The sequence below is a fragment of the Lepisosteus oculatus genome, chromosome 1, assembly GCF_040954835.1.
Source record: "Lepisosteus oculatus isolate fLepOcu1 chromosome 1, fLepOcu1.hap2, whole genome shotgun sequence".
Classification (NCBI taxonomy): domain Eukaryota; kingdom Metazoa; phylum Chordata; class Actinopteri; order Semionotiformes; family Lepisosteidae; genus Lepisosteus; species Lepisosteus oculatus.
The window spans coordinates 77,521,828-77,659,677 of record NC_090696.1 but is presented as its reverse complement, the minus strand read 5'-3'; the positions used below and the strand labels follow the sequence as shown (position 1 = coordinate 77,659,677).

General features: G+C 49.3%; 8 protein-coding genes across 24 annotated transcripts; 4 read left to right on the top strand and 4 right to left on the bottom strand.

Moving 5' to 3' along the window:
- The first annotated feature begins 293 nt into the window (after nt 1-293).
- exoc1 (exocyst complex component 1) lies at nt 294-22,174 on the top strand. 8 transcript variants are annotated; one of them, XM_069193549.1, is made up of 21 exons: nt 294-455; nt 1,227-1,358; nt 2,517-2,644; nt 3,591-3,750; nt 4,527-4,544; nt 5,473-5,660; nt 6,455-6,682; nt 7,790-7,922; nt 8,415-8,524; nt 9,101-9,169; nt 12,142-12,291; nt 12,454-12,559; nt 14,166-14,210; nt 15,102-15,265; nt 16,058-16,165; nt 16,719-16,801; nt 17,621-17,849; nt 18,934-19,117; nt 19,430-19,629; nt 20,077-20,271; nt 20,940-22,174. In XM_069193549.1, exons 2-21 carry the CDS (start codon nt 1,235-1,237, stop codon nt 21,090-21,092), a joined length of 2,775 nt encoding a protein of 924 aa, XP_069049650.1. In that variant the 5' UTR covers nt 294-455; nt 1,227-1,234; the 3' UTR covers nt 21,093-22,174. The 8 variants fall into 8 exon arrangements, with proteins under 8 accessions (XP_069049650.1, XP_069049642.1, XP_069049659.1 ...); XM_069193541.1 differs by having other exon boundaries at nt 1,096-1,358; XM_069193558.1 differs by lacking the exon at nt 4,527-4,544 and having other exon boundaries at nt 1,096-1,358.
- Nucleotides 22,175-22,856: 682 nt separating this feature from the next.
- Nucleotides 22,857-41,526, top strand: cep135 (centrosomal protein 135). Of its 2 annotated transcripts, XM_069193533.1 has the most exons (26): nt 22,857-23,157; nt 23,392-23,537; nt 24,897-25,087; nt 25,573-25,740; nt 26,373-26,514; nt 27,169-27,253; nt 27,585-27,713; nt 28,708-28,923; nt 29,160-29,225; nt 29,506-29,656; nt 30,582-30,805; nt 31,840-31,995; nt 32,550-32,723; nt 34,694-34,771; nt 35,104-35,255; nt 35,607-35,722; nt 36,103-36,257; nt 36,350-36,405; nt 36,967-37,135; nt 37,296-37,406; nt 38,050-38,235; nt 38,760-38,969; nt 39,049-39,251; nt 39,530-39,634; nt 40,284-40,439; nt 40,810-41,526. In XM_069193533.1, the coding sequence occupies exons 2-26, from the start codon at nt 23,425-23,427 to the stop codon at nt 40,829-40,831; spliced, it is 3,534 nt and encodes a 1,177-aa protein (XP_069049634.1). In that variant the 5' UTR covers nt 22,857-23,157; nt 23,392-23,424; the 3' UTR covers nt 40,832-41,526. The 2 variants fall into 2 exon arrangements, with proteins under 2 accessions (XP_069049634.1, XP_069049637.1); XM_069193536.1 differs by lacking the exon at nt 40,810-41,526 and having other exon boundaries at nt 40,284-40,443.
- A 2,457-nt stretch (nt 41,527-43,983) lies between these two features.
- chst14 (carbohydrate (N-acetylgalactosamine 4-0) sulfotransferase 14) lies at nt 43,984-47,216 on the bottom strand. Its single transcript, XM_006629986.3, has 2 exons — nt 46,592-47,216; nt 43,984-45,084 (listed from the first exon to the last, which is right to left on the bottom strand). Exons 1-2 carry the CDS (start codon nt 47,153-47,155, stop codon nt 44,266-44,268), a joined length of 1,383 nt encoding a protein of 460 aa, XP_006630049.2. The 5' UTR covers nt 47,156-47,216; the 3' UTR covers nt 43,984-44,265.
- A 24,203-nt stretch (nt 47,217-71,419) lies between these two features.
- Nucleotides 71,420-87,340, top strand: cracd (capping protein inhibiting regulator of actin dynamics). 3 transcript variants are annotated; one of them, XM_069193480.1, is made up of 9 exons: nt 71,420-71,587; nt 74,617-74,746; nt 77,245-77,406; nt 77,860-77,928; nt 78,388-78,570; nt 79,259-81,950; nt 84,636-84,826; nt 85,092-85,254; nt 85,854-87,340. In XM_069193480.1, exons 2-9 carry the CDS (start codon nt 74,630-74,632, stop codon nt 86,012-86,014), a joined length of 3,738 nt encoding a protein of 1,245 aa, XP_069049581.1. In that variant the 5' UTR covers nt 71,420-71,587; nt 74,617-74,629; the 3' UTR covers nt 86,015-87,340. The 3 variants fall into 3 exon arrangements, with proteins under 3 accessions (XP_069049581.1, XP_069049579.1, XP_069049580.1); XM_069193478.1 differs by having other exon boundaries at nt 71,505-71,587; nt 77,278-77,406; XM_069193479.1 differs by lacking the exon at nt 71,420-71,587 and having other exon boundaries at nt 74,655-74,746; nt 77,304-77,406.
- Nucleotides 87,341-87,585: 245 nt separating this feature from the next.
- On the bottom strand, nt 87,586-101,504 carry aasdh (aminoadipate-semialdehyde dehydrogenase). 7 transcript variants are annotated; one of them, XM_069193488.1, is made up of 14 exons: nt 101,111-101,504; nt 100,631-100,751; nt 99,126-99,391; nt 98,576-98,768; nt 96,556-96,797; nt 95,653-95,759; nt 94,991-95,166; nt 94,024-94,222; nt 93,384-93,502; nt 92,183-92,927; nt 91,928-92,091; nt 89,141-89,403; nt 88,471-88,597; nt 87,586-88,232 (listed from the first exon to the last, which is right to left on the bottom strand). In XM_069193488.1, the coding sequence occupies exons 1-14, from the start codon at nt 101,347-101,349 to the stop codon at nt 87,849-87,851; spliced, it is 3,345 nt and encodes a 1,114-aa protein (XP_069049589.1). In that variant the 5' UTR covers nt 101,350-101,504; the 3' UTR covers nt 87,586-87,848. The 7 variants fall into 7 exon arrangements, with proteins under 7 accessions (XP_069049589.1, XP_006630184.3, XP_069049592.1 ...); XM_006630121.3 differs by having other exon boundaries at nt 88,471-88,602; nt 89,141-89,266; XM_069193491.1 differs by having other exon boundaries at nt 88,031-88,232; nt 88,471-88,602.
- Nucleotides 101,505-103,516: 2,012 nt separating this feature from the next.
- ppat (phosphoribosyl pyrophosphate amidotransferase) lies at nt 103,517-107,390 on the bottom strand. The gene is made up of 7 exons (XM_069194305.1): nt 107,187-107,390; nt 106,793-106,905; nt 105,179-105,330; nt 104,659-104,786; nt 104,344-104,565; nt 103,862-103,982; nt 103,517-103,686 (listed from the first exon to the last, which is right to left on the bottom strand). The coding sequence occupies exons 1-7, from the start codon at nt 107,388-107,390 to the stop codon at nt 103,517-103,519; spliced, it is 1,110 nt and encodes a 369-aa protein (XP_069050406.1).
- Nucleotides 107,391-109,574: 2,184 nt separating this feature from the next.
- On the top strand, nt 109,575-122,183 carry paics (phosphoribosylaminoimidazole carboxylase, phosphoribosylaminoimidazole succinocarboxamide synthetase). Its single transcript, XM_015345827.2, has 19 exons — nt 109,575-110,004; nt 110,658-110,765; nt 111,753-112,139; nt 112,501-112,596; nt 113,157-113,231; nt 114,144-114,575; nt 115,028-115,096; nt 116,087-116,270; nt 116,902-117,329; nt 117,593-117,708; nt 117,816-117,852; nt 118,124-118,324; nt 119,738-119,916; nt 120,002-120,181; nt 120,297-120,410; nt 120,505-120,588; nt 121,154-121,334; nt 121,575-121,733; nt 121,909-122,183. The coding sequence occupies exons 1-19, from the start codon at nt 109,590-109,592 to the stop codon at nt 122,073-122,075; spliced, it is 3,612 nt and encodes a 1,203-aa protein (XP_015201313.2). The 5' UTR covers nt 109,575-109,589; the 3' UTR covers nt 122,076-122,183.
- A 1,261-nt stretch (nt 122,184-123,444) lies between these two features.
- Nucleotides 123,445-135,040, bottom strand: lonrf1 (LON peptidase N-terminal domain and ring finger 1). The gene is made up of 12 exons (XM_069193477.1): nt 134,213-135,040; nt 131,065-131,183; nt 130,361-130,483; nt 129,059-129,214; nt 128,242-128,482; nt 127,703-127,793; nt 127,474-127,588; nt 126,834-126,955; nt 126,402-126,560; nt 125,873-126,035; nt 125,352-125,504; nt 123,445-124,660 (listed from the first exon to the last, which is right to left on the bottom strand). The coding sequence occupies exons 1-12, from the start codon at nt 134,847-134,849 to the stop codon at nt 124,502-124,504; spliced, it is 2,238 nt and encodes a 745-aa protein (XP_069049578.1). The 5' UTR covers nt 134,850-135,040; the 3' UTR covers nt 123,445-124,501.
- Between the last annotated feature and the right edge of the window lie 2,810 nt (nt 135,041-137,850).

The window sequence follows — 137,850 nt, the reverse complement described above, 5'->3', positions numbered from 1 at the left end:
TGAACCGAACTCGAACCCGAACAAGACAGACGCAGTGCCCAAAGTTGGAGCCCTGGATTGAATTTCTCGACTACACAGTGATATTTAGATACTTTATATTTATATACTATATACTTCCTTTTTTAATGCATTATATTCATTTTTCTGAGCTTTTATTGACTTTCTAAGTGGATTTAACAATGCATTAGACGTGATGTCAAAGTTCCCCCCGGCCAGCCGAGCGCCCTGACTCTAATGACGTCCCTATCCTTCCTCTAGCCGCTGTTCCTGAGTGTGACGTCCTGCCTTTTATCCGGAAACAGGAAACTCAGCTGGGCTGGGGCAGCTTGCTAGCTAGCTCTGCGTTTGGAAACAGCTCATGACAGGAAAGCGGCTCGTATTGTTGTGTTTGTATGGATAAACAAAGCGACTAAGGGCAAGATATTGTCATTCCCGATACACATTGTTTTATTAAGGTAAATGTGCTTTCCTTGTTAACTAAACGTAATAGTTTGGGGGGCATTTTGATTGGAAAAGGGCGAGCCCGAATCCCTTGTTCGTTTACGTTTTGCCACTTAATCCGTATTTACTAAATGTGCTCTGTTTGGGGGTCTTCCATTTCAGCGGTATAAATATCAAAGAGGGATGTCTTGCATGGATAAGTCCTACAGTAGTCAGAGCCCCAGATGCATGGCGCCCTTTGTTGTTAAAATTAGGGAGTAGCGCGATTTGGTTGCGGGATTTAATTCCTTGTTGCGCATTACTGTTCGTGACGCCTGACTCAGAAGTAATTTAGATGCAGTAAATATATCGGTGCGGGTGTCTAGAGAAGGAAGTGGGTTCTGCTGCGCCGTGGGTTGCTGGGGAGTGATCCACGGCGCTGCAGAATTCGCACTCTTGGTTGAAGTGTGGGCTGTTGAAATCCCGAGGGCTTCCCTCGGTGCAGTCTGCCAGCCTAGGCAGGCTTCTCAGTCCCAGGAATATAATAATAATAATAATAATAATAATAATAATAATAAAAATAAAATACAGCGTTCAGGGACCCCCTGGTTGACTTGCACGGTTTTATTGTAACAGCAGTGTAATTCAGTGTTCTTAATGCCTGGTGTTTTTAAGAACCTGCAAAAGTGCTGAATAAACAACACAAACAAACGTGCAGCAGTGGTACGAACGGGTGCTCTGGCACGGAGCCCTGCCCCTCTCCCTGCCCTCGCGTGCCCGGCAGTAAGTACGGCGTGTGCCTGCAGCAGGAGGGATGACGGCCATCAAGCACGCCCTGCAGAGGGACATCTTCACGCCCAGCGACGAGCGGCTCCTCAGCATCGTCAACGTGTGCAAGGCCGGGAAGAAGAAGAAGAACTGCTTCCTGTGCGCCACAGGTGCGTCCGGCGGGCCGGGCTGCGTGCCTGGAAACGAGCGGGCGTGGGTGGGAGACCCGCGAGCGCTTTGCGGTCCAGCCCCCCAGTCTCCAGCACGAATCGTGCGCTGTAGGGTGGCGTAGTGGTCAGTATTACAGCCTCGCAGCGCTGGGGCCCTGGGTCCGATTCCAGACCCGGGGTGCTGTCTGCGTGCCCTTTGTGTGCTCTGGTGAGGCCCGGGGTGAGTCCTGCCTGGCCCCTGTTGCTTGCTGGGATAGGCTCCGGCTCCCTCCACGACCCTGCTCTGGAGAAAACGGTGGAAAACGGCTGGATGGCTGGATTATGGGGTCTCGCCATTTATTGAGATTTCATTTATCCGTGGTGGGGTTGGAGCGCTGCTGCTGATGTGGAAAGATCCGGTCATTATCACACCAGACTCCTGTTGGCTTCTGGAGTCCCGCGCCAGGAAACCGATTCCCGGGAAAGTGGTGTTCTGAAACGTAACCTCAGTGAAATCGTGCGTTCCGAAAAGAGCCCCAGCGCCGCGTTGGCGGGAGATGACCGTCCCTCTGCCACGGGCGCCCGACTGGGAGTTGTGCGTCCGCTCGTGACGGGGTGGGTGTCTGTGGCGCCAGCGGGACCAGAGCAGCGCCGAGCTCCCCTGGTCCGGCGTTCTGGGGAGGGCTCGTGCTGTCACACTCCAGAGTCCCCTGCAGCCCCGTCGCCCGCGGCCCCTCGCAGTGACGCAGGGCGCCCAGGGCCTGCGTGCCAAACGTTCTCCAAGCTGGATGCAAACTGCCAGGTTTCCGGAGCCGTTTGACGCGCTGCGCCGCCGAGAGTAGGCCCGTTTCTGAGCGCGTTCCTCTGTGTAGGCGTTCTGATGCTGTGTAGCGTCGAGTCTTCATCTGCACTGACGGTCCCTGTTTTTCCGAAAGCAGGTGGCTAAGGCTCAGTGGTGCTGCCGCTGCGCCCGGCGCGTGGGGACTGTTGCACAGCGGGTCGTGTGAGTGTGGCAAAGGGAAGCTGTTGACCCCTTGAAGAGTGAAGTTGTGTCACCTGCAAACTTGTGCGGTGCACAGAGTAACGCAGCTGAGTGTGAGAAAAGCCCCCTCACACGTCGGGCGTGCGCTACCCAGCAGCCTGCCCTGTAAGACCGCCGTCCCCCCTCTCCCCTTCCAGTGACCACCGAGCGCCCCGTGCATGTGCAGGTGGTGAAGGTGAAGAAGTCGGACAAGGGCGACTTCAAGAGACAGACCGCCTGGGAGCTCAGCAACCTGGCCATCGTAGACGCGAAAGATGCCAACAAGGTCTGTAAGAAAACAGCGGGGCGTTTTGTGTTTTCTTTGGCCTCCTTGATCATGTCATGCGTTTGCTTTAATACAGAAAATTGTTTCAGTTGTGGTTTAATTGAAATGAGGAGCTTTGCAAAGCACGTACTGTAGCACTTGAGGCAAATAATCAAGACGGCCTCGTCAGTAACAGGTCACAGATTTCGAATGTCACTGTAGTCTTTCCTTTCGTCCTGCTACAGTACATCTTCGCTTTTGTAACTGCAGTTCCTTAAAATTGCGATCTCTTTCTCCCAGCATGTGTACCCTTCCTTATGTGATTGGGTTTGTAAATGCACCTACCATTCAGTTCTTCAATTCTGAATGTTTCCCTTTGAACAGTATGATTTGTACATTTACTTGATCTCTTGAGTTAGACATGCATGTGAATGAAGTGATCATCTTGGGTCGAACACATGCTGTTTTTTTTCTTGTTCAACCTGTGCTGTTTGTAATTTTTGCTCGACTGGTGCAAAGTCCAGTAGAATAATTCCATTCATTTTTCATGCTTTATGCAATTTACCGTTTACAGTTTAATGCAGTTGCCCAGAACATGTAAAAGCATTTATGATGAGTCAAAGGCAACAAAGAAACTGTCTTCAGTTGTCCTTTATTGTAACTTGCTGTTCTTACAAGCGTTGTTTTTGTTTCTCCACATTTGTGCTGCAGTGCAGTGATATGAAAGTGGGGTTAACCAGTTAAGCTGCATTCAACGAGGGGGAGCTGTTTTCTAGAAATGGTTTCGTAATATCATTGTATATTTTTTATACGAGACCGTCATGGTAAATGAACTCTTGACATGCCCCTTCCTGACTCCAGAGCTTGGCTTGACCTTGTTCCTCGTGCTGTGCTCCTGCGCTTGAGTATCTTGGGCTGAGGGCAGTGGGATTTGTCTGCTAGTCTGGAGCCCTCTTCTCTCGAACAGGAAAACCCCGAATTCGACCTGCACTTTGAGAAGGCGTACAAATGGGTGGCCAGCAGCACGGCGGAGAAGAACTCGTTCATCTCCTGCATCTGGAAGTTAAACCAGAGGTACCTGAGGAAGAAAATCGATTTTGTTAACGTCAGCTCCCAGCTGCTGGAAGGTATGCAAATGCTCTGTCGTGTAAAAAACATTACTAACCTTCTCTGTTGTATTTTCTTACCGTCTGTCCTAATACAGCTTTAAAAACCTTGGATTGTGTTGTGTCATCCCGCTTCTTGTTATTAAAAACCTATTTTAGGTTTAGGAAGTAGTTGCAAACTGAGATAACTCGCTGTTGCCAATAAGTCAGTGGTATTACTTACAGAAAAGGTCCTTGTTTGAGAGTGAAAAATCTGAGGGCTCAAATGTTTTAATCTGCCTTGTTGTAAATTTATTGTTCAGTTTTGCCCCTAGAACAGAACATCATAACTAGATCTTTTTATTTGATTTGTGGAGCAAATTATCAAGTTGTAGTTTGTGTTTTTTTATGCAATGACGGATCACAGACACAGCTGAAAGGCCTTTGTGTGTGCAGTGAGACTGATTTTGGAGGTGAAACTCTTTGCAAACCTTGTTTTGTCTCTTCCAGTGAGTTGAAGTCACCTTTGTTTTCCACCTTAACGGTTTTAACTGGGAACCCCAGGCTTTTCTTAGTTTGTTGCAAGTCGTAATTGCAGAGACTCGATATTCCTGTAGTCCTCTGGCGTGGGCTCAGACGTCTTGTCGACATCGCGAAAGCTGCCTTTTCATTTTTGGTCCCTTGGGTGTGTGCGCTTTGGGTGAATGTGACAAGGAAGTGGTTTGCGAGGCAGAAGATTAGCACATAGTTCACTTTGCTGCTCTCTGGCTTTAATAAACTTGTTCTTTGCTCTTCCCTTTTCACCCCTCACTGGCCAGAGCTTCCTAAAGCTGAAGGTTGGTAACACTTACTGTACCTCTCTCCCATCTTTGTGTGTTGTTCACCTTCCACGAGCATCCGTCTGCATTGTCTTTGTTGCCTCTGTGAACTGTTCTCGTAACAGTTATTCGTCCTCCTGGAGGCCGTGGCGTCACTTGTGTCCGGTGGTGTTTTCGTCACGCGTTTCCCCCACAAGAACAGCGAAAGTGGCCTGTCGTGTCAGCAGGAGAGCCGCCGTCGAAGAAGCTTGCTTGTTTATAGTCATGTTGCCATTGTTTTGTTCTGGAGCGACCGTGTAATCGAGCCGGGAAGTCTTACTGTGCAGGCTGCAGCTGTGCTCATGGGCAGCTCGTCTCCCGGGAGGCCCTGCTGGATATTCCCTCTCGTGGGCCTGGGTGCAGCTGGGAATCGACCCTAAACTGGTTGAAGTGAACTTCCAAAAAAACTTTGACTGGGACCAAACCTTATCTTATATAGTGCCTCTAAAAACATCTTCTCAAAGCACTTTATAGGTTAAAGGAAAAAAAAACAGCTAAAAAGTGCTCAAAACTTCCTCTGACCTCTAAGCTGCTAGTTGAGTGCTGAAAATAAGCAAGGCTGCCTCGAGACGCTTCTCCCTTATGAAAGTTTTGAATTTTTGTTTTGCGATACCTTGCTTTTTCGTGCTGCACTGGTGAAGTTGGCATTCGTAGTTGCGCCGGCCCTGAAGTCAAAGCACAGCTTCACTTTTCCTTCTTTCCGCAGTTCTGTTTGTTAAAAAACCACGCGTTGCGCCTTGAGTTTTTTTTTAGTTCCTCTCCCACCCTGTAGTGCAAACCCGACGCGTCCGGGCAGGACAGCAGCAGGATCTGGGAACGAGTTCAGTGCATGATATCTGTAGCTGCTCAGCCGCCCGGCCCGGAGGGGATCGGTCTGAGCGCGATCTGTCCTCTGTGTTTTGTGAAGAGTCTGTCCCCAGCGGGGAGAACCAGAGTGTTGCCGGGGGCGATGAGGATGCTCTGGACGACTATCAAGAGCTGAGCACCCGGGAGGAGCAGGATATCGAAATAATGATGGAGGGCTGCGAGTACGCCATCTCCAACGCCGAGGCCTTCGCCGAGAAACTGTCCAGAGAGCTGCAGGTGCTCGACGGGGTGAGTGGTCCGCCCGTCTGCCCTTGGCATGCAGGTTCAGGAGCATCTGAGGGGACAGCTGTAACTGAAGCCAGCAGGTAAGGCTGATGCTGGCTCCCAGGCTCCACCAGAACAATTTGGTTTGTCAAGCCCAGATGGTGTCTGGGGATGAGATGAGTCCATAGTGCTGTTAAAATAACAAGGGTTTATTTGTTACACACATTAGAAATATGAGGGTTCTCCACCCTCATCTGTCCTCCCACCCTCCCTCACAGAGGTGTTATGTGGCTGGAGGAGACTCTCTCATAGGCCCCTGTGTGCACAGCAATGCACTGCTGTGCGCACACTGGTCAGGCAGTCTGGCCTAGAGCGTCTTTAAGGGAAGTACCGCAGGCTGCCCTGCTGCCGCATCAAACAGAATATTCTGACAAAGCACCTGTCTCTCTAAATCTGTGATTCCTCAGTCCGGTTCCAGAGGGCAGCCTTCGGCACTGCAGGTTTTATGGGTTTCTTCAGATAACCAGCACCAGCAGAGCTGGACAATCTGTAAACTTGCAGGAGCTGAAGGGGAGGAGTAGAAGCCAGTGAATGACCTGAGTTACAAGTCTTGAATTAGTATTGCAACGCAGTCTTTAAGTTGTTCTGCAAACAAGGAATGGGATGTTGCTCTGCCCTTTCAGTCACCTCGGCAGGTGAGGTTGACGTGTTATCCGCGGTTGGCAGGCGAAGTCCTCCCCTGCTCTCCTCGCTCGAGGAACACTTTCTCATGGCGTACAGCCCCCCCGTTTCAGTCTGCCCTGCCTTCTGCACCACAGGCGAACATTCAGTCCATCATGGCTTCGGAGAAGCAGGTCAACACCCTGATGCAGCTGCTGGACGAGGCCCTGAGGGAGGTGGACACCATCGAGGGCAAGCTCAGCAGCTACGAGGAGATGCTGCAGAGCGTGAAGGAGCAGATGGACCAGATCTCGCAGAGCAACCACCTCATACAGCTCAGCAACACCAACAACGTGCAGCTCCTGGAGGAGATCGAGTTCCTGGTGGTGAGCGAGTTTGTGACGGGGAAGCCAGTACAAACCAAAATGCCGGAGGTGGATCAAACCCCGCTGGGGTGCAGAAAGTTTCTTTTCTTAGCGAGTTTAGGAATCCTTCGCAGAGCTGTGCGCATTAATGTTACTAACATCTTTTATTTATAAAGCGCCTGTCATAGCCCGAAGACGATGTACGCAGTTTTAAGAATAATACAAAAAAGTATTAAATATAAAAAGTTAAAGAGAGAAAAAAATAAACAAGAGTATACAGGTTCACACGGATAGAATTGAGGGCAGACAGACACAGGACCTAGGAAAAAAAGTGAGTCTGAAATTTAGATTTGAGCAGAGTCAAAGAACCTGTCTCTTGAGGAGTCCATAGCCAAGGAGCAGTGGCAGAACAGCACAGTCACCGGCAGTCTGAGACTTGAGTCCCAGGTGCAGTGTCTCCACTGCTGGAGCCCGCAGGAGGAGTGTAAACATGGAGGAGACGCATGATGGAACCAGATTGTTTAGAGCCTTAGAGTTCGTTAACAAGATCTTGTACTGAATACGTGACTTTATAGGCAACCAATCTAGAGACCTAAGTGCTGGAGCGATGTGCGGCCAGATTCTGGTGCGAGCTAGTAGTCTAGCTGCAGAGTTTTCATACGAGACTCGAAAGCCGGGAGAGGATCGGGTCTGACTCCGAGATTCAGGCCATGAGTGGTGCCAGAGCGGCAAAGCCGTCCACCATTCGTCACCATGAACTATAACAGTTTAGAGTTTAAACGGCACCTGTTTGGGGGGAAAACGCGTGCAAAACTAGATCGAGCAGGAGTTTGTTATGGCAAAGAAGACCTGACCACTGCTTCAGCCAAATATTGCTTTGTTTTCTGCTATGCTTTTTGCGTGAAGAAGGTGTTTGCGTAACAGGCCTTGATTCACGAAATCTGAATGGCAAAAACGAGCCGGTTCCCCGGGTCTGGAACAGCCGTCGAGGCGTTTATCGATTTTCTTCTATTATTCTTGTGAAAAATGGGAGGAAGCAGTCGTCGGGCTGGTTTCAGTTTCCTCCTGAGACAAATCCAGGTGCGTCATACCCCTCACCCGCCCACTGAAGCCCTCGCTGTCTTGCAGAACTACATGGACCTGTCGAAGGGGCACATCAAGGCGCTGCAGGAGGGGGACCTGTCCGCCTCCAAGGGCATCGAGGCCTGCACCAACGCCGCAGAGGCACTCCTGCAGTGCCTGAGCGTCGCGCTCAGACCAGGTCAGGCCCACCACAGATCCACCCTGAGGAACGCGTAGGACCTTTAAACGCCTTTACGAGGGCCTGTCCTGTTTTGTTTTCTGTCTTCTGTTCATTAATAAAGGAAGATAGGGTTCACAGTGGAGGAGAAGCAAATAAGAAATATGGCAGAATGTATTTAAGCATGGTGTTCCGGTATCCGATATCCCGGGTGACAGAGGTTCTGCGTTCTGTCGCTGTCCATGAGGACGTGTCCGAACGAGAGGAGGCACGTGCTGGTTAGTAGCTAGTGGAACTGATGATCTTGTCCGCCCATTTATTTGCCCCTGTTGGCTTCAGCAGCTCGGCTGCCCGGCCTGCTCCACACCCCCACAAGCAGCGGGCCGCCGCCGTGAGGCAGGGGGAGCAGGGCGTCTTGCTCTCCGTTCCAAGGGCTTTCCCGTAGTTTCCTCTACGTCGGCCCGTCTGTGCCGGGGGAGCCCGCTGAGCTCTGTGCTCTCTTGTCGCTGGCAGGACACGACAGACTTCACGCCGTGAAGCAGCAGCAGCACCTGTTTAGTGAATTGAGGGATCAGTTTGCAAGGAGACTCACCAACCACCTCAACAACGTGTTCGTTCACCAGGTAATATTTGCTGTTCCTGGTAAAAATGTTCATCTTTCTGTTCCTCCTGTTGTTTTCAGCCGTGAAGCTCAAGGACTCTGGGGTAGTTTCTTTCAGAAGGAGTAGCGCCGAGCAGTGGAAAATATAAAGACAGAGTTGGCTGATTAGTGTGAGGCCTTGCTTTAAGGCTGAGGTAGAAGGGTTGAATGGAGGTTTACTTTGCTTGCAAAACTCAGTAATAAACGTGTTTTTGTTTTAAATCATATAATTTGCAAAGAACCAGTGCAGAGTTGCACAGGACAGGGGGTGGTCTTCTTTGCTGATAACTCTGTAGTGTAAGGATTCCTCTAGCTGCTGTAAACCAGGCTGGCTGGAGAGAAAGGAGCAGGGGCGTCAGGAAGGTTTATTCCTCTGGGGGGTGCATGCAGTCCATACACTGACGTCGTCTTAGCTTTCACGCTGAGGCGTGGATTCCTGATTCACAGCCACCATTTCTTCTGCAGTTCATTGATTTAATCTGAATCACGATGCGTCTCCTATTGCTTCAGCCTGTGTTCACCCTGTCTCTTGTTTCCTTCCTTGCCTTCTCTTAATCAGTTCAATCACTTCAGTCACTTCAGCCTGACCATTCCTCACTTCTATAGGGCCTCCTTTTTGTCACTGCCCGTGAGTATGACCACGCACCCCCACTAACCCGTGTGCACCTGGAACCTGACCTCTGATTCTCAGCAGTCATGGCCAGGAGTGGGCATGTCTTTTTCTCAGTTACAGCCTGCTGTGTTATATTCAAGGTGCAGAAACTTCCTGAGGTTGTGAAGGACTTGTTTTTACTGTGGGAATGTCAGGTGTAAACTACCGTCAGTGACGAGCATGTGCGTTCATGACGGTTGAGTTCATTTATTCAGAAGTGCATGCATTCATTCGCTTGAACAGCCGCTGAACAGCTATGGTCAGAAGCACACGCTTGGGGTGTCACGGTGAAGGGGTGTCAAACTGAAGGGTGGCGATGCAGCAGGTGTCGTACCTGCTGTGCATTTCTGGGAAGTTGTGGCTCACACTGGTGGTTTTTTTTTCCTCTCACTGCTTGTCTGACTTTTTTCAAAGTTGTATGTTCTTTAACATGTTACTGTTACCGGGTGATTCCTTTAGTATCTTTGTATAGGAGCGCACACACAAATTAGCATTTAATTGCCCTTGTGCATCTGACATATAAACTGCACTGAAGTTCCCAGGAGTTTTGTATTGTGAAAACTTGATTCATTATTGATCAAGATTATTTGATCAAATTGAAGAATCATCTCTCTGCTGATGTCTTCGTTGCCGTCGCGACGTGTCGATCTGTTTAGCGTTCTCTTCTGAAGTGCCCTGGTGAAGCGGTGCTGGCTTGTAGTGGTGTCTGCTGGCCGTCATGGGGCCACAGGTCCAGGTGTGAGATGTGTGCCGGATTGTTGGGCAATAAATGGGCAGGATCTCTCCTGCGTTATCTGTTTATTAAGGAAGTCAGTACCCAGGTTCCCCAGGTGATGGTGTGCGGAACGAGAGGAGGCACGTGCTGGTTAGTAGCTAATGGAGCTGATGATCTTGTCCGCCCATTCATTCCCCCCTGTTGGCTTCAGCAGCTCGGCAAAAGGGCAAAAGACTGTAGCGGCAGTGTTCGGGGTTCTCATTACTCGGGCAGGGTTCAGTTCAGGGTTTGAATTACTTGGGCCGGGTTCAGTTACTCAGGCAGGGTTCAGTTCAGGGTTCAGATGACTGGAACAGGATTCAGTTCAGGGATCGGATTACATAGGCAGGGTTGAGATTAGTCGGGCAGAGTTCAATTCAGGGTTCAAGAAATGTCGTTTTCTTCAGAGCAAAAGCAGAAACAAACCAAAGCTGTTAACACAGGGGTGCATGACTCCTCAGTGTGTGTAACTGCTGGTGTTTTCTGTAGGGAGGGGGGACTTTGAGATGCACTGGTCTTGCTGTTTTAAAGAATGTGTCCCCAGGAGGGCATGATTAACAAAACCAGCTGAATGAAAGGGTTATAAAAGTGATTCATGTTAAAAAATGCTTATTCAAGTCTGTGATAACCTTCCAAATGTTTACCATTTGCTAAAAATTAAATTAACTGTTTCTATTATGACGATGTTTGTGAGCGTCATTTTCTTTTAATGTCATTAGCGTTATATTGCCATTTATTTTAAACATGCTAAACATACATTTATTTAAACTATTGTACTAATTTTTGCTTAGCATGAACTAACATAAGCAAGAACACTAGATTCTGGAAAGCTCTCCTGTTCTGTGCCCTCGGTGTCCAGGAGCACTGTCTGAGCAAGAAGGCTAGATTCTGGAGAGCTCTCCTGTTCTGTGTCCTAGTGTCCAGGAGCACTGTCTGAGAAAGAACGCTAGATTCTGGAGAGCTCTCCTGTTCTGTGCCCTGGGTGTCCAGGAGCACTGTCTGAGCAAGAAGGCTAGATTCTGGAGAGCTCTCCTGTTCTGTGCCCTCGGTGTCCAGGAGCACTGTCTGAGCAAGAAGGCTAGATTCTGGAGAGCTCTCTTGTTCTGTGTCCTAGTGTCCAGGAGCACTGTCTGAGCAAGAACGCTAGATTCTGGAGAGCTGTTCTGTGTCCTGGGTGTCCAGGAGCACTGTCTGAGCAAGAACGCTAGATTGTGGAGAGCTCTCCTGTTCTGTGTCCTAGTATCCAGGAGGACTGTCTGAGCAAGAACGCTAGATTCTGGAGAGCTCTCCTGTTCTGTGTCCTAGTATCCAGGAGCACTGTCTGAGCAAGAACGCTAGATTCTGGAGAGCTCTCCTGTTCTGTGTCCTAGTATCCAGGAGCACTGTCTGAGCAAGAAGGCTAGATTCTGGAGAGCTCTCCTGTTCTGTGTCCTAGTATCCAGGAGCACTGTCTGAGCAAGAACGCTAGATTCTGGAGAGCTCTCCTGTTCTGTGTCCTAGTATCCAGGAGCACTGTCTGAGCAAGAAGGCTAGATTCTGGAGAGCTCTCCTGTTCTGTGCCCTGGGTGTCCAGGAGCACTGCCTGAGCAAGAAGGCTAGATTCTGGAGAGCTCTCCTGTTCTGTGCCCTGGGTGTCCAGGAGCACTGCCTGAGCAAGAAGGCTAGATTCTGGAGAGCTCTCCTGTTCTGTGCCCTGGGTGTCCAGGAGCACTGCCTGAGCAAGAAGGCTAGATTCTGGAGAGCTCTCCTGTTCTGTGCCCTGGGTATCCAGGAGCACTGCCTGAGCAAGAAGGCTAGATTCTGGAGAGCTCTCCTGTTCTGTGCCCTGGGTGTCCAGGAGCACTGCCTGAGCAAGAACGCTAGATTCTGGAGAGCTCTCCTGTTCTGTGCCCTCGGTGTCCAGGAGCACTGTCTGAGCAAGAAGGCTAGATTCTGGAGAGCTCTCCTGTTCTGTGTCCTAGTATCCAGGAGCACTGCCTGAGCAAGAAGGCTAGATTCTGGAGAGCTCTCCTGTTCTGTGCCCTGGGTGTCCAGGAGCACTGTCTGAGCAAGAAGGCTAGATTCTGGAGAGCTGTTCTGTGCCCTGGGTGTCCAGGAGCACTGCCTGAGCAAGAACGCTAGATTCTGGAGAGCTCTCCTGTTCTGTGCCCTGGGTGTCCAGGAGCACTGCCTGAGTTGCCACCTTCCTTGGCAGGGTCATGACCAGAGCTCCACCTTGGCCCAGCACTCGGCGGAGCTCACCCTGCCCAAGCACAGCCCACTGCACCGCGACCTGCTGCGCTACGCCAAGCTAATGGAGTGGCTGAAGATCACCCAGGACGAGAAACATGGGGGCTTGACGGCGGTAAGGACGAGCAGGCAGGGGGCGCTGTTGCGCTCTCGTTGTCAGCCTTTGCTCCCTCTCTTGAAATTGTTTCTGCTGATCAGGGCAGCAAGTAAAGTCAATGCGTGATCTTCTTCAGGCATGCGATTTGTGTATTAATACTTTTTCGTATTTTTTTAACAGAATTACGTTGATTACATTTCAAGATTGTATGAACGCGAAATTAAAGATTTCTTTGAAGTTGCCAAGATTAAAATGGCGAGCACAACCAAAGAGGGGAAGAAATTCGGTAAGATTCTCATCGACACCTTGTTCTTTAATTGCTGCTTTTGAACACCTGTCTAGCACTTAGACAGGGGAGCACTTTCTGTCCGTTAATAGAAGTGTAGTTTTGCCAAGTGAAATTTGTGGTTATGTATGAGGAAAATCTCTGTGTACAGCAGGATATAATTTTATGTTGTTCTTTTTTTTAACCATTCCCTCAAGATAAAAGAGTACACATAAAAAAAACAAGGAATTAGCATGCTTTTTGTTATAAAAGCAAGTAAGCATCCTTTATTATGTTGCGATGGACTTTGAAACCATGAGCACTAAAATTGATGCTTAAAGGATTCTCTTAGTGTTTTTACAAGTGCCTGATCATGTTCTTGCTATTGTTGAGGATTGCCCAGAAAGTAATTAGAACAGTTATTTTCAATGTAGTAAAAACTTGTCGACCTTTGACATAGATTTTCTTTCCGATATGTAAGCAAAATAAGTTGTGGAATCGTTACTGCAGACATGCGAATCTGCTTGAAATGTACTCTTGCATCAAAAGGCTGATACTGAATGCTACCAGAACATCTCAAAGACCTTGTCAGGACATTTGTGCACTGTCAAACCAGAGTCCCCGAACCCTTTCCAGGGCCTGTCAGCTGTCTCCTTGGGTTCTGGGTTCACTTTACTGGATGAGTGTAAAGTCATCACTGTTTCACAGTAGATTTAGGGAAAATATTGTTTGGTGTTCTTACACAATTAAGTATTAAGTACAGTAGTTGAAAAGTATATGTTTATGTTCTAAGTAAATGTTACATAATCCACCAAAATGACCTGAAAATTGCATTCAAAAAGGGGTGGTTTCTGTAAAAAAACATTTTCTGTTATCTTTTCATTTTCTGAAGCATGCACTAAAGATCATCCACACGTGTTAATTGCGCTTTAAGACAGAATGCCCATTGTCTTCAAGCTCATTCTGTTTTTGTGATGCAGGCAACATTATTTAAGACAACAGCAGGAACGATAGAACATTATCAATTATTTCAGACGTTTTTATGAGTCTGCGGTCATGCCTTGTGAAAAAAATAATGTCCTGTATGTTGGTTCTCCAGCCCTGGTCCTGCAGAGCCCCAGTCTGCTAGTCTTACAGGTGTTACACATGTTCTAAACATTTCAACACCTGCTAACTGTTCATGAACCAAGTTTACTAACCTATTCAGTTTAGAGAATTTCAGTTTAGAAATTTTTCTTTTGATCCCAAATTACTTTACTTCATTTAACAAATCAACTATTTAACAGATCATGATGGAGGAGTTTCCAGTATTTAGCAACTGGTGGCTTGAAGCCGCCCTGCAAAACCTGTGGGATTGAGACTCTCCAGAACCAGCTTTGGAGACCCCTGGTCTGCATCAAGCTTGTGTGCTATCTTCCTTCTGAAAACAGAAGGGCAGCATTTTAAGTGTTCGTTTTAAATCGCCTTGGCTGTGAGCACAGTTTTTCAGTTCATCGCAGCTCTGGTGCATGCCTGTTTTTTTTTTCCTGAACTAACTTCTAACGGGCCTCGTGCTGCATGGTTTGTGTGACACACATGTGCTAACTTGTCTCTGTCTTTGATGCCTGCATTCTAATCTGCCGCCCAGCCACGCTGCCTCGAAAAGAGAGTGCTGTCAAACAGGAGACGGAGAGTAAGTATCCCAGCACCCCTTTGTCCCCTCTGTGCCGCTGTCTCCTGCCTGAAAAGAAAAAGTGTGATGTGCTGTGCAGGATAGTGTTCCCTGCAGGATACTCAGAAGATGAGTCCTGCAGAGAACGGCTGCAGACATCCTGATTCCTAGTTTGGACCTTTCTGAAGTGCTGATCTTTTATTATGGTCTTTATGAAGTGCTTGAGAAGTTAACCCTACCCTTTTTTTTTTCCTCTCATTACATCGGGGAAAAAAAGGACCGATGTCAACCGAAAAATTCTGCTGTGTTTGTCGCTGTGCAAGTTTCAATACGTTTACAGAACATTTCCATCTGCTCCTGCACTAAGTAGCTCTGTCCTCCTTTTCATCTAAGAAGGCGAATTAGAAAAAGTAATACGATATATAATATATGAAGCAATATCTTGCTTCTTGATTGTACATTAGATTTTGTCTCACCTTAAGTAAATCTATTATTAAGCTGAGGGATACCACAGCATACTGTACACCTGTTTATAGAAGAGAATTAAAAAATACCATATATCAGGGAATTTAAAAGTGGTTTTGATATTGTCTAATTGATAATCAGATGGGTCTTTTGATGAATTGAAGGCTAAAATGCTATTACACTGTGCTTGTAATCAGTAACGCCTTCTTATAATTCGATACAAGCAATAGTCTGACGTTCATGAAATGAACCTGAAAAGCAGCTAACTCTGAAGTGAGAAGCTGTGAAAGAAACTAGACATAAACCTAGAAGTCGGAAATGTTTCCATGATGTTTCTCCTCCGTCCTTGCGCTTTGACCTCGCTGGTTGTGTGAGACTGCGCCGCACTGCAGTGACGCGGCGCAGCCACACGCTGATGGCGGCTCTCTCTCCTGGGGTCGGCCGCAGGCCTCCACGGCAGCGCGGGGAAGCTGACCGGCTCCACCTCGAGCCTCAACAAGCTGACCGTCCAGGGCTCCGGCAGCCGCAGGTCCCAGTCCTCCTCCCTGCTGGACATGGGCAACATGTCGGCCTCCGACCTTGACGTGGCAGACAGGACGAAGTTCGACAAGGTGCGCCCAGCCCTGCTCTCCCAGTCAACCCGTTTTATTCCTATATTGCGCCTTTCGATACAGAGCATCCTCAAGGCTTTTCACATCAATTGCACAATAAAAACCAGATATGATGGAGAATGTTAAAAGAAACAAATGCCTTAAGATAGATGGATACTTTATTGATCCTGTGAGGGAAATTGCAGTGCAACAGCAGCCTAGCACAGTCAACACAGCACAGTGTAACGAAATGATACAATAATACAACAATACAATACATACACTACAGTCAGTAAAAGTAAAAAATGGATTATACAGAGTTGCTCACAGTCCAGGATATACAAAAACAGACCCGAAAGTACAGTACACAAAAAGTTGTATTGCACATTATAAATATATTGCACAAATCCCCAGCATACAGTATATTGCACAAAAAACAATTGTAAACGGGAAAAAAAACAGATGTGAGCAGAGAGTTATATGTTGAGTCCAAAAACAGGTCAGTGTTGCCCGGTGCGTTGGTAATGTGATGATACCGGAGCCTCCGGTCCTCTCCACAGCGTGTGAGAGCGCCCCAGTGTTGCCAGTGACTCTGTCACATACTGCTTACGTCAAAAGCAGCAAAGCCAAGCCAAGTTTCTTCTTAGTTTTAAGTTAGAGATGGTGGGGTGGGTGATTTGTCCCCGTCGGAGACGCACCCTGCACACGCCCTGCTCGCCACTTAACTCTTGTGAGTAGAGCCGAAGAAATGCTTTGAACCGCAGCCTCTGCGGGTCCTCCGCAGTGTCACTGACTGCCGCCTTTTCTCCTCAGATCTTTGAGCAGGTCCTGAGTGAGCTGGAGCCTCTCTGCCTGGCCGAGCAGGACTTCATTATCAAATTCTTCAAACTGCACCAGCAGCCCGCCCTGGCAGGGTCAGCTGTAAGTGTGGCTCACTGAGCCTTGGGGAGGGAACGTGACTTCAAGGTGTCTGCTCAGGCTTGGCAGCTGCGTCAGCAGGCGTAGGCTGCAAAGGCACAAGTTAAAGGTTTGTTCCAGGCTGAGAAGAGAAAAAAGAAACACAATGTTTTGGCCTTCTTCAGGTGTGTCAAGCATGCACTTCTTTGCACACACACCTGAAGAAGGCTCCATGTTTCTTCTTCTCTTTTCAGCCTGGAATAAACCTGTTCCTTATTAACCTGAACACGACAGTGTCCTTGGTCTTATTCTAGATTTTTACAGTACACCTCCTAGGTTGTTTGTAATGCTTCTTCAATTCTGGTCTCCTTAATTAACCACTGCCTGGTCGTTTGCATGCTGAGGTGTTGAAATGTGAGGCGCAGGCTGCAGGTGCAGAGGCATCGCTCTGTAGGGTGGGCGCTGGGCTCATCAGTCACGCCCTCTGTGCCGGGGTAGGGGTTCTGGAAACGGGAGCGAGCTCCGGGTCTCGTTGCGCGATGCTGAAGGAGGCCATGCGCCGTGTGCTTGTTTCCAGGGCGACGCCGTCGAGATGGACGGCTCCGCTCACTCCAGGTTTTCTTCCGCGGGGGGCGACAGGCAGCAGCCGGCGGCGTCTGAGTGAGTTGCCCTTCTTGCCCCCGCAGCGTGGCGCGGCGGCCCCCGGCGGCACTGATCCCCCCGGGCGCTCGGGGAGGGGGGGGGGGGGGGGGGCTCGTGGCTTCCGAAGTTTTAACGGCCCGGCAGTCGGTAATCCCGAGCTCGTGGGGGATGAACCAAGGGAACGGGAATCGATCTGGGATGCTGAGTAAGAGTTTGGGGAAAAGTCTGTTTTATATTTTATTTCAATCACCCTGCAACCCACTGGAGCCCAGCAGTGTGAGCCTGGCCAGGACCTGGAGGGGAGACTCCTGGGAAAGCTGAGGCTGCTGCTGGGAGAGGTGTTAGAGCGGCCAACAGGGGGCGCTCACCCTGTGGTCTGTGTGGGTCCTAATGCCCCAGTGTAGTGACGGGGACACTGTACTGTAAAGAGGTGCCGTCCTTCGGATGAGACGTAAAACCGAGGTCCTGACTCTCTGTGGTCATTAAAAATCCCAGAGAGTTTCTCGAAAAGAGTAGGGGTGTTCCCCCGGTGTCCTGGTCACATCCCCCCCCCCCGGCCTCCTAATAATCCCCCTCTCTGAACTGGCTTCATCACTCTGCTCTCCTCCCCACTGAGAACTGGTGTGTGGGGAGCAGACTGGCGCATCATCCAGGTGGGGCTGCACATTGGGGGTGGTGGAGGGGATCCCCATTACCTGTACAGCGCTTTAAATGGAGCGTCCAGATTATTATTCTGTTATTGGGTTTGAGACACCCGTGCGGTAGGAAACCAGCGCGCTGCAGCTGCTGTCTAGGGCAGGAAAGCGCCGGACTGAGGCCGCACTGTGTCCCTTCCAGGAAGGACTCGGTGCGATTCATGATGAACAGGATCTTCCTCTGCATCGAGGTGGAGCTGAACAACCTGATCGCTCTCGGGGACAAGATCGACAGCTTCAACTCCCTGTACATGCTGGTGAAGATGAGCCACCACGTGTGGACGGCGGAGAACGTGGACCCCGCCTCGTACCTGAGCACCACGCTCGGCAACGTCCTGGTGACCGTCAAGAGGAATTTCGACAAGTGCATTGTGAGGAGTGGCCCCCGGACTTTCTCCTCTTCATTTCGTCGTCCCTTGAACGATCGTTTCTCAGGGCTTTTATGAGATTCAGTTATATCTAATGACACTGAAAAATCATTAACAGAAAAGCTGAACCCGCCCGTGGAATGAAGGGTGGAGATAGTTCTATCTGATTTATTTACATCAGCAATTCAGCCCTTTAGTTTATCTTTAGATTTTTAAGTTTATGTAAGTGGAGATCACACTTCAGCTGCCTGGTTGCAGTTATTACAACTGGTTGACTGGATCTGTATTATAAAGTTATGAAATTCTATTGATTCTATTGATCTATTATGATATTCTATTATCACATAAGAGGCAGAAGTGTTGTAGCTCTCTAGACTAAAACTCGTTCCCTTTCTAATGTTTCTTATGTCTCAAAGTGTGACTGAAATTGTTTTCTGACAGCACAGAATTTTTTATAGCACTAAACAACTGCATTTTATCTGGCAGGCTGCTGTGTCTGTTAAATTAAAACTGTATGTAAGGAAAAGCTAGTACCCCAAAAGCACTTTTACGAAAATGTTATTTTCATATTCTGGTTTAGCGGGATTTCTGTCATTTTCTGCTCTGGGAGAATGACATGCTGAAAATTGAAACGGTTAAAAATTCCTAAAACAGTCATTTGTTTGGTACATTCTCTTGAATTTATATTCATTGAACCTCTTGAATTTTTCCCACAGACCCTAGCCCTAAATTAGCGAATAGTTAATTCTAGTAGGCAGCTGCGTCAGCAGGCGTAGGCTGCAAAGCAACAAGTACAGGTTTATTCCTGCTGAAAAGAGAAGGAAGGAATCACGTTTCGGCTGTGGAGCCTTCTTAGGGTGTCCAAATTTTTAACGTTTACTGACGTACTGGAAATGGGCTGTAACTCATCACAGCATTGGTGCCTAATCTTCTCTTAACCTGCAGTAGTATGTCAATTCATAGGTGTGCAAAACATGAAATTAAGAATACATTTAGTCCTGTTTTAGGTGTAGAGTTTAAGGTCTTTATCCACGATGAGGGTTCCTTTAAAAACATTGACGCTGAGCGGCTTGGCTTGTGTCCACAGTCGAATCAGATCCGGCAGATGGAGGAAGTGAAGATCTCGAAGAAGAGCAAAGTCGGTATCCTGCCCTTCGTCACCGGGTTCGAGGAGTTCGCGGAGCTGGCAGAAACCATCTTCCGGAACGCCGAGCGCAGGGGAGACCTGGATAAAGCATACACCAAGCTCATCAGAGCGGTCTACATGAATGGTAAGGGTTAATGTCCGCTTGTGTTTTAGGAAGAATGAAGCTGTTCCCGGGCGAGATTGTCGTTCTTGTGGAAAGTGAAACGGTCCTGTAGCCACAGTTTTTGTTGCATCGCATCTGCCAGCTGTGACAAGTTCAGAAATCTCATCGTGACAGCTTGTGTACAATTAACACTCCTTGCCTGCTGGTTACAGACCCTGTCAGGATCTCCTGTGCTTGCAGGAGTCATCACCTTGTGAAACGGTAGTGTTTGTTTCTATGCCTCATGAACGATGCTGTAGCGATGTGTTTTTTCCCCTCGTTGTGTTTCCAAAGTCGAGAAGGTGGCCAACGAGAGCCAGAAGACGCCCAGGGATGTCGTCATGATGGAGAATTTCCATCGGATCTTCTCCACGCTGTCGCGCCTCAAGATCTCCTGCCTGGAAGCAGAGAGGAAGGAAGCCAAACACAAGTATACGGATCACCTGCAGTCCTACGTCATTTACTCCCTGGGCCAGCCGCTGGAGAAACTGAACGTAGGTGTTGGTGAATGAATGACAGGAATCATGCGTTGAGCACTGTCACCTCTACATGCAGTACAGCAAGCCTGCAGTCACACACTGGGCACTGTCACCTCTACAGGCAGTACAGCAAGGTTGCAGTCACATACTGAGCACTGTCACCTCTGCATGCGGTACAGGTTTGGAAATTCTGATCCAGTGGGAAGAGCGTCACCTATTTGTCTGCCAACATCCATGCAGCACAAACCTAGTTTTCCTTAGGGGTCTCCCTTCCCGGGAGTGACCATGATCCACCTTGCTCAATTCCGAGATCTGACAAGAACTGCACAGTGTCAAGACTGTGTGCTCGTAAAGTCAGTAGAAGCTTTTATTGTCCCACAATGCTTAGCCGTCCTCGAGCGAAGACGCGTAGCGGCTTTGTAGAGATGCCTTGCTCAGGTTGTGCTTGTGCTTCGTTTCCAGCACTTTTTTGAGGGGATCGAGGCTCGGGTGGCCCAGGGGATCAGGGAGGAGGAGGTGAGCTACCAGCTGGCCTTCAACAAGCAGGAGCTGCGCAAGGTCATCAAGGAGTACCCTGGGAAGGAGGTGAAGAAGGGGCTGGACAACCTCTACAAGAAGGTGGACAAGCACCTCTGTGAGGAGGAGAACCTGCTGCAGGTGATTCAGGAGCCCGGACTCCACCGAAGACCTCTTTAGGGTCTGTCTTGTAGTGTCCGTCCCCGAGGCGGGAGCGCTCTGCATGTTGCGGGGGGTGGGTACGCTTTATCCGTCTGCCACCGAAGTGTAGAGCTCATCGTGCACCCACAGACCACTCGCATCGGTGCAGGCGGAGCTGAGAAGTGAGAAACGGGCCCGCACTTTAGGATTAAGGGGGCAGTTTCAGGGTGGCCAGATTGAGCACAGAATGGAATTACTCAGTGGTGCTCAAGACACCAAAGTTACCGCCCTGCCTTTACAGATGCAGCCCTGGGATCTTTAGCTACCACAACAGGGTCAGGACTTCGGTTCAATGCCTTATTAATTGGCACAAACCTCTAGAGTCGTTTACAGTAATGGATATTATTTACAGACGCCTCTCTCTGTGTGCCGCTGCTGTCACTGATGCGATGTTGTGATTGTTTGCTGGGTGGGGACACCGGCAGCAGCAGCAGTGCTGGGATAGCCCACGATCTGCACTGACCACAAAGCGGCGTCTCTGCGCTCGCTCGCCGGCCGCTGGCTGTGTCACGGTCACGGGCGGCCCTCCCGCCTGTCACACTGGCTCTCCCCCGTCGCCGGCTGATCGTAACTCGGCTCCTTGTCTCTCTCTCTCTCTCTCCCCCGAGGTCGTGTGGCACTCCATGCAGGACGAGTTCATCCGCCAGTACAAGCACTTTGTCGGTCTGATCGGCCGCTGCTACCCTGGCGCGGGGATCACAATGGACTTCACCATCCAGGACATCCTGGAGTACTTCTCCAGCATCGCGCAGTCTCACTGAGCCCGGCCCGGCCGGCGTCAGACACTCCTTCAGCGACGCGGAGGCTGTATCCTTGTACTCCGCAGCTGAGGGAGGCGCAGGAGAAAAACCCGTGCCTGGAGAACAGAAACCGGAGACAGGCACTTAATATAGAAGCAGCGATTGCCACGTGATCTTGGTTTCCTTTAGGTTATTTTGCATTTCAACGCTGGTTATGACTTTAAGGATGTTTTTTGTGTGTGTGCGTGCTCCTCCTGAGAAGTAAGTAACGCGTTTGGAGTGGGGTGAAGTAAAATGCTCCCGCTGTTAAGATTGAAAAATGGGACCCTACCGACAGCCTGCCAAGTTAAGCATGATTGTGGGTTCGTCTGAAGCATTACATTTGCCCCAGATGTTGAGTTTGAGTTTGTTACGAACACTATCAATACACTATTAATGTATCTTTCTGTTAACCACTAATCTTTACAGACTGAGGAATGAAAAATCGTTCAGGTCTCTCTGAAAGCATTAAGAAACACATTGATAGATGTCAATGTTTTACTACAGTAAAAATGAGATTCCTGAAAGGTTACAAACTCAAATCTTCTATATTAAGCAGAATTAGCGAGTAGTTAAACTGTGGATACAGAATCATTTGGACAGAGTAGCACCTAAATTTTGTTTAAGAGATTACTGATCCATTTTTGGTTTTATTGTGCTCAAGAAGATACACTTTGTATCTATGCCTGGGCTGTTGAACCTGTAGAATTTTTTTTTTAAATATGTTCCCACCATATGTAGTAATATATTTTTAAATGCAAAGAAAATTGTCACCCAATCATGTTTTCTAAGAACCTTCACTATCTTTGGAGGGTATTCTCTAACATGGACATTAATCAAGGAAAATAATACTCAGATATTACACCCTGACCACAGATCTTGGGTCTCTGGTGCTCATAATCACTGTGAGGGTGAGACAAGCACTCTGAACCTACTGTTTCTCTAATATTTAATTTTTTTAATTTGGTGCATCTATTTCATAACACACTACCACAGCAATTTGCAGCAGAGCTCTTTTGTATGTGAAAGTAACACATATTGAATAAATCGTGTCTACTGCTTGGTGTTTTGTGGTTTTCTTTCATACTTAATTATGGTTTATGTACCATATTTGCGTCAGCCAGTTACATAATACTAAAGTCTCGTTTAATCATGTTTCTTACTAAATGCAATTTTCCTGAGGTGCATTTTAGGGTTCTGTTTAAAATCAAAGCCCCCAAACTTATTGTATAATAACAACGACATGCACTTTTGTTGCCTCTGAGAATTGTTAGTGCATTGTATTTTGATGCGATGGCAGCCAGAGTGCGCCATTCTGCTCCCCACACACCAGCTCTCAGTGGGGAGGAGAACAGAGTTTACTACTTTCAGGCAGTTACTGCACATGCAAATATTATGCGTCAGAATTGGCCCCATCTCAATCATTGGTAAGTGATTCAGTGGGGTGGTAGGACACCTGTGCACAGTCCTTCACTGTCAGTCAAATCATAACTCCCACCACTCCTCTGAACAGCCGAGAAATGAGAAATTGCGTCGCCAGTCGAATTATCCCCTAGCTCCAGAGCAGGGATTCACCATTAACCATTCAGGCAGGGTCGTGACTGCCCTCGGCGTGGTGAAGGTTTTTTTTTCCACAGCAACGGCAAAGCCAGCCGCTAGGGGGCTCTCCCGTCTCTCCCGTCTACCGCCGCCACCGGTATGCGTCATTTTCCTGAGACACGTTTCCATGGAGAAGCGGAAGCGGGGTCCTTCCAGGCAGCTGTCTCCTCCGGCGCCATTTTCAAATCCGGTAGCTTTACCGCCGAGAGAGCTGTCTGGCGCCGCCGGAGGAACAGGAAACCAAGGGGGGAGGAGGAGGAGAAAGGAGAGTAAACGACTCTTTAAATAAAATGACAAGACCCACCTGACAGCAGCATTTGGAGGATATTTTACGTTATTTACCATAAACGGAATCGGCGGGGAGTCTTCCTTAAAATCGGCGCCCCAATATTGTGGTTGGGGATTGATGGGATTTGAAACCAAAACTGCGATGCAGGAGATCTGATTCGTAAGTGCAGTGTGTTGTGTACGCTACTGTGCCACCCGTGTAGCTGCGAGTTTTCCTCAGCTTGAACTCCTCATCATCCCTGGAGTGTCATTGGTAGCTAAAATAACATACTTCTCCTTTTCTGTACACCAGAAGCTATCCCGAGGGATAAAGTCACGGGTTGGACGTTTCAGACGGGAACTCCTTTAATTATAATATATATATATAAGAAAACAGTACTCTGCTTCTCGCCAGTGCGGACTCCGGCCCCGGGAAAGTCTCGTCGCCATGAGCACCACCGCGGAGAGAAAGTTCATCAGTCTCAGGAAGCGGCTGGATCAGCTGGGATACAGGCAGCCGCTGGGGATCGAGTCCTTGCCTCTGGTGGAGAAGCTCTTCAGGTATTCGGGTCGCTCCTCCGGCTCACACCGGCGACCGAGCCCCTTCGCCCAAAAAAGTGAAGCACTTTACACCGTCTGAATATGTCTCCAGGGTGCTCCTGTGTTTCCTGCCTCTCTTGTTACAGTTTAGTTGTGTGGGGGCATCTAACCTCCCCCGCTGTGGCCGGCTCGGGCGGGTAAAGAAAGATGCAACAACGGGCTCACTTGGACATTATCGGTGTGGTCCGGTAGCCTGCGCATTGAGAGTAAAGGGAACCGGGTCTGAAATGTTAACATGGCCAATGAAATTATTGGACGACTACAAAAGCAGTTTAAAGAGCTGTATTGTATTGGGCTACAAGAGAAAGCTCAGCTTATCGTTGGCGACTCCTCCCGCCCTCTTCATTCCTTCAGGGAGACAGTCCAGAAAGCCTGTGGCCAAGAGACAGGTCTACAAGAAATCTGTCGTTCCCTCTGCAGTCGGTATATTAAACGCAGTTAAGTGGCTGTTTCCTGTATGGGGCTCTCCGATTGCGTGTAGCGGTGGTGTAACATAGGCAGAGAGAGAGGTGTGTATGTGTATCATGCATGGTTGGAACTATTACTTGTTTTTAATGTGTATTTTTTTATGTTGTGTGTTATTCGTTTGTTTTTTTGGTTTGGTATGGTGATGCAGGAGACACATTTCCACCCTTTTGGATGGACAATAAAGTCGTGTCTTATATTTTTTCCTATCTTATTGCGACCTCACCAGTCAGGTTAGCACCCTCTGCATCGCCTAAAAGTAGAAAATGTAAGCAAAATTGTGGATAATTTCTTTTTTTAATCATGAATTATGGATCGGCCATAGACTGGAGCCTTTTTAAGTGCTTTCTACCCTTGACGCTGGCGGTTGGAGGGTTTGGTTTCTCAATCTCGACAACATCTGACCCTTGAGCTAATGCAGTGGGAGGTCTGGTTAAAGGAATGGAATGGGAGCCCCCAGTTGATAGGAGATGAGGGAACATGCACATTGCTAGTCCTCACCTTTGCTGGAACATTGTTCCTGTACCTTGAGTCTTGCGCAGAAGAAGTGCATTTATACATCTGTGGTTTCCTATCTGACCTGCCCTGCACCACGTGAAATATTCCTCTTTCATGTTGGAATGGGTTTTCTGCACAAGCACACTCCTAATTGACTGCCGGTTATTTTGGTGGAAGTGTCTGCTGTTGGCGAGTCTGGTGTTGTAGGTCATGTCACCACAATGGAAGTGCCTAGAGGCTGGTGCAGCTGGACTTCCTCTGTCCCTTGCACATGTGTTGGGTTCTTCGCTCTCTGCCTGCGCAGTGTTTCAGGCGAGAGTGGGGTTAGTACCGGCACGTTGTCTGGCTCTGTTGCAGTGACCTGGTGCACACCACAGAAAGCCTGCGCAATGCCAAGCTCTCGGCTGGGAAAACCGAGAAGGAGAGCAAGAATCTGGACGCCTTGCTGGAACCCTACAGGACGGAAAACGCGCGTCTAGTGAGGGAGAACAATGAGCTGCACCTGGGGCTTCTGAAGCTGCAGGAGGAGAAGGACCAGCAGAGCAAAGGTGAGTGTCGTGCGCTGCAAGGCGATGCGCTAGAAAAACAGACACTGCGATTTGTAGGTCTGCTGGATCTTCTTTGCGAACTAAGAATGACATCACGCCTTAGTATTTTTTATTATTCTAACTGTGGAACTTCAGCCTTCATGACTCTACAGGGATGGAAATGCTTTATAACTAATTTTGTTTTGGCTGTTTTTTTCCCCTCTTGGACCCTTATGCACTGTCCACTGACCCCTTCTATTCCACCAGCACCTTTTTTAAACTCCTCCCTTCTGAGTGGAGGTTTCAAAGCCTCAAATGAGGTCCTGCTCGGTTCTGAAAAAGCACCAATCTAGAAGCCGTTAGGCAACTCAGCATGTCCTATCTGTAATTGTAATCTGTGTTAGTTTTTTTTAATTGTTGCAGAAGGATGAAGGTGAAGGCAGTCTTTTTTTTTTTCTTACGGAATACATCCTTTAATCAGGGGTCTTCCTCCTGCTGCTTTTCAGACCTGAAAGCTGCGGTGAGGAAGCTAGAGCACGAGGTGACGGATCTGAGGTTCTTGAACAACCAGTATGTCCACAAAGTGCGGTCCCTGGAGAAGGATGGCAAGGCCAAGACGGAGCGCATCCAGCAGCTGCAGGAGAAGAACCTGCAGGCCGTGGTGCAGACGCCAGGTGCGATCCGCCTCGACGCCACCGAGCCGCGCTCAGAGCGCTTTCTGCAGTTTAACCTCAGTTGTTTTTCATAACAAATCCAATGTGCTGGAGCACAGAGCCAAAACCACAAAAAATCCCTGTCAAAATACTAACAGACTTCACTATATGATTAAAAAATATTGTGAAGTATTTTATGCATATTAAGTTCATCGTAGACTATGACCCTGACCTGGCAGCTGTCAAACAGAAACAAAAGCACAAGCTCAATGTTTTGGTTTTTTTTACCGTTGTGATTAACTGTTTTGATTAGATTGGTTGTGTCTGTCATAAACGTCATCAGGTCGCATTCTGAGAGGTGGCTTGGACCCTTTTAGCAAGAGCGGGTGTGTTTTACCTCCAAATGAGAGGCTTGTTATTACAATTATAAATCATTTAAGACAGCATGCAAATCTCTGGACAATGACTGAATCGGGGGAAAGATTTGTGGATTTTGACAGGTAAGCAAAGGAATTTAGTAATACATATTATTGACATTATTATATGCCCTAAGATGAAACGTAAATCGCCTGGGAGTTTTCAAGACCAGTCTTCTATTACTCTACCATTTTTGCTGAAGGTTCATGATCCGTTAATCCAAGCTTTCTTGGCAGGTGGTAAGAAAAGGACCATTCCTTTCCGACGGCAGCGGATGCAGATAGATGAGCTCGTTCCCCCCTCCTCAGTCCACGCGCCGCCCGTCTCTCAGCCCCACGACCCGTATATCGCTGACCTCCTGCAGGTGGCTGACGACAGGTGCGCAGCCTTGGCATCTCTGATGAGGCCTTGTGGGTGGTGTTTGTTTTCCAGGCATGAACGTTGTGCCACCTTTTCGCCAGGGATCTAGGCTTCTACCGCTGACCCTCCCTTAAAGAGCTTGAAACTGTTCTGTCTTGTTAATCATTGATGCTGATCATTAGTAGGTACTGCTTTGATTAAATAACAGGGAAGTAAGTTAGGTCTGAGACATGGCATTGTATAATTCTCTAAATATACACCTGGGATGTTCTAAGTGAATGTTAACAAAAGCCTGTTGTGTTCAAGAACAGACTCCAGGCTAGCCAGTCTACCATCAAGGGATGCTTTATGTAGAGACCACTGCGGAGGATTTTATTGATTCCTGACCTCCTGAAAGTATGGGATTTTAATTTGTAATGAGGTGCCTTCAGCTGTGTAATCATCTGCTGAGCTTTCCTAAACTTAGGTGTTTCTGCTAGTAAATAACCAACATGCTGGTGTTGTCAATAAGCAATGGGGAAAGCCTAATAAAAGCCTAAACACAAAGGAAGAAAGACACAATCTTAGTGACCTGAGATTGACAGGAAATGCCAGCTTTGTGAGGAAACTTCAGAGTCACAGGATGCACTCACTCCCCCCTCCTCTTTAATATCTCTTGTGAACTGGCTGTAGAATTCAGGAGCTTCAGCAGGAGGTGGCCAAACTTGGGCAGGAGCTGGAGAGAGCAGAGGGAGGAATAAGGCACCTAAACAAACAGGTGGGTGAGAAGCAGTGGTCTCCGGACGGCACTGTCGTGGTCATGCGGAGGATCAGAGATGTGCTGGTGCTGATTGCCACTCGTCCTTGTAGGGATACAGGGTGTTGTACTTCTATGTCTCCACAAGGGGGCTCTGTCATCACGCACGCCATTTGTTAGCCAGAATAGAATACCATATTGTCATTATTAGCGAAAAGAACTGATGCTGGAGGCACCATGGCTTGACGTGTTGAAAAATAACATGATAAAAAAAACAAGAGTCTGGATTGTTTCATTGGTCATCCTCGCAGCGTGGGGCCTGTGGGGCCGTTGACAGCCTGTGTGATTCTAGGTTGAAGAGCGAGACAGAGAGATTGAGCGTCTTGGCCGAGCGCTGCATGGTGGGCGTCCTCACGATGTCGTCTCCCTGGAGGCACAGAGCCGAAGCAATGAGAAGCTCATTGCTCACCTCAATTTACAGGTACGGTGCCGCGGGCAGGTTCTTGGCACCTCAGGGTGATCCGGTGACATTTAGGACTCTAGTTGCTTGAGTCTTGAATATGCACATTGTGCCGTTCCCCATTTGCTTTTTTCTCTGATGATCAGAATGCAGTTGCTGCTAAAAATACTTCTGACCTACTAACATTGGTAAGAGCAGAGACAGGCAGGAGAGGAGCTGCTGTGCTCACACCCTCAGACTCCTGTTTGAGAACATCAGGTTTGAGATTAAAGACTTAATTTGTGTTTGGTTAAAATATACCAAAAGCCCCTTCAGCCATTGTGTTATTGATTTTGTTGGTTGAATCTGTAATAATCTGCTGCTGTGGTAGAATTACAGCAGCGCATCTGTGAGAAATAAGGTGAACCGACTCGCTGGACGCGATGGCTGAGAGAACCAGGGGCTGAGCAGGCAGTAAAAGCACAACTAAACACAACCTGAGTTTGTGGCTGAGCAGGCGAGTGTCAAAGCTGGTGAATCCAAAACAAAGTGCAGTTCAAAGCACAAGGGAAAATTCAGAAGCGTGGTCAGACCGAGGAAAGGGTCAGGACCAGGGAAGCATGGTAGCAAAGCATGGGGGAATTCTGAGGCTCGTGTTGCAAACGGGAAATGCAAACAGGGTATGAAGCTGGGAGGAACACAGCTCCTTGGCACAGAAGGGCCATTCCAGGAGAACGTGGTCAGGAATCAGAACAAGGCACAATTAGGAAACAAAGATCAAGTCTCAGTAACAGATGCAAGCAATGTCAGAGCAACCCTTGAATATCCTGACCCACTGGTGATCCAGGTCTCCTATCAAATTGGTGTCTATGGCAACAGGAGTTGAGTGACAGGTTGGTGGAGCAGTGACCAGCTGCCAGGTCAGTGCTACTGTAGCTCGCAACACAGACCACAGGGGCAAACATGACTGAATCATGTTACTCTATGATTGTTTGTCACATTGTGAGCTGTAAGTGCAGTTTTTCTCATGCTTCAGATTGAGTACCTCCAGCAAGCGAATCGGGACCTGGAGAGGCGAGTACAGGGGCTGCAGGAGAGGAAACAGAACGCTGCCAGTGAAGTTGCTGATTTAAGCGCCAGAAATGAAGAGCTGTGCCAGGAACTCACAGAGATCGATCAGCTGGCACACCAGCTGGAAAGAGACAAAGAACTGGTGCTGGAGACGGCTGATAAGGAGCTTCAGGAAGCCAAGGTACAGAGAGAGGAACCAGTGACAAAAGCCGAGTATCGGCAGGGAAGAAAATTGAGGGCAGCAAAAGTTATTTCAGAAAACAGTGATGGGTTCAAATTATAATGGACATTTCAGTTCTGTTTATTGAATTAATTGCAGAGATAGTGGTTCGTAACATGCTTACGTTTTTACCCTGTAAGTCATTATGACGAATTTATCGAAATTTCTGAAACTTAGCTCTTCTGTTGTGCTTTCAGAAAGAGATCCAGAGGCAGCACAGAGAAATAGAAGACTTTGAAGATGCGATTGCAAAGCTGAAAGCGGTGTGTTCTGGTAGCCTGTACTAGTTTGAGAAATTTTGGTGAGGGTTGTGAGTTGTTGATAAGAATCAATAACGCTGCTGTATTTGGATGCAGTGGTCCAGGGAGGGAACACCCTTACACTGCCTGGATTGTGCTCCGTGACTCCCGAAATGTCTCTTGAGACTAGTGCATTATCTACAATAACCTTCAGGTGCCTTTTAGATTTAGATTTTAGGAAAATCTTTCTGAACGACTCCTTGGGTTGTTCTGTGATTAATGAATGTGTTTCACACGTGTGAAGGAGCTGGCAGATTGCCATCATGACAACGAGAAACTGCGAGATGATCTCCTGGAAAACAAGGAGCAGTGCGCGAAGCTGGAGGGCCTTTCAAACTTCATGGAAGAGGAGAAACAGAGGCTTCAGGAGAAAATCGAAAAAATGACTGAAACTGGTGAGGGAGAGTTTTGAATACGGCATTGCTTTTCTCTCTCAAACCAGCTTGCTGAAATTGTTCCGTTCTCGAGAACAAAACTAGACTAACGAGATATCCTTTGCAGTCCCATGTTTCTTGAATTGGCACCACCTAGGTAGTTATAAATCTGTATCACCACTGTCGTGTATTCTACTCGCCATCTATAGTTTTTAAACTCTGCACTAAACTCAGTACTAAATTTTAATTAAATTGTTTGCATATGTTTTAGTTATTTAGGGCTGTGCAATTTAATATTTGCACTAAGGCTGACTATTTTATTATTTTATGATGGCACTTTTCTGGGCTCTCCACTCAAAGCGTTTATTAGGTAATGGGGGCTCCCCTCCACCACTACCAATGTGTACCCCTATGATGTGATAGCAGCCAATGTGCGCCAGTATGCTCACCACACACCAGCTCCCAGTGGGGAGGAGAGCAGAGTGATGAAGCCAGTTCACACATGGGGATGATTAGGAGGCCATGATTAGTAAAGGCCAGGGGGGAAATTTGGCCAGGACACCAGGGTGACACCCCTACTCTTTTCAAGAAACGCCCTGGGATTTTTAATGACCATGGAGAGTCAGGACCTCAGTTTTACTTCTCATCTGAAAGATGTCGCCTTTTTTACAGTATAGTTTCCCCATCACTGTACTGGAGCATTAGGACCCACACAGACCACAGGGTCAGCGCCCCCTGCTGGTCCCACTAACGCCTCTACCAGCAGCAGCCTGAGCTTTTCCAGGAGCTTCCATCCAGGTGCTGACCAGGCTCCCACCTGCTGAGCCTGCTGGGCTCCAGTGGGCTGTCAGTAGCGAGTTGCAGGGTGATGTAGCTTCCGGCTGCGTGATAAGAACAGCAGTGCGGTCTAAGAGCAGGGGCTGCCGTGGTGTGATCTGTGCTGCAGAGAAGGCGCTGGTCCTGGAGCTGGAGGGGATGAAGAGCCAGTACGGTACCTGTGGGAGGGAGAGGTCCCCCTCTCGCCTCGACGCCTTCGTGAAGAGCCTGGAAGAGGAGCGGGACTTCTTCAAGTCGGAGGCGGAGTTCCTGCGGAGGGTGGCGAAGGGAGCCGCCAGCCCGTCCAGAAGCCCGGCCCGCGGCAGGAGTCCAGGGCGCGGTTCAGCCAGCAGGGTGCGAGAACCGACCCAGGGAGGCAGGAGAACCTCCGCGCCCGTCTTCTCTCTCGAGATGCCTGTGCTGTTCCCCCCCGTGTTTAACCTAGTGTGTCCTCGCACGGGCACGTGTCTTTGCATGTCTGAAACAACATTGATGAGACCAGCATTCTGGGTTAGTGTGGGTCAGTCTGAAAGCCTGCAAATTAAAACGCTGCTTCAGAAAACCATTGCAGTCTACAGGAGCGGTATTTCGCTGATATTCTCTCACTAAATGATCAGAAGAGCTCTCTGTCAAATGATGCTCAGTTTCTAGCATTTAATTGAATACTTTTTTAATTTTCGAGAAAATTTGCTTAATTGCTAACATAAGCTGCCTAAGAAAACAGTTTAATTGCATCATACCTCTTAAAGTATTCTTGTTTTAAAATAAGTGGCTACTAGAATAGTTTACATTTTATCAAAGCTAATATATGAGACGGGGAAAAAATTATATTCCGTGCCCAAATAAATGTTAGTACAGCAAATTTTAATTCGATTTCCGATCGTGATATATAAATATAATTAGGTATATCATACTACAGAATAATATATATATATTTGACTTTTGGATTATTCCACGCACACATTTGAATTGAATAAACAAAGTATGTGGTGAATCACACTCCAGTTTTGTATATTTAGAAGTCCACTGTGCCTTTTATGACCTTCGCATTAAGTGGCCATATCCATCAAATAGGAGTAAGTGTTTGAAAAAACAGGAGTTTTATTTGCCAGAGTTGCAACATGTTGCTGTTACATTAACGCTAAAGCGTCTCGGAGAGCACTGATCCTGTTCGTGCACCCGGCCTTTTGTAGTCTGTTTTCTGGAAATGCTCTAGAAGCCGGTCAGTGAAGGCTCTTCCTGAAAGGCTGACTGGGCAGCTGTTTCTCGGGATCGGCGCGGGTGTGTGGGGGTGTGGGTGTGGGTGTGGGTGTTGGGGGAGGGCTGCGGCCGCCCCCCGCCCCCGCGCAGGTGTCAGCCGGCCGCATGACGTGCCTCTGGGCTTGCAGGGGGGCAGGTGCGAGGCGGAGCTGCTGCAGGTGGCGAGGGAGCGGGACGAGCTGCAGGCCCTGCTGGACAGGTTCGAGAGGCACATGGAGGACATCCAGGCCAACGTCAAGGTGCTCACGGCCGAGAGGGACAAGCTCAGCGGCCTGCACGAGCAGGTGAGGGCGCGCAGGCTGGCTCCGCTCTTCGAGCACGTTAATTCCTCCGACTGCAGTGGAAAAAGGAAGCGTTCGGCGAAGTGTATTAAGAGCTGCAGATCTTTGGACTTATCGCCCAGATTCAGTACAATCTAAAATATCAGGCTCCTGGGTTTTTGGGGTTTTTTTTTGGTCTTTTCTTTCTTGTTTCACTATTGTTATACTAACTTGTCATAAAAATGTGCAGTCCCATTGCTTACAACTCTCATTGGAGTATCAGCACTGTGCTGTACCAAGTTTAAGCATAGCTGATGATCATGGGTGCACCAGACTGTGATGATGCTCACTCTAAAACCACTCCAAAAGTGCTAAGAATTTCAAATACTGTCATTGATTTCCTAAGAGTATAAAAAGGCTATTTTAGCAAGTATGTATTAATAACTGTCATTGGTTGTCTTTTATTGTATAACATGTTGTATAAACTTCAACTTATTGTTTTCATTTTTTTTAGAATGTGAAGCTGGTTGACTACTTTTTTATTTGTTCCCCTCTTTGCTGCCTGATTTGTATTCCAGGCCCAGGAAGAACTGAGCAGGCTGAGGAGGGAAGCAGTCAGATCTCCAAAGTCCCAGACATCTGTAGCCGTTGCCCAGGCTGTGCTGCAGCGTGTGGAGGAGGAGCGGGATGAGGCACTTGCAGATCTCAGGAGGATGACCATGGAGAGAGACAGTCTGAGAGACAGGCTGAAGGTGTGCGCTGGGGCCGGGGCTCTGAGGGGGAGTAGAGATGGAGGTGTGCGCTGGGGCCGGGCTCTGACGGGGAGTAGAGATGGAGGTGTGCGCTGGGGCCGGGGCTCTGACGGGGAGTAGAGATGGAGGTGTGCGCTGGGGCTCTGACGGGGAGTAGAGATGGAGGTGTGCGCTGGGGCGGGGGCTCTGACGGGGAGTAGAGATGGAGGTGTGCGCTGGGGCCGGGGCTCTGACGGGGAGTAGAGATGGAGGTGTGCGCTGGGGCCGGGGCTCTGACGGGGAGTAGAGATGGAGGTGTGCGCTGGGGCCGGGGCTCTGACGGGGAGTAGAGATGGAGGTGTGCGCTGGGGCCGGGGCTCTGACGGGGAGTAGAGATGGAGGTGTGCGCTGGGGCCGGGGCTCTGACGGGGAGTAGAGATGGAGGTGTGCGCTGGGGCCGGGGCTCTGACGGGGAGTAGAGATGGAGGTGTGCGCTGGGGCCGGGGCTCTGACGGGGGGTAGAGATGGAGGTGTGCGCTGGGGCCGGGGCCCTGACGGGGGGTAGAGATGGAGGTGTGCGCTGGGGCCGGGGCCCTGACGGGGGGTAGAGATGGAGGTGTGCGCTGGGGCCGGGGCCCTGACGGGGGGTAGAGATGGAGGTGTGCGCTGGGGCTCTGACGGGGAGTAGAGATGGAGGTGTGCGCTGGGGCTCTGACGGGGAGTAGAGATGGAGGTGTGCGCTGGGGCCGGGGCTCTGACGGGGAGTAGAGATGGAGGTGTGCGCTGGGGCTCTGACGGGGAGTAGAGATGGAGGTGTGCGCTGGGGGCCGGGGCTCTGACGGGGAGTAGAGATGGAGGTGTGTGCTGGGGCTGGGGCTCTGACGGGGAGTAGAGATGGAGGTGTGCGCTGGGGCTCTGACGGGGAGTAGAGATGGAGGTGTGCGCTGGGGGCCGGGGCTCTGACGGGGAGTAGAGATGGAGGTGTGTGCTGGGGCTGGGGCTCTGACGGGGAGTAGAGATGGAGGTGTGCGCTGGGGCCGGGGCTCTGACGGGGAGTAGAGATGGAGGTGTGCGCTGGGGCCGGGGCTCTGACGGGGAGTAGAGATGGAGGTGTGCGCTGGGGCCGGGGCTCTGACGGGGAGTAGAGATGGAGGTGTGCGCTGGGGCCGGGGCTCTGACGGGGAGTAGAGATGGAGGTGTGCGCTGGGGCCGGGGCTCTGACGGGGAGTAGAGATGGAGGTGTGCGCTGGGGCCGGGGCTCTGACGGGGAGTAGAGATGGAGGTGTGCGCTGGGGCCGGGGCTCTGACGGGGAGTAGAGATGGAGGTGTGCGCTGGGGGTAGGGGCTCTGACGGGGAGTAGAGATGGAGGTGTGCACTGGGGGTAGGGGCTCTGACGGGGAGTAGAGATGGAGGTGTGCGCTGGGGCTCTGACGGGGAGTAGAGATGGAGGTGTGCGCCGGGGCCGGGGCTCTGACGGGGAGTAGAGATGGAGGTGTGCGCTGGGGCTCTGACGGGGAGTAGAGATGGAGGTGTGCGCTGGGGCCGGGGCTCTGACGGGGAGTAGAGATGGAGGTGTGCGCCGGGGCCGGGGCTCTGACGGGGAGTAGAGATGGAGGTGTGCGCTGGGGCTCTGACGGGGAGTAGAGATGGAGGTGTGCGCTGGGGCCGGGGCTCTGACGGGGAGTAGAGATGGAGGTGTGCGCTGGGGGCGGGGCTCTGACGGGGAGTAGAGATGGAGGTGTGCGCTGGGGGCAGGGAAAAGCATTTATTTGTAAGACAGTGGTTTAACTGTCAGAAACCACGGATGGAGATGTAATAAAAAGTTAATTTCTGCATTTGCTAGGTGATAAACTGACTGACTTTGATTAGGGTTTCTATTCCATTTTTAAATAATGAGCCTTCTGTTGCACAGGGTCATCTGTTAGTTTGATTTGCAGGTTTTATGGCTTGGACTCTGAAACGAAGGGGAACTGAGATGTGTTTTTTACAGGGTGCTCAAGAAGCAGCTCTCATTGACAGAGAAGAGGAAGAGAAGCGAGTCCTGGAAGTGGAGAACACGGTGCAGAAAGTAAATGACAAGGGCATTGCTTTCTTTCACAGGTCTCTAGGCAACACGCTGTGTTAATGTGTCTAAGGCATTAGCTTTCTTTGTCAGAAATTCTACTGAAACCTTTGAACGCTTCAGGGTGCAACTGGCATTTTAAGGACTTTGTAACAAATCTAAGAAAGAAAGATCTATTATGAATGCAGAACCAACATGCAGAACTGCTACAATGTACACCAGAGAGAACAGCTAAAATTATTTAATTTAGAAATGAATGGGAAAAAAATGCACTTACCTGTATTCCCTGTAATAATTTTGAAGGCTTTGATGCCAAGGACGCGTTTTCTTTATTCCAGCTCGAGAAAGAGAGATCCGAGCTCAGATCTCAGCTGAGGGCTTTAAAGGAAACCAAGGCAGCTCTAGAGGATGAGATCAAGGCCCAGGCCAGCTTACTGGCACGCACATCAGAGGAAGCGTCTCTTCACAGGGCAGAGACTGGCTCCTTGAGGTGATGTATCTCAGCAGATTTCTGTAACCTGGCAGTGCCAGCCGAGCCTTGAGGAAAACTGACTGTGAGCTGAAGAGGGTGGTCGGCATGACTCTGCCTTCCTTGAAATAGATGAACACGTTGTTCATCTGCCTTGCCCAACTCGCAGTAATGCCTCACATGAGCATTTCTTTCATCACGTTGTGGGAACCATCATTTCAGAGTATCTGTTAACGGTCGCGTTCTGCGGTAACATTGCGGCGCTGAGTAGGGAAGGTGAGGCTCCTGTTCCGAATGCCCTTTTGTTTTCTTGAATGGCAAGGGTACAGTTTGTCTGTTGTGCTGTGCTCATGTCTGAATGTCCTGTTGCAGGCTGCTGAAAGAACAGATGGAGCAGTCCCTTTCAGACGCCCAGCGCCGCCTGTCTGTGAAAGTCAGCGAGCTGCAGAACGCTCATGAGCGGATCCGACAGCTGGAAGAAAGAATAGGTGACCTCACTAACAATATGAGAACAGCACGTACTCCAGTACTTGAAGGGGCATTTTGGGACTTTTTCCTGCATAAGCTGCTGTTTTTAACACCAGTTCTAATCATTACAACTGGGGAATATAGAACTTTTTAAATTTAGGTTAAGGGCAGAGTTTAAAGAACTTTGTGCTCCGTAGTTACTGCTTTTTTCTGAGTTTTTTGCCTCCAGTGAGACAGTGATCTTCCTGAAAATGCCCCTTTTGAGTAGTTTTTGAAAAATACACTTGGCTTTCTTTTGTCTTCATGGCTAAGAACTGTATTGGTTTGGCTTTCTGTAAATTTTCGCTTTTTACTTTTGTTTCACTTGAGTCTGTCTTAACGTTCTCGTTCTCTTGCTCAGCTGGCTTGAGCAGGCATGGCTCCTCTCAGCAGGAGGAAGTGGCCGTGCTGCAGAAGACCATCTCTGCTCTGGACAGGGAGAAGGACAGCCTCCAGCAAACTGTGGATGAGAAGACCGAGCAGATCGCAGCCCTGGAGCATAATCTCACCAATAAAGTAAGGCTGAAGAAGCGATTGGTAAAAGAAAACAAAAACAGTCCGTTTTCATCATCCCGATTCATTTAAACCTCGTCTCTTCGTCCCTCTAGGAAAAGGCACTGACCGATTTGGAGCTCACCGTCTCCGAGATGGAGAAATCGCTGGAGTAAGTGTGCATGAATGAAAGGAACCTCTGTTGTACAAAACAGCATGCCTTCCTTCCTTGGTATTACAGTAGGCCAGGATTGAGTGTGGCAGTTTAAAAGAGAACGTTTTCATGTGTTCTTTGCAAACAAGGTTGCAGGCTTGGGGGCCCTTGTCACCTCTGTGCTCCCTCAGACCCTGCCAGCTGTTATCTGATGTTGCAGGGCACTGTGTCAGCTTACAGTGTCCAGCAGAAGATGGGATAAGATCACTTTATTAGCGATATACAACTTCTTGCATTAGGAATTTGTCAGCTTGCTCTCCGTGAGATACACAGACATGTAGACGGAGAGAGAAGCTTGGGGTCACAAGAAAGAGGGAAGTGTCTGGCTGAGAGACTTTCATCTTCAAAATATTTGCCATTTCTTCGGAGCAGTTTTCCAAGCACGGTGTTCAATACGCGTGCAGCGTGCCGCCGACGCCGGCGGCGAGAGACTCCCTGCCCGTTTCCGCGGGCCGCCTTCGAAGTGTCCGCTCACGCGGCGCTTGTCCTGGTACCAAGACCGCGTCCTTGTCTCTCCAGCCGGCTGAGGGACGCCCTGGGCAGCCGCGAGCGCGAAGTGGCCAGCCTGCGCCGGCAGCTGGACGCGGCCCGCGAGGAGCTGGGCGAGGTGGGCCGGGCCCGCGAGGTCGCGCTGCGCGAGAACCGGAGGCTGCAGGACGACCTGGCTGTGATGACCAGGGAAAACCAGGTGCCGACGCGTGAACCTTGCCGCTTAGCGCCACCTGCTGGCGCCCCTGTTTCAACCGTTAATCAAACTGGCCGCTCAGTAAGGAGCGAGACGTTCTAAAATACAGGACTTTTCCTTGTGCACAGATCACATTCAGAGATGTCTTTCCCCCCCCCCCCAGGCCATTAATGCGGAGATGGAAGAAGCTATGCATGAAAAGGATGAATTAAAGCTCAGGGTCCACAGTTACATATCGGAGGTCGCGAGAATAGAGAGCTTGTTGGCTGCAAAGGTGAGTCAGTTGCTACCTGTGGATCTCTTTTCATGTTTCTGAAAGTTCAAAACGTTATATACTGCTCGGAAAGGGGTGCAAATGTTAGAAATAATGTGTTTGATCGATCATGACTTGATGTGGTGGCCCTAGGAGGCGCACTCCTCAATAAGGTTCCGGTACCAGGCCTGCTGGGGGGGTCCGATTGTGAAGCCCATGACAGTGAAACGTAAAGCAGGAACGGCTACTGCTGCTGGATCTCTCGCAGTTGTGGAATCAGCTAGGCGCTCCTGGGATCAGTCAGAGCTGGTCAGGGCAGCCCCGATGACAGAACATGGCACCACACACAGTGGCCAGTAGCTGGAAGGCTGAGGGTACCAGGAGATTGTTTAAGCAGGCTGTGGAGAAGGTGCCAGGAGATGGGACTGTACACCAGTCAGCGCCACAGGTTAGGGGGCTTCCTGTAGGTCCGATTCCTCTTGTGTGTGCCTTTCTGTATGTCAGCACAGGTACCCGAACTCCAGCTTTAACTGAGTGATCAGGGGTGTGTCCAGGCATCCCCGGGTGTCTTAATTAGAGACGGTTATTGTTCTGGCTGAAAGGCCTGCTCCCTCAGTTCTGCCCAGCAGTCAATGTAACGCGCTTGATCGAACTCCCGTGAAAGGAGCAGGAGAACCGGGACATGCTGGAGAGGTTCCGCCTCGCCCACAGCCAGGCGGAGGACTGGGAGCTGAAGCTGCAGCAGGCGGAAGGGCACAGCAGCTCGATCCGGCTGGAGCTGCTCTCCGCCGACACCGAGAGGAGACACCTGCGGGAGCGCGTTGGCAACCTGGAGCGAGAGATTCAGGAGGTGCGGAGCGGCTGTGGCACAGCTAACAGCCCTTAAACCTTCTCTTACAAACGGGTTTCTTACCGAGTTTTTAGTTTTTCCCCTGGATCAGGAAAAGGCACTGTGTACCTCAGGGTCTCCTCCGTGCGACAAAGGGGCAAAAATGCGAACAAATATTTTCCTTTCCGGAGAGAAGCATGAATGTTTTTATGTCGGTCTCCACTAACTTCAAATAGGAAATTCTGATTTATATATATGTATATAAAAATACCACATTTAAATGAAGAAAAAAAAATCTTCAAAGGTGGTATAGCAGCTATCCCAATGGTGTATAATATAGGGGATTGTATTTATACTGTAGAGTGCTGCTTTCTTTTAAAACAAAGTTATTTTAATGTCCTGTGACTCTGTGCAGTCTAACTAGGAAACAATGCTCCAGTTGATGTGCTTTAGTGGGCACATGCCCACTAATAACTCCAGTGTGTCCCAGAGTCACAGTTAGTCATCTCCACGTTCTTGTATTCATTGATGGTGGTTTTGTGTAGCACATGAGTGCGCAGCAGGCGTACGAAGCCCAGATCACCACTCTGGCCAAAACCATGTCCAGGCTGGAGGACGAGGTGAGGGCGGCGCACGAAGAGAGGTCCTCGGCACTCGCAGATCTCGCCTCTGTCCGCGAGCTGTGTGTCAAGCTGGACTCCAGCAAGGAGATGATGTCTCGGCAGCTCACTTCTAAAAGCATGGAGTACGAGAGGGTAAGTCTCTTCCTGGAGAATTGGTCTTACTCTCCAAGAGGTTGTCGTGAAAGTCACCGGGTGGGTTGCTGTGCTGCAGGCCGTGGGAGAGCTGGAAGACGTGAAGTCCGAGGCAGAGCTTTTGAAGAAGCAGCTGTCCAGCGAGAGATTAACCATTAAGAATCTGGAAACACTCCTGTCCACCAACCGGGAGAAGGAGTTCCAGATCCACCTCAGTTCCCACGAGAAGGAATCGGAGCTGAAGATCCTCAGAGACAGGCTCACCTTAGCCGACAGTAAAGCGTGAGATGTTTGATATATTGCCGTGTCTGATTACCTCTTTTACACAGGCTTCTGTACTATAGGAAAGTCAGTGTGGCAGAGTGTTTACTGCTTGTTTGACTGCTGGTATTTTTAGACCTTTCGCTGCTGTCCTCAAGAATTTTGTTTTAATTTTATGAATAGGGTTGGTTGTCACGTAAAGTGACACCCATATTTTGAAGTGAGTCGCAAAGCACGTTGCATTATGAAGCTCATATTGAAATTCTAAAGACTGACCGGGCTTGAAATTGCCTTCACAGAGCAAGCCAGACAAGAGAGGTGGCCCAGCTGAGAAGCAAGGTCACCCAGCTGCAAACCGAACTTGATGTTCTCAAGCGCCAGCTGACCACCGAACGGTTCGAGAGGTACAGACAAGCGACGGGTTAAGACACAGCTTCCGGTTCGTGTTTGGAGCCTTTTGGCCCAACTAGCTCATGGGGATATTGATATTGGTTAAACTATAGAATACGTCAGTTACTTACTTTTTTTCTCTCTCCCTTCCCAGCTTTGCTCAAAACTATATTGTGAAAACCCAAAACTAACTGAGTTCTCCTACAGGACACAGATGGCTAATAACTGTTCTGTAGGAAACGCACAGCAAGCATTCATCTTAGAAAATGGTTATAAGGGCTTGTGATAAAGTAAAGATTGACATCCGATTGACAATAGTCGCTCTGATGCAAGACTGCTGCAATCTCAAAGTGACCCTGTTCTCACTATAAGAAAGGGAGAGTCTAGTCACTGCATTCCACGTGCCTGAGCTCTGCGGACAGCAGTGTGCTCGGCTCGACCTGACCTTGGGAAACCCATGATTCTCAGCTACAGGCAGCTGTTCAGCGGGATCTGTACCTCATGGTCTATAACTTAAAGCATAGGCACCCAGTGTTGCTGCTGCGCTGTGCATGTCCTTCACACTGCTGTGGCTCGCATGAGGTGTCCATCTGTGTGTGTTTGTATATATGAGCTGTGCGTGAGTCGGCCCTTCACTGCTGTTTTGCTGTTTGCTCCGCACAGGGAGAGAGCGGTGCAGGAGATGCGCCGACAAGGGATTTCGTTCTCCTCCCTGAGGAGCTCCTCTCCTTTGAGCTCCTCCCCCAGTCCGCGTTCCCGCTCTCCGGAGCGCTCAGCGCTCAGATCGCCAGAGCACGCAGCCGAGAGGTCCCTAGAAAAGTAAGCTTCCTTACCATCCCTGTCATTTAGGCCTCTGCTTTTTACAGACGTTATCGAGTCTTATGTTAAGAAATGGGTTCCGGACTACAAGAGGGAGCTCCTTTGTGGGTACTCCTCTGGACACATTTCCTGTGTTTTGTTAAACAAGCCTGAGTTATGAAAACGTTTGACTTCATTCTTCAGCCCTGCAGAATTGTTTATGTTGCTTATCCTTCCTGCCACTGCCGTTTCTCTCAGTGTTTTGGGAACCTGCAGTTTACCCCTGTAAGGGGCGATAATCTGTTGCCATCAGCACCTGTGTATTGGGTAGCCCAGTATTTTCTTAAAACAAACACGCACACGCCACTAACGTAGAGCTCTTCCTTTTCAGAAGTGTGAGCTTTAAAGAATGAAGAATACGAAGGCCCAGGGGTCAGCTCTCAAATCATGCTTGTCCACTTTCTGCCACTGTTCCTGATCAGCTCCTGCTACTTACAGTCCTAGTCATTATAAAAACATTCATGTCTCAAACACTAATGATTTCAGTCCCATAAATGTTTGTTAAAACCCTTTTAAATGCATGTAGGATTTATATTGTGTGTCTTTTATATGTTTGAAATAAGGTGAGTGAGACATTTTTTATAATTAATTTCAACACACTCTGAAATTGGTTAAACAGAATGAAATCAGTGCAGCTGTAATGGTGCTGTCAGAAAGTTATTACATGAGATGTTCGCCAAAGGTGACCTTGAGAGTCTCGCTGAGAGTGCAGATTTCATGTCTGTTGCTTTAATAATCCGGTGGCTGAAAATCTAAGCCTGTTGTCTAAACAGCATGATCTTGGAAAAGTCCGCTAGTGGCATTTAGCAATATGTTATAAAACAAATGCTACACGAGACGTAACTTTTAAAGACGCTTGCCCTACCCACTTCTTTCTCAGAACGTGCTTTTCTCTGTGGGAACTTCAACAGGGTACTGCCTGGTGATGCAAGCATGCCATATTTGCGGTCAATATTTCCTGTAAAAGTTGAATTGTTACTATCTAATCTTGTACATGACTTTGTGATGTAAATCTGATTATTTATACAAATAAATTAACTTTTCATAATTTTGCTTTGGTATGAAAATGTAAAATAAAATCATAGGTCATCCTTTTACTCCTAACTTTCCAATAATCTAGACACAAGTTTGTCACGGTTTTGTCATCTTCAGTGCCTTTTACAGCTGCATATCAAAAGGTTTGACATTGGTAAATTTTCCGGCCCTGTGAAAGATTCTGAGGCCCAGAGAGGAGCTGGAGGAGTGCCGAGTGGTTCTGTCTAGTGAAGTGCCAGCAGCCGGTGTCTCAGCTGGTGTACGAATGGAACCATGAAGGGGCGTGTCTTTCATTAGGGGAGTCGGACACCCTGGGAGGGAGCTGAACGAGGACGTCAAGCTGGCTTCTGGACATGAAAAGCCTCAGCAAATCACTCAGCTTCCTCGTGGCTCCTTGCATTATTACAGTCAAGCAGATTGGCACCTGAGAAAGTTTGATTCTATGTAGGGGAACACCTGAAGGTGACACATTCACATATTTTAGGCTAACCGCGCTGGAATGAGTTGGTTTGAGCAGGGCTGTCACCAGCATAGGAGCCCAGTCCTCTTGAGCAGTGAATCAAGGTTTTGTTAGCCATCCTGAGGCATGTCTGAGATTGCGGCACAGGCATGCAGAACGATGTGTTGCTTTGTGGACAACAGCCCAAGCAAGCAGAAGTAGTGTCTTCTGGGTTTTGTTCCCATTCACATTCTAAGTTATATCGCTGATGTAGTTCATTTGCTGCACCGTTGTTTTTACTTCCAACCAGACTAATGAGGTGACTTACAGCTAAGTGCATCTTTTAATCACCTTAATGTCCACTGTAATCAACTGTGAAAAATCCTATATACAGTATGTCTAAGAAGATAACCGGCTAATTCTTCTGACTATTCAGGTAGGAACAAAAACCAGAAGCTCAAAGCCCCTCTGTGAGCTTTGAGACCCCTGATCCTGGTTTATACAGAACCTCACTACATGATCAATGGAGCTCCATTGATCAAAGTTCACTTGTTTTGTGAAACAGGTAGGGATGGGTATGCTCAGGAGACCTCCCTTCACAATGCTTTTTTCTCCATCAACTTTACGAGTGATTTCCAGTTGCATGTCACTGGTTCACTGCATATGGCTATGGATTGATTTTGGTGCTTTAAATGTCACCACAGTGCATTCCTACTGACTGCAAATGTGTCAAATGAATAAAATGTAGCTGGAAGATGTTTCAGGTTTTTTCAGTGTAGCTAACCATTATAAAGTATACTATTCTATAAATGCAGTCTTCCTAAAGCACTCATGTTACTTATCTGACGATTTCAATTTAAGTTACATACAATGTTTTACATGACCTGATTTGCAATTCAGGTCGGAGTCATAAACAAGCTACAGGGTTTGCCATTGGTTTGTATTCGAGATTTTCTTCTTGTGGTCTTACCTTCTGCTGGCAGTAATAGAATCATCTCCATTTCCATCTGCATTGTTGTAGCTTGAAATCAAGTTTCTAGTTTTTTTTAAATAGCACCTGCTGTACAGGGAGAGGCTGATAACATGTTCCATTTAAGACAGTAAGTGGAGAAATTAGGTGTTTGAATTGTGAAACCCTGGAGACAGTAGCCTAAGTAGAACAAGTATTCCATATGTCTGGTCAGATCTGAAGTAGAAACTGGTTAAGGCTCCCACTGCACAGCAGTGCAAAATTCTATGATCTCCTAGCAAGTATCTAGTTTCCGGGCTAAAATAACAGAAAATGGTGGCATTTAATCTGTGTGCCTGTCTCTGCACGAATCTAGTTTTTCATAGGTAACACCGATTTTGTTAAGTTTCACAAAAATAGACACAAACTAAAAACGATCTTATCCATTGCGTTTTGTCTGAAAATTATGTATACAGCAAACATAAGGCAATAACTTCAGAAGTAACAAATACTGTCAAATCAATTGTTGTCAAAATTTTAAATGCTTTTGAGCATTCAACGGGAACAGGCATGTTACTGGAAAACTCACAGCAGCCTCTCCACCTAGGACTGGGACACTACACAGCTGTCTTAAACTAGAAACTGATTTTAAATAGCACAGCTAATGCTTTAAGGATTATTCATTTACTGGGGCTTGGTACTAGTGCCAGCCTTTATTTTCCTTTCCGATGTCTAAACTGAGGCAATACTTAAAAGCTTTTTGAAGAGAAAAATGTTTCTGGTTCCCATCGGACCGTTCTGCATCACTGTTGTGGTACAGTTGTCTCCTGCTGGATCTCAGACCCATAATTAGTGCTCCTCGCATCCTCTCCAGCGGTGGTGTATGAAGAGGGCTGTAATTAAGATTATATTGGGCGTAAAAGTTATATTGGGATGCAGACAGGCAAAAGAAGAGTATAAGTTCTGTGTTCACTCAGGTGAAATAAAATGGGTTGCACCTGTTGGAAAGGGGATTCAGGCACTAGTGACATGATCGCTTCAGATTTTGTGAATTGCAAAAACACAAATTAATTTAAGAGATGTTAAGAAAAGGCACCCAGATGGAGCACTTTATTTCCATTATAATCTTTATAAATTGATAGGTCGCTAAAACAACTTATCATTCAACCTTCCGACCTTCAACAGTGATTGTAATATGGCACTTGGTCTTTTTTTGTTGTTTTTCCCTGTTTTATGTACAAACGCACCTCAATGCTGTAAAAAAAAAACACAATGTAACATCTTAACCATTTATATAAAAGATTGCTAGCCACCAGGGTTAGGAAAAATAAACGTATCACAGGTTTCCTTCAGAAAATGTCGCCTTAATGTCTGCAAAACTCATTGGTTGTATTGGGAAGAGGATAGGCGAAGAGGGAGAAATCCAGTATGTACTTCGGGAGCAGCTCCCTTAGCAGTTTCTGTGGCACGCCGCACAGGTAGTAGTGCACCGTCTGTGCCGTCACCGGTTTGTACCAGGTTTGCCTTTCGGGGAACTTGACGTGGGGGGCCGCGCCCACGCGGTGCAGCACGTGGCTGGCGTCCGCCTCCAGCCTCTCGTAGGCGCCGATGAAGTTGTAGTTCACCGCGCACGGCTGACACAGGTTGTAAATCGGCATCCAGTGCTCGTTCATGCGCTCCACGTCCTCGTCCAACAGGTAGCGCACGAACTCGGTGAACGTGACGTCGTCCCCCGCCGTGTTCCCCGGGTCCTTCCTGTACCTCCTGGCGATCTCCACGCCGTACTTCTTCTGGTAGGCCTCGATCTCCCCGAACTTGTTCCTGTAGGCCGACAGCAGCCGCTCCATGGGGTCCCTCACGAACAGGAACTTGAAGTAGGTCTGCAGCCGGTGCCTGATCTCCTCCGGCTTCAGGTCTCCCAGGAACACCAGGCCACTCCTGTGGTCCATCTTGATTTTCACTTCCACGTTCTCCAGGGTGCCGCCCAGGACCTTCATAACCCGCTTCCAGTTGGAACAAGCGACTTTGGGCACGTAGCAGTACAGGAACTTGTGCTCGTCGTTCACCAAAATGTGCTGAAGGACGGTCTTCCTCTGGAGGGGACTCAAGTCCCAGACGCTGTGAGGCATATTCTTCTGGCTGCAGACTGTCTTGATGGTACGGTTACATATTTCTTGAATTATCTAGAAAGAAGCAGACGACAGTGGTAAGAGTTCTACATACTAACGAATATTTATACCACTACAGGTGTTTACTCACGCCCTGCTTCAAGCCAATATTTCATCCCGTTAACTAGCTTGACCACTTTCACCAATGAAATATAACTCATTTCCCAGGGTGCATGATGTAAAGACCTAGGTGCACACGACACGTTCCTCTTTCAGAAGGAAGGTCTCCTGGGTGAATGGCAACCCGGTGTGAATCTGCGGTCTCTCCTGCGCTGTGGACTGTGAGCTGTGGCCATCTGCAAACACCTTACTGAGCTTCACAATGCGTCTCATGAGACTGGCCTCTGCCAGGTTTGATTCATAGAACACTCACAACTGAACTCCAGAAATAAAACAAAAATGTACGTCATCAAAATCCAGACATTGGACTGAGACCTAAGTAGTCAGTGGCCTGGAGACATCTCTAAGGTTTAGCAGGAACAGACAGAACTGAAGAACATTTTTGAACACCTAGCCTTCAATGTCAAGAGGCTGCTATGCAGCGCAAGAAAAAAGACAGGTATAGTTGAGCAATTTGATCCACTTTAAGTTTTTGGCTCTTAAATAGTAACAACTAAACTCATATATCCATGCAAATTTGCTAGAAATATGTTTGGAAGATGCTGGTGCAGCCCGTGCTCTAACCTTCACCAGTCTGCAGAAGGAGGTGTATTATTAACGCTGTCAAGTGTAAATGACAGACAGGTGTTATGAGGAATTTCCCCAGGTGTGTGGCAGAGTACAGGAGCTGGTTAGCCCCAGTCCTGAGCAGAGGAGAGGAGGCAAGGGGTCTTGATCCAAGTACTCAAAACCGTGAAACATTCTGACGAACACAGGGGAGTGCCTTCCAGTCCACTGACTGAACGAGTCCACTCAGGGAGGGACACCAGTGGAAACTGCAGGGGTTGTGCATTCAGGGCAGAAAACAGGAGGCAGGTGCTGCTTTTCACACAGGGTGGTGAGTATTTGGAAAGAGATCACCTGCCCTTTATGATACATATTGCCAAGGGTTCTGCAAGAAAGGCTAAACCCGTGAGATATGTCGGATGGACATTCTCTTGTGCAAAATCTCTCTTTTTCTAATTCTCTAATTTGTAAAATGTACCATTGTATCTTGAGGAAGTATTTGCAGGTACATTTGCTTTTGTCGGTCCTCATAAGATACAGAGACGGTGCCTTACAGCGGAAGGGGGCCAGTTTTAAGCGGCACAAGACGCCTGGAAACTTGTGCGCGATCGCGCATGCGGCCGGCGGCAGCACCTGGGTGACCACTGGGAGCCCGGTGCGCCAGTTCACGGAGTTACCCTTTCCGAAACTGCAGCAACAGCAAGCCCCCACACTCTCTTCGCGACCAAGGTTTCTGATTTTAAAGCCACAGCGGCTACTTTCACGCATCCACATTTCACAAGATAAACTCCTGCTGCCACTATATGATCAGCCTGCAGGAGCGGTAGAAAAGTGTCTTTCGCCAAACCTGCGTTACCTGAGAATCCGCGTCTGCGGCGGAGTCTTGCGTTCGGGTGTTCCTCGCGTAATCCGCCCTGCCGCCGGGACCCCGGGGCGACGGGGTGTCCATATTATTCAACATCCCCTTTTCTATCATGAGCAGCAGGCCGCCGGACGCCACGATCACCGCAAACGTCAGCACGGACGGCAGCACCGCCGAGCTGCGTCTCAGCGAGACGGAGCTGACTGGCGGTCTCCACTTCAGCGCTGCCCCGCTGCCCCGGTGCGACGCCGGGTCCTGCTTGCGAGCCGACATGACGGACCCTCGCCGTCGCCCTGCCCGCCGCTCGTCTGCGCGTCGGCTTCCAGCTCCTGAAATAACAGCGGGGGGGCGGATTAGCAGGCGCCCATCTCTGCAAAGTTCAGCTCCTGCTTTCAGGCTCCTTCTCGTGTCGAGGGCTGCTGCTGCTGCGTGTCCAGAGGCGCAGAGGGGGCTGCTGGGAATTGCAGTGAGAAAGTTTTGTTGTTGCAAAAAGAAGCGAGGACGCGCTGGAAGAGCTCTGAGAAAGGAAGTAACAGAGTCAGCTGTCTTACAGTACATACACAACTAACCCGCGGAAATGAGATACTGTTGTGCTGCACTTCCCCTGGGTCCATTAAAGCTCTTTTTACGAGAATAACTCTGTTGTGAAATTTTGTTTATAAGTAGACCGTTATGCAGTGGTCACCGCATTAAAAAGAATTAGAGATAGCTGCCCTTTTCAAAGGCTGTAACTCATTTCGTCGGGAATAATGGGAATAATACTCTTTGATAGGTATGAAAGCAGACAGAAAAGAGGGAAATGCGAATTGGCAGCACACTGATTAAAGCAGAACCTGCTTCACCGCTCGGCTGGAGTAGAAACTGTTCGCTGAGATTTCCCTATTGCACCAGCCACGTTGTGTCATTGACACGGCACTGAGTAATATGGCTTTCTCTGGAAGATTGCGGATTGATCCATTTTAGGAACAACGCGGATTTGCGTGTTTTTTTGGGAGTCTCTCTTTGATCTGTTTTACCGTCATCATTACCGGTTGTTTTGCACATAGTCTGTCTGTTTAAACTAGATGGTTTGCTGTCACAGGGGTCCAGCAACACTGGATTTGAACCGAGTCTCTCACGGTGGACTGGAGTCTCTGGAGCGGCACTAACAATTTGACCACAGCGGGTCTGAACAAAGGAAATAAACGGGTCTTATTATATGGTCTTTAAAAATGGGTGATAAACAAGCCGATGACATTTGAATGTGTGTGAACTTTCGGCATTATTCTGACCACCAGGGAACAGTGTCTACTAACTTCAGAGAAACCGAAAGGCCGGTGAATACTGTTCATAGCGCTGCAAATCTTAAATCTTTAGAATTCAGATTGTTTTTTTTTCGGTTTAAGTGGAAAATACTAAATGTTATTTAAATATATGTTGAAAAGACTCCGCGTTCGCTAACCGGTGTACAAAAGAAACGAAAGTCCCGTCTGGTGGAGCATTTTAAACATACTGTACATACTGTGATGAAAACTACCTTCTGGGATTCTCAAGACGGTTTTCAGGCTGGTAGTGCCACGTAGCTCTAAAATAACCGGCAGTTAAAAATAGTACAAGCTACAAAGCTAAGGAAATAGACTACGGATGCTTTAGGACCGATCGGTGCTAAACATGGAAACTTGTACCATATACTGCACATCCAGCCAATTAATCAACGATTTATAGCAAATAGAGGCATTCAAACACTGAATCAGTTAATGTCCAGATGTCTAATTTGCAGTGGGAAATGTCACTTTTACTTTTTTTTTTAATTCTAAAAACAGGCGGACAAAAACTCCCTGCCCGCGGTGTCGTCTTGAATGCGGTGGCCCAGCACGACAGATCTGTGGGGCCCGTGCAGTTGAAGACGTTGTTGTTGCAGGGTTTAGTTACCCCGTGTCGTGAAGCAGGGGTCAGGGGGACGGGGGGAGGGGGGCAGTGATTAGGGGTTGTTCTCCCAAGATGAGTAGCCCAGCATCACAAAAATGTCACCGCCCACCCCGCGCCCCCCCCTCCCCGCCGCCACCGCACAGCATCTCATCGGACTCGGCGCCTGTGAAGAGGTGACCGGCTCTGCGAGTCCCGGCCACACCCTCCCCTCTCCTCTCCCCTCCCCTCTCCCGCAGGGCTGGTCCTCCTTCAGCCGCTCCTGCCCGACATCCCGGGGAGCCGGCGAGCGCAGCATCAGCACCGGACGCAGCAGCAGCATCAGCGAGGCGAGGGAGGCTGAGCCGAGCCCCGCTGGGGTGGGAAGACGGGCGGACCGGGATCGGAAACAAACAAAGAGGAAAAAAAAATAAACAGCCGTACAGATACAGACCGCACACAGAAACAAAGCGCCGGGAGCTGGAGGCACAAAGACCACAAGCCCAGCCCGTGGATGAGGTAGGACCCCTTTATTCGTCGAAGCAGCCCTGGGCTCCTCCGGGGCTCCCCAGGGTGTCGCCTGCGCGTCTTTTCTTTTCCGTGGATGAAGGAAAAACCTCGGAGGTTTTTGTACGAGGCGCATTTGTATTTGGCAATCAACAATCAGCAATCAACTCCTTGTGTAGCACGACGTTTTTTTCGCAGGGAAAAGCTACCTATTAAGTCGAATGTCTGGGGTTTTTTTTCAGCGTAGGTGAGGAAAGATTTGTTTCAAAAGCGGTCTTTTTCAGGACGATGTGAAGCAACCTCCTTTTATCCCCCACCCCTGTCGTGGGCTATTGGCTCCCTGCTCCAAAGCTGAATTTTAACGGCTTTACATCGCCCTGTACGTCGTTCACGCTATTTGCCTGTGAATTAGTTTCCTTACGTTTTCCTCCAGCAAATACAAGCATTTGAGGTCTGAGGAATCTGCCCTGCGGATCCTATAGATGAAGGAAAATGTATGTTTCGGAGCACCGCGTTGATAAATAATTCAGTTGTAATTAAAAGCGTAATAGGGTTCTTTTCCGCCGGGATTCGTGAAGGTTCACACTCCCACCGGTGATCTCCATCATTCTCTTGTCTGAGTCTCTGTTCCAGTTCGTGTGTCAGAGAAGCGGCGGTCTACTTTACTAACACAATAGGACATCGTTCACGGGTCTCTTCTGGCTCACACAGACAACACACGCATTCAAGAGAAACAGAAAATGCTTCAACCAGCTTCGCTGTTTCACTGGACACCACATGCGTCATTTATCGCTTAGGCCAGAAATATTTAGTCGCTTTGATTTGATGGCTTGCTTAAGTACCAATTTTGTTTAGATGTTAAACGCTCCTTGCGCTACGCCTTCTGAACTATGGGACTTAGGGTAAAAAAAAAAAAGAGCGGAAAATGGATTTTGCCTCCTTTTTTTAAGGTTTATCGCGCAGTTTAAACAAAACCCCCGGAATAGTGCGATAAGTTTGAGACATTTGACAGTAGCGCTGTGAATCGATGGTCTTGAGGTGGCGGGGGGCTGGGCAGGCCACAGCTATTGACAATAAATGGCGTGTTAACTGCTCCCACGTCGGAGTTACAATTCATTCAGCTGTCAGGATATCGGGACAGGCAACGCCGGAGAGGAAATAATGTGGGATTGGAGTGGTTTAACTCTAGGTTAGCCACAAAATGGCCTGATGGTGTCCTCTAGGGAGCAGGCCAAATGTTAATTAACAAATGAATATATGCCGTCGGTGTTCAAGCCTCTGTGGCCTCGGCGCTCAACACCGCTGCTGCCTGTCCTCGATTATGGAGATGTGTACGTTATGCCAGTGAAGTGGTGTGAAGATGGGATATGATTATTGGCAGTCCTGCACCCAGGGGCCTGCGGATCGTGTTGCACACACTGTCAGGCTCCTCGGCCAGGGGTCAGCTGTGGCTTTGGACTCCCCCGGGGTCGCTGCCCCGCTGGGCGGTGTGGGGGGAAGGCGCCCGTGCTGAGCTGTCCAGTACGCCGTCCAGTAACAACCCCCCGCACTGCAGCAGGGGCAGGGTGGGCCGGAGCCGGTCCCGGGACCGATAACAAAGGCGATATCCGCAATGGGAAAATACTGAACCCCATTTTTCTGTCCTAGCCGGGACAAAACATTTCACCCCCACACCGATACCCAGGAGCTAAACAGTGATCTTCAAGGCATTGCCACGTCGGCAGAGATCATCACAGAGGCTTCCTTTCACCGCGCAGGTCGGTTGCAAATGGCTGCCGCTGTCCAGGGTGATATTTTTATCACTTCTTTTCAGTTGTTTGCCAGACCACAAGCATTGTTGCAGTTCGTTCCTGTTTTATACATTATAAACTATGATGTAACTATGATGCTGACCAAACCATGGTCGTATACAGTATGAAGTAAATGGTAAAAACAGGTGCTCATTCCAAGGAATAAGGTGTCACCACCGAACACCTGTGTGGAACCGCCTGTCTTTCGATCTGTCTGATGGCAGCGGTTCGATCTGCTAGAAATCGATGGCCTGTGTTTTGGGCAATAGAATGGGTGCAATAGAACGCACTTCCACTGCTGAGAAAGGCATGGACCTGGAAGGGGAGATCTGAAGTTATTTAAAAGCCGATATTCATACGTAGGTGGTATTGTGAAGTGCTGTTGCCACTCATTACACCCACTGTTTCATGGGAGGCAGACTGCACCCTCTCAGCCCCTCACCTCAGATCAATGCCTTTGATTGGCTCTGACCACGAGGACAGGAGTGTTGCAGGAGCACAGGGCCGTCTGCCAGGGCTGCAGGGGGGAGGGATAAGGGTTTGGTCTTGTGTGGGTGCACCTGTCTCTGGCTCAGAAACCTACAGCAGTACATGGGCCTCGTTTCCAGGTCAGAGGCTTGTCTTCTGTCCTGGATGCTCCTTTCTAAAACCCATTTCAGGAACACAGGTGTCACTAGAAATGAAACACACAGTTGTCTTCGAAGAAAAGCCTCTTTTCACCACAACTATAATGGAGAGGAGTTCAGCCTAGACTTGGGTCACCCTCTCACCTACAGTTTTCATGCACAGAATACTTACCATCTCCAGGCAGGAAGGAAGACCCCAGCTGTGTAATTTGAGTGCCAAGACACTATTAGTGGGCCCCAGACCCCAGACCCCAGAATCTTGCTCCCAACTCAAGCACAGGGTTCAGATGAAAACTCCTAAACTGACATGCCACACGAATGTGTATTTCAATTTCCAAAAGAAAATTAATTTTGCTTGGAAGGAAAAATTATTTTTTCACATCTGTAATATACCCTTTTTTATTTAAAGATCTGTTTCTGAAGTACTTGTTTGTAGGTAATGAAACATGAGCACACTTTCCGTGTTTTGCAGTTTTATTTTCCCAGAAATGTCTTTGTGTTCGAAGTGCAATGATCAATCAGTACATCTTGATGCATATTTACTATTAACCTCGGATTAATTGTGGCATTCTTGAGCAAGTGATAAGCCGGTCCCCAGAAGCTAAGAGGGTATTATCTAAAACAAGGGTGGAAGTGTGTGGTTTATTTCCCTTATACGACAGTAATCTCTGAAAAGTCTCGGCAGCCTGTGATGTGTACTGCTGGTCCCAGTAAACTCGGCTCAAAGGGTTTCTCAGCCATGTGTTCACAAGCTGTGTTTGGTCAGTGGTGTCTTTAGGAGGCCAGTTACTTTGAGGCAGGTGCAGAATCTTCCTGTGTCACAAGTTGTTGCCTCCTGGCTTTTTAATATCCTCTGTGACAAATTGACGACACGTGAATGAGTGTCGTGTTGAAATCTGCATTCCCTGATGACATCATTTATAAATCAACCACCAAGAGAGGAAAGTCAGATGAGCAAAATGGTCTTTCTGTTTGAATGTAAAAACGAATTATTGGTCCTTGTGTGTGTAGCAGTGGAGTATTGCTAATTAGGTATTAGTGTTTCTTGATTGAAACTTGCATAGGTCAACATGTTACACAATGCGGGCATAATGAAAGAAAAAATGTATTTTGCTCCCAATTCATGGGCCCTGTTCTTCAGCGTGATTTAGACCACGCTTTGGACTGTGGTTTAAAAGCAACACGTCTCAGATTCTTTGCATTTGTTTGTGCTTATTCTAGGTCTTTTTTATTTTATTCTGAAAATAAATCTTTCCTTGTTTTTTTGACAGATTCGATCTTTTCCAAGGGTACTTCTAAGTTAGTTGTGTCCGCTGCCGTGTGACCTGTGTGCAGAATATTTAAGAGTTAATCAAAGAGTCAAAACGTAAGAAAGGAAGAAAATGAAAATGGAAGGAAAAACTGTCTCCTGCTCTTAACGATGAGCTTCAGATCACCGTGATATATCAGCATCAGAAACACGCCTGGCTGACTGGAGGCTTTGTGCTTTGGGGAATTTCCAGTGGACATCCCTGAACAAGGCAGGATGATATACATTTGGCGATGCCAATACTAGTTCCCTGGAAACCCAGGAAAGTGTCATGCAGCGTGTTTTTATTTTGCATCGGAAATAAGATGGCCTCAAAAGGTTTTATTTTACTTCTGAGCGATACACGCGTCTCTTACGTGATCTGTGCGAGTTCCTTAGTTCACGGGAGTTTGGGGTCTGCTGTCAGGGTGACATTCCCTGAGGCAGTGTCCCCGATTTAAAGGCTGTGCCTAGCAATCGCTTCAAGCTGTCTCCGTCACCTGTCCACCGCAGGGGTTGTTGTGAATAACCAAAGGAGCTGGAGTTTTCTTCTTCTACATGTGCCTTGCTTTCTGTGTGGCACCCGTTTGACAAAACCTGAAACCTGCAGGTTTCCCCTGTTACACTAGTCTAAAAAGATCAAAACAAATAGTTTTCTTTTTAATTGGGTAACTAGTTATTTGGTTTACAACAGATACGATTTCATCGTTAACACCTAGGTGATATTTTTCACTTTCAAAGGCACCTGCGAACTTAAAACCTCCATAACAAAACTTGAATTATTTTCCCAAGTGGATGGCGAGAGATTTAGGACTGTTGTACTGTAATTTCCAATTACAGCAGACGTCCACGACTTCTGCCATGTCTGTGCACTAAGGGGAAATATGCTCATTAGCTGAGCCACGAACACTAATGATTAAAATGTTGGAGAGAGCTCTGCTAGCTAGAGACAGCAGGGTGTGCAGGAGCACCCATAGGAAAGGCAGAGGTAACCCAGTGACTGCAGACACACTGGAGAGATACTGGAAGAAGAGGTCCTCTCGGACAGCTGTCCAAAGACACCTTCCCTCCCTCTCTGCTGCTCCGCGGGCGCCTGGTTCTCCTGAGCTGCCCTCAGTACAGACGGAGCAGATCCTCGTGGAGCTCGATCACGGCTGCCTTGTGTGTTTCCGAACACACGGTACCTTTGGAGCAGTTTGTGCGGGACTGCGTGACCCTGACTCTGATCTGTGGTTCAGTGTGAGCGGGACTTTCTTACGTAGACTGTCCTCTTAACATCTCCTTAGCAGAACCGGCGCAGCCTCTCTCGTGGGCCCTTGTGGCAGCTGCACCCGGTGTTCCCGGAGAAGTACAGGTCCCTTCGGAGCCAGCTGTCACTCAGGGCAGGACCAGAGGGAGCCCACTGTCCACCTGGGGGGGTCCGCAGGCGGGGGGTTGCGTCTGTAATCTTAGCCTTGCTGTTGATGCCCTGGTGGTGGGGGAGGACACGAGGCAGGGGCTGGGGTTATTTTCAAGGCGTGGCCGGGACTTCACTGTCCACCTGCACAGGACGTCCTCACATTGACTGGGAGTGGAGCGGGGCTGCTGGGAGTGACCCTGGTGAGGAAGAGTGTGCTTCAAGGCAGCGAGGTCTCTAGGACAGGCCATGCCTGGTGGTGCCGCCTCATCTTTCTCCATCGCTGACCACTCTGCACTTACGTTTAGGAGAAGCGATGCTGATTTCACAGCCAGTATTTCTTACCCAAGCCCTGTCTGTGCATTTTGCTGGAAGTCGGCAGTGTCTTACCATCTCCTTACACTCTTACTGTGTCGAGTCCCTTGTGGTGACCTGGTAGTGCTGCGACCAGGCCACACTCTCCAGACAGGATTACACATTCCCGTATTTAAAGAAATATGACGTTTATCCACTATTGAGTGCATGGGGCTATTCGAGTCAGGGTACCTAATAGGGGCTGAAGCTCTTTTGCTTAATTAGGTTATTATTTTATTAGCTTTTGCTCGATGTAGCAGAACGCTGCAGTAGCTTGATAGCCCAGGTTTGCCCAGTTCATTTTGCTGAAACAAGGCTGATTGAGAACTTGGCAGCGGGGAATGTCCCTCCATCACCTAAGTGTTGTAAGTATGTTTCTTCAAGAAATATTATTGTTGGTTGTCAGAGATATCAGGTCTGAAAAATCTGAAATATTAAACCACGAAACCGTAAACATTTTTTAGTGCTTTTTTCTTGCAGTAGTCATGTAAGTGGAGAAGGAGCTAAAATATATGGATTTCATTTTAAAAATACTCACTGATTTACATATTGATTCATATGTACAGTTAAATATGTCCTTTCTGTTTCTCGTAATGTCCTAATTGTGAAGCACTGGACAGTCTGCTTGCCCACAGATCATTTTGCACACACAGAGCTTCCAGGATGCAGATCAGGGCTGCCGGGCGTGTCAGTGTGCCTGCAGGGATATCTGCAAACAATCCTTAGTGTGTAATGCTTGTGATTTGCCACCTCTCTCCCCATTTGTCAGTAATATGACCCCTTTCTGTTGGGATGAACCCAATGGGCACCGTAGTGGCACATGCTGTGAGCTCAGTACAGAACAGTGTGCCTGACCTAACTCTTCTGCTGAGAAATGGCAATGGTTCCTTGCTGTTTCATTCTTTAACGTCTACCAGCCTTTTAATAGATTTTGAGATTTTAATTAAAACCTCAGAGTGAGCTGTTAATCACAGCTAAGTTAAATTATTTCTTCTGTGAACCAGAAAGAGCTTTTTTAGTCCTCTTAAAATTTTTTAGTGCTCAGGAGAAGAAGGTTAGATTCCTGACCATTAAGAGTGTCAACATGATGGTTTTAAGAAAAGCCACACATCCAATTGCCTGTCTTGTATTTTAAACCCCTTTCTTTCTGTTAAAATCCTTTCCTTTAATTCACTTAAATTTCTCTATAGTTTTGAATTGTGTATTTTTTCTTACGATAACAGTACAAAAAGATCTAACCAGACCTTGATTATGTTAGATGTCAAAAAATACTAAAACAGTTTCTAAAACTGACCCTTCCGTCTCATGAGAGTGGTTGACCATCGAAGCAATGCTGATGATTCTAGTGGAGCTGCTCTGTGTTCAGTTTGAGTGCAGCTGCATCATGTGTCACTGTGCAGGAAACACTCAACAGCTCTGGAGCACTGCTTCAGCTGTGCTCTACCCCCTGCTAGATTTTTTGTTTTGTTTTTTGGGGGGGGGGCTGTGGGAATGTTTTTCCTTTAGATGTTTAGATTGGCTCACAGCAAGCTAATCTTTTCATTTTCAGCCTGTGACAGCTGCAGTTCTGGGAAGACATTTGAATCAAGCTTTTTAAAGAGAAAAGGGAGACAAATATTGCTCACAAGCAGAGAGTGTCGTGCGAGATCACCGGTCCCTTGTGCAGGCGGGCTTGATCCGGGGTTGTTGATTCCATAGTGGGTAGTGATGGTTGAGGGGGCAGGGCAGACTAACAGTGGCTTCAGGGGGTATGAAGAATGAACCTCAGTTAAGCTGTTTTAATTGCTGCAATACGCTACTGTATATCCTTCTGATTCATCAGTGTAAAAATTCTCATTTAAAGGATATTTCATTCTAATGCAAAAATGGTCTTAATGACATCATTTAATACATTTACATTAACAGACGCAGATGGCAGATTAGTGCACCATTCTGTAGTAGGTGTCACTGCAGTAAGTATAACCTGCAGACTGAAGTGTGATTCAATACAAACATGAGTAAAAGGAAAGATACATTTCTCTGCCAGGTCCTGTTCTGGAGGAAAGTACCTTTTTCTGACTGGAGAAGAAAATATCTCAAACTCTCCTTCCCATAGCTGTGACTGGAGTGTAGCAGTAATACGTGAAAGCTGAACAAAGTGGACAGGCTGTGCTTCAAGATGTATTTACACTTACTGTAGAGTATCTTTAAAGACATCTTCTCTCTATAATTGAGTCTCCATGCTTCTGCAGCAGGAAAATGTCGAGTTTTGCCAATAACATTGATGTTCACAGTTTTAAAATGCCCACTAAGACCTTCAACTATAGTAAGTGTTTTTATGTCCCATGGAAGCGTCTTTTAGTCCCGCTCTGAGCAGGAAAGTCATTGTAAATAACTGTAAATCTACCGGAGTTTAGAAGAAATATGTCACCATACTTTTCTGTATCACGTGTAATCTTCCTCAAATAATTGGTGCAACAGAAAGATCTGTAGATGATCTCTATACTTTTCTGCCAACAGCAGCAGTAACTCTTTGACTTGTGGTCTGTCTGTTCCGAAGGGGATTTGGTGGTGATGTGCAGTTGCTCTGCCTTGGGGAAGCCGTGTCTTCTCCGCTGCTGCTGAGCTTGCTCTGGAGCTGGTTCCCACATGGCGCTGGGAGCTGGCCATCTGGCGTCTTGACTGCACTGGGGTCAGGGTTCTCACCAAGGAGACACTGGCGAGCAGCTGGTGAGCCAGCCCTGCTGGGTGATGGGCGAGAAACGGCGTTTCTCACACCAGTCTCTAGAGAGGCTGGAATCTGCAGAGCTGCCATGCTGAAAGACTCAAGAGAAGAACTGATCTCAAGGTTCTGCCTCCCTGTTGCCCGCAGGGGCTGATTCCTACAGCACATGTCTCAGCAGACTGAGGTTGAGAGTCTTGGTCTAAATATTTTTGCTGGAATAGGTATTTAACTTTTACAGTAGTCAGTCTATTCAGGAAGCACAGAGAAGTATCGCACTACTCATAAATCAAAACCTAACTGTTCTTTTCTGTACTTATACATATTGGACTGTGCTGCAACTCAGCTGGTCATCTATGTTACACTCAGTATACACGCCGGGTATTTCTGTCACCCTCTGATCTCTACTATCTTGGTCATGAAATTATTCACTGCCTGCCGGCGATCTCCTGTCGTCTTCGCTGTGCAGAATCGTGTTGTTTCTGTTGTGGTGGCAGCAGGATTGGAGCTGGATCTCCCCCTCCCCAGGGTGCTCGGTGCCCCAGTGTTTGTCCAGCAGCCCTCGGGGTCCTCTGGGCGCCTCGGCGCTGAGGAGCCTCTCCTGGCTGGGCGGACCGGCTCCTTCAGCTCGTCTCCTGCTGGTCTTCCTCCTTGGCCTTCCCTCGCTGGGACTGGCTCTGACAGCACAGGAGCACGACGGGCTATCTGCAACTGAGCAAGAGACTGACTACTGTAAAAGGTAAATACCTATTCCAGTGAAAGCTAAGAGCCTTTGGAAGGGGACAGGATAAAAGAAGGCAGAAAAGGTCAGTTGTGTCTCTGTCGAGCTCCGGGGGGCTGTGTGCGCCGGCCCGGGCGTGGCCCATATGGGGTGACCACTGTGACTGCCCCCACTGGAATTCCTCCTCCTCCACAGGCCAGCGGACCTACAGCATGTGTGGAAACAAGATCAGATCACTTTATTGGCCCTATACAATTTCTTGCATTAGGAATTTGTCTTTTCACATACCCCAGCCTGCTCTCCATGACACACACAGGCAGGGAGAGAAGCCTGGGGTCAGAGCGCAGGGTCAGCCATTTATACGGCGCCCCTGGAGCAGCTGGGGTTAAGGGGCTTGCTCAGGGGCCCAACGGAGTAGGATTCCTCTGCCGGCCACGGGATTCGAACCGGCAACCTTCCAGCCACAGGCACAGAGCCACCGCACATTGGTAACAAGCTGACAGAGATAGGACTTTACTGAGCTATTATCCTTATCAGGCTGTATAGGGTTGTATTTGAAACCTCACCTAGTCTAAATAATAAAGTCAGAAGTATATTTTTATGTAGTTTTTAAAATACAGGTAATGTGGTGGAAAGGCCCTTGCATTGCATTTTCTCAGTGATAATGCTTAGACAGAAGGTCTGGACTCATCAGGAAAGCTGAGGATGTGTAGGGAAGGAGCAGCACAAGGCATGACTGAGGCTGAGGATGGTGAAGGATTCTCATGGATGTTGCTCAATGTAACGCCTGTGCTAAGGAGAATGTGTTTAACTGCCTGTGCTGATTGGGAAAAATATGTTTATTACCCTGTAAATATACCCAGATATATGGCCCATAAGATGCCTTATCTGTCCTGCACTTTATCAGCAATCTCGTTATTAAAGAACTGGGTTTCTAGGCCTTCTTGAGCACATTGGTAAAGAAAAAGAGAATGGAAAACATGTGATTCTGCAACTGACAAGAAGATCAGGTTAATACCTTCCCTGTGAAGCAGCACGTTCTCTTGTTCTCTTCATTAACAGATGCCTTGAACAGCAAAGGCGTTCGATAATATAGTTCAGGCAAATACAAGAACAATTCAGGCTGCTTTCCCCTTAGGGGTTTGAGCTGTTTAACGAGCTGTGCAAGCCTTGCTCCTGCAGTCTGTGCTGTTGGAGGCCCTTTTCCGGTAAGAAGCGTAGAGTGTCTTGTATTTGCTAGACCTCAGTAGCTCTGAATGAACTCGGCCCTCCTGGAGCTGCTGCCAGGAAGAGGCGTGGAGTCGGTCTGCTCCTCCGTGTGGAGGTGAAGAGAGAGGGAGAAAGTCACCCTGCCAGTTTCTGGGTGTGGGGCACAGCTGGCACAGCTGGAGCGGTCCCTGGACAATGGGCCCCCTGTAGCACGCTGGCTGCATGGCCGCCCTGTGAATGGCCTCTGTGTAGTTGAGCCTATTTATAAAGACGTGACCAAGCAGTAAGTTTCATTCTGCTCTGAAAGCCTTCATTATTAAGCGGCTACCAAAAAAATTGTTTCAGCAATATTGCGGCCATGTGACCATCCCCTGTCAGCTCTTGTCCCAGGCTGAGAGGATTAAAATGAGCTAGAATTGTCAGGTGAGTTTGAGCTCCAGCTCAATAAGCAGTCCCCTGTGAAACTGTAATATACTGTACATATTTATACGTGGAAACACAACTGGCTTCCACACCTGCCTCAGGTTTTAAATGCTCTGCATCTGTTTGTGTTCACTCGTCTCACTGAGCTGTACAATGAAATGTCAGTGCTCTGTCAAGAGCGTCTCGAGCATGGCCAGTTGTTCGGATGGGCGTGTTCTGTGGCATGGGAAGTTACACAGCGTGGAAGCAGGTCTCCTAGTGCTCTGCAACACCGAATAGCTGTGTGATCAGTAAAGTCTGGTTAATGTTGAGGATGATCCCTGTTCTGTCCTTTCATATTGTATGTTCTTAAGTTCACGTGTAAACACTCCCCATCCTGAGCCCATTTCTCTTGACTCCGTGCCATCAGTTGTTTCAGGATTAATGTGGCCAGAATGAAATTAAATACTGTCAAATTAGCTGTGACAACAGATACCACATCAAGGTCAGGGTGGCGCTGCAGAGAACCTGAGGAATGTCCTTGTATGAGAATGATCTGGACAGCGCTCAGGCCTGACTGAGCTCGCCTCTCAGACCGCTGGGAAACCTGGCCGTGCTGTAAACAGACCCCTGCCTGTCCGCCAGCGAACAGCAGCTGGCTAGGAGGGACGATCCCGCTGGTACCCTCTCTCCCCGCGCACCTGCGCAGCGCGACACCCGACTCCCGGCTGCTCCCGGTCCTGGTTGTACTCCGAGTCTGCAGGGCAGCAAGCCTCCTGACACACAGGTAAGGCTGCGTACTGTGAGAAAAACAAGCTGTGAAGACCTTGGTGAGATTACGCTCTAGCGCGAGGCTGAACTCTTACCTGGATATTACAGCTGGTGTGAGTGAATTGTGATTTTCTTGTATAATGCTGTGTATTCTGCGAATTGCAACTGGGATCACAAATGGATGAAGTGATCTGAACAACAATGTTTAGCCATGAAAAGCCTTGTCTCAGAGCCGCCCCTCGGCATCAAGCAGATACAGGTACCGACCTGTTTGTAAACTGGAACTATTGCCTCACTTCTGGCCTGCTGGCACTCATACGCACTGAGCACCTGATACCGTGCATCAGACATCATCCACACGTACAGTATTTTTAGCTCTCTGTGTCGTAAGTAAGCCATAACTTAAACAGGCTTGCGGGGAGAGGAATCAGCAATTGAAATATTTTTTGCCTTAAGTCCTTATTCTTTTTTTCTATATTTTTCTATATATTTCCAAATGTTTTTTTTTTTTGCTCTTGTGCTTCTTCATGTGAAGCTTAGACAGCGGCGAAGGGACCACAACACAAAAGGTTTAAAAAAACTCCGCAGGGTATCGCTTACAGAGCGCTTCGGTCCGGAGCCCGCGCTCTCTCCCTGGTCGCGGCGACGGCGCTGGTTGCTATGGGACTGTAGGGTGCGAGCCGGCAGGCCAGCTTGTCGGGAAAGCCTCTGTGGAGACATCGGGGCGGTCCTCTCTTCTGTGCCCCCGGAAAGCAGAAAGCAGTTGCTATTACTGTACTGACCCCTGACAGTGGTCTTCACTCGCTCCAGAGCTTGCAAGAGCAGTTCCAAACGTCTGGGCCCTAATTTCTTTCTGTGCTTATATGTCCATTCTGCACTGCGTGCCTCTGGTGCCCCCTGCAGGGTGGGGTTGTCTCTACACCAAGCGCATTGTCCTGTTTATGTCTTTAGTACTGGCTTCCCATAAGGCCCTAGCCCAAAAGGGTCACAGTCTGGAGTTCGTCTTGAATGTCACGGTTGAAGCTGTTTCCTGGGACCCTGTGTGAAGGCGACACAAATTCTTTCTGAACTTGACTGCTTGTGAGTGGGACATTGTATTCTCCGGCTTTTTCTTCCTTGGGCATTTGATCAGGTTTTTCTTTCTTCTGTAGCTCTTGTGAGTGCTTTACAGCTAAATATATTTTCAGAATATTTCTTAATAATCCGTCTCACACGGTTTGACAGTGCAGAAATGAGGGATGAAGTACTGATTGTCCACTGATCATACCCCGACCTTTTTAGTCAGGGAGCCAGATTCATAGTTTTCTAATGGCTCATGGCTGTTATTCTTGTAATAGCTATATTTTAGGTAGGTAGGTCCCTTTTCAGGCCCATGGGGAATGGAGGGAAAGAGTCACCCCTTTTCTTGGCCATCTGACACTGGAGGTGGAGGTGATGTGGTCTGCATCACACTCCGGCCGGCCTGTTACCCCCAGAAGGATTAACCCCCAGTCTGGTGCTCATGTGGAAAGCAGGCTGAGTGGACCTGGGGTCCGTCAGGAAGGAATTAGAGCTCCATCACCTTCCCCTACCTGGGATTGAACCTGGGACCTTCCAGTCAGGAGCTAGACACCCTTGCGGTCTGAGCTACCACGGCTCCTATATTTTAGGTATTCATCTAAATTACTTCCGAGTCTGCACATTGAATCAGTGTGGACCAGGGAGGCAGGAGTTCATTTGTAATGTGTTTCAGGGACTGTTGGGAAGCCAGCGGGTGGGAAGAAGCAACACCGCCCTCTGATTTACTGTCCTTTATGGTTTTTAGACAGAGCGGTCATTCACAGTTCACACACCTCAGCTTTATAACTCTTCCGAAACACAGCCTGGTGGATTCTTCCAGGGCCGCTCGAGCGGTTAGTCTGTTTTAGCGATTCTTTTCTTCACCCTGTGAAAAACCCGGCTTTCAGCTCCCGGGGAACAAGGAAACTCGTGCTCTTGTGGAAATGTGCACCAACAGTTCCAATCACCACCATCAACACGAAGAATCTTGTCAGTGAAATGTGGTTGTTTTTCAGCCACTTTGTTAAGTGGGTGGCAAGAAATGGCACGTCCGGCCTCTGTAAAAGATGGTTGGTGTTGAAGACAAACCGGCGCTCCCTACATCTTTCCCGTAGCGGCGGAGGTGTGCGTCCTAAGAAGAGGAAAGGTCCATCCGCATGGCGTCTCGCCTGCAGCGGCTTTGCAGGAGACAGACGCTTCATCTGGCAAAAGCGTTCTTTCCCAGTTCAGTGCTCATGCTATTTACGTGTTCATATCACAAGATAGTTATCACACATCGTGTTGCCATACCGACATATCACGTTCACCACCACAGACCACGTTCTAAAAATATGTCTGACAGGATACAATCAGGCTGAATCTACAAGTATGCGTGTTTGGTTCAAAACCACAGGAAAAAAAGAGGAAAAGACTGTGAAATCGTGTCCACATTCTCAGTGCTGTTTCGCAGCTGTCAAAGTGCGACTCCAGCCGACTGGCGCAGTAGATTGAGAAGATCGATTTTTTTAACAAATCAAAAGGTGACCAGCAACCAAAATCCCTGAATCAAGCAAGCGAGTTTTGAAGGCCTTTATCTTCTTCTTAACTGGCACTGTTGTAGGCCGCTAAGTGACTGATGGAGTTCAGATTCATTCCCTGCGATGTGAGGTGTTTACACGTGAACTGAAGACTGATCTTTGCACTGCTGCGCTGCATAAAATAATCCTTATTGTTATTATTCTAGCGAGACTTGGGGAAATAGAGTTCTCACACTAAGAGAAATCAGCATTGGGAGGGAAAATGTGTCCTTATGTAAAAACAACCATTAAACGTCTTCTGGTATTATCACAGTGCAACAAAAAGTACCTTCCGGGATCTCTGAAAGGTATCTGCCACTGAGTGCTTTTAACAACACCGTCGTGACTCTCAGAAAACTTTATCTCGCTGGTAGACATAAGTGGAAAGTGCTAAAGAACCGTAGCTAACTCCCTTTTCTGTAGCTCACTGATGCTGTGGCTCTGTCGCCGAACCGGGAGGAAGGTGGAGTTTAAAACCTTGTTCTTGTTTCTTACAGCCAAAGCCTGCTGCTACCATGGCAGCTGATAGCAAAGAAACTAATCAGGATCTTAATGCAGAGCTATTGGTTGCTGAGACTCCAGGTAAATATAGAGTGCTTTAAAGTGACACTATTGTTTTTTTCTACTCAATGTTAAATTTGGTTTTCCTGCCACACTAAATCAGATGGAAAACACACAAAGAATACAGAAGCCACCTACAAGCACAGAAATGCCTGAGTGGAATCAAACAAGCCTTTTTCTGGAAACAAAGGGCTTTTTATTACTACACGGGCTCAGCTGTCTCTTTAAGAAATTCTTAACCATTCAAAGGATATATATAGCTGAATTGCCTCTGAGGTAAATATGTTCATTTTGTGCACTGAAATTTGAATAAATTAGGCTATGGTTCTGGATGATAATTGCATAAATAAACACTTTCGTACCCTCAAGAGAGAAAAACTGAACATCCTTCAATCAGTGACATAGTATAACATATGAGTAAACAAGCTGGGTTTTAAGTTCAGCTGTTTGCTTTTGTAGCATTTTTGTGTTGGATGAATTCACATTAGGAATAGCTGCTATTTAAATTGCCCTTATGTTTCTTGTTTGTTGTTGCCATGTGTGTGTGTTTTGGGGTTTACAATGCTTTCTGACTGCTCTGTGTGTCCATGGCATGTGGTGTGATGTCTCCGAAAGGATTTGCATGTGAGAGACACTGTGAGCAGCACACTGCAAAGAGAAACTCCAGATACACCCCAGTGTATTCCAGGACACTGGCAAATAGACAGGACGTGACCCACCTCTAATTTTTCCCATTCACACTTACTTGGCACACTTAATAATTTTGTTATTTTCTAAGCTGTTTATCCAGTACAGGGTCACAGGGGGAGCCAGAGCCTATCCCAGCATGCAACAGTCGCAAGGCAGTTTTGTCATTTTCAATTCCTGAAGGGGTCTTGAAGGCTCACCAATGATTTTGGAGCAATTTTCTCAAACCATATAAACACTGCTAGGATTCATTCACAATGACATCAGTGTTCTCACTGAACTCAAGCTTATTGTCAAGCACAGTGCCCAGGTATTTGTTACTCTGAACTATACCTACAGTACAGGCTCACCACAGATTGTTGTGTGGAATGATGTTTGCTTTGTTGTTTTTTTTAAATCGACAATCATTTCTTTTGTTTCTGACACAAGTATCACACCAGTTGACAGATCCATCCAGAATGGGTCCAGGGGTTTGTGTGGGCTCATGAGAGAAACGAGACTAGCACACTGTCCTCAGCAAGCCTGACGACATACTGATTTTCTCAGTTGATAATCGTCACTATATTTAGTCATTTTAATTCTTTCGCGCTAACGTTTCAGTAGTTCTCGTCCCGTCAGCCGGAAGATAAGCTGCTGATTTTGAAAGACGTGAGCGGAGGCAGTGCTGAATCCCAGAGCTGTGTCTTTGTCCCAGACCGATGGAGTACTGTGCGTCTGTACGGGCAGTTCGCACGGCCAGGCGGGAGGTGAACCCGCCCGCTCTGACTTCATGGCCCAGTGCGTCCACCTGCCCCGCCAGTCCATAGTGCTCAGCAGGCATTTCCACTCAGCAGATGGGTCGCGGGTCAGCAGAAGCACATTTCCAGAGGCCGGTAGTCAATAATACGATGCCTCTGTCTTAGCAGTTGAAATGAGATCAGACTTCGCGGAAATGATGATCGGCATTCCAGTTTTGCTGACAAAAACGTGTTTAGTCCTAATCCGGGATGTGCCTGTTAGCATGCTGAGTAATCTCCACTGCCCAAGACTAAAGACGGTACGTTCCTTTAGACTTCTTCACTTTAGTCTCAAACAGAGACAATTAAGAGAAGATTTGATCACACAATCTCGCTGTCATTTGTTTCGCATTTCCGCCCAACATTATTCACTCATACCTGGCAAAGCTGTACATGGCATGAGCTTGTGTAGAAATATAGTTAAATTTCCCCTGAGCCACGAACAAAACCACTCTTGTGTCATTTATGCATCAGCGCACTGTTACTGTGATCCCCTATTGCACTCTCGGGACTGCATTGCTGTTTTATAGCCCTGTCTGTGATGCTTTAATCAAGCCACCTGACAGTGAGGTCGAGGAGTAATGATCAATTGGCAGAAGCAGGTAAAATAAAGGAATGTTTGCCTTCGTAGTCCACAGGGAAATCAACAGCTTCAAAGGAAACTACGAATTACTATGTGTAGCAGGGAATTAGGCGCATGGCAAACAGGAACAGGCTTCACGAGATTAAAATAAAATCATAATAGCAAAACAAAGCAATGGCAATTTTGCTCTTCTCTCTGTCCCATTGTCCTCAATATAATACATGAATCCTTGAGAACCGGCATTGTACCAACGGTCCTCAAAACTGCTGCTATTACCCCAGTGCCAAAGAAGCCTAACATGGCTCTCGACAATCTTAACAACTTTCGCCCCATCTCCAACTTACCCTTTCTCTCTAAAATTCTAGAACGTGCTGTCACACTTCAGTTACATAACCACCTCATGACAAACAACCTTTTCGAACCCCTCCAATCTGGCTTCCGTCAACTTCACAGCACAGAAACCGCCCTAGTCAAAGTCACCAACGATCTCCTAATAGCTTCTGATTCTGGTTCTCTTTCCATACTCATCCTTCTTGATCTCAGTGCTGCCTTTGACACTGTTGACCATAACATCTTGCTTTCTCGTCTCGAGACTGTGTTTGGAGTCTCTGACACTGCCCTCAAATGGTTTAAGTCTTACCTCACTGATCACTGTCACTTTGTCTCTCTCAATGGGTACAGGTCTGAAATCGGTCTTGTCAAGTCTGGTGTCCCCCAGGGCTCAATACTGGGCCCCTTGCTCTTCAGCATTTACATGTTCCCACTTGGTCAGCTTTTAAGATCACATGGCCTCAGCTTTCATTTTTATGCTGACGATACTCAAATATACATCCATACCAAACCCGACACTGACGTGGCTGTCTCTATCCTATCTAATTGCATCTCTGACATAAAAATTTGGATGACTCAAAACTTCCTTCATCTTAACTGTGACAAGACTGAAGTCATGCTTATTGGTACCCCCCATCAACTTCGTAAAGCCAGTCCTGTAACCCTGTCTGTAGATGGCTCTGTACTTGAGCTTCAATCAAAATTGAAAAACCTTGGGGTTATATTCGATTCTGGCTTAACATTCGACCCACATGTACAGCATACTGTCAAAACATCTTTTTTTCACCTTAGAAATATCGCAAGACTACGCCCTATGCTATCATTAACTGTGGCTGAAAAGCTGATCAACATATTTGTATTCTCTCGAATTGACTACTGCAATGCTCTGCTCCCTGGTGTATCTAAATCTACTCTGAACAAGCTGCAGTATGTCCAAAATTCAGCAGCCAGAATCCTGACCAGGTCTAGTACAAGTGTTCACATTACTCCTATCCTGGAGTCCTTGCACTGGCTTCCAGTCAAATTCCGCGTAGACTTTAAAATCCTCATGCTCACCTACAAGGCTTTACATGGCTTGGCACCTCAATACCTGTCTGAACTTTTATCGCCCTACTCCCCACCTCGCAACCTCCGCTCTTCAAATTCTGCCCTCCTTACTGTCCCCCAAGCCCGTCTACATTGTATGGGCGACAGGGCCTTCTCCTGCTATGCCCCCAAGCTCTGGAACTCTTTACCCAAGGATATTAGAGAGTCACCTTCTCTAAACTCCTTCAAATCCAGACTCAAAACTTTCTTCTTCAGTAAAGCCTTTACTTAACTGGTTCCATTCTTCACCCCTCTGCTCTTCTTAATACCATCTTCCACGGTCTCCTCTATTGTTATTGTTGTATTGTTGTAATTATAATTGTGTCCTGTCTTGTGAAATTTTCTTATTTATTGTTGTAGTCTTCTTATTTATTGTTATTGTCATCCTGTAAAGCGCTTTGAGAAGCCACCTTTAAAGGCGCTATATAAAATAAAGTTTATTATTATTATATTATTAATTTCTAGAGAAGCGCCCTGAAGCAGAGAGATGTCTTGGGTTGCTTGTCAATGAAATGGGGCTTCGGAGCACAACGGGGCAGTGGAGCTCGCGGAGGTATTATTACAGGTCCCACACACAGCGAGGAGGTGTGTGCTGGTCAGAATCACCGTTCATCCAACACGTAAAGGAAGAGTCCGACCTCGATGTCATAAGTAAAGGTTGTTAAGACAGGGTTCAGGAGTCACCGATTGAATTATAACAATGACATCTATTTCCTCATAAGAGTCCTAGTGCGGTTACCAAGTTTCAAGAGCAGGGAAGAGCCGCACTTGCAGGCAGTTCCGAGTGGCGACCAAGCACAGGGATATCTGCAGAGAGTGAAGCAAACATCGTGAGTGTGGAGCTGGGGGTGCGTGCGTGTATTTTACAGAGAAGCTCACAGAAGCACCTGTGTTGGTGTTCAGCAGTTAAAAGAGGGGTGGGTGTTTCGGGCTTGCCTGCTGTGCAGGGATAAAAAAAAGACTCAGTGACAGGCTTTCGAGTAGCTGCAGTAATGAGGTCATAACGAGAGCCGTAAGTATTCAGAATGACACTCCTCTTGCCCGGTATTCAGTAATAACCCATTAGCACTAGGAGTGCGCTTAATAGTGGACCTACAGTAAGTGATGTCTCAGGGGTTCAATTTTTAAACAGGACTAATTGTTCAGTTCTCTTTTTACATGGTAAATCTTTATTCATTTTATTTTTTGCAGCACTCTTGCAATAGTATTAATGACCTGCATTAATGGTGATTTCAGCAGAAACATGGAAAAGGAAGAAAAGACACCGTTTGAACACAGCACATATTTTTCACAAATCAAATTATATTATTTTTGCTTACGTTAGTGAGAGGACTGAGTGCTACCCATGACAGATGCTTTTATCATCATGGTCGTGAACAATTACAGCATGCTGTAAAATACGTAAGATCAGCCACAATCGAGAGGAGCCGATACCGAATTGGTATTCTGTAGTTAATTGATCCCAGGATCACTCCCAGTTGTTTCTTGGAAGAAACCAGGCTACGAGCTTTAACCACATGGCCAGGCACCTTGTTCCACACTGCCTATAGGTATTTACAAGCATGTCCACACGTTTACTAAGAATTTAAAATATATAATGTACATTTTTTATATAACATACTATAAAATAAACTATAATAACAGAAATTTAGTACAGTAAATATTTTCATATTTCTATCCCAGCATATTACTATTCGCATTCCGGACTCATTTCACTTTTGTGACACCTGGTACTGATCTCTGTGTTTAAACATTTTGGGATTAAGTCAACTGTCTACCGGCTAGATAATCTTCACGTCTTTAACGAAGTTAGAAAAAAGGGCTCTCTCGCAGGCAGGCGGATTCTCTCAGATGCCTGTCACAGCTGATGTTGAAACACACCAGTAGGATGGGAAAACATGCCACCTACACCTGTAGCCTGTTTCACTTGTGCTTGAGTGCACTGACACCACCTGCACAACGTTCTGCTTTCCTGTACAGTTTATACAGGCTTACATCTCCAGCGAACCTGCAGTTTCTCAGCTGTTGTAATTCTAATATGATTAAAGCATGCCCTCTCTTAATTTATCTCCACAGCACAGTAGTGAATGTACTTCTTTACTCGTCAGCCTGAGATACTGAAACACAGAAACACAGAAACGTGTGGAAAGAGGCCAGAGGAAAGGAGAGGTGTCCCTATCCTCTCTGGGTTAGAAAAACTCTAGCTCAGATGACTCACTCGGCCGTGCCGGAGTGAAGGGTGGTCGTATACACCAGACACAAGCAGGTCAGATGTCACGATTCTGTCCATCGTATTAGTTCAGAACTGTCCTCTAGCCAGGAATGTGCCTGTGATGACTGTACACGGAACAAGCTTACCATTACTATTGGGACCTTACCATTAATTACCACTGGGACCGGAGTCTCCTGTTGCTGGAAGAGTACCACGTTTGGAATTGCCGATGTGTACAAATTAAAAATCTCCTTGAGTAACTGAGTAGCTTGAAGGGTTTGGATGGACAAACCGCCCAGAGTTTCACAATGCCTGCAGTTTCAGTGCACTATCTGCAAAGTGGTCTTGAGTAACACTGCCTTCGGGTGTTCCATTAGGCACTGGGCATGTGAGCGTTTCAGACAAGAGTTACTGTCTATAAAAGCCTTTGTTGTGAACGTGGGTGCTGACTCAGCTGACCTATTAGCCCTGTGCGATCTCAGACGTGCTCAGTGAGCTCCTGATGGTTTGGGCTCATGCTCTACAGTGCTCTGTGCTGAAAGAGAGCCCAGCGAATACTGTTACATAGTTGAATGCACCCCAAGTAGAACTACTGTGCAGCATTAAGTGAATATATTCTTCCTGCACTTGAGTTATATTTGCACTAAAAACCTTTCTACCTCTACAGAGAGTTTGTCTCCAGAAGTCATGATAGGCCCCTTCTTAACCTTCTGCATCATTGGTAAAATGGTCCTGTGCACCATACTGTATGTTTGAAACACTTGGGTGTGAACAGCGTGTGAACTGCTGGCTCACACCCAGTGGCTGTAAGCCTGTGTACTTCTCTAGGGCCTGTGTCCAAGGTCTGTGTTTTAGCACTTAAGGGTTGTTGTTTTTATGAAGACATTCCCTGCCAACTTTTGTGAGCTTAACCCTGCATTGAAGTACTTGTTCTAAAGCATTATGTAAAGATCCTGTGATTACATTTTCCTCAAAACTGTTTGCGGGAATAATATTTAAGGATTAAAATACAGTTACTACTGTATATGTTAGTACAGGCTTGATTTTATTCACAATATGAACTGTTTGTAATTAGTCTGTTATGTGCATTGCCAAAAGGATTGACTTACTGGTCTTTAACTTTAAACAAATTGATCAATTTTGACTTAAATTAGGAGCAATTTGTCTGTCATCCACTACAAACAGTATAGTGAATATTGTGTGGAAAGGAAATATGACAATTTAGGGTAAAAAGATAATGGTTTAAATACTCAGAAATTTGAATACCATTTGCATTTGCATCCAAAGCAAAAGATACATTTTAGTTTTATAGAAAATATTTAATCAATTAAGAAGAAGTAGAGGACAGCAGTTGTGTGCTCCTGCTCACATCAGACCTCTGCAGCTCTAGATGACAGATGAAGAAAAACTGTGGTTTTCAACACTGCTTAGAAATATGGTATCTTTAATCGCCTATATCTGCCTGCGACAATGTAATTCCTTAACCTTCTGGTATCAAGAACATAGAGGCTACAAACGAGAGAAGTCATTCGGCCGGTCCAGCTCCTGTGGTACGTAGTTATTAATTGACCCCAGAATTTCATCTAGTTGTTTCTTGAAAGGAACCCGAGTGTCAGCAGGGTATCGGCTTCAACATCTTTGCTGGCAGCTTGTTCCATCTCCACCCTGCCGCAACCTTGTGGATAAAGAGCTGCTCTTCCACACAGTTTCCTCTCGTGCCCTCTGGGTCATGTTTCACTCTTCGTTCTGAAAAATCACGCTGGTTTGATTGACGTTATCTCTGCACTTGAGGAATTACAATACTTGTATCAGGTATTGGTATTAAAGAAACTTAAAATCACTTAAATGATACATTATATATATAAATGTGTTTGTTATAAAACTGTGAAAGAAGCTTCAAATTTATGACCGTTTAAAACATTGATCTTTTTACATTGAAGTTCCTCGGAAAAGTCACAAGTGTCCAGTACATGTTCATAAATAACAGAAGGTTCCATTTTATTAAGGCGAGTCATTTATATTTCGAACGATTCGGGTTTGAATTAGTTGCAGTCAGTATTTTCTGAAACGCATCACAGAAGCTGTTTTGCTCCAGGCTTTCTGCCCTGGCTCACACCCAGGGAGCCCGGGGCCTGGGGCTTGTCTCTCCTCCTGAGCCTGGGATGGGCTCAGACTCCAGCTGAGAGCCTTCTCAGTGCAAACACGCAGATTCCTGCGTCTCGTGATTGCTCCTTGACCGCGGGCTTCCTTCTGCATGCAGTTTTTCCATACTCAAACCGCCCTGGAGGCGTACCGCTCAGATAAGCTGAGCTCTGTTGCCGTGTTGTCGTTTGTGGTCAGCAGACAGGAAACAGCAGCGCAAGTTCCAGCCCTTCAGGAGGCTCTTCGGCAGGAGGAAGAAGAAGGACTCGGAAAAAGCCTTCGTGGCAGCCGAGCTGAAAGGCAGCCGGTCCACCGAGGACGTCGCCAATGGGAGGCTGTCAGACGATGAGGAAACCAACGAGCATTTGAGGTAAAATGTCCCCAGAATGTGAACTGGTCTTGCAGCGCACGTGTGATGCTCCTGCCTGCCTTGGTGCGGCCGGCGAGCAGCCTGTGTTGCACGTGGTGGTGTGTGGAGCTGGGTGGGACTCGGGCATGGACAGGGGACAGTGCTGGAGGGGGTCTGATGTCACCAGTCAGAATCAGCCGAACCTTCTAGTGAGCTGAACCCGACCTGCGAGGTGTCCGCAGTGCCGGACTGGACAACACCACCTCCAGGAGGTTTACAGCACAGCTCACTCTGCTACATCAGTGTCGAGGAGTGTTTTTAGAGGTTCTGTCTTCAGCAATGTGTGTTTATTCTATACGCATTGATGGGTTCACTTTTCCCTGCTTAATATTTTGAACCCTCTCCTAACAGAGTACATCTGGCCAGTTTCAACAAAAACAAGTAAAAGGAAATTAGTATTTGTTCAGATTCTGTGTGAGAAAAGATATGGAGGTATGTGAAGTGAGTGAGGAAGATGTGCTCGACAGAGACAAGTGGAGAAGAGCAACCAAAGCAGCTGAGCCCAGGACAGTCTGGGACTAAGGCTGTGAAGAAGAAGAAGAAGTTCAGATTCTGTGTCAGTCTTTTTTCATGAAACCGTCACAAGAGAATGTGGTCAGAAAATGTCAAATCTGGAGCCCTTTTGTGGTTTAGTCTTGCCTGTAAGAGTTTCTGCCAGATTCATGTTTTCACTCCAGAGGCAGCGAGCGATGTCTGCTCACAAAAGCAGCTGGTCTGCTCAAAGGTCTCTGCGATGAAAACCCTGCGCTCGGGGGCGATGAGGATCAGTACATACCCTGAAGGGACCATGATGAACATGTGGGCGGTGACCAGTACTGTCCCGTCACTGTTCCCAGCCAGCTTGCTCCCAGGACCTTGTCTGTAACAGGAATAGCAAATTTCATTGCTCCCCAGTGCCGGCTCCATGATGCAGCAGCCTGCATGTTCATGTACAGCATAAGGACATACTGCGCCGTGAATGGCCTGACCTCATAGCCATTATCCTGTATGTTTCTGACAGCTGCAATTTCCCCACCAGAAAGGGTGAAGGCTAAGCGATTAGCTGTCTCAGGCTCTGGCCATCAGTGGTGATCACCTTTTATCACCACAGACCTGCTGGCAAACAATACAACTATGTTCTCAGTTTTTTGCAAAGTTGCTTTTCCGTGAATGTGAGGGCGATCTTATCGCTCCCTGTTCCTGTTTCGATAAAAACTCTCCTTCTTCAAATGTCGCTCTTTTCCAGAGAAGGGCAGGTCTTCCGACCATTCCAACCATTTCTCCTTTCACACTGTCCATCCTCAAAGCTGTATTCCGGCCGGTTTAGTTAGAAGGACAGCAGAGCCACGTCACCGCGGTGCTGCCCTGCAGCCAGGGTCCGAGGACGGCTCCAGGCAGATCTGCACCGATGAGGCGTCAGAGCTGTCCCCCTTGTTCCCTGGAGGTGGCGTGATCACGGCCGCCGGCGGCACGCGGCGGGGACACAGGCACCTGAGCAGTCCACACGCACGGCTAGACCTCTGGTCTCGCAGGCGGAAGTCAGGAGCAGAGCCGGGCCTTGGAGAGGAGTACGTCTTCAGGGAGAAGCTTTAACAGGAAAAGCCCTGCCTTGGAAAGCGGGCAAGATGGAAGTCGCCTCGAGACCCCGCCGTGCTGACGCGATGACGTGTGGCGGAGAGTGCCGTGAGCTCTCCTTGTCGTCTTCTTTCTAAGGGGATGGTACAGTGGCACAGTGTGAGTGCGGAGAAGAGCTCACTCGTTCTTACCCCACGGAGCCCTGCACTCCAAACGTGAGCGGGAGAGAGTGGAAAACTGTGGAGTCTTTCCAACAACACAGCAGACCTGTGTGCTGCACACCGGGCAGTAGGCAACAGGGCTTCAGACCTGCTTCCTGTAGAGCGTGCGGTGTTTCAGGAATATCAGTACATATTGGTTTAACCGGAGTGGCCCTTTTCAGAATGCACTTATCTGTTGATATTCACTAGCAACGGGTTCCTAAGATACAGTAGCTGTCACAGAAGCCCTTACAGCACTTCTGTATCCAGCAGTAAAATAAAATCAACACTTCAGCCGGTGCCTGTGCAGTGAAGAAATGAAGAGTAATGAAAAGACGCTGACAGGGCGGGTCTGCTTCTCCTTGTGGAAACACTAGGCACATTGCCCATCTGGTGTGTTCGGTGAAGAGTGGGCCCAGGGGGGAGATGAGGGACTTTTATTAGATTGGTTAAAAAATAGATAAACAAACAAAGGTTAAAGTTACTCAAATGTAAAACGGATAACTGTTCGCTCCACATTTGTAAACAGCTTTTGACAACATAAACGTGTGCCATTGCCAAAATAAGTTATATTTGTAGACTGCGAAATATTGGGCTCTAACGCTATTATTGAGCTGTGCCCGGAGCACGTGTCTGTTCTAAACGAAAGCCAGGGGAGACACTGTCCTGTCATGGACTTGAAACACATTCTGACCTCAGACCTAATCTTCTGGACGAGGGATCATTCAGCCTCTGTTGAAACGAGTTAGAGGACGTTCAGAACCGAGCAGGCATGAGCGATGCTTAGGAGCCTCTAAGAGAGAGGAATAAACTTTTGTGAATTAACCCCTCTCGGAAAGCGCTCCTGTTGTAGTCTGGTCCTGTCATGCCAGATCTTAACTTTACACCACTAGTGGTGGTGACCACACTCTGTACAGGACGTGTGTGTGTTAGAGAGGATCACAGAGTGACCGCACTCTGTACAGGACGTGTGTGTGTGTGTGTGTGTGTGTGTGTGTGTGTGTGTGTGTGTGTGTGTGTGTGTGTGTGTGTGTGTCAGGAGAGGATCACAGAGTGACCACACTCTGTACAGGACGTGTGTGTGTGTGTGTGTGTGCGTGCGTGCGTGCGTGCGTGCGTGCGTGCGTGCGTGCGTGCGTGTGTGTGTGTGTGTGTCAGGAGAGGATCACAGAGTGACCACACTCTGTACAGCTGAGGGGACACACGGAGACCCAGTGCTGTTTCTGTGCTTTGCAGGTCTTCACACAACATGGGGACCCGAGCTTTTTCACACGACAGCATCTTCATTCCCGAAGCACCAGAACATCTGAGCTCAGAGCAAGCGATGGCTCAAGACAGCGTCTCTGACAAAGTCCGAAGCCTCCAGGTAGAGCACGCTGTTCACTAAAAAATTCTTCAATTTAAAAGCTTTTATTGGGTAACTGAGTGAAAAACGTCCGATTAATCTGGGCAGACTGCCTGGTCAGGCAGGCACAGTGTGATCCAAGTGTGGCCATCAGCAGCAAGCAAGGTGCTAAAGCCAATATTCCTTATTCTGCTTGGCTGACAGAGAATAACACAAGTCTCTCTTTGAAAAATCATTTCTAGTATTTTCCATTCCAAGTGAGTAATAACTAGAGCTGTATCTGGGGCACGTGTCTTCTGGATCTTGTTCCAACATGAGTAGTCAATTAAACAACGAACCTGATTACTTTCTTCATTAGACACATATGGAATCATTTTACGGTCTTTTACAGATAACTATTCAAATCATTCACTTAATTAAATGTGCACCTGGAGCCTGGTTAGGCATACTGTATTACTGTATCTCTATACCATTACTTAAATAAATAGACCCACAGTGTGAAACAAAAACCAGAAGACGCTGGTTTGTCCATGAACTGGTTTCGAGAGCCCTTGTCTGGAGAAGAATGTCTTTGGCTCCAGATGCTGGAGTTTAAGCTGTGTTCATTTTCCAGGCATCGCAATGTGAATCTCTGGGACAGACACATCTGTGCTGAATAATAAGAGCAGAAACTTCCTTTTTCTGCAATCAAATAACAGAGGCATTTAGAAGAAACATTTTGTAAATGTTTTTAATTTAAACATGTCAGGAAATGTTAGGTGAAAAATGAGAGTAACAATCGTGTAAAATATTTTTTTTCCAGAAGAGTACTTTGAGAGACACTGTAAAATGATAAATGTTTCCAAAATGAGAATGCTGGCCAGAATTAGATGGACATGAAGAAGTCTTTGTGAGCGGCTGAACGGTACCATTGTTTCTCTGTTCGCTGCAGCCCTGCCTTTTAATTCCATTCAACATCTCTGCAACACCCATCCTAAAGAAACTGGGGACTCAGCAATCCTGGGTGCTTTTAAGTCTAAGCAGAAAACGTTTTAGAAATGTGTTTTCATAATTGCTTCACCTTCTGTACCTGCTTGCTTATCTTGACTTTGTGGTTTTCGTGACTGCCTCCATTTCGTTTTAATGTGTAGTGTGCGTTTGCTGTATTGTAAAACTCTTGGTTTCTTTTGTATAGTAATTGTATAATCTGCAAGATTAGTTTATTATTAGACTGTCTGTAACTTTCGCCTTATTATTTTTACTGCTCTCCTTCCCTAGCAGTATAGATTATGCACCAGGCTTTTATTGTTGAAGATCCGACGAGCTGTGAGCTGTTCATGCTGTAGTGTTTGATACAGTGACAGCAGTGACAGCAGTGTACAGGTGTTGGCCAGGTCTGTGAATGTAGCCCTGTGGTCTAGACCTGAGTAATCCCTTCACTCGTGCCCACACTGAAGGAACCCTGCACTGGTACAGATGGTGCAGAGCTCCCCACTGGTACCGGGGCAGGTTGGTATCTGTTTGAAATGTGTCACAAGCTGGGTGTTAACCTAGATACTGCAAATCTGCCCCACACCAAAGATTTTAAGTTTTGCTTTTCCTACTTTGATATACACCTCTAGTCAGAAGAATAGACGGTCCCAGTGACAGCAGACATGTGGTTGTTGTTGGTTGTTTTATAAAGAAGGAGGCACAGGTCCAATACCTTCATGGCCGGATCAGTCCATCTCTCCGGCTTTATCCAGTACAGGGTCGTGGGGGACACACCCTGGACAGGACACCAGTCCATCACAGAGCACAAGACAGCACCACACACTGGACAGGACACCAGTCCATCGCAGAGCACAAGACAGCACCACACCCTGGATAGGACACCAGTCCATCCCAGAGCACAAGACAGCACCACACCCTGGACAGGACACCAGTCCATCCCAGAGCACAAGACAGCACCACACCCTGGACAGGACACCAGTCCATCCCAGAGCACAAGACAGCACCACACCCTGGACAGGACACCAGTCCATCCCAGAGCACAAGACAGGACCACACCCTGGACAGGACACCAGTCCATCACAGGACAGGGAGACACAAACATGGACATGCACACACTTGCCCTGGGCCCAGTTTACCCAGAAGCCAGTTTACCTATCAGCATGTCTTTGGACTGTGGGAGGAAGCCAGAGCACCCAGAGGAAACTCAAAGGAGCACGGGGAGAGCAAAGAAACGCAGCGCAGACAGCAGCCCAGCGATTAACCCAGGGCCCCAGCGCTGAGAGGAAACAAAGTTAACCACAGCGCCACCGTGCTGCACTAAAATAAAATAATCCCTGGATTTCAACCCTGTCATGAGCCTGCGACATGTTGCTCGATTCCTCACACCATTAAAGAGTCGTGGGACTGGTGGCAGCTATTCTTCTGTTTGCACAGGCACATTGCAGTGCCATTCAGGGATCCCTCGTATTTCAGCCAACGTGTCTGCGATCTTTTACCATGTGATCCCGTGCAATAATCATGATGCCGTTTGATGTTTTTCTTCCCAGAGGCAGATTGCTCACAATATTAAATTTGGGCAGAAACCAACGTCCACCTCTTTCAGAAGAAGCGACGCCGCCGAGGGCAGCTCAGATGATGAAGACGTGCCCAGAAGCCCTCTGAAGGTGGTTGCTCAGATTGAGGCAGAGCCTGTGGATACTGAGATGAAGGTATTGCCTTGCTGGGTAATGTACTTGCACACATAAGAGATAGGCCTCCCCCGACAACCCAATGAGTGAATTTAATAGTTCAATCCAGAATGGCGTCTCTGCCAATCAGCACTGGACCTCTGGAACAGGGCGGTGCTGCCTGTGATGTGTTAAAAGATGATTGGCTACAAGGCGAATGGATGGGCGGAGTCTGTCTACACTTCCTCATTCGCCCCCTGTGTGTGGTCACAGGGTTTGTAGCTGTGAGCTGAGGTGTGAAAAAACACACAACTGGCAAACCATTGGGTGTAGCAGAAAAAAACTGAGGATCTAATTTTATTTTTTTTTAAAACAGGAAAAAAGAGTAAACAGTGCATCATCCAAGAAAATTAATACAGAATATAAAATTGAATGTGGTGTTGGATGGAACTTGTTTCTCTGGCAGTACTATATCATTTTTTTTCTTTATTTTAGGACTCTGCTGATCTTCCCAAAAATGGCCACACAACTGAGGCAAGCACCAGGACTTCTGAAGTCAAGCAGGTAACTTCATTAGTGCTGCACAGCGAGCCACTGGGAACATCGAGCACATCAGTGGGATTGGATTCTGCTTGAGTAAGGTTCGCCTGCTAATTGAGCAGTGAAACCCTGCAGCCCAGTGCTTTCCTCCATGAGGAGAGAGGTCCTTGATTCTGCCTGTACCTTCTGATTGATCGCTATTCCTCTCTCCGCAAGCATTGTGCATAAATACTAATCCAGGATCTTGACAGATTTGCATCATGAACATCATGTCTCTTGCCTTCACTTTTTTTGGAAAACTGATGTGTGAGACTGTGATATTTCATCTCATATTCAGGTCCAAAGATAGAGAAAAGAATTCACAAGACATGTCATTCAGTGTCTAACCATTAATACAAGCAGATGGTTCACCAAGAAGTCTTTATAATGGTTTATAATGTTTTTGATCATTCTGAAATTCCATGTTATTACGCGTTTCTTCAGGATACTCCAGTCAAATCTCCAAGACAGAGAAGAGCCGTTCTTGCAAGCGGAACAATCGAATCCATTAATCTCGACGCTGTCCCACGCTCCGCTTCCCGCCTGGATAACACAGCCGCTAAACACAAGCTGGCCATAAAGCCCAAAAACCAGAGGGCATCCAAGAAGCACCGGAGGCTGACCCAGGTGAGCAGGAACACACACGCTATTCATGTGCACAGGAACACATCGGTGTGCTCCAGCCTCAGGATCGGTGTTAATAGTAGCCATCCTACCTGAGTATGTCTTTCCACCAGACTTCCACTGTCTACATCTATAGGGATTTAATGTTATGAATATTAATTAGTTTATGCAATATCACAACGCTGAACAATGACATAATTTCTGTTTTAGAGAGTCCATTTCTGTTTGTTGCATATATGGAGAGTTAGCAGCCACAAACAGCTGTTTTTGCCCTTATTAGGCTCTAAATGCACTTTGGTACGAAGTGGGAATGCTTTCTCCCTCTAATATTTCTAAATCTTTATAATATTCACTGTCTTACAACATTCCAACATTCAGAAAAAAATGAGATGGAGGGGTTACAACAGAAGGATGGACAGTAACATGACAAATAAGTGAATTAGGTGGCACCTTCATTCAAGAGTAGAGTGTCACGATGCATTCCTGCCCCTGTTTCAGCTAATGATAAGGTCATTCCAGGGCCATTTGCACAGTGCATCAGTGTGTATGGGCAGTACTGCTTGGACTTGGCAAGAGGATGATACAAAACGCAAGACATCCAATGTTTGTACATGCAGAGCACACATCAACTGAGAACACTGGGCATTTATAATATTCCACTCAGGACATTTGTAATCTGTTTTATTTTCAGGATCTGCACAACCTTTCTTCTTGTGACATCTTACAAGAAGAGGCAGACGCTCAGAAGCAGGTGGACTCCCCAGTGGAAGGTCACAGTGTCAGCACCCCCACAGGACAGAAGACGCAGGACGAGCAAGAAACAATCAGAGGACCCCAACGCGAGAGGACAGCCCGCCAGGACCAGCTTCAGGGAGAGGAACACCAGAAGCCCGAGGGACCAGTTTTCCCTGAGGCCGGAAGGCAGAGACAACCTGAAACAGAAGTGAAGGTAGAGGCCACAGCCGCTAGACCACGATGGGATGAAAATGGGGAGGAGGGACAGAGGGACCATGAAGCCGAGGAGCAGAGGCAGCACGAGATGGAGGAGCAGAGGCAGAGGGAGATGGAGGAGCAGAGGCAGAGGGAGATGGAGAAGCAGAGGCAGAGGGAGATGGAAGAACAGAGGCAGAGGGAGATGGAAGAACAGAGGCAGAGGGAGATGGAAGAACAGAGACAGAGGGAGATGGAGAAGCAGAGGCAGAGGGAGATGGAAGAACAGAGGCAGAGGGAGATGGAAGAACAGAGGCAGAGGGAGATGGAGGAGCAGAGGCAGAGGGTTATGGAGGAGCAGAGGCAGAGGGAGATGGAGGAGCAGAGGCAGATGGAGAGGGAGGAGCAGAGACAAAGGAAGGTGGAGGAGCAGAGGCAGAGGGAGATGGAAGAACAGAGCCAGAGGGAGATGGAGGAGCAGAGGCAGAGGGAGAGGGAGGAGCAGAGAAAGCGAGAATTAGAGGAGGAACAGCATCGTACAGCCACAGAGAAGAGGCTACGAGAGGAGGAGGAGCAGAGGAAACGAGAGGCCGAAAGACAGAGAGCCCAGGAGCTGGAGGAACAGCAGCGCGCTGATTTGGAGCTGCAGAAGCAGCATGGTGCTGAAGAAGCCGAAGGAAAGGCGCGGCGTGAGCTCGAGGAGAGGAAACTTAAAGAGCAGGAAGAATGGAAAAACTTGGAAAAACTCCAAGCGGATGAGAAAAAGAAGACACAGAAGGAACAGAGCCCGGAGGACAGGGAAAGAGTGGGCGAAAACACAAAGCCATTAGACGCCACTTCGAAACAGCTCGAGGAGACTTGGAAAACCAAACCAGCGCTGGGAGAGGACCTGGATCCACAGGAACGGAAGAGAAGAGCCGAAGAGGTTCGATGGAAAGAGCTGGAGGAGAGGCAGACCATGCCCAGGCCTTTCACTTTTAAAGTGTCTTCGGGAGAAAAACAAATATTGTTTCAGAAGGTCAATCTAACGCCTGTAGCAGCATCCAGCCAGCAAGGCCCTCCACCGGATGCCAAGGACTCACAGACTTCACCTAAAGGAAACGCAGGTTCTCATTCTCTGCCCTCCTCCTTGTATGTCCCTCACACTGCTATTTTGGTAACAGGTGCTCAGCTTTGTGGAACCGCAGTGAATCTTAACCAAATTAAGGACACGGCGTGTAAGTCTTTACTTGGCTTAGGAGAGGACAAGAAAACCATGGAAGTACCTCCCATTCAGAGCTCCAAGAAAACTTCCCCTGAAAGGAAGACGAATGCTAACAAAACTAAATCGCTCAACGAATCTGCGAGAGACCAGGCCAGTGCTGCAATATTAGCAGAGTGGGCCAGCATAAGATCCAAGATTTTGAAATCTGCAGAAAACGAGAATCTTCATGAAAGGGAGGCGAGGCCCCACAGCCGACCTGCCAGTGATGACTTCAACCAGAAGGCATTTCCTGGGTTACACAGCAACCTCAGAAAAACGATGTCAGCGACTGCCAAGTTCTCCATTACACCTGCATGGCAGAAATTTACAGACGGGAGCAAAGCCTTTGAAAACGAGAGTGCTCCAGCTGTGGACCAAGAGGAGAAACTCAACGCAAAAACCGAGCCTCCGTCTCCAGACGCTGCCTCCGATCGCTCTGCTCCCCTGACCTCCCCTGAGCCGGAAGACAAAGCCAGTAAGCCTGCTCAGGAAGTGGACGGCACTGAGGGCTGCGTGTTTGCCAAAGACCTCCCATCGTTTCTGGTCCCGAGTCCTCCTCCCGCTCCCAACAAGCCCCGCTCTCTCTCCGAGTCGCAGAGCCCCCCCAGGGACCCCCAGAGCGCCGGCCCGGGAGGCAGGCCTGAAGAGAAGCCGTCTCCGTTTGGGATCAAGCTCCGAAGGACGAACTACTCCCTGCGCTTCCACTCCGAACAGCCCTCGGAAAAGAGGAAGAAAAGGTACAGCGCTGGGGACAGCTTTGAAGGCGTTCCAGCCCCCCTCCTCCCCAGCGGGCCCGAGAAGGATGCAGCTGTGTTCCCCAGCAAGCCGAGGGACAGAGCCCACAGCAGGGCCGCCGAACCTCCGCAGGTCGTCCCCGAGCCGAGAGCGAGGCCCAGTAAGATCGCTGTGCCAGCCGCGAGCAGCGAGGGAGACAGGCCCGCGCTGCACCAGAAACCCTCGTTAGCTCCAAAGCCCGCCGATGCCACGCCTCCCTGCTCCCCTCTTGCTAAAGCGGACTTGTGCAGCCCCGGCGACAAGACCGTCCCCTGGCCTGCAGAAGAGGGTCTGTCCGTAAGGCAGAGAAAGGAGGAGCATAAGGACGAGAACAAGCGGCAGGACGAGGAGCCGAAGGAGAAAAGGTCCTTTTTCCCTTCCATCAACATCTCCTGGCGGGAGAAGATGGATCGGAGAGTGGAACTCATCAGACGAGGTCAGTGCACTGATAAAAGCTTTGTTAGAAATAAATTAACCAGCCTTTTATTTCTATATTAATGAACTCAAATATACCACAGTATATACTGCACCCTCCCCATGCTTACGGTTCTGTGCTTCAGATGAGTAACGTTTTTTGAGGAAAGAACGTCTTTAGTCTCAGGAGAAGAGGGGTTTCAGAATTTGAAGGGGAATGTTTACGATGACGACAGGAGTTATTTGAAATAAACGTTGTTGAAAAGGAAACAAGGACATGGAAGTCAGTCTTGCACCAGTGCTGGAAGATGTTGTTTCACCCAGAGTTGTTAGCGCATTACAGTGTGAGAGCAGAGGTGCTGTGATCTTTAGAACGTAGCTTGGTGTGACAGAGCCACAGCTGCTTGATTGGAACCTTTGCAAATTCACTTTTCTCCTTAACTGTTGGTAATGCTTATGGAACACAGTAGTCAAAAGGCAAATCAGTCTGATTATTAGGCAAATAAAGGATGCAGGTGCGTAACTGAGCTTAGTTCACCAGCAGCTATGATGATCCCCAAAACCAGGGCTGGGAACCCTTGACAGAGCCCCAGTTCTCGCTTGTGCTCGGTCACACTACAGTACAGGGTCGGGCCCCTGTACTTGGTCACACTACAGATGGGCTTCAGCTGTTCTTCAGCTTTCTACAACTGTTATTTTTACGTTTGACCTTTGTGGGACTGGCTACTATTATCGTCCAAGACCAAAAGATGCAAATAAAAACCAAGACTTTATCCTCTCTGAAGCTGATGTGGTGTGACTGGCCTCCGATTCTGCAAGGTAATTGTGTCGGCAGTTTGGGGAGAGGCGACAGCAACCAGCTCTCCGCGGAGCTGGATTCAGTTCACACATGCAGTGCAGCTGGGCTCTCTGAAGACACGAGGCAGGGCATGCCTCCTCTTGAATTTTCATTATGGTAATTCAATTTGATTCCCCTGATGAAGCCAAGATCAGCGCAACAGTCTTTAGCAATGAGAATTTTGTTAGATTCCATGCAAAACTGTCACACATTTGATTCTAAAAGGAGGTTCTGTAAGAATCCAGCAGCATTTGTCAACATGGGTAACTGCACGAGGTGATCAGGAGCAGGTTGGTTTGTAACCGACTGTGTCTGGTAGCTCTGGCAGAAATGAGCTGCAGCAATGGGAAGGTGATGTGGTGAAAACCCCTCACACACAGCAGCTCTCCCGGGCGACAGCTCCTCTGCCCCAGCGAGGGAAGGACTTGTCGTATCGTGCCCTCGTGTTCGTCGGCCTCAGGACCAGGAAGGGCAGCGCTGTTGGCACATTTCAGCCGCAGCTGCGTCAGTGCCGCCCCCTCACTCCCCCTCGAGGGATCGACCAGTCGCACGGCTCTGGGGATAATTAAGGTTGACGTTAGGACAATGAAACGGTTGAACACTTGTATTTAAAATGCACCACCCTGACTGTGTGCTGCCGTCTCATGCCAACATTTTTACTGCCAGGGCCGTGTCCCAGGCAGACTGAGACCCTAGGTACCGCAGAGGTGGGGCACTGACGGTGGGGTTGGAATTAGCCGACCCAGAGTTTAAAATAATAATAATAATTCCTGACAATTCTATAGCACGTTTCTTGACACTCCATTCAAAGGGCTTTACAGGTAATGGGGACTCCCCTCCACCACTATCAGTGTGTCACCCCCACCTGGATGAGGCGATTCCTAGGTGGTCTCCCATCCAGGTGCTGACCAGGCTCACACCTGCTGAGCTTCAGCAGGCTGCCAGTAGTGAGCTGCAGGGAGATCTAGCTGCTGGCTTTCCTAGAGTTTCCTCCTGGAGTGAAAAGGTGAGTGTCCTGTAGGCTATCAGTGGTGCGAGTGGGAGATGGGACGCTCTTCCATGCAGCCCTGCTTGCAGGTGGGCATGTTGTGGGAGAGTGCCTGAGACCTGCAGCCGTGCAGCTCCGTGATCATGGGTTCGATCCTGGGTCAGGTCACTGGGCGAAATGTAGCCAGGATTCCCCCAGTGTTGGCACACAATTGTCTGAGCATCTCCATGGCGGAGTTGGTGAGGGACAGAACTCTCCTCCAATCAGTGCTGAAGCTCCAGTCTGGGGCGGGGCAGCTTGGATGATTGGCTCAAAGGAAAGCAGGTGGGTGGAGCCTGTCTAAATCCTCATTCTCCCCGTGTGCGGACGTGAGGTCCATATCTGTGAGCCGAGGCGTGAAAAAACACAAAAGTGTATGTATGGCTTAAAGGTGACCTTAGATAAAAATATAAAAAGCTATTGAAATCTTAAAATGTAGAATTTTCCAAGCAATCACTGGTAACAGCAGGAATGTGGAATTCCAAAAGTTTGTTCTGAGAAAAATCACAATAAAATATTTGTGCAAAGCCTTGTGGTGAAAGACTGCTAAACGACTGCTGACGGTATGATATACTGCATGTTATCACTTTACAGTACTTCCCCACGAGCAGCTGTTATGCCTAAAAGCAGCTCGTCTTCTCTAGTGCTGTGAGGCTCCACACACTGTGAGGGCCGACGCAGTCTTGGCGCGTTTCAAGGTGTGAGCCTGTGGCTCCGAGTCAGACTGGTGGCCACGCTTGGGCAGGAGTGCAGCCAGTCTGCCCCGCAGAACAGCTGGGAGAGCGCACAGCCTGCGAGGGAGGCGCTCTGGTCACTGGGTGTTCGTGTTCGTGTCCTTTCAGAGAAGCCGACGCTCCAGAGCAGGCACTCGCTGGACAGCTCCCGGGGGCCTGGGCGGGGCGATGCCGGCCAGCCTCTCTGGATCTCGCTGGCGCTGCAGAAGCAGAAGGGCTTCCGGGAGCAGCAGCTGAGCCGGGAGGAGAAGAGGCACATGAGAGAAGCCAGGCTGGCTGAGAAGCAGGCGAAGGATAACGTAAGAGCATGTCTGGGTTGCTTCCGTGTGCGTACGGAGCAAACCGCTTAGGAACCGTCAAACAGGAGAACACCACACACACACGGCCCGCCAAATTCCAGTTTCATCCACAGGCGCCATGACAGCAGAAAAAAAATCTCAACAGGCTTGTCTTGCCAGGCTCTCTTTCAGACCTCAGAGCCTGTGGGAGGACCCGAGTCAGAAAAGCACAGATGTGCTCAGCAGCTGTAAAACTAAAGTGCTTGCCGACACTTTTCTGTTACAGAGTGCAGCTTCCAGTCCGTCAGAGAACGCAGGAGACAGCCACAGCCCAGTGTTGCCAAAACCCCCCATGCAGGACGCGGAGAAGAAGCCGGACACACTCTTATCCAGATTCGAGCGCAGGGAGCAGTTGAAAAAATCCAACACCCTCCCAAACTCCGTTACAGGTAGGTGACTGAGCCGCAGTCACAGGGTCACGCTTTCCCCATGGGGCGCCTGTACATTCACCCTCCCTGCCACACGTGCAGGAAGTGAAACATCTGCAATGAAACTAATGGAATCGATGACATTAACACACTTTACATTTTCCGACTTGCCGAAATCCTTCAAGGAAACTGAAGTTGTTAAGAGATTTCAGCAGATTTGGGTTGCTTATAAAGTGAGAATGGTATAACTGTTGGCACTTGTTCTTTTTGTTTGAACACAATATTTATACCCAACACCAGGGCCTCCTCAGAAACTGAAGTATGACCCACGCTTCTTCAGAGTAAAGGCTGAGCCCTGTAGTCCAGCCCTCACTAGCTCAAGTCTGGGCAGTGCCAGTTCTTCGACTGTGACTGGGACGGCCCCTGAGCAAGGCCCTTTACCCCAGCTTCTCCAGGGGTACCGTATAAACGGCTGACCCTGTGCTCTGACCCCAAAAGCTTCTCTTTCTCCCCGCTGGTGTGCCTCAGCAAGTTGGCGTATGCAAAACAAGACCTAATGCAAGGAATTGTTAATGGCCAATAAAGTGATTTTATGTTAACTTCTCGCTCTCCCGCCGCAGTTGAAATCTCCGACTCGCCGGTTTCAGCCCCGCCCGTGAAGGAGGTGCCCAAGCGCGTCCCCCCGGCCGAGCTGGCGCAGGTGTCCAGCGAGCCCGCCTGGCTGGCCCTGGCCAAGCGCAAGGCCAAGGCCTGGAGCGACTGTCCTCAGATTATCAAGTAGCCGCTTCACGACGTTGACCCCTTTCCTACACCGCTACTGGTTTCATTTCGGACCACAGGGGTTCTCGCTTTCAGTCCTGGAATTCCTGGGCCTCCAGGTTTACACCTGGATCTGCAGGAGACGGGACCAAGCGTTCCCATCGGCAGCCCGACCTCCCCAGCCCCTCCCCGCCCGCGTGCTCCCAGGCGTCAGCTGCCGTCGTGCGGCCAAACGGATCTCGTGAGCCAAACGGACAGTTGTTCCTTGGATGTCCCACGAGCGGACGCGTGCGTAACCGAAGCATGTTCCCGATTCTCCAAAAAGAAAACGACTATCCCTGCAAAATGAAGTGTAACCTGAAGATTCCGTTGTTCCGGTTGGGTCCTGCTTTCTGTTTCATGCGTCACTCTAACCCCCAACACGAGGAACCCGCAGTGGTCTAAGGGCTAGCCTTGTAAAAAGAAAAATCAACACCAAACAACCAACTATTTTATTCCAGCTTTGAAAACATTGCAGACTGATTCCTTAGGAGTACGTGTTGGTCAAAATACAGGAACTCTTCCTTTTATTGCTTCTTCAACTTCTGCTGGACCATGGGGCACAACTCTAAAAACAACTTCCAGGCTACACTTTTTTTAAAACCAGTTTTCATTTGGTTTTCTTTGCTCCTCTGATTGTATATATGAAGTGAATGCTGTTTATAATTTATATTCCTTTGGACAGCTTTGGGAACAAGGGTTTAATGATCACGATAGGGTTATATGCAAACTGTGGTTGAAATAACGTGACTACTGTTAATCTGCCTGTGCTGTGATCACTTCTTTCTGACTTGACACAGAACACAGCACCACAACTAATGCACTGAAAAATAAGTATTACTGTTCTGTGTGGTTTATGATCTACTTCAAGATGCAGCTTTCTTGCACGGTATGTCATAAACAACTTTAAAATGCTCTGAAAGAACATTCCCAATTTCTCGTTCCCTATTGTAAGAAGAAGATCTTTGTTGTAGCTTTTGTGTACTCTCATTATTAGATATGTTTCCGAACCAATGATGATGAATCATTATGTCTGCTTCTAAATGGAACAAGTTACGTATAGCAGTCATTTTATGGTACATAACAGTAGTCTTATTTAATTTTTAACAATTTCCCAAAGTGCAATTGTTTCATTGGTTTAATTTTATTAATGTGCAATAGTGTAGTGTAATCAAAGTGTTACAAGAATGAAGTCTTTAAAATTGCACTTTTTGTCCCACTTAGATGACGTTATACTGAAATTCTGACATGTGATTCAGATGTCTTGCGTTATGTAGTAAAATTAAATACAATACTTTAACTTCTTGTGTTTCAAGAGTAATATGTACATCATTATTAATGCACTTCCTAAAAAAATGCATAAAAAAATATTTTTCGAGAAACCTTCGGCAGCACACCACTTTAGAGAGCAGTACCTAACATGGTTTGAGGTTGTCTTCTTGAGAGAATACTAACTGGTATGAAATTCGTTTTAAAATTGACACCCCCCCAACCCTCTCCAAAAAAATATTAAAGGTAAACAAGAAACTGCGGAAAAGGAGAAGGAACACGAGCTCACTGTCCAAAATCCACCACGGATCTGCCCCAGCCCTTAACGGTTTAAAAGCTGGGGGAGGTTGTTTTATTGTCTATAAAAATACACAGTTCAAGGAAACAAGGGCAGAAATGCACAATTACAGACAGCCACTGCGACGGCTGTGCGTGCACCAGTGATCGAACCCCTGGCGCATTGTCCCGCGGAGCCCAGGCCCCCATGTTCCCTCTGTGATGGGAGTTAGCGAGCGCAGCGACAGGTCTGTGCGACACGCCGCCGGGGATTAAAACTCCAGGCAGTAGACGAAGTCATTCCTGCAGCCGACGCACAGGCCACGCCCCCACACCACGGGGGACGAGAACACTTCTCCCGGGAAGGAGTGGGAGCCCCTCAGCGCCCCGTCTGCCGCGTCCAGGACCCACAGCCTGCCGTCGGCCGACGCCACAGCCACCAGGGCTGGGCCGCCCCGCCCCCCGCCCCCGCCGAAGACGAACGGGCTGGCGAACACCTTCCCCGTCGTCCGGAACCTCCAGAGGAGCTCGCCGCGGGCGCTCAGGCAGTAGACGGAGCCGTCGTGGGAGCCGCAGAGCAGCCTCCAGCCAGCAGGAGGCGCCGGCGCCAGGCAGGGAGAGGAGAAGACCGGGCCGCTAGTGGAAAACTGCCAGAGCTGGAAGAGAGGGCAAGATGAAGCCCGATGTCAACACAGCCGCACGACCAGGACCCTACACTCTGTTTTGCCTTGTGCTCATCAATCTCTCTTATTCCCCGAACACCATCAGCACCGAATCAGCAGCTGATTTTCTAAGATAAAATCTTGGTGAGGTTTTCTGCATGCACGCTTCGCAAAAGGCTCACTTCTGGTCAAACCTCCCTCTGCTGCCCCAGCCCCGACGCTGCGTCCTCACCTTCGCCCCGGCGTGGCTGAAGCAGAGTATGCTCCCGTCCACAGAGCCGAGGCACACAGCCTCCTCCGAGCAGCAGGGGGAGGAGAAGAAGGGCCTGGCGCCGGCATGCTCCCAGATCGTGTCTCCGCTGTCCTGCAACAAGCAAGGCAGTCGGCTGAAACAGGACATTAAAAATTGATGCAGGTGTATCTTTTTACTCGCGCTCACGGACGTATGCTGTGCTACACAGTCAGCAACCGTGCTGCGCGTCTCAGGTTCCAGAGTCGGAATAAAACGTGCCAAACGTTAATGTTTTCCTGCCACTGTTCATGATGTAAGCAGCGATAATATTCATAAACATACCAGGTTAGCTGAATGAGACTCGCCGATACTCGGCCCAGTACAGCAGTGCCTCTGGAACGGAGGCGTGTAGGTTCACGTCATTCACGTTTTTGTCGTATTAACACGGAAAATCAAAAACCGGGATGCATGGGGACCAAATTTAGAAGGCAGAACTACTCATCTTAATCTATAATGAGTATATTCAAGAGGTTTCAATTTCTACAAAAAAAAGCCACTCCTTTTGAATCTTTCAAATCTTTCCCCCTGCGAAACAAGCACAGAAGGTTTTGGAGCAGCCTGGTTTCCCCCCTGGAGCTGGCAGAGTTGCGAGGGCGAGCTCTCCACCTACCGGGCTGAGGGCCAGGAGCCGGGACCCCAGCGTGGCCACGTACAGCTGCCTGGGCGAGCAGTGCAGGGCTGGGGAGGAGAACACCGCGCCGCCCCCGCAGTGCCGGCTCCAGGCGCAGCGGCGGGCCTGCGGACCGAGAGGAACACCGTCAGCGGCCGCGCAGAGCACGCCCCCGGCCTGCCGCGGCGGGAGGCGACCACAGGCAGCTCAGCCTGCGAACCCGCTGCCCCGCTGGGACTGCCGTTTCCACATGAAGTCACCCTCTGAAAATAACGGCAGGATGGTGCATTTCAGGCTGAACACTGGGAAGGAAAATTAAATTTAAATTGCACACCATCGAAGGAAGTTGTTTAATGAAGTAGAAAGAAGACTATTATTTGGTGGAGTGTGAAGTATGAAAAAAATGCTCCACATAAAGCACGTTGGCACGTTGTTGTGGAGCGGATAACTCCGAACGATTCGCTTTAAATGGTAAACGAGCCCAAGTGACGTTTGACATATTAACTTTTCAAACCATCCTTTTACTAACCGGTTCTTCCAGTGGGGGAGACAGAGTCTATCCCAACAAGCAACACGCGCGATGGCGGGGTACACCCTGGGCAGGACGCCAGTCTGTCACAGGGCACACACTGATACACACACTCACACCAGGGCCAGGACGCCAGTCTGTCACAGGGCACACACTGATACACACACTCACACCAGGGCCAGGACGCTAGTCTGTCACAGGGCACACACTGATACACACACTCACACCAGGGCCAGGACGCTAGTCTGTCACAGGGCACACACCGACACACACACTCACACCAGGGCCAGGTACACCCTGGGCAGGACGCCAGTCTGTCGCAGGGCACACACCGACACACACACACACACACACACACCAGGGCCGATCCCCCCAGACGCCAACTAACCCACCAGCACGTCTGTGGGCTGTGGGAGGAAACTAGAGCACCCAGAGGAGACCCACACGAACACAGGAACACAGACAGCACCCCAGGAATTGAACCCAGGTCCCCGGAGCTGCAAGACAGCATGAGTGCCGGCCCATATTAACATCATCTTCCTTTAAATGAAGATGTTTACAAGTGTCGGACAGGTTAGGTTTTAAAATCCATCTGAATGCACTGTAAATCCACTGACTCCAGTAACATTTCTATGCACCTTTTGGGGACTGCGTTGAGCTTGATCCACACTGACATTCTGCTCAAAAGAGAGCAGAGATACACTCTGCCAATAGTTTTATGCAACTCCGAAAAAATAAAAGAACTGCAAGCTTGCAAAATGTGGTGAAGGAAACCGAACATCATGTTAATTTAGGCCCTTCTGAACCCATTTAATTAACTGCTCATTTAGCAAATGCCAAAGAAACGAGGGAGAGAGAGACATCTGTTGAAGACGCACAGGATGCGAAACGGAGCATTCAATGAAAGAAAGACGGATGTCACTGCGTGGGCACAGAACAGCTGCCCAGCTGGGAGCATCTGAATGGCGTGCTTACTACAATGAAGAACGCTCTCCGTTCCAAAGACTGTAGTGCACTCTTGTCCACGCAGTAAAGAATACACACTAACTCAGTTAACCTTATTTACACTCAATCTCACAGTGTAAACCTAACTTACAGTAACGTACAGTGCTCTTTAAATAAAACAGCAGTGCTACTGAAGAGTGGCATCAGAGATACATCTGGGTCCTGCCGTTCTTAAAGGACAGCACATGATTAACAGGCTCTTTCCTTTTAGTGACTAACCAAGGCCTAAACAGACAAGTTATCTTCTTATCCAAGTTAATTATTGGTGCAAATAAGTCAGTTTAGAGAAATGAAATTCAGGACATCCTGCTGCCCTCAAAGAATGCCCATCCCCATTTTCAGCTTGCTGATATACCAAACCCAGCCCTGTTTCCCTTCTTTGCGCTGGTATATTGTGAGGTTTGGCCAGATCGCTGTGTAAGAAGCATTTCAGATATCACTCTCAAGTTAATTCTTCTACTTAAAGCCAGGGTCGAAGACTGGGCATTCTTCTGTATCCCTTGAGCTTTGAAACTCCAGTGCAGCACGGTCACCACCCTGAGGTACAGGGAGAACTGCCCCCGACAAGCCACCAGTGGCTCCCACATTGACATGACTGCAGTAACACCAGCAGGCAACCTGACAGCCCGAAATCAGAGCCGGAAGATTTGAGTTTTCTGGAGGCAGACCAATGTGCAATGCATTATCACAAAATACCTTCATTCTGCAGAGCCAAGATCCTTTCTCAAGCCTGGAGACTCATACACAAGATAAATCATGAACAATTTTACAGGAAGAAGAATTAATTTTAGAAAGTCATTGCGTCTCATTTACCATTGAATTATCCACTGCATCAAGGGCCATTAGAATAAAAAAAAAGACATTATGGCATACGATTTCTTGTAATGAATTCAAGAACAGGAAGCCAAGTAATGACAGCTATAATTTATACTAAAGATTAAAATAACCTTCAGGTATTGTGTCTGTAGTGGTTGTTATAAAGAAATATAAGTTTAGAACTCTACTCTTACCTCACTGAAGAATATGCAGAAGGCACAAAGAAAATCAGCTCATAATTCTGCTGCATATAATGATTAATTATCAGATTTTGAAAAGCCATTAGAGGGCAAAATGATAAAAGTTTAAAAAATTTAAAGCAGCCTTTTAAAATATATGTTCAAAGCTGAAAAGTTTAGATGCACACTGAACTGAAATGTACCCAGACCACACACACACACCCAGAAATATGTAGCAGTTGAAGATCTCGCTGTTACCTCCGTATTCAGGGCATAGACGTGACCATCATGGGATCCTATGAACACCAGCCCGGTCAGAAGGTCCACCGTGGGGCAGCTTTTCACTGAGCTGCCGGTAGGAAACGTCCAGTACGTCTCGCCAGAGTCCGCGCGCAGCACATAAACCAAGCCGTCGTAGCAGCCTGCGGTTCAGAGCACACCCCGCTAACAGCCCCGCCGGCCAGGAATCGGTAACGGCGCTCCGCCGCGACGGTGGGGGCGATGCATACCAACCTACGACGACGAGCCTCCCACATCTGGTCACAGCTGCCGAGGACTCGATCCTGTCCCCCAGGACCCGCTCCCACCTCCGCGCGCCGGAGTCCATGTCGATGGCCTGCATCCTGCGGGAGTGCGAGCCGACGTACGCCGTGACGGGCCCGCCCTCGCCGCAGGCCAGCAGCGCCGGAGACGCGTCCACGCACTTCCCCGTGTCCGACTTCCACCTCACCTTCAGCCGAAGGGGCGCGTCTTCCTGCTGCGGCGAGGGAGAGCCGGTAGCTGCCCCAGACTCAATGCTGCCCCCTGCTGGTGCGGCTGCTCCCCCGCTGTCCTGCGAAGCGTCCGACTTGTCCCTCGTTCTCTCCCGGAGAGCCTCGCTCGACTCGCCCGGGCTCCTCCTCAGGACCTGACCGGCTCTCCTCACAACCACAAAGCCCGCGGGCTCCGGAGCACGCTCTCCCGCCACTTCCTGTCTGCGCGGCTTGGCGACGGCGGGCGACGCCTCTACGGCCAGCCGCCTCTTCCCGCGCCCCGGGGCCCCGCCCCCGCGCTTCACGGGAAACGCCACCGCTTCGACGCCGCGGCACAGGTCGGAAAAGGGGCGGCTCAGGATGACTTCCAGGAGTCCAGGAGTGGCTCGCCCCACCGCGGCCTCGATCTCCTCCAACAGGCGGAGAGATCTTATGGAGTCCCCACCGCTGGACAAAAACATTGATTCCGACGGAACGACAGCATCTTCGGGAAGACCAAGAACACCCTGAAGGGGGAAGGGTCATTACACAACATCACACGGTGCTTCGAGTTACTGCCGGTTTCAGTTCAGAGGTCTTCACGTGTGCATACTGGTACTTTACGACTGTGGGCGGTTCTCAAAAACTGGCAACAGGGTGAGAAAACGTTTTTCTATTGATTGAAAATTGATTTAATTCCCAAAACTTGGCGTGATATTAATGACGACAGGCTCTTACACCCAGCGAAGGCTGTGAAAAATCACTGTGTACCACTAGACTTGTATACTCTATACAGACTGAGGTGAGAGCACCCAGAACTCACGATAAAAAAAAAAAAAACAAGAATTTTTATTAAAAATACTACACACAGACCTCTGTACTTTTAATGGGTCGGCAGAGTCCCCCTTTCCTAAATTCTACAGATGAACCTAAAATTGTTTAAAAAAAAAAGCCACAACAGGCCCCCCTTTCCGCCGGGTTACCTTCCACAGGGCTTGTAATCGCTCCCACAAGTCGGCTCTTCCGTTCAGAGCGGCCGGCAGCACCGAGAGCCCTCTCTGCTGTTCATAAACCTTCGCAAGCTCGGCCAGGTCCACTTTTCCTGGAGTGGAAACCATCAAGCGGCAAAATCACTGCAAGACCAGCAGTCTCCGACAGCACGGCGAGCATACAGCACTTTCACAAAGTTCACCATTTTGTGCTTAATTCGGAATTTGTAGAATTCTGCGATACCGTCAATTTATTCCTTTTGTTCCCGGGATTTAATAACCGGTCTGAGAAACCTGGGACTGTAGTTCAGGTTTAATGAGAAAAGGCCAGTTAGAGAATTCTGCGCAGTAAGATGGTAAAAATGTTACTGCATAATCTACTGCCCCTATCTCTGCCACACCTTCTGCTCAAGAATTGATTACACTCCGAAGAATAATTCTGTATCAGCTGCTGGATAACTAGGAGTACGTTACCAGGTGTCAGAAGAGTGCTAATCTTTAAGATCAGCCGATCTGTACCGAGGTTGCAAAGCGGTCGAGAAGTAATGGAGCTTGATATGAACATAATAAAGCTAAGAAACAGGCACTAAAGCTCTTCCAAACACGCCGACGGCAGAGTGACTCGTGCGCTGACCGTGCAACGTGAGAGGTAAGGCCTCGACTGTCAGCAGCTGGTCGGGAACGCTGTGGAGGGGCAGGAGTTCGGACAGACTGCGGAGAATTGTGCTCTCCAGGTCCGTGTGCTGACCTGCAGGCACCACGAACGCCAGAAGCCTCTTCCCCTCATGCAGAGTCACAGCACACGCCTGCACGAGGCCCAGCCGCTCAATGGTCTGCAAACAACGGAGAGAATTGCCATAAGCACACTCATCCTGTGACATCCAGCTGCCCAGTAACACACACGGGGCGATCAGCTGCCCCCTCCTGACCTGACACATCCAGCTGCCCAGTAACACACACGGGGCGATCAGCTGCCCCCTCCTGACCTGACACATCCAGCTGCCCAGTAACACACACGGGGCGATCAGCTGCCCCCTCCTGACCTGACACATCCAGCTGCCCAGTAACACACACGGGGCGATCAGCTGCCCTCTCCTGACCTGACACATCCAGCTGCCCAGTAACACACACGGGGCGATCGACTGCCCCCTCCTGACCTGACACATCCAGCTGCCCAGTAACACACACGGGGCGATCGACTGCCCTCTCCTGACCTGACACAATCTACTTCACTGCGGCTGGGGGGGCACATTTTTATTATTCAATAAAATTTGAGACGGTGCATCATCCACTCCATGTCGTCTAGAAGCAGGAGCTGCGATGACAGAAACTTTTCATTTTGTGAAAGTGAGAAAAAAAAACGGACATGACCGACGGCACGTTATGTTTTAAAAGACTGCACCCGGGGAGTCGAGTTCAACCCCAGGTTCAGGCTTCGGAAACAACTACCTTTTCAAACCATGGCTTTACCAGCTCTTTAAAGCATTACTGGACTGCTCACCTTTCCTTTCCGAGGACAGACGCCTCCCCTGCAGGCCAGGAGCAGGCGGTGGCTCCCCCCGGCCCCCTGCGGGCGAGCAGCTGTGCGGACGGGCCCTCACCTCCTGCAGCGCCTCCAGGCTCAGTCTCTTGCCGTGGCGTTTGAGCAGCCGGTCCCTGCGGCCCAGGTAGTACATGTGACCTCCCCGCAGCTCCACCCAGTCCCCCGTCCCGCGCATCGCGCCCGGAGCCGCGGCCTCGGCTTCATCCCCGAGGGAACACACCCTCCCGCCGCCTCCTGCACAAACCGCACAAACCCCACAGTCACACAGCCGTCTCCAGCGGCGGCTTCCTTACAAACCACACTGCGGACGTCAGCTTCGAAAGCAATGTTGGAAAAACATCTTTTTTTTTTTCTTTTTAAAGATAAAAAGGTCCACATTTTTCATTTTATTCCCACCCAATCTTTGATTCGCCGATTGTTTCTTATTCCTGTTTTTTTTTTTTCCTTTTCTTTGAAGACACTGCAGATCCCACAATGCACTGCAGGAGCGTTGGTGCCAGCTGGAGGAGAGGCACGTCTGTCGCCGACGCATCACATGCCTGCAGGACAGGAAGTCCCAGGACAGGGGTCACCTGTTCGCCAAGATGGCCCGTGCCTGACCAGTCCCAAACACTGCAAACTGGGAGCCACTGCTCAGCGAATCCTTAGTCGGCTCAAATGCGTGACACCTGGGCCATGGCTGCAAGTGAATCTTAGTGATATAGCATGTTGCTCAAGTACCTAAGAATACCTGCCCCTCTCCGTGGGTGATCACGCTGCCACGCTCATCCCTGACTTCCACTGTGGTGCCAAGCAACGGAGATCCCAAAGGCACGGAGTCAGTATCCCTTGACAAAGGCAAAGAGACCACAGAGAAAAGTCACAACTCGGAAAAAAAACTACTTCTACTTGGGCTTCTCCAAGCACATCACTAACTGTACAAGATGTTTAAAGGACGTCAACTGGGACTGTAAAGTATTAATGGTAAATGGCGAACCTTCTCCTCGTTCCTTTCTTTACACAGCAATGCAAGGTGCAATAGACATGTCCTTTGCCAAACTGGCAGGGTACACCCTGGACTGGGCGCCAGTCCATCGCAGGGCAAGTGCAGGCCCATCATACACGGGGACAATACATTCACTGGGATAACTCCCTACTCTTATCCAGAATTGCTCAGGGGGGATCTTTAATGACCACTGAGAGTCAGGACCTCGGTTAAACGTCTCATCCGAAAGAGGGCGCCCACTACAGCATAGTGTCCCCGCCACTATACCGGGGCATCAGGACCCACACAGACCGCAGGGTGAGCCTCCCCCGCTGGTCCCACTAACACCTCTTCCAGCAGCCACCATAGCTTCCCAGTGGGTCTCCTATCCAAGTCCTGACCAGGCTCACACCTGCTTAGCTGCAGTGGGCTGCCAGCTGGGAGCTGCAGGGTGACATGACTGCTGGCAAGCTGCAATAGTCACCACTGCTATTTCTTTTAATTCACGAGCGCCACACATCCCAGCTCGGAAAACTCACTGTCATGGGAGTGAAACAGATCTGCATTAGTGGGGTCGGCAAGGCTGCTGCACGGGGCTGCTCATCCCTTCCACATATTCCCTCCGCAACACGGGCCAGGGAAAATGAAACCGCACTTACGCAGAGCTGCTCCCGACAGCTCCTTCTGGAATCTGGTAGCAGGTTGCCCAGCAGGACACCTCAGTGATGCCATAGAGATTAAAGACCTGGGTTTGGTTCCCTTCCTCCTTCCAGCTCCTGAGGACAGACAGGCAAGGAAAAGCTTCCCCGCCAAGTGCCAGAACGCGTAAGGAGGTGGCGGCCGACAGCACTGTAGTTTGGAGCAGGCTGGTGCCAAACATTTTGATCAGTGTTGGAGTGGCCTAGGCAGACGACACAGGGAGAGGATAATTCCATTAGCACTGCAAGCCCACAGAGCGCCCTCGCAGTCTCCGGGCTGGGAGAGGAAAGGTCAGCCTGCTCACAACAGCTACACGGCTGGGACTCTACTCACGACACCGAAACAAATGTGTCCTGGCCAAATTTCCAATTGGCCCTTACCAATCATGGCCTCCTAATAATCCCCTTCTATGAATTGGCTACATTACTCTGCTCTCCTCCCCACTGATAGCTGATGTGTGGTGAGCGTTCTGGCGCACTATGGCTGCCGTCGCATCATCCAGGTGGATGCTGCACATTGGTGGTGGTGGAGGGGAGTCCCCATTACCTGTAAAGCGCTTTGAGTGGAGTGTCCAGAAAAGCGCTATATAAGTGTAAGCAATTATTATTATTATTATTATTAAATGTTCAACAACTGGGTCACATTCGCAACAGAGCGTGAATATTTCTCCCTAGGCAAATGCAAATCACTTGGATTGGACCGAGAAAAACAGAGCATGCTAAAGAAAGTGAATGAAGATCCACTTATTTTCAAGGTTATATGAAATCCAAAACTGCTACCTCATGGAAAGAACCCTGAACTGCTGGATTCGACTTCTGCTCTGCTGTACAAAAAAATAATTTTCAATGAAAAAACATGCTCTCTGTAAAGTGCTTTTGTAAACCGGAACTTAACATGTTGTGATTTATCCTTTTCAATAGTTTTCCTGAATCCTACTTGGATTAAAAAATTTCACACCATCAGTTGAGCAAAACTGAACCAAACAGCTACTAGAACTGGTACAACACATTACAGCAAGATGGTGATACAGGTTTTGCCTAACTTGGTTAAATTTCTAATATTTATAAAAGTGCTGCACATTGTCCTACGTTGCCCTAGTGCAAGAGTCCCTGCAGGTCTGGAGGCAGGTCCTGATTCATCGAAAGAGCCAGAGGAGACCTACAGCCTGGGCCTGCTGGCTGGGAACCAAGCCTGCCAGTGGTGGCCTTGGACACAGGGTCTCCTAACTGGTGGAGCAAAGTGGTCCGAATACCATATGCATACAAAGTCTCATGCTCTGTGCACGTACGGCCAGCACTCTTGAAAGCTTAGCGCCACCTAGTGCTGAACGAGTGCAATTCTGTTCTGCTCTCTATGGTTCGGAGCAGAGATGCTGTAGTGAGCAGTTGAGTCTCCCCCCCCACCCACCTACGCCTTTACTTTGAAAACAGTCTACTGAAGCAGAAGTACACCTTCTGTTAGCAACACATCAGAGACATGCCAGATACAAAAAAAGGACTAAACACACTTTAATTCTTTACTCAAAGACAGTGAAATGTTTTTGTATCATATGTGCAAAAGACTGGATATACTGGAAATCGAATAAAAAAAAAAACAGACCATGAATGTTATGCTTGCATGCATCTGGAAAACTGAATGTTTCACATTTACTACTGATCAATTTAAATTTAGATTTCACAAGCATGATTTTAACACATTCCGACGAAATGCTTTAGTTTTAATAATTCTGCAATGACTAATTTACAAAAGCGTGTAAAATTAAGTTTAATAACTGTGACGTTAAAGCTCACCTGGAAAAATAACTTTAAACAGTTAATTGTTTAAAATATTCATTATAGAGAAAATAACAGTCTCCAATAAAATCGCTAATCAAACATGACAGAGTGTGAATGGTTTTCTTACTGTATCCTGCGATTCACAAAACAGCAATATGTATTAACCTGAATAGCCCGACTGCACAAACTTGCACGAAGAGCTTACCTGCATGACGGACACGTGGTGACGCTTGAAGAGAATCTCAGCCAGTTTACTGGGGATCATTTTAACGACGGAGGGAACGATCAGGAGAGACGCTCCAGTGGACAGAGCAAGGAACAGCTCCACCACTGAGGGGTCAAAGGTCAAAGGAGAGGCCACGAACACCACGTCCTTTGGCGTCATCTGGAACAGAGACCTGCGAAGGGCAGCCATGGCAGCATTTCAGGAAACCCCAGCAATGTCAACAGGGGGCCAACAGTAGCTTTCTACTGCTCAGCTCATCAGGATGCATCCTCTGGGGTCAGACTGTATAGTGAACCCCAACAAGCTGTATGGACAAGCCCCCAGTCCAAACAAGCTACAATTTACAAAGGGATAAAGCAGGTCATCATGATGCAAAAAAGATCAATTGTTTTGTTTTCTACAGGCACAGGACAGTCATAAGCCTAGAACTGAAGAAAACATCCATGGACTGCTGAAAAACTAAGGAGTCCACCCAAGCAACCGAATGCAGAAAGGAAATGCTTGGGTTCTAACTATTGTGCACGCTCACCTGAGATGCAAAATGTTGGGTACTATGCAGCTGTGGGGCACTCGGACGGTTTTGGGGGGTCCTGTGGTCCCCGATGTGTGCAGGATGTAGGCGAGGGAGCCCGGTGCCCTGCTGTCCGCCTGCGCAGCGGCCCTCTCTCCCCAGCCGGCGCCGGCCAGCGGGCTGCTCGGCGCCCTTCCTCGGACCTCGACCAGCAGGACGCTCAGGCTTGGCAGCTCTTCGCTTACTTCCAGCCGCAAGTACGTCGAAAACGAATTCTGGAACCGCTAGCGACACCACAGAAAGAGAAAGTAGGCGTTAAGGTTGTGAGTTTATCTAAAAACGTTGGTTTAAATAATGAAAACCTTTGTTTCAGTACATCTCAGACAACAGGCCTTCTTCTGCTTGGTTAGCAAAAACAAACTTTACCACGGTCTAATAACCTTACTGTTTAAAGCGTTCATCATTTAAACAATATTTAAAACTTGTGTGTAACATCATAACTTGATATTTAAATTACTTGTGAACTGCCGTTTGACTTGCCCTCATATCTCACTCTATGTAAACATTTCTATATCTTGACCTTTCTTTTTTTGCACTGTTCATCCAACATGCTTGCATTAAGCCAGAAGGAAGAGCTTCCAGGGACTTATTTGAAATTAAAAAGTAAAGCTACCGTTATCAGAAGGATGCTTAATGCTCTAGCAGTACTCCATCTCTGTCGACCCTTGGCTCTTTCATGGCAGGCTAGAACGCATTCCAAAACGAAAAGAAAGAAAACAACGTTTCGGCCGTGGAGCCTTCTTCGGGTGTGAGCGAAGGCTCCACAGCGGAAACATTGCATTTTCTTTCTTCTCTTTTCAGCGTGGAATAAGCCTATTACTTGTTCCTTTGCAGCCGACGCAGCTGCCCACCTGAACTACTATCACACATCCCCACTAACAAAGCCTCTGACTCCTGCAAACCGAGACTCCAGTAAGGAATTAATCCATGACATACAGGCAAGGGATTCTTTGCTCTTTCTACTGCCTGACACACCTTCTTAAACACCAACAAGACACACAACACATAACGGAAAGGCTTACCATCTACTATAAACATAATGTACCCATTTTTCAGTTAAAAGACAAGATCACCACCTACAGGCCAACCAGCAGGACAACACACAGTGGCTGCCCTTGAGTTTATGAGTTTCTGTCAGAGCAGTATTTCCTGACAGGTTTCAGGAGGTGGCAGTTCACATGCCATTTCTCATGTACTGAGTGATTTGTGAAGTTAGCTGACATTTAAAACTGATTAGAAGAGATCAGTTGTGTTTTTTTTTTTTCCCCACAGAGGGTTGTAGGAGTATGGAATAACACCCTGGCTTCTTTCAAGAAATAGCTGGGTGATGTCTTAGCCTGTTGTTATTGTAGCCTGACTGAGGTTAATACTGCTCCATAACGCAATGAAAGTGTTTGTTAACGCTGGATGCTGGCAGAGCTTAACTGCCACCTGAACATAAACGTGAGGTTTGAACGCCTAACCTGAATCAGGTCACTCTGGACGAGGATGTACTCTAGCCCGCTCTGGCGCAAAACGCCGGCCGACAGCTGCGAGGGGGCCTCTGGATCGACCGGCAGGTAGGCAGCAGGAACCTGAAGAATTCTGTTGGACAGGACGCCAGAAAGAGGATATTAATCAAACACTGAACTCGCAGCATTTTCTACACGAGCTGTGAGCCCCGTAACAGAATAGTGGCATACTCCTCCTTCACATGTGTTAGGAACCACAGAAATTGTCAGTGATGTCGCACGGTACAAAAGCGGATTATACCCTGGGCACAAAACAACAACTAATTTACTACGATCTAGGTGAACCCTGCCTTGAAAACAACCTGAATACGCTAATGATCACCTAACACACCTAAGATATAAAATAACGAGAGAATGAATCGTGCGGATTTGTTTATTTTTCAACCATTAACGAGAACAGCGGCGATGTCAAACAGCAGTAAGTCGACTTACCCCAGAATCCAGCTGGCAAGATGTACCCCTGGCTGGCAGTACAAACCAAAAACCCTTTCGTTTCGCAAGTGGCGGCACCTCTTCAACAGGGTGCTCAGCTCGTCGGCCGAAGCCAGGAGCTCGGCGTAAGTGCGCGAAACGCAGGCTGCCCCGGTGCCGTCCTCGAAGCGCACGGCGACTCTGTGCCCATGAGCGCAGCCCGCCGCCCGCACCAGCTCATGCAGCGTGGCTCCGTCCATCTGACGGCGCACATTTCACGGGGCGCAGAGAAACCTGTTTGCAGGTGCATGCGGAACTGCCGCCGCGCTTTTGGGGAAACACACTCCGTCCGCAATCACGTTGTCAATCAAGTGACAACTTCCCTAACAACAGCAGCAGCTGCCATTTTGAGACTTCCAAACCACGGAAGCGAGTCATCAGCCGCCCAATAGCATGAAAGGAAACGCCCCCTCGAGCCCACAGAGCTTAGCTCTCATTGGAGGGTGTGACCGGAAAAGGAAGTGATCTATTACGTGTCCTCGGTCGCATGGCTGAGCTCTTTATCGATACTGAGCTTTAGGGTTATTGTGTGGTAGCGTTACAGTTACTACCGGCAGAAGCGGCGTGTTTTCTATAAGAGTGGCTAGCGTTACACAACTACAAGGTGGACCTGAAACTTTTATTTTAACCCCGTTTTTATGCAATGATTCCTTCATAAATGCACTAGGTGGTACTATAGAGTAAGCAATACGTTACGAATAAGACGTGGTAACTACGATTTTTTTAAGTGTGTGCTGCCGATCAATTAGTCCCAAGAATAAAAAAAAAACTAACAAGAGGATTCAGGATTTTTAAAAGATCTTTATTCAAATTCACGTTCTTGAGCTTTTAATATTCATCTAAGGGTACAAACGGATTGTTAGGGATTTTGTCTTAAAAACAACGTTTGCAAATTATATTGCAATATTTCTTAGGGTTCACATCCCATTTGGCAACCGACGAAAGATTTGATCAAGTTTCTGTGACTGAGGACCGTCGTCCATTAAGCATCTAAAAGGCCTCTATTCTGGAAACTTCCCACTTGTTATGAAGCAGAATGTAGCATATTCTGAATTTTGCATCCAAGGCAAAAAGACAGTAACGGTAAATTGAACTTCTTACCCCTTGCAATTTCATAGTTATACAGATACACTGAAGCATTCATTCACAACAAATGGATGTGCCTTAATCACAGAAACTTTAACACGTTTACACATTTTTGACATTTGCAAAAAATATTTAAAAAGTTTGGCAACAGCTGCTGCATACGAAACAAAGATTGCCTGTAAGCTACATTTATAGGAAATGTAACACTTCATCTTTAAACAAAGAACATAAACAACTGGGGCCTAGTATAAATTGTACATTACTCGGCAACACTGCTTTAAATCAAAGTCTAAAAACATTCTCTCATTTTAGCACTAACTATCCAGCAGTTACTATCAACACCTTAACCTCTTTGACACAGAGCTGGCCGTGGCATTTTTCATCCCGAACCCCAATGATTGGGACAGACTCTTCCTGTAGCGTTTTGAAACCGAAGTACAAGCTATTCCCTTCCTGCAGATCTGCTTCGCCATATTAAAAGACACTGAGCAATCAATGCACTTTACTGTAGGGTCAATTGGCCTGGTATCGCATGTATATCGTGACAAGGGTGGTATCGTAAGTGCAAAAAATGATTTCCTCAAGCATGGAGAAGAACATGAGACTTCTAATGCTTGAAAATTAGCCCCAGAGGAGTTTGTTAGTTACTCTGTGGAGTATGCATGTTCTCTCTTTCCAGGTGCCCGAGTTTGCTCCTCCCTCCTGTGGACATGCTGGCGGGGTCAGGGCAGCGCCCTGCAGTGGACAAGTGACCCGCTCAGGGCACAGTCCTGCCTCGTGCCCCTTAACAGCACTAAGCTTTGGATGCGTGGATTAAACTGGACCTCTGGTGCTGCGATAGGGTTCTGTAGGTAGGATTCGGATCCTAACAAACTGGGCCGTTTACATGGCCGCTGTCCTTTTTGTTTCCAAGCGTTTCGTTAACAGTTTTGTAGGCGTGGCGGTTCTGTTCTACGCAACGGACGGCACGTACAGGTAGAGGAATCCAGGAGTAATCCAGGAATACGACGGGCAGGATTTCCTGCCGACATTCTGAATAAAAGCACAACGGGCCAAAAAGAAAGTCCAGGTGAAGCAGCCGCTCCTCCGGTTAGTCTTCAAGAGGGACATTCTGGAAGTCTTTCTCACGGGAAGTCTTGCCCGCTCTCCTCTGAAAACCGGAGTCCTTGATAAAGACAGCCGTGTGCGGTAAAACAGACAGAGCAACGCTCGCGGCTCCGATGCTCCGAGCTGCATCAGAAGTGGCAGAAGGAGCCTCTGAGCAGCGGGTGAACCCTCCCCTCACCACTCCAGCTCCACAGGGTACTTCCCGGTGAGGCAGGCCGTACAGTGGCCCCCTTTCCGGCTGGCCTTGCCGCCGATCACCGCGTCCTTCTCCTCGCGGGACGCCACGCCGCCTTGCACGGCCGCCACCAGCCCCTCGACCGAGAGGTACACCACGCTGGTCGCTCCTGCGCACGGCAAACACCCGCAAAGTCTGGTTAGAAAGCCTGCGCGCTCGCCTAGAACGCTTTCTGTTCTTTACTGGTATTAGTCAAGAGACCAGCATTGTAAGCAACAATTTTTTATACAAAGTTTTAATGTTAAACTGAGTTTTCACATCGCTTTGGAAACGATCACACTTACCGATGTATCGAGCAATGTTCTCAAACTCCGGTCTGTTGGCAATCAGCTCCTCCTTGGTTGGAATGTTGATCCCCATGTAGCACGGGAATCTTATGGGAGGCGAAGCCACGCGGATGTGAACCTGCCAGAGACAAAGCCAGTGAAACAAGCCATTCAGACTGCCATCTCTCCGGCGCACTGAGCTCTAAATAGATGGTAATGGGCACTAACGAGTTGTGGCTGTTCTGCAACGCTAGGAAAGAGAGGAAGACACACAGCTGAAGCATGCAACAGGCAAAAAGCAGAATAAGAAACCCACCCAGGCATTGTGATAATCCAGAGCACACTAATGATTCCCTCAAATGTACAGAACAGTCTCAAACGATGCTGCTTACAACACCCTGCTGTTTTCTACAGGCAAACGACTCGAATGATCCCTTTCAGAAGTCCTGCTCTGCCGTTAAACCGCCTGCAAACGCAGTATTCCGAGCCGGGCTGCTGACCTCTTTGGCCCCGGCTTCTCTGAGCAGCCGGATGATGGGAGAGATGGTGTTGCCCCGCACGATGGAGTCGTCCACGAGCACCACCCTCTTCCCCGCGAAGTTGTCCGTCAGCGCCCCGAACTTCTTGGCCACCCCCAGCTGCCGCAGCCGCGTGTTGGGCTGGATGAAGGTGCGGCCCACGTAGCGGTTCTTGCACAGCACCTCGACGTAGGGAAGCCCGGCCTGCGGGAGACAGAGAGGGGTTCACGGTCCGGTTCCGCCCAGGAGCGCGCGCTCTTGTCCGCGGTGCGGGAGGCGCCGAGGCCGGGGGCGTACCTGCTGGGCGAACCCCAGCGCGGCGGGGGTCGCGGACTCGGGGACTGTGCTGACCACGTCTGCGTCCGCCGGGGCCTCGATGGCGAGCTGGCGCCCGCACCGCTGCCGGACAGAGTACACCATCTGCCCTGCAACACACAGGATGGGCACTTTAATGCCATCGTATGGTGACGGGGGACACGTCTGCAGGAGGTCCCGTCCTTCAGACAAGACCTTGAGTCCTGACTCAACCTGACCAAACCAATCTTCTTCATTTCTACTCGTCAGCATTCGGTTGCTCGTAAAGATGTTTCCCAATTTGTATATTTTACACGATCGAGTAAACATGAATGATTATACCTGCTGATAACTACTGGAACAATAGCCCTTTCTCCCGCAATGTCTTTCCTAAATATTTCAAGTGATAATATATTTTTCCTGGATGTCTACAGAAAACAAATGTTTTGTTTGCAAGTAAATAATCTCCCAGACATTTCCAGAGGAAGAGGAGGAAAGCTAAAGAACAGCTATGGTCACTTACCTTCAAATATCGAGTCTGGTCTCGCAAAATAAACATATTCAAATATGCAGAAGGCAGGAGGATCTCCCTCTGGTCTGGGCACAACACTCAGCGTCTTCACCCCATGCTTCGAGATCTGCACAATCTCTCCTGGCAGGACCTCACGATAATACCTGAGAGAGGAACCAAGCAGAGAACATGAGGAACCGTCTGCACAGCACAGACCTACCGAACCAGGAGGGGCAAGACAGACCTCCTCCTCACACCTAGTAAGCATCTTTCCTGGAGAGAATATGCAGAGGATAAAGAAATCTGTGATCCACGGCACCCAGAGGTCACAGTTTGCGCTTGTGTACTACAGAAACGTATCCTTTTCAGCAGCGGTAACCTGCTGGGAGAACCTACCGGGCTCCGATTGACTGGAAACCACAGGATTCAGAGGAGACAACCCAGCCCTCGGTTTCCGCACTCCCTGTCTCGCCCCCTGTCCGTAGAGGAGAAGTCCACTTGAGTGATTTTGAAATGGCAACATTAACGTTAACAGTTGAGAAAACGTTACTAATGATTCGCTAATCAAAAATACCTACGAGTCTGCACACATTGTCCATTCCGATGAAGAATAAAAATATGTTTCTCAATATGTCTTAAAAATGAAGCGTGAATAGATCAAAATATTTTTCAAACAGAAAATGATCCTTACAGATCGAACATTTAAGCAACACCCGTCATCACATGCAGAGCTAAGTTACCCTCTTGGACCACAGTTACTCATTTCTCTCACTGCCAAGTTCCTATCGTTTTTAATCTACCAGTTCAAAACTGGGGAGGAATCAATTCGAAAGGCAGAAAATCAGTATTCCGGGTATCTTCCTTCCTCTGTTATCTGTGCTTTTCCAAATATGTTAAAACACGATGCAAAGTTACACAAAGCTAACCTCTCAGTTCTTTCTAATTGATTTTTGTTTTTTACACACGAGATAAGCCAGCCGGACTATGCCTCGACATGAAATATTTGGGCTTTTGCTCAACCAGCTGTTATCTGCATTCTTCACTGTATTTTTTGAGGACAACAGATAAAGCTAGAACTTTCCGTCAACTACAAGTCCTTGACCTTTCCTGAAGCACAAACAAAAAAGCCGATACCTGCGCCCTGCAATCTGGAGCTGGGAACAAGGCGGCCCAGACAGAGAGGTCGATTCCCATACGGGTCACGGACTGCGTAAATAACGTCTTGGTGCATCACGAGTAAGGAGTAGGAAGTCGGCGTTTCAGTCATCAGATTCTTTATCCTGGAATACAGAAGCCATAACTCCAGTACACAACCCAAGCTAAATGTGCATCAACAAAAACAAAAGCCGTCTCCTTTTCCACCCCCCTTCCAGGCCACCAGGAGATACAGGGGTTTGGTATTTGCATTTCCAGTGTTTAAACTGAACACATTCCCTGCTTTTGACGGTTCTGTGCGTCTAGAAGTCGATTTTAGAAGCGTTTCTATAACACGCTGGATTCTGGGGCGCTCCAGGACTGGCCACTGGAAAACAGCTGTGCTGGTTCTGTGATCGCGACATACACTCCACACGGGCACAAGGCACAGGCAGTTCAAGAGGCTGGGGCGCAGCGGGGACGGGGACGTACCGAGCCACCCAGTCCGGGGTGTCCAGCTCCTCCATGGGCGGAGTGAGGGCCAGCAGCTGCATGATCAGCTCGCTGTCGGAGCTGGTGGACAGACCCACGCCGTGGCGCATCACCTGCGGAGAAAGCGGCGGTCAGGTGGCGCCCGGGCAAGGTCTGCCCGCGCAGAAGGACAGAACTACCCCCGAGGCCTGGACACGGTCCTCACGTCAACCGGAGCGGACAGCCCTGCTGAGCAGCAAATAGCAGCCTGTTCCAGCTGTCAAAGCAGAGGAGGCTCAGGAGCCGGGGGGGTCGTGTTTGAGAGGACGGCGGGCAGCTCCACGCCCCCAGCTCATCCAGGCCACCGGCTATCCCGCTCGAACCCGGAGCCGGGGACCAGCGGCCTGCACCTCACCTGCTTGCGCAGCTTCTGGGCGTTCACCAGCTCCCCGTTGTGGGCCACGGCGATCTTCCCGTGCAGCGTCTCCACGACGAAGGGCTGGCAGTTCTGCAGCTCCGAAATGCCCGTCGTCGAGTACCGCGTGTGTCCGATGCCCAGGTTTCCATACTCGAGCTTCTGCAGGGCCTCGGGCGGGAAGGCGTTGCTCACCAGACCCATCCCCTGAGAAACAAGGCACAAAGACAGATGCTGAAACCACCTCGCCGGACCACCGGCAGCTCGCACGACAGCCCCCTCACTCGGGGGCAGAAGAACGATCTCTTTCAGCTCAGAAATCGTACTTGATGGTCCCAGAAAGCACACCAAAATGTCTTATTCTGCAAAAATAACAACATTTGCACACAATTCATCTTCTGAAAACACACACTTGCACTGTGCTTTCTTTGCATTGACTAATTCATCATGCCAGCGATTTTCACACGGAGTCCTAACCGTGGTCTTAAAAGGCGAGTCTGCAGCTCGACGTACCTTGTGTGAGTAGTACACTGGTGGGGAGGCTCCATTGCTCGTCACGATTCCAGCGCTCTCTTGTCCCCTGAAGAACAGTTCACAGACACAGACATAATTCAAAGACTTACTCATAGCGAAAACAGACGGGACAATGACCAAGAAGATGAGATGATGGTAAAACGCTGGAGTCTCCTGTTTGACCGCAGGGTCGGCGGTTGTGGGGATGTGGAGGGGGATGTGTTTTCTAGGAGAGTGGGGAGAAGCTGGTAGCACGAAGCCGATAGCGTGCCGATTCAGGTCAAGGGCAGAGAGAAGACGGAATGAAATCCTGCAGACAGGCCAGCCTCTGGAACAAGGATCCCACCCCTGTTTTAATGAGCTGCTGAGCTTTCGCTTGTTTTGCAGATTTAGCAGGGCCAAAACCGTGTAAAAAAACCTTTCAGGCAAGAGCTGTGTCCATCACAACGCTCGGCCAAGGTCAGGTCACTTTTCTGTGACTCCGGCCTGCAAGGAGTGGAGACCGTCTGCTGCTCTGATCTCCTGGCTGCATGCAAACAGACCGGGAGGGTGGGCTGCCGACAGCTCGAGAGGGTCTTTCACACCTGTGTAGAGCAGCGCGTAGCGTGCGCTGATGAGAGACGCAGGACCACTGCTCCTTGCAATGAGTTAAGGGTAGCTACATATAGAAAAGAAAGAGCATGCACAAGTACCCTAGATATAATAAATGACTGCTGAAAACAGAACATATTTTTCTGCTTAACAAAATTCAGTGCATTAACCATAAAATTCCAAGAGTATGTAATTCTTACTACGATTCAAGTGCAGGGAAAGTCCAGTATTTATGACCAGTTGAAGTCCAGTATTAAATTCCCCTGACATCTTACAGCAGATGAGAGCTTCTGAAAGGCCCAAGCAGGGAATTCTGGATGGACGAGTTCAGGAACCTCCTCGCGCACAGCGGCACAGCAGTGTGGAACAGACTACCGCCACGCTGGCTCCATTCATGAAACAGCTGGGCGAGACGTTCACATTCATTCACTACCAAACAGGGTGAAATGGCCTCGTCTGTAACCTTTATGTTTCATTGATTTCTGGGCACAGGACTAGTGGATTCCCCGATGACATAATAACTGATACATAATCAGTTTTCTCCCCAGCATAAATTCATTACAATGATAAAGACCACTAAACAGGTGTGAAGTACAGTATGAGGACAGTTAATTTCATACTCAGAGATTTCTAAATTATTGCACGGACATCTCCAATCACTATTTATTTTAAAAGGCAGAAATGTCCTATTTTAGTCAGTATGTGTAATGATTTTCTGCAAGAAATCTTGATATCCTCCATGCATCTTGGATACTCTTCGTTAACCCGGAACGACCAGATGTCAAAGTGTTTGCAAAGACACACTGCAAGCCTGCTTCCACTCACAAGCAGATTCCCGACAGAGCACAATAAACAGCTTGAGAGCTGCAATGGCCCTCTCAAACTCGGACTTAAACTACTCCTGATGTAAAGAAGGTTCCTTAGGCTTGGGTGCCTTTTCAGGCTTCTAAAAAAAACACTGAGCTGCCGAGCCCTTCAGCCACCCCGTCTTAAGGAGTTTCACAAAGGAAGTAAAAAGAAAAGCTGCTCATTGTTCGCTCTAGCTGCACTGGCAAGAGCTTGGAGCGTCACTTGTAAAACATTTGCTTCGGAGTTGCCTTATTTGGAAAGAGCCTGCACTGCAGCCTGCTCACCAAGCTGCTTCTCCGATTACACGTTTCCCCCTCCCCCTACGCAGCTTAAGCCAGTAACGAAGCTCCTTTCAGCTGCGCGAGCGCTCACTGACAACCAGCCGTCTGGTTGCCTCAGCAACTAGGTGGCACAGGGGAGGGAGATAACTGTTTCCAGGTCATTTTGAACATGGAGTGCGGAGCAGGGAAGCACTGGACTGAAGAGGAGGTGAAAGCCCTCTTAACCGTGTGGTCGGAGAGGAACATTCAGAGATATCTCCACGGGGCAACCAGGAATAAAGCCATGTTCATATACATCTCCAGCAGGCTGCAGGACTTCGGCGTCTTTCGGGACTGGAAACAGTGCCGGGCCAAATACAAGAACCTGAAGTATGAGTACCGAACCGTGAAGCACGCCCACTCTACAGGCGACCTCGGGAAGTCCATGAAGTTCTTCCTGGAGCTGGACGCCATCCTGGCCGGGGAGGCTGCATCCCAGGCCCCGGACGAGGAGGAGGAGGAGGAAGAGGAGGACGGAGCGCGCGCTAACTCCGCGAGGGTCAGCGAGGAAGAAACCCGGTCCAGCTCGGACATGGCTCATGCAGGTAACTCGCAGGCAGCGCTCAAATGAAGTCACCCAGAGGAGTAGAGGGACTTTAACCCTTGCTAACAAATACAACACTGAATTTCAGCTAGGATATCGACACCCTAAGAAAGTGATCTTGAACTCCACAGGGCCCAACAGTGTACATCTGAAACCCACCTCTGCATCTACTATCTTCATTTCAACCACAGGGGTGTGGCCTGCCTAGCAGGGCTCTTCGCCTGGTCCTCCAACCACCAGAGCAGCAAGTGCTGGCCAGATTATGACCTCACAGGGCAATAGCATTACTCCCTGATCCCGGACCAGCAGGGCTTTACTTCCACACTATCACTTTCTTCCGCTAAGCCAGAGTCGAAATGCTCGGCTTCCGCCGGCAGCATACGCTTCCCTTAAAAAGGGATTTTTCTTCCAGCAAAATACAGGTGAAAAGGCCTTGTTACCGCTGGACACATTTACCATGTTTGAAACCATGAGACCCTAGTGCTGCCTAAAATCACACCAGCTCCACAGACAAGAGGCTTCAGCTGTGCCCCTGTAGCCAGGAAAGCAGGAACGCAACAACACTATACGTCACCTCTGATAGGCTACTGAACCTAAATGCACCTTTTGATTAATTTTGTTGTTTTTTTTTTCCACAATCTAAACAAAATCCAGAAGTGGGGGAGATCTGCGTGGCTCTGGAAGAGGACGACCTCAGCATGACCTCAGATGACCTGCTGCCACGCCCGGCAGTGAAGGCCAGCAGCGGCACACCTGGCCCAGGTAACCGAGCGGCACGGGGCGCACGCCAGCCGAACTCGCCTGGGCGGCACTGGCTCATACAGGACCGCCATTTGTCTCCGCTGAGCAGATCTGATCTCTGGGTTCAGGTAAAAAAAATATATTTCAATAGGTCGAAACATTCTGGAAAATACAAACAGGAAGATCCTAACACTGATCTCTCTCCCCCCGTCGCTCGCCATGCCATATAATCCTCGTTTTAATGCTGAAATCGATAGAACTCAACTCTTCAAACACACATAAAGTAGGGGGCTCAAAAACTAGCCAGAACGCAGTCTCTTCTTTTCCTTTCAGCGTGAAATAAACCTTCACCTGTTACTTCGCGGCCTACGCACGCTGAGGCAGCTCGCTGCTTGAACTACTTTATTAGAACCCCCTGTAGTGGAGCAGAACATGTTTCTGCCACAGAATTAAAAAAAACAGACTTCCTGTGGGATGTGAAGGTCTGGAACAGGCTACGACGCCAATCTGATGAAGCCGAAACGCTAGTTTCTTTCAAGAACAGCAGGGATCGATGAGCCACTAACTAACCCCTCTAACACGGGCCTAATCTCGTTCATAACCCGATGTTCTGCGTGATCTGGGAGATGGTTCTGTGTGGTCGGTATGAGTGCAGACTCGCATGGTGCACATCAGCCGTGTCTTACAGGAAAGGCGCCAAGGAGCACAGATTACGGTGCCGGGCTCATAACCAAAAGGTCGAGGGTTAAAATGCCATGCAGGGGTCTGGTCAGGGGCTGTTGGTACCTCACAGCAAGGGCATCCACATGTCAGGAGAAGGACACGCTGTGCGAATGGGAACGTTAGCCGCTGTGGATAAAAAGTTTTTTTTTTAATTCCGTAGAGACGGAAGAGCCTGTAAAACCGGGCAAGGTCTGGGATGACGTCGGTGTCGATCAACGTCACCGTACAGAATCCCTCTCGTCACCTCTCCAGCCACAGCCCAACCTGCCCCCCCCTCTGTCGCAGGCAGCCGCCCCCCCCGGGGGGTGGCCTTCATCCCGCCCGTGGCCACCGAGGGAGGGAAGCACTGGACGGACGACGAGGTCCGGGCCCTGCTGTACGTCTGGTCAGACAGGAGGGTCCAAGCCCAGCTGGAGGGGGCCGCGCGGAACCGGAGCATCTTCCAGGAGATCGCCCGGCGGCTGCAGAGGTTCGGGATCGAACGCGACTGGAAGCAGTGCCGGACCAAGTACAAGAACCTCAAGTACGAGTACAAGACCGCCAGGAGCTCCCAGGGCTCGGGCAGCGCGTGGAAGAACATGAAGTTCTTCAAGGAGGTGGAGTCCATCCTGGAAAACAGGCCGCTGGAGCAGCTGGGCCAGACGCAGGACCGGGGAATGGACTTCAGTGAAGGTAAAGACGCCGCTTCCACCTGCTGTGGAGAGATCGCACGCCCTCCCTCCTGCCCTCCCCGCCACGCCGGCTAGATGCAGGGGCGCCCCCTGGCTGCCCCAGCATGCACTGCGTCGGGCTGGGGCCTCTCCCAGCGCCCAGCCACTCTCGCCCGCTTAAACGCTCACCCGGGCTTTCAGAGCATCCTCCACGGGCAGCTGTGTCCAGATGTGCGTGTGGGGGGGGCACAGCTGCACAGTACAAGGGGTATCCACCTGTTACCCAACACCCCGATATTTAAAAGGCAAGGCAGGCCTTGTTCAATGTTTTTCATAACTTTTGCCAAACGTGTAAGGAACACTTCTGTTCTCCTGCGGCACAGAGGAAGACAGCCCAAGGCTGGACGAAACGGACACCTTCAGCACCAACTCCGAGGAGCCTGTCATCCCATGTATTAAAAAGGAGCCACAGGACGCCGGTACAGTCATTTCAAATAATACCTTCGACAACTTAGTACTTCTCTGATCTCTGAAGTACATCAGTGTGCTGTTACACCACCTAGTGGTTTAGTGTTTATTTTAAATGAAATTGAAAATAAGTTCCGGCACCGTAATTCTATAGAGATGAATAAAATAAGAAATTGATCATGAATTGGTTCGTTGTGTGTGGGGGGGGCCGGTGTGTCTGCAGGATCTCCAGGTCAGCAGCCGGAGAGCTGGGAGAAGGGAATAAGGTGGGGAATGAAGCCGGCTGTGAGCTCACGCAAGTTGTGTGGATCCCAGTCAGACTGAAAACCCCAGACTGTAGCCCCACTGGTCCCCCCGGGACCCAGACAGGGGTCCCCGATACATCACCCAAGCAACCGCAACTGAAGATAACATTTCTAAGAACTGAGACGAATGACAGCAACTTCTTATCCTAGAGGGACAAGGTTCCATTCATCATCCTAATGAAGCCAAGCACTCCGCAGGTCTTAAACAGCTTTCTGTGGCACAAAAAGTGATTTTGCAAGTAAAACGTTTCTTTTTCCTCCGTTAGATGAGGATGCAGTTAGTTGCACTTCTGAAGACCACACAATCCTGAGCACATGGAAGAGGCTAATGAAAGATGCAGGTAAGCCGATACAAAATAAACTAATTGCTGTTACCATTGTGCATTTTCGTACATACACAAGCACAATTCCTCAGTTGTTATACAATACCGTTCAATAACACTACTTTTAACCCACACTATTTCGAAGTTTATAGAAGAAAATGATGTTAGAAGTGAGTATCATGACAATATATTAATGCTAAATGTTTCACATTCTCTGCATATATATGCCATCCAAAAATGTAATACTTTGATACTTAGAAGTGCAAAAGATTTAACTTTGATCATACAGCACATGCTGTATTATAAATAGGAGCTGCTGTACTTATTGAGAGCTTGGTTTAAAAAAAAACAGCAGTCAGTATTCATGGCTGACATTTAGAGACAGCACCTTACTACTGCCAATAAGTATATCAGCAAGCACCAAAATCATTGGATTTCTATGGATACAAAAGTAACTCAAGGTACACAAAGGCGTCTTTTCACAACAATTATCTGCAACTCCACAAAAAGCACAAAAAAACACTTTTTCAAGATCGGACAGATTCCAAACCAGAGAATGTCTGGTTTATTCCACCTAAGCGATCCACAATTCCAAACCCCTTTCTTAAACGAGCCCCCACAGACTGCATTTCAACAGCGAGATGAGGCAGCCCAGACACCCAAAACCCTCTGTGAGAAGACCTGCCTCCTGTCCTGAACTGTCCCCGGGCCTCTCGGTCACTCCTGGACTTGAACCCGGGCCACAACGTCCCTAGTGTTTCAAGGGTCAGATCCCACAATCCCCGCAGGCCAGGCAGTAGGCCTGCTTCCCGCCTCTACTCGATAAACACAGCCCCCAGAATAGCCAACCGGCTTCCCGAGAGGCGTTGTCAGGGCGACAGGCAGAACCCGAATGCGGCGCGGTCAGGTGACGCTCTCGTTCGTCCCCAGACGACCGGCCGCCGCCCGACCGGGCTCTGAACCAGTTCCGGGTCATCACGGTCAACGACTCGGGCATCGGGAGGAACTGGAGCGACGACGAGGTCAGGGCGCTGATCCTGGTCTGGTCCGACGAGGGCATCCGGCAGCAGCTGGAGGGCGCGACCCGGAACAAGGACATCTTCCTGCAGATCTCCCGTCGGCTGCTGCGGGCCGGCGTCGACCGGGACTGGAAGCAGTGCCGCACGAAGTACAAGAACCTGAAGTACGTGTACCGGGCGCTGCAGAGGGGCCGCGGCCCGCGCGGGGACCCCCGGAGGGTCATGCGCTTCTACGACGAGGTGGACGCCATCCTGCGGCGCGCAGGCGGCCCGGGCGCGGCGGGGCGCGAGGAGGTCGCGGGCGCCCCCTCGAGGCCCGGCTCCGGAGCGGACAACAGCCCAGGTGGGTACCGCCTCTTGGCTGGACACAGTCCACCACACAGCCGGCCCGCCCAGAGCAGGAAAGTTCCTGAACACACGCCAGGTCCGAGAACAGGCCCTCTGCACAGCCCCCCAAGGCAAAGCTGCAGCCGCCACCCAGACGTGCCAAAGTGCAGCACTTCCAAAGGCAGGAGGTTATGCGCCTGCTTTAATCCCACAGGATCCCACAGCACCTCGCCTACAGGAGGGGACCCACGTCTTCCATGAGGGAAGCACACGTTTCCTGAACTGCTGCCCTGCACGTGTCGGAGTGTAGTTATTTATGCACTGCAGCATAGAATTCTCTTTTTCCTGGTGCACTTCCTGCAGAAACCCTAAGCGCAGCCGTTTTTAATCAAAATATGAGTATTTAAACAGTGTGACTGTTCCCGGTTTGGAGTGGCTCCTCAATTCCTATTTTATTATTTTCTACAGATGAAGAAGAGCCCGGCGCTCAAGCCGAAAGTTTGCCCACCAAGGGAATCAAGAGAAAGGCCAAAGAAGGTGAGACCGACCATCTTGCGTTCCGATTTATCAGAGGAATGTCTCTGACCTATCGGCCTGACTGCTGTTGCTACCCTTTTCACAATCCCCAGCACAAAAGCGGAGCCTGCATCTTATGATCACAGGCAAAAGTCGAAAAAAAGTCAGCATGTGAAGAATCCAAGGAATATCGCCGCGTAACACCCGTCTACTGGCCACAGACATGCCGTTGAGTTTCAGACGCCTTCAAGGGAAGTAATGGTGGATCTATAACCAGAAGGATGAGCTATTAAATCCGACAGTGCACTTTTGAGAAAATCTATTTTTCCCGACGAAGGACCAGCGGTCCTTGCTGGCTTGTTACCCGAGCCGGTCGGTGTTTTGCGAGATGCCCGCTTCTGCAGCCTCTCACCCCGCCGACCTCTGAACCCCCCCTCCCGGGATTCCACCTTCCTCCCCCTCCGTGATTATTTCCTTTCAGGACCTCCTCCATTGGCTCTCGGATTCCAGCCCTTCACACCTCTGCCCTTGTCCCTGCTGGGGCCCCCTGTCCCCAGGTCTCTGCGCCCCACACACACCGGGAGGGCCCCGGGACGCTGCGTCCCAGCGAGCCATTAGCGCTGCTGATGCGTCTCCGGGGAGACGGGCCGTCGAGCTGAATGGGCGATCAGTGCGCCCAGGCCCCTCCGGCGACTTGACCGCTGACATTCCTACACCTAAACCCTGTATCGCTCGGGTATTTCGCCAGAACAATGGCGTTACCCCCCAGGTGTCGATTCACGGTGCAAGAGAAACACTCAATTCGAGTGCAGAGCGGGCCCTTAGGCCATTAAACGTTTCTGACCACACCGGGAGATAGCCCGTCTGCGGACGATGGTATACAACGCGGGCTGGTTGTAAAGTTACAACCTAACTTCGTGCACATTTAAAAAAAAAACCGCTCATGCACTGGAAGCTCACGTCTAACCGGTATTCCCAGCTGCAGCGAGCCCACTGTATTTTATCTTCCAGAGCTTCCCCTCTCACCCAGGAAATGTCCGTCCAGACGGGACACCGCACCGCCGGACCCCCGGCCCCGCTGCAAGGAGGAGCGGGCCGAGACCGGCACCCCGACCATTCAGATCGGCTCCGTCTGCTCCATCGCACCGTCCCCCCGCTCCGCACCGGCCAAGGTCTGTGGGCGGGTCTGCGCGCCGTGGGCTCCACTTCTCTCACGCACACCGAGTCTCCCCCCACGCTGAATCCAAACCCCACAGAGTCTGAGCCCGTCAGCACCTTATCTACCTCAGACATAACTGTCTGGAAAGACTAGAGCTGTGCAGGGACACCGGTTGACTCCGGTTATTGGGAAGCGCAGAAAGACGCTTAATCTCCATGCTAAACGATAAAGGAAAAACAAGCCAGCGCATTCCAGGGTTATAGCCAGCCATGTCAATAGGCGTTAAAGACATCTTAGTAACGTGCACCCAACATCTGGCGTCTGCGACTGCGGCCGAGGTCGCAGACCGCTGGGCCGGACCGCGGGCAGAAACTCGCCGGTTTGAACACGCAGGAGGGGAAACACTCCTGCAACGGAGAACGTTTCCCCCCTGGAAAACGGGACAGGAACCGCCCGCGCCACCGGGGACTAGTCCCTCGGAGTTACACCCTGCGACCCACCTCGCTCTCCCACCCTTTTTTATTTGCGGGAGTTCTGGTCTTGATTTTAAAGAGCCTGCACCCTTGCCGTTCAGCGAGTCGCCGAGAAATAAAAAAAAAACAAACAAAACAACAACAACTTCTGCCCCAGCTGTTAGCCTAAACGGCACCGTTTGCGCACTCGCCAGAGGTGCACCTATCTGCGCGTCCCCGGGGGACCCCGGGGGACCTCTGTACTCGCACATCACTCCACGTGGACCCGCGGGGGTCCGGGCTCACCTGTGCTGCAGCGCCACCAGCCCCAGCGTGATCACCTGGGCCACCTCCAGCTCCGTGGGCCACTCGCCCGCCGCCACGCAGCCGAACACCCCGCACTCCTCGCGTATCCCCAGCTCCTCGAACTCCATCGCGGCGGCTCGGCTCCCACTCCCACTCCCACTCGCGCAGAACTTCCCCGCGGCCGCGCACGTGGTGTTGGTGGTGGTGCTGCTGCTGCTGTCCGGCTCGACCACTCGCGAGGGGACGGAGGGGAAGATCTGCGCGCAACCACACGCCGGCGGCCGCTTTAAAAACCTCCCCCCTCTCTCTCGCCGGGACAGTGCAGGGCCTGCCTCCCGTGACGAAACCCACAGAGACGGCTCTGCACGGGAATGCAAATAATAGGCCTTGGTTGTTTTTTTTTAAAAAGCTTAAAAGTCAAGATACCCCCCGAGGACGGAATATGGTACACCCTCCCCCCCTTTGCATGTGACGCGAAAGACAAAAGAAAGAGCAACTTTGCTTCAGCCGGGGAAACTTCGTGCGTGGGTTCGGGAAGCGTGTCTGCGGAATTGCAGCACTTTTTTTTATTGAAAAAAAAAAAGGCCCGACACACGTGAGGTAGGGGGCGTATCTGCCCCGGTTATAGACGTGCGTGCGAAGTTGCCCCGGACTCGTTTGGAGAACTTGGCGTCTTTCTGTCCTGTCGGCGCCCGGAGTCCCTCGCCGTGTCTGAAGTATGTTCCCCCGCCACCGTCAGACGTTTAATCTCTGCTTTCAATCCGTAAGGCGGTTGCAAACGCAAGCGGGGCTAACGCGTGATATGATTTGATTTTTTTTGCAGGTACAGAAGCTGCGCTCTGATATGGCGTCTGAAACAGGTAATTTCCCCCTCTTCAAAACGCTTTCTAACTTTCTCACGTTGCTTCGAGAGCATGCCGAGTAAACCCTTTGTGAGGCTGGGTACTCTCTAGCGGGCAGCTCAGATAAGGGCTTTAACGTGCCAGTTTTGTTACGGTTAGAAGCAAGTTTTCCTCTAGATAGGGAAATGAAGCTGCTATTATCAGCGGTCTTCGCATGCGGTTTTCCCCGCTGTTGTCTGAACAAGCGATTTCAAGTTCACGGAAAGGAGCGGGCGTTGTGTGCCTGCAGAGCTGCCGCCGCTGGGCCAGAAGCTGAGCGAGGGCAAGACGAAGCAGATCTACGAGCTGCCCGACCTGCCGGGCCATGTGCTGGTGCAGTCCAAGGACCAGATCACCGCCGGCAACGCCGCCAGGAAGGACCAGCTGCAGGGCAAGGCGGCGCTGGCCAACGGGACGACCTGCTGCGTGTTCCGGCTGCTCCAGGAGGCGGGTACGGGCTCTGCTCTGCCGTGTCCTCGGCCCCGTTGCGTGAAACGCGGTTCGCCGAAGGGCTGGGGGGAGTCTTGGTTTGTACGGTTTAAAACGCGTCAGTTGCGCACGCAGCGTTGTACTAAAGCAGTCCGGGTACAGTGGGGAGCTGCGTCAGACTGCAGAGGAACAGGTCTTGGGGTTCATTTATTCCATTCCGAAAGATAAAAGAAAAGAGAGACCGTGTTTGGGCTGTGTTAAAGCCTTCTTCACAGCCAAACATTGTCGTCTCTCCTTTTCCTTTTAGCATGGAATAAACCATGACTTGTTTTACTGAAATGTGTTTCCATCCAACTAGCAGAGCATAAGTCCTCTCTAACTGGACCAACGAGCCCTCTGTGACGAAACACGAACTCGTTTGCTGTTTTTTTTTTACCTCGCACAGGGCAAAGGCTGTAGGCTCTCAGATAAATGTCTTTATGTCCTCATTAACCCCTCTGTTGATCCCGCAAGGGACAGCGAATTTAAACTCTTGCCTGTCCACGCGTAAAACCAGAGAGCGGACACAAGTAGAAACTGTGGGTGGTGGTGGGTGAAAACTGAAGACAGGAGACCCTTCATTACACAAAGGGATGCGGGAGAGGGGAACAAGCTGCCCAGCCATGTTGTTCAAGCCGATAACCTGGAGATTCCTGGGATCAATTAGCTACTCGCTGTTAAACAGGCTAGATGGGCTGAATGGCCATCATTATGTTCTTACTTGGTCTTGGGAGAAGCGTGTGGCTGTTGAGTGTTACTGCTTCTGCTCTCCGCGAGTCTTTGGCGAGGGGTTGTGTGAGGGAGAATCGGTCTCTTGAAGGATGTTTCACGGGGCTGCTGAAGGATGGCTTTTATTGGACAAAGCATAATTTCTTTACACGGGAGTTTTGAAAAGTGGCTGGTTCAGTTGGAGTCTCAACTCCAAAAAGCAAGAGTTTCAATGACTTCCCAGTCTTGTTAGAGCTGCTGTGTAACTCAGCTGCCTTGACGTGTGTATGGCCAAGCTGCTCGCAAAGTGGGGGGTTCAGTCAGGGGCCGTGCCCACAGCAGGGGGACAACCCCCAGTCCAGATTCAGCAGGGTTTAGGGGGCCTCATTTAAATCGTCCACCCGCCCAGAGGAGTCCGAGCTCTCGTGTTTCGAGTCTCGTCGTGGGAGCAGGGTGCCAGGGCAGGCCCCCCCTCGCCCTGCGGGCGTCCAGGTGCTCGTGAGCTTCTGACCGAGCGCGGCCAGCGCACAGGCCGGGCTCCGGCTCGAGCCGCGACCTTCGGATCTCCCCCGAACCTCGGAAGAGACGCGGGTTCCTCAGTCGTGCCAAAAAAGGGGGGTTCAGACCCCCACCCACCCCCACCTCGAGTGGGCGCGGATGTCCGCTGACCCGCTCTCTGGCCGTGCAGGGGTCCGGACGGCCTTCGTGAGGCAGCACTCGGACACGGCCTTCGTGGCGGCCCGCTGCGAGATGGTCCCCATCGAGTGGGTGTGCCGGCGCGTCGCCACGGGCTCCTTCCTCAAGAGGAACCCGGGGGTCAGCGAGGGCTACAGGTTCGCCCCGCCCAAGCTGGAGCTCTTCTTCAAGGTGAGGCGCCCCGCGTCCGCCGGGCCTGCGCCGCCGAGAGAGGCCCCCGCCGGCGGGCTCACGCCGCGTCTCGCTGTGCCCCCAGGACGACGCCAACAACGACCCGCAGTGGTCCGAGGAGCAGCTGCAGGAGGCCCGGTTCTGCTTCGCGGGCCTCGGCGTCGGCCGCTGCGAGATCGACATCATGAGCCGCACGACCGTCGCCATCTTCGAGATCCTGGAGCGGGCCTGGGACACGCAGGGCTGCACCCTGGTCGACATGAAGGTAAGTGATCTGCCGGGGTGTGGGGAACCCCCGAGCACGCAGAGACCCATTTCACAGCTCGCCTCCTCTTTGTATGCAGTCCTATGACCTCTCCTTTCCCACCGCCCGCCTGCAGGTGGAGTTCGGCGTCAACGTGACGACCAAGGAGATCGTGCTGGCTGATGTCATCGACAATGACTCGTGGAGGCTGTGGCCCTCGGGGGACCGCAGCCAGCAGAAGGACAAGCAGGTGCTGGCTCCTATCTGGGGGCCGAGCTTTTCGCCCTTTTCTGATAGGGACAGCTTTGTTGCAATTTGCTTGTTTGTTTTCTGTTTTGCTCCAGGTGTACAGAGATCTGAAAGAAGTCACCCCTGAAGCAATGCAGATGGTGAAGAGAAACTTCGAATGGGTTTCTGAAAGAGTCAAGGTAGCGTTCACGAAGGCAGAGGGAGCTTTATCTACAACGTGTTTTTTATGGAGAATTAAGTAGGATGTAGCAATTTTAAATTCGAGATTCTATATCAAGAACCAGCTGACAGAATTCACGATCCGTTAAATCTAATTTGACACACAGCTTGGAAAAATGCTGATTTTATATAGATGCCGCAAACTGTGGAATTATGTAAATAATTTCCCAAACAGTTCTTTTAGGGTTCTTTTTCTTCCTGCTCCACTGCAGAAACTGTAAAAAAAAAAAAAAAAAAAAAAAGCGCTGGCTGATTTTTGTTCGAGTAGACAGACGTTGATTAAAGGCTCTAATTGAGGTCACGCTGACAGAGGCACATGATGTGTGCCACGCTCTGCTCATTCTGCTTTTAGAGGACATGTGACTGTGGGATGGCAGCCTCTTCCACACCACTTAAAAATTCGCCACACTTACTTTGCATAATGTTATAGATCCCTGTGTTTCTGAGAAACCCAAACTGCGAGTTGCCCTGGACGGGGGCAGATGGATGTGGCCTGGGCGCTGACGGGCTCGTGTCTCCCCACAGCTGCTGCCGGAGAGCCGCGCCGGCGGCCGGGTGGTGGTTCTGATGGGCTCCACCTCCGACATGGCCCACTGCACCAAGATCCGGAAGGCCTGCGAGGGCTACGGGGTCCCCTGCCTCCTGAGGGTCACCTCCGCTCACAAGGGCCCCGACGAGACCCTGCGCATCAAGGCCGAGTACGAAGGTAGGGGGCACGCGGGGTACTTCCTGTGGAGGGCGGGAGGGGGCTCTCTTCCGCCTCCTAGTGTGCGAGAGTGGAGGAGCGAGGCGCTGGGGAATGGGGGGGCGGGAGGCACGCACCGCGGGAGAGAGAAGTGGCTCTGGAGCGCCCGCATCTCGCGTCTTGTGTCGCAGCGGGGTGGCGCGCGGAGCCCCTGCTGTGTGTCACACCGGTAACTTTCCGGCGCCGTCTCTCCCCCCCCAGGTGACGGCGTGCCCACCGTGTTCGTGGCTGTGGCCGGCCGGAGCAATGGCCTGGGCCCCGTCATGTCGGGGAACACCGCCTACCCGGTCATCAACTGCCCGCCGGTCAGCCCCGACTGGGGCGCCCAGGACATCTGGTCGTCTCTCAGGATGCCGAGCGGTAAGGCTTCCGGCGGGGGGCTCTGGGGTGGGAGGCCTGTTCTGATATCACATCTCTCAAGATGCTTCACGGTTGGCCGGGCAAACGTCTCTTTAGAGAAGAGACGAGCATGGATGGACCTCCCAGGTGTGGCGGCGGTACCGTATCTGTTTCTCAGCTCTCGTGTCTCCTGCAGGTCTAGGCTGCAGCACGGTCCTCTCGCCCGATGGAGCCGCGCAGTTCGCCGCTCAGATCTTTGGCCTGACGGACCACCTGGTTTGGGCTAAACTGCGCGCCTCCATGTTGAACACCTGGGTCTCCCTGAAACTGGCCGACAAGAAGCTGCAGGAGTGCTCCCTTTAAAAACGAGGTCCTCCAGAAGTTTCTATCTTACAGCACTTGAGTCTCCGTCAGCCTCACAAATACTACTGGATACCATTCCAAAATTAAAGCATTTGTTTTCAAACAAAAGTCTGGTTTCTCCATGGTACTCTTTTTCATCTTTGGAAATCTCAGTTAAATCCTAAATTGAGAGGGCATGATTAAATATGCATTGGAATTAACGTTAATTTGGTCCCAAGAGAGGGTCACATTGTTTCAATGAGACTAATGTCATAAATGTTAACTTGTTAAACGAGTTCCAGCCAAGTCACCAGGATTCAATTGGAAGAGACAATCTGACCTGCTAGGAAGAATGTTAAGCTGCCTTTCTGTGCGTTTGCCCTTATCAGGAATGTGCAAGAGCTACATCTTGTATACAGGTTCGGGCAGGAGGGATGCGAGGTGTGTTCAGTGTCGTCAGGGCTGCCCAACTCCAGTCCTGTTGGTTTTCATTCCCGGTCGGCTCTGGATGACCCAGTCAAAGCAATCCAGTCACTCTTCCCAGCTGTGAGGGACCTGTTCATTGCAAGAGCCTTGTAAAATCTCCAGGCCTAGATCTGGACACTGCTGCTGTAGGTGGTTGTGTCCTACAACAGTGAAACAATAATTTGCCTTTTCAGCCCTTTGGTCTTGTGCTACAAGTCTGATTTCCACAGCAGACCTGATTGGTTTTCCATTAGTGGCAACTTCACCAGACTCCCAAACCACATAGAAATACTGCTTCTCTTCAAGATTTATTTTATAATGGAGCTTCCCAAAAGATTTAGGTGAAAAGGTTTTTCGTGTGGTTTGTGTGGGGTGAATGACCTGACAATTGTCCTCTGGAGTAGGTCTGCATTCACCCCATCTCTCATTTGTACAGACTGATACTCATGTTTTTAATTCTCTGCTGTACTGTTGGGTACAGCCCAGTGATTGGGATAAAATCACTGTTTTGGAATGGGTTTTAAAAAATTCTGCTGTTAGATGGCTACCTGACAAGTAATAAGTATTTAGTCCTACTTTGGCAAGTACTGACTCAAGAAGAGGCAATAGCCAACACCTCTCGACAAGATCAGAACTGTTGAATCGGGGCTGAACGGCACAACGTAGAGTCAGTGTTTTACGTCAAAGAAAGCTTTATCTACAATCTGAAAAAGCCCAGGTACAATTTGTTGCCCCAGTTGTACTGAGTACATGGTTATTCAGTACTGCTTAAAGCAACTTTAAATCTCTTTGGCAATTCTGGCAAGGAGAATTGCAATTATAAATTCTAAACGAGTAGTGTGCACAGTGCCACCCTCGGCCAAGGAGATCACTGCTGCACATGAGAGATGTCACAGCCCAGTAACGGCACCACAGAATGAACAGCCATGGTACAAATGTCTTTTATTGAAAATTGATAAATATTCAAGCTGGAGCATAATCTGTATAAACCTTTTACAAATGATTTACATACAATAAAGCATTTATAAGACATATTTACACACAGAGAAGTACACCACGAAAACCAGACGCACAGAAGCTTGTCGCAGAAGGAGCCGGGCGCCAGGAATCCAAGCCGTGCCTGCGAGCGTGCACGCACACACACACACCGCTCCCAACGCCAGCCTCGCTCGCCCAAGCATCCCGCGACAACCTCCTTCTTCTGCACCCCCAACAGGACCATGTATATTGTAAAGAATATCAAGTTCCCCCTTTTCATTTTCAACAGACATGGACATGCGATCAAAATGTTTAACTACTTCTACAGTAAAACTGATGGGTACTGGAACAGGTGGCTGTGCAGAAGAAACACTGAAGAACGAACATATATTTGTTCATACAGGAAGTTGATTGCCCAGGCCAATACCACTGCAAATAAATACTATGTTCTTTAAGGATCCAAGAGACTCCAAACCGACTTAAAACTCAGAGGTTTAAGAGAAACAAATTGTGCCTTTTCAGTGTTAGAGTAACAAAAAGGACAGCTTCACAGACCTCCATAAGAGTGCTTGTGCATAATGGGCTTAAAAGTGACAGTGAGATTATTAACAGCACAAGAAATGATAGGACTAACATAGCACTGCATTGTAAACCTATGTTACCTTTTTAAATGAAATCTCTCCGTACGTGAACACCTTCAAAATCATTGACCCCACATTCAGAATTTCACAGAAATAACCAATATCTTCTCCACACTGCAACCCCAGGGACAATTAGACTGCAGACTCGTGATGCAGTGAACTATCTAGGCTGTGTCCTATCTCTTTCTTTGCACTTTTTTTGTTATTACTATTATTTTTTAAGACCATCGATAAAGTGTCTGTGTTTCACGAGAGGCCGTTTAAACAGCATCACAAGTACAAAAAAGGCAGCAGGAAAACCGAAAAGGCCACCGAACAGCACCAGGCGACTTGAATGGAAGATCCAGAGGAATGTCCCTTTGGCTATTCGCTGGGGATGCTCTGCAGGTATGTGAGGATGTGCTGGATTTTCAGCAGCCGCTCCTTCAGCGATGTCATGGACAGAACCGACAGCTGGTACCGCCGGTCTACGGGAAGGACAGCCAGCAGCCACCAGCAACAGGCCGGCCCGTTGGGGGTAGCCTGGAGGAACACAAGTGTAAGAGCTACCAGGTCCCGCTTGCCAACGCTTGCTTCCCCCCAACAACTGTAAGGATATTGGTAAAGTGTGATCCTTAAGGGTTGCCGTACTGCACAGATGATGCAGAACATGAATATGTAAACAGAGTATATATATATACACACACACACAGTAGTGGATCGAGAAGGGTTGGTTAGGCAGTTACAGAGTTAGTGTAGTAAGACTTATAGAGCACTGTCTTAATAAAGTGTTCGTTCATAATTAAGAAGCTGTGCGATTAATGACTGCCGATAAGTACACTAATAGATTTTTAATCCTAGCCTCCTGTAATCTTTGGCTGGCCTGCCCTAGAGCTGCACCTGAACAATACCCGCACTGCGAGAGGTCCACCAGCCGTCCGTAACCTTAGAAAAATTGCAGATTTAACACCGATCATCTGTTAAAGTTTCACCGTGCGACGCAGACATTGCGTGATGAGCGGGTCAAATGTGCTTTGGTCCAGTTTTATTTTTTGGTTTCGCAACAGGCTTCAGCCCTCTGGAACACGCGTACGTTCCAATTGCAATTATTTTTTTTTTTTTACACATGTTGAATGCATCTGGCTCCAACAAAGCAGCTTGGCATTGGGGGGGAAGGGTTGGGTAATTAAGGTAAAACAAGCAGCATGCTCTTCCCCCTGGGAGACGGCCTCACCTGGATGTCCTCCTCTCTCCCGGGCATGGCCCCGAAGTGCTGCAGGATCTGCCCACGGAACGGGTCCTTCAGGTGCTGGAACCACGTGCAGGCCTGTGTGTAGACCTGGTCGTGCAGCTCCTGCAGCCGGGACAGCTCCCCCACATCCTGAACCTGCCAACGGAAGCGGCGCCCCGACATCAGAGCCCTGCTTTTGCTTTCAATTTCACTGCAAGGCAGCACTGAAGCCGTCACGGCTCAAAGATATTCCTACGGTTATTCTTCAGTCAACTCTAAAAGCTACTGCTGGACAGGTCACCGCAACATATCACCGTCCAGTTTATTAAAAAATTTTCAATTTTTCAAAACACGCCGTCTTGTTAGTAATTTACATCTGGCTTTCCAGCAGGCACAACACCCCCTGAAGCTTGCGTCCCAACCTTTTCATTCATTTTTTTTAGCAGTTAATCGACGACGTCTCTCATTGGGGACGTCCTCATGCTCACGTCTTCCCCATTTCAGACTGGGGGGTTCACGTTTACCTTCACATCTTCCAGATAGTCGATGTCGGCTATGCAGTATCCGTCTCTCATTCCCTTTTTCAAGACCCGGAACCGTTTCCCACCCAGAGTGTCCACTACTGAGCGGCCGTCGGGAAGGAAGTGGACGCTTCGGATTTGGAGCATGCACCCGTAGTCAACAAAACTGCAGGCAGACGGCAAGACAATGTCATTAGAACACGCTCACACTGGCACCGGGGCTCGTTTTCCCCCAACCCAGCTAACCTAGCAGTACGTCTCTGGACTGTGGGAGGGAAACAGAGCACCTGGAGGAAACCCACACGAACGCGGGGAGAACATACAAGCTCCACGCAGAGAGCAGCCCAGGTCTGAAACCGAATCTACTGCAGGGCCGCCTCACTTTCCTTTTTTAGAAAGAATTCCAACTTGCAGGCATTTAGTGATAATTCCACACAATTCTGAATCGCATTAATTCCTTCCCTACATGAAGAAACTTTGGCGGGGATCTCGAAGCCAAAGAGTACATCCCACAGCGCACACGGAACCGTACCCCTTGTGAGGATCGCTGATGCACATCCCAAACTGCCGGGTGCCCGTTTCTATGCACCTCCGGATCATGAGTCGGTATCTGGGCTCAAACACGTGGAGGGGGCAAGGCACGGTGGGGTAGGCCATGGTGCAGATGAAGATCGGGACGTTCTTTGTCAAGCTGCGCCAAAAACAGACAAGAAGAACACAACTCAATTTTTTCCCCCATCTCGTTAACAACTTCTCAGAACAACTACTCGGTATACACAGCGCCAACTCCGGCGGACAGGCCTACTAATTAACACTCTTCTCAAAGGCAGAGCGGAACCAAAGCGACGGATGACGCACAGCCTAACGACAGGCCCAGCCAAGGCACTCGGAGAGACGTGGATCGGAATGACAAGTGGGCTGCTGTGTGAATGGCAGGAACAGACGCTGCAGGGAACGCACTTACTCCGAGAGCTCCTTCGTTTCCTCCAGGTGCATCCTCTTTCTTTCGTTGTGCTCCTCAGACAAATACTTCTTTATCAGCTCCTCAAGAAGTTGTGTAATACTGTATTTCCTAGATGCTAGGTACTGTGAAGAAACAAAAGTTAATAGCCGTTATCTTCAATGGCTATAGTCACATCCAACAAAGAGCTACTTTCCCAGGTCCACACCGAGGACGACAGTAAAGAATGAAAGGCAGAGAGGCCTGGAGAAACTTTTCACATCACTTTTCAGTCAAATACAACGCCTGCAGATGAAATCTTATAGCTATATTAATAGAAGCACTGCTGGCTGTGACTGTAGGGCTTCCAGGGGATCCACACTGTCACAGGCACTCCGCCGCCCTCTGGGAACAACTGGACATGACACCTTTAATAACAGAGCCTCTCATTTCTTAACTGCCTTGTGTTTCCCCTCTCCATCAACTAGAACCTTGGAAACAGAATATCCGGGTGATAAAACAACAGAAGGATCCCTTCATTTTAAGGAAGCCAAGCGAGAGTGCCACTGAAAGCGTTGAGCCCACCTTACACCTCTCAATTTCCACATACCACACTCAACGTCTAAGAGAGCACAGCTCTAGACCGGAAACAGACCCTGCTGACCTCTTTCAGGCTTTCCTTGCAGAGAGGACACTGGGGCATGTGGTCCATACAGCGCTCCAAACAGCTCTTGCAGAAGGTATGGCCGCAGGGCGTTGTCACTGGCTCATAGAATAACCTGCAAAGCAAACAGGACACATCGATCAGCTCCTTGATCCAGCTCCAGGAATTAGGCTACAGAACAGCACAGGGCATTAGGAAAGCTCAACACTGACCCCTGCTGTTCACTTACCTCATACAGAGAGAGCACTCAAAGTCGGTCACTTCCAATAACTCCTCGGCAACTACTCTGCGGATCACAGTGGCACTTGTAACCAAACTTTCTACAAAAAAAACATTAAATAAAGTCATTAAATTTGAATCTAAATTCAAATAACACGGTGACACACAAGGATCAATTCAATTTCTGATAGAAATTACCTCCCTCTTCAAAACACAGAAAGGTGAAACTGATTCAGTGTACCGCCACAGACGTTCTTACACTTTAAAATCCTGTCCCAATTTCACTTTTTGTTTAAGGGTGAATTTGGTTCAAAATAATTCCGCGTCCTGATAAACCTTTTTTTTAAGCACGTCTACCTTCAACAAAAGTAGTTTTCATCTTACAGCTAGGCTTCATCCTATAGAATACTACTCCTACCACTTCCAAAACAAGTACTGGACAAGTAAGAAAGATAAAAAGACAGTGAGCTCACTGAAATTAAACCATGACAGAAGTCTTTTCGTAGCTGGCGAGACCGGGCAGACGCAGGAGCTGTGCAGAACACTCACCTCCTTGTTTTTTGTGTTTGTTCCTGCCAACGACAACGACCGAGGGGCCCTGCTCCGAGGAGGACAGTTTCCTCTTCAGCAGGGCCCCCTTGTCCTGCCCACAGAGCTGGGGGGCGGAGGACACCCTCTTCAGGCCCTCTTCGCCCGCCGGGCTCTCCAGGCGGCTCTGGCCCCGCAGGGAATGGGCTCGGCTCAGGCCCGGCTTCTCCAGACCCTCGCAGGGCTCCGGGACCGCGCGCTGCTGTGGGGGGAGAGGAGAGAGGCCGCCGCCGTTAAAATTACACAGACCGCCACGGGCACAGCCGACACCCTCCCAGGTCAACCTCCAATAAAACACATTCTAAGAAGCGCAAAAAATGCAACAGGGGAGCACCGAGTTTCCCAATCCTCTGCAGTATATAATAAACACACGCAGCAATGCGAGCGAGAGAGAAGCATCATGTCCGCAAGACCACACTCGCTCCTCTGCAAACTTACACTGCTCCCATCCGAGTGTCGCCCCTATGCCCCAGGGTATAATGGAAATAGATTTAGGGAATTTTCAACCCCTCTGCCATTTCGCCCCTCAAACACTGTCACCCAATACTCCAAAACACTTTGTCAGCTGTGTTTGCTTTTAACACACTCGCACAAAGCAAATTTCTCCTCAGGGATCGAAGGGCTAGGACCGAACCCGAGTAACATCCGCACCGCCTGGACGGCGCCGTCTTAGCCAGCCCACGCAGGACACAAACCCAACACACTCGCCAAACGGACAGGGGGCGGCGAGATCAGAAAGCTCGGTCACACACGGAGGCCGCTGGCTGAGTGGGAGTACCTCTTCCGAGCTGGGGTGCACCAAGCGCAGGGCTGCTCCGCCGTGGGCATCCGCGACGGGCACTTTCCCGCGGAGGCGAGGCGAGGAGCCCGGCGCCGTCTCCCGCAGTCCCACTTTCACATTCTCTCTGCCGGGTGACAGCAAGTCGTACAGGATCTGCAGGGTTTAAATCAGGATCACATCGGTTAACCAGGACATGACGGCAGAAGGTAACAGCCCATGCCTTCTCTCGGCGTAACTGAAACCACTTCATCATCGGCCAAGAGAACAAATGCCGATTTGCGACCGTGACCTGCAGACCCACGTGTACAACGATCTGAGCGTTTCGAACCCGTGACCATCTAAGGGAGTCCCGTCTCGAACACCACTCCTATTTGTCGCCCGTAATGGTGTCACGTAATTGAGAGGCCATTTTGGGGGGAGAAAAAACAGAAGTGAATCTCATCCTTTATAATTTTATACTTTATTTTTCACGGTCATCGCATGGCTGACTCTGAACAAAAGTGTCAGTTTAAACTCTAAGCCCCCCCGAGAGGGATACCCTCTACTGTACAAACATGATTACACCAGAGCAACAGCAACGTCAGCCTTAATATTTTGATAGAAGCCCCTTTGAAATCTACTTAAACACAAATTGACAACAAAATCATTGAGGTTACACAAAACATCTACAATCTACCCATTGAAAAAGAAAACTGCTACTCACAAGCTTTTCCCAATTTCACCATTATATTTTAAGTATTTTTTTGTATCAATGATGGTGGTATGAAAGCAAGTCTTGCTTTCTTATAAAGACAGGGGTCAAATCTAAGTTGTTTTATAAGGACGAGCAAAGCATTTCTCCAGCTCAACTTTAATCACACGCATTCAAACTGAAACCTTGTGCGTGTTTGAAATTTACTTTGTTTCACACAGGCAATGTCAACAGGGCATTTTTTTAAACTACCTTCCGACCTTCAGTATACAGTCATTTCAAGATCAAGCTAAAACAAAGTACAAGCTGACAAAGCACCATGAATATAACAAATTCATGATTCAACAGAACGATCTCATGGGAAATAAAATGAATGAGTGCCGAAAGGCTCCAACTCGTATGAAATAAACTGAAGGAGAATGGTGTTTAAACATGGTTTATTTTTTTTAAGTTCGAGTAGGTGGCTGCAACAGCATGCATAGGCTGCAAAGGAACAAGTTAAAGGTTTATTCCTGCTGAAAAGAGAAGAAAGGAAACAATGTTTCGGCTGTGGAGCCTTCTTCAGGTGTCGAGCAATTATTTTTTTTTTTATGTGAACACCAACGTACCTTTTCAACCTCTTTCTTGGCTGGTGCAAAATCTTCGTCTATGGCCAGACACTGCAGAAACACCTGCAGAGAGTCGTCTGTGCAACCCATCTCCTGCAACATTTTGGCTTTCTTGAAGTAACCCTGCGGAAGTCAAACGACACACTTAACTTACTGGACACTAAACCCGCCTGAAACAAAGAGACGCCTACACTTCTGACTAGTGAGTTTTAACAGAGAAAAATCCACTACAACCAAACTGGCATTACCGGGATCTAACGAATAGAGATGGTTTCACCTAAACTGTGCTTGCCACTTCAATATTGCCCACGCACACCTCCTTCCTAGCCTCCTCTTGCTAGGAGCGCAGAACTACAAGCAGCTACAACTGGCTCCCTGCTTTGTCAAGCGCCTCGCTCTCCCAGCGGAACGGGGGCACCACCTGCTTCAGCAGTTTTAAACAGACTGCGAGTCCAAGTAACTGTTCCCTACAAAGCCAACAAATTCAACCATTTTCCATTTTAAATCTCGCATAACTGAACATTACGCCACGTGACAAACCGACAGCATCAATTTTCACTGTTTTTAGTCATTTTGCTCTGCATCTCTAGAGGAGGTTTCTGAACAGGCCCGCGAGGGGACTCAGCGCTGCTGCAGAAACCAGCTGCTCCGCTCTGCCTGACGCAGCCGCACAGCTAACAAGCGACGAGGAGTCACGGACCCACCTCTGGCCAGTTTGCAGTATCCACACACAAAGCCTCCAGATCTTCCAGGGCCTCTTTGTTCTGTCGAAGTGCAGCATGAATCTCGGCTCTGTAGGTCCGTAGCAGTATGTCACTGGGGTCTGCAGTGTAACAGAGAGAAGGAGAAACAAAAATATTCAGACAGCTCTTGACATCGCCTACTCCTTACGTAAAATCAGTGCAGCAGGTTACAAAAGACACTGCCTGCTGCCTGGCATTTTCTATTTAAAAAAAACCCTCCCATTCCATTCAACGTAAACATGTGCAGTCCACTCCTCAGTCAAGAATGTGAAACACTAAAAAATGAGTCTCTTAAGCTTACACTGCAGACCTAAATGGGGGGGTTAAGCAAGCGAGATCTGCGAGTCACAAAGCGCAGTGTTTATATAACCTCAAAAGCAGCAGAGCAAGAGCCTTGCGTAACCCTACAACATAACCGCCGACAAAGTTGCAGCGGTAATACAACAAGAGCAATATACAGCTTATGTCGCAGCACGAAAGAGCGCTTTGACGACGTACAGATTCACGACTTTTGACTCCAGTGCCGTTTCTAGACCCGTTCTTCCCACGTGGATTTTAGCATTAGCTAAAAAATAAACCTCAAACTAGATAAAGTCCGCCGCGTTAAGGTAAGAGACAAAAAGACACGACGTGGGTGCCAGAGCTCGGCTCTCCTTCGAAGGGCGGAACTGGAGACAAGCAGGAGGGACGGGGGAATTCGGACCCAACAGAGCTGCAGCGCCACCGGCGCAACTGCCTCTTCACGCCAGGCTGACGCTGCCCCTGCTGCTGCGGAGGCCGGAGTCGCCTCTCCCGCAGGACGGGCAGCACAGCTCCCAGGCGCCTCCCCGGCTCCCGCTGTCGCACCGATCGTAATGAACCCTACAGGGACGCCAACATCGAAACTCGGTCTTCGCAATCCGCGTAGGCCTCGGACCACTTCACACAGCTGGGCTCTCACACCCCAGAACTGCGACACGCCGGGAGAGGACTATGGAAGTCTTCCAGCGTGTTCCCAGAACTCATCTTCACAGATTAGCCCGACACCTGCAATTCATCAGGACTACACCGCCTCACATCCACAGAGGCATCGCCAGGGTGTTTACTGTCAATTCATCAGCCATGACTAAGGAGTGGAACTGCTTCGCGCAGGAACTGCCCGGCTGCCCAGATAGATACTTTATCATCCACATCTGTGGAAACTTGTCAACTGTTGTAATACTTGTTTTCAATTATATGATGACTGCCGCACTTTGACCAAGTGACAGTTGACCATTACAAGCTATTGCACAAACTGTGATGATTCTGTGCAGGCAGTCTCGCACAAAGCCATCTGCTAAATATCAACATCAACAGTTGTGTTGGAAACAAACAATAGTGCTCCAGTGTTGTGACAGTGCAAAAATGCAGAAGAAACCGAGATTCAGCCTGACTTCTGGCATCACAGCCTGTCCTTAGAACTTCATTCTACTGTAAAACAGGCGCCGTCCTTCGGATGAGATGTAAAACCGAGGTCCTGACTCTCTGTGGTCATTAAAAATCCCAGGGCGCTTCTCGAAAAGAGTAGGGGTGTAACCCCGGCGTCCTGGCCAAATTTCCCATTGGCCTTTATCAATCATGGCCTCCTAATAATCCCCATCTATGAATTGGCTTCATTACTCTGCTCTCCTCCCCACTGCACATTGGTGGTGGCGGAGGGGAGTACCATTACCTGTAAAGCGCTTTGAGTGGACTGTCCAGAAAAGCGCTATATAAGTGTAAGCAATTATTATTTTGTTGCACGCTGTTATAAGACCAAAACACTTCATTTAATTATTAACTTCAATTTCCTGTGACAAACACCAGTGATAAAATACCACATATGCTTGCACAACCCTTACCTTTCCATACAGATTTGCAGTACTTCCTCCCTGTATTCTCTCAATACTGTATGCAACATCTGTCGTTTGTTTTTAGCCAGATAAAACTTACTGGCCACAATAATCATGTGCAAGCAGATCTGGGGGACCAGCTTGAAATAATGCATCTGTCCCACTGAAAGCTGACGGACACCAGTAAAACAATACATCTTAAAGCTCCCTCTGACAAACTAAACATGAGTAACGGGGGGCCCTGCCTCAAGAGGAGAAAGAGACACAAGGCACAGAGACAACAAGTCTGGCCTTCGGGGTTCAGGTCGGGCTGCATGAAACCTAGAAAGCAGGAAGCTAACCATGAGGATGGTGCAAAAAACTACTAGAAATAGGATACCGACATCAGGGCCCCACGCTCTAGACAGGGTGACCCCCCTCCCTCTGAGCTCTAGACAGGGTGACCCCTCCCTGCAGCGGGGCTCTGCACTCTGGACAGGGTGACCCTCCTCCCTCTGAGCTCTAGACAGGGTGACCCTCCTCCCTCTGAGCTCTAGACAGGGTGACGCCCGTGTTCCCAGTCCTCTGCCCTGGCCCGTGTCCACCCCGTGCTCTTCCACCTGCGAGCCTCTCTACACTCCAGCTCGCTGGATTTCACACGCGGCAGCTGCAGTCCGCTCATCCGAGCCCCCACTGGAGACACCGTCCCCCCCAGAGCGGCCCCACGCACAGAAGCACGGCGTTCGCGCCCCTCCTGCCAGCCGCAGCGGCGACCACGTCCCGTGTGGCAGCCGTGGTCCGGGAAAGCGCTTCACCACACCTCACACCACGTCATCACCGTCCCCACCCACTCCACGGGAAACGTGTTGTTTCCCACCCCGCACCCAAGCAGCTGCCGGGAAACACACGGGCACCCATGCACTCCGCACACGAGTGTGTTTGCCCCCCCCCGCGGGTTATAAAACCACCTCTCTCGGGTCACGACCCCGCTTACACAACAGCACACCCCCGCCGCTGCCGCGCATGCGCCGCCGGAGTTACACAACGCGGGGTCAGCGCGGGGTCACCCGTGGGGAGAGACGGGGTGCAGTTTCTGGGGCTCGGTCAGCAGGTCTCCCTCGCACCCCCCATCCCAGGGCCACGACACCGTCCCCCCCCCTTCTCGCCCCGAGAAGCGACACACTCCCCCCAACCCCAGATCCGCGAACAGGCCCCAGTAACAACAACACCACCACCACCACCAGCGCCAGTGTGAGCCGAGAGCAGCCCCTTGAGCTCACCTGCCTTGAGGCCGCCGCTGGACACGGCCAGGGCCTCCTCGTACCGCCGCCGCCCGCACAGCCCCTCAATCTCCGCGCACAGCCGGGCCCGGCTCGGCCCGCCCGGGACCCACTTCTCCAGGACGTGGCAGAGCGCCACGTTGGTGCGGGGCGCCCCGCCGTCGCCCCGCCGGGCCGCCAGCCTCTCGGCGCAGCGCCGGCACCGGGCCACCACCTCCCGCTGCAGGCACCGGCGGCAGTACGTGTGGCCGCAGGCGGCGGTCACCGGCTCGGAGAGGAGCCGGCCGCAGCCGGGACAGTCCAGGGGCTCGGCGGCGGGGCTGGCGCTGCGCTCCCCGGCCGCCTCCGCCTTCTTGAAGTTCCGCAGGACGCAGCCCACCAGCGCGCCCAGCTGCTCCGGCCGGCCGGAGCCGTACCTCAGCGCCAGGGCGAACGCGTCCAGGGCCTCCTTGAGCCGGTCCTGCGCCGCCAGCTCCTCGGCCCGGCGGAGGACCAGCCCCTGCCGGTGCGCCCGGTCCGCGGCCGCCGGGCCGGCGAGGAGGAGGAGAGAGGGTCCCGGCCGCCGCCTCCTGCTGCTGCCGCCGCCGCCGCTGCTCTCTCCCAGCGCCTCGTCCGCCGCCGGGTTCAGGACTGACATGCTCAGAGCGGGGTGAGCGCCTTACGAGCGTCCGCAGGGCTGTGGCCCGGGAGGTTACCGGGACACGTACGCGGAGACAGCAGCACACCTCGGCGGATCGCGCTGGCCGGCCTCCCGGCGCCGGCCCGTTATATAAAAACGCCGTCACGTGGTCCGCGGGGCGGCGCTGTGATTGGCTGCCGGGGGGAGCCCTGGTTACAAAACCTCGCCGTGCGGGTTTCATAACAACCGGGGGGGAGGAGGAGGAAGAAGAAGAAGAAGAAGAAGAAGAAGAAAGGGTGGGGGGGGAGTGCAGAGGTTCTGGGGTACCCTGTCCGGCTTGCTCGGCGTCCCTCACCCCCTCCCCCCCCCGACTCCGTCCACTGTGGCTCAGCTGTCACAGCACTGCCAGGAAGGCAGAGGAGGGGGGCTGGCAGCCTTCATGTTCAAGTTGGAAGAGCCTGGTGCTGCCAGTGTTGACAAAAACTGTTATATCACCAGCTGATAAGAGCTGCCCTGCACAATTACTGCTCACCCTGCCCTGTTCCACCCCCCTGTATTTTTCACAATGTCTGTAGAAACCTGTAGAGTAATGTGACTCCCAAGCCTGCCTTGTTTTCTGAGTTGTTTAATTTCAGATACATGGGGCGCTTGTTGGCAGGGCCCATGAAAGACAGCGTTGCCACAGCAGATGCGATTAACGCGCAGCGTCTACGGTACAGCCCACGTGACTGCGCATTTACATGCCTCACGTGAAGCTTCATGGTGGAATTTGACATGGACCCGCCTTCGAAATGTTGTAAACCTCAGCTCTGAAGATATCGGCAAGCTTTCCGCACCAGCTGACCCCGAGGAAGGCCTGTGCCATCATTAAAGACTCGGCTCATATTCTTCTTCGGTCTTTTGAACTTTTGCCTTCGGGAAGACATTTTTGCTGCCCACTGTGCAGGACAAAATGGAAGGGAATAGAAGTCCTATCAGCACGATGTCTGTTGGACAGAACCTCCCCTACAAATGTGCGTGTACTGTACTAGTCCCTTCCCAAATACTACACACTGTTACTTCCAGTTACTTCTGTGGATGGTTTGCTGTTTTTATTGATCTGTTCTGGTTTTTGGTTTGTTTTTGTAGTGTATTAATGTATTGTAGGGCTCTCGGGCTCACGTGGGTATGCGCCCTCGCTGCCGCCACAGGTTGGCCCCCCACCGCTGGGGACCCGAACCCGGGTCTCCAGCGTCACTCAGCAGGGACCCAGCCAGCTGAGCCAAAGGGAGATCTCCCGTCAGCCCGGCGGCTGCGGTCCCTGCTATTCACAGGGAATGGCGGTGACGTCACCGCGCTGGCAAGCCGGGTCGCACAACCTGCCATGTCGGCCGTCTGCGTTACAGTACGGCGCACCGCTTGCTGCGTTAAAAGAGCCCCCCTGCCCCTTTTGAATAAATATTAATATAAAGCTCTTTGTCCCAGATCAGCTGAGCAGACCAGATTGAAGCTCAGTATTTCAACCTTGCCAAGAGAGCATGCTCTTCTGTAGTCTTTAGGGAACTCAGATTTTCTGAGTGAAGAATCCCTTGGTTAAAATCGGCCTCTCCTCTTTAGTGCTTGCATTTTAGAACAGGGAGATAGGCTTCCATTTATTCTGGCCTGTTATCGTTAATTCTGGGTTTTCATAACAAGGTAAGATATAACTGTGGGAAATATTCTATTAAGTTTAGAAGGCAGCCTCTTATTTGTGGCCTTTGTAGGCATTACATTATAGACTTGTTAACAGTCTGGGATTCTCTGGGAGATCAGAATGTTAAGCCACTGGGATGCCTTCTTTGTAAATTTGCACATAGGGAAACTTGTGTGTAGTATGTCTATGTAATGTGTTGCTTAGTGTCTGTATTCCCTGTGTGTCGCTCTTAATAAATATGTGTATAACCAAGTGTGCCTGAGTTATTAGTCTTTTCAACCAAAGCTATGCCAGAGAACAAAAAAATTAATTAAACTATTCCAACCTCTCTGGTGTATCCTTGCCAAAATCTTCACAAGTTGGGGATTCTGATTAATTAACTAATTGATTTATCCACTTGGTCACTTAATGATTTTCTCCATTTTCAACCACCCCCCCATTTGTAACAGTATTATACTTTAAAATAATAAAACAATAACATTAAAAATAATGATATGATTATTAGATCTGAAGTTTACTTTATTCGGTTTTAAATGTATTTTTCCAGTGGTGGCAGAGTCATGGGGACACCTAGTGGTAGATGCTTGTTCGTTCGGAGATGGTTTGCGGTTTTGATGGACTGAGGAAATCCTATCATTCAGAAAAACAAAAAAGAAAAGAGTTAATTATAACATTTTGTATGGTCTGTTATGTAATAATAGGAGTGCATGTCTTTATTTACTGGATTCAGTCGCATTCTTTGAAATACAATATGCGGGATGAGAAAACATTCCAAATGAAATTGTTTCTGAAGAAGGAAATATAAAATGATTAATAAATGTAAGTCAGATGGAATTTGTCAGGGAGGCCTGAATGTGTTGTCACTAGTCACTGGGTACTAGTCAGCTTGTGCACCTGCTCATGTCTGGGTTGGTGTCTAGGTCTGCTTGTGACTGTTATTATTACTATTCTCATTTCTTAGTATTGGATCTTAATCGGTTGCACCTTCTGCAGACAATGAGCAGGTGAAAACATTGAGCATGAAGATATCTGTTTGTCTTTTTCACTGAAGTAAATGTTGATGTTTGGTCAAAGTGAAAGCGTCTTTCAGGAGGGGTTCTAGGTATAATTCATAGATTAAATATGCTAATGCTTATATGTAGTACTGTGATAAGTTATACTATTGATCACTTCTATACACACTGCTGTGCATAGTTCGAGACATTCTGAATTGTTCTGCTTTTTTCATTCAAAGTTCTTCCTTCGTTATGCAGAAGCACACTGAAATATTACCTATTTTGTTTAAGCTAACAGTTAATCTTAATAGTTCTGTGTTTTTGTAGTGCAAAAAAGCAACCCTTTAATTTA

Excerpts from the sequence above, each read along its gene's own strand:
- exoc1 (XM_069193549.1), top strand. The coding sequence starts at position 1,235 with ATGACGGCCATCAAGCACGCCCTGCAGAGGGACATCTTCACGCCCAGC. Across the intron at positions 7,923-8,414 it reads GAGCGTCGCGCTCAGACCAG|GACACGACAGACTTCACGCC; the intron begins GTCAGGCCCACC and ends TGTCGCTGGCAG. Across the intron at positions 19,118-19,429 it reads CAGAGCGGTCTACATGAATG|TCGAGAAGGTGGCCAACGAG; the intron begins GTAAGGGTTAAT and ends GTGTTTCCAAAG.
- cep135 (XM_069193533.1), top strand. The coding sequence starts at position 23,425 with ATGAGCACCACCGCGGAGAGAAAGTTCATCAGTCTCAGGAAGCGGCTG. Across the intron at positions 23,538-24,896 it reads CTGGTGGAGAAGCTCTTCAG|TGACCTGGTGCACACCACAG; the intron begins GTATTCGGGTCG and ends GCTCTGTTGCAG. Across the intron at positions 32,724-34,693 it reads GTCTGAGAGACAGGCTGAAG|GGTGCTCAAGAAGCAGCTCT; the intron begins GTGTGCGCTGGG and ends TGTTTTTTACAG.
- chst14 (XM_006629986.3), bottom strand. The coding sequence starts at position 47,155 with ATGTACTGTAAGACAGCTGACTCTGTTACTTCCTTTCTCAGAGCTCTT. Across the intron at positions 45,085-46,591 it reads CCGCAGACGCGGATTCTCAG|ATAATTCAAGAAATATGTAA; the intron begins GTAACGCAGGTT and ends GCTTCTTTCTAG.
- cracd (XM_069193480.1), top strand. The coding sequence starts at position 74,630 with ATGGGGACCCGAGCTTTTTCACACGACAGCATCTTCATTCCCGAAGCA. Across the intron at positions 78,571-79,258 it reads AGCACCGGAGGCTGACCCAG|GATCTGCACAACCTTTCTTC; the intron begins GTGAGCAGGAAC and ends TTTTATTTTCAG. Across the intron at positions 84,827-85,091 it reads AGAAGCAGGCGAAGGATAAC|AGTGCAGCTTCCAGTCCGTC; the intron begins GTAAGAGCATGT and ends TTTCTGTTACAG.
- aasdh (XM_069193488.1), bottom strand. The coding sequence starts at position 101,349 with ATGGACGGAGCCACGCTGCATGAGCTGGTGCGGGCGGCGGGCTGCGCT. Across the intron at positions 95,760-96,555 it reads GCTGTCGGGAGCAGCTCTGC|GGATACTGACTCCGTGCCTT; the intron begins GTAAGTGCGGTT and ends GCCTTTGTCAAG. Across the intron at positions 95,167-95,652 it reads AGAGGGGCAGGTATTCTTAG|GAGGCGGCGGGAGGGTGTGT; the intron begins GTACTTGAGCAA and ends CGGTTTGTGCAG.
- ppat (XM_069194305.1), bottom strand. The coding sequence starts at position 107,390 with ATGGGTCTGGTGAGCAACGCCTTCCCGCCCGAGGCCCTGCAGAAGCTC. Across the intron at positions 104,787-105,178 it reads ACCAGACTCGATATTTGAAG|GGCAGATGGTGTACTCTGTC; the intron begins GTAAGTGACCAT and ends TGTGTGTTGCAG. Across the intron at positions 103,983-104,343 it reads GAGAAGCCGGGGCCAAAGAG|GTTCACATCCGCGTGGCTTC; the intron begins GTCAGCAGCCCG and ends TGTCTCTGGCAG.
- paics (XM_015345827.2), top strand. The coding sequence starts at position 109,590 with ATGGAGTGCGGAGCAGGGAAGCACTGGACTGAAGAGGAGGTGAAAGCC. Across the intron at positions 110,005-110,657 it reads CTCGGACATGGCTCATGCAG|AAGTGGGGGAGATCTGCGTG; the intron begins GTAACTCGCAGG and ends AACAAAATCCAG. Across the intron at positions 119,917-120,001 it reads AGCTGGAGCTCTTCTTCAAG|GACGACGCCAACAACGACCC; the intron begins GTGAGGCGCCCC and ends CTGTGCCCCCAG.
- lonrf1 (XM_069193477.1), bottom strand. The coding sequence starts at position 134,849 with ATGTCAGTCCTGAACCCGGCGGCGGACGAGGCGCTGGGAGAGAGCAGC. Across the intron at positions 129,215-130,360 it reads CCAAGAAAGAGGTTGAAAAG|ATCCTGTACGACTTGCTGTC; the intron begins GTACGTTGGTGT and ends TAAACCCTGCAG. Across the intron at positions 126,956-127,473 it reads GCAAGGAAAGCCTGAAAGAG|TACCTAGCATCTAGGAAATA; the intron begins GTCAGCAGGGTC and ends GTTTCTTCACAG.